Source organism: Maniola jurtina, chromosome 27 (assembly GCF_905333055.1).
Source record: "Maniola jurtina chromosome 27, ilManJurt1.1, whole genome shotgun sequence".
Classification (NCBI taxonomy): domain Eukaryota; kingdom Metazoa; phylum Arthropoda; class Insecta; order Lepidoptera; family Nymphalidae; genus Maniola; species Maniola jurtina.
The window spans coordinates 722,107-836,727 of NC_060055.1; the positions used below are offsets into that span (position 1 = coordinate 722,107).

General features: G+C 36.9%; 1 long non-coding RNA gene and 1 other non-coding gene across 2 annotated transcripts; one reads left to right on the top strand and one right to left on the bottom strand.

Annotated features, from left to right (window-relative positions):
* Positions 1–841: 841 nt before the first annotated feature.
* Positions 842–70,181, bottom strand: LOC123879064. Its single transcript, XR_006798938.1, has 4 exons — positions 69,942–70,181; positions 55,049–55,089; positions 28,418–28,521; positions 842–936 (listed from the first exon to the last, which is right to left on the bottom strand). It is a non-coding gene; the product is annotated as an uncharacterized LOC123879064 (long non-coding RNA).
* A 14,958-nt stretch (positions 70,182–85,139) lies between these two features.
* On the top strand, positions 85,140–85,212 carry Trnaa-agc. Its single transcript has one exon. It is a non-coding gene; the product is annotated as a tRNA-Ala (tRNA).
* Positions 85,213–114,621: the final 29,409 nt, after the last annotated feature.

Below are 114,621 nucleotides of genomic sequence, written 5' to 3' on the forward strand. Positions count from 1 at the left end.
TGGCCGTTGGAGCCGGAAAGTCCTTGAGTGGAGACCGCGTTTAAGCAAACGTAGTGCGGGACGCCCTCCAGCACGATGGACCGACGATATAAAGCGGCTGGCGGGAAGTGGCTGGATGAGGAAGGCTGAGGACCGGGTGTGGTGGCGCTCTATAGGGAAGTCCTATGTCCAACAGTGGATGTCCACAGGTCGATGATGATGATGATGACGATGTCTTGAGGCAGTTCTTGACAGCAGTAGTGAAGCTTTCTGAAAGAAGAAAGAATGATTTGTTTAGTTAATTTCGTTTTATTATTCAACCGAAAAAGACGGTAGTTGTTATTCAAAAATTATGGCGTCCAATGTGGGAGTGGAACATTTTTTTTCTGGATTGGATTTGTCTGAAATTTGGAATGGAGATAGATAATATCCTGGATTAGCACATAGGCTACTTTTTATCCCGGAAAATCAAAGAGTTCCCACGGGATTTAGAAATACCTAAATCCACGCCACGCGGGCATCAGCTAGTAAATACTAAATCGTGCTTTATCGGTGAAGGAAAACATCGTGAGGAAATCTGCATGCCTGAGAGTTCTCCATAATTTTTTCAAAGGTGTGTGAAGTCTGCCAATCCGCGCTTGGCCAGTGTGGTACACTATGACCAAAACCCTTCTCACTCTGAAAGGACACCCGTGCTTAGTAGTGGCCCAGCCATAGGTTTTTTTTTTTAAGAATATTAACCATGCTAATCACGACTAATACTCCCCTTTCCCCTCCAATTAAGCGTAAAGCTTGTGCCAGGAGTGGGTGCGACAATAGTGCAACGGGCGGGGTTTGAACCGCCGACCTTTCGGAATTCAGTCCGCTCCTCAACCGTTGAGCTATCGAGGCTCTTTATGAGGATGATGATGATGGCTCTTCATCTCTTCTTCTAAGTCTTCATATTCTCATTGTAACCTGAAACAATGTAAAACAATAATTAATGTTAGCACTTACTAAGCACTTAGCACTTAAGGGAAAATGGCGCCCGAAATAGGACCATGGTATACTTAAACATTAAAATTGATGAAGAGTGGCTTAATATATTTTTAGTAGCTAAAAACTTGCATCATTTCTTATTAATTTAAACAAGAAATTATGTAGTTTATTTACAAGAGCTAAGAACACTCGATCAAGCCACTTTTCAAACAAAAAACTAAATTAAAATTGGTTCATTAGTTAAGGAGCTACGATGCCACAGACAGATACACAGATACATACGTCAAACTAATAACACCCCTCTTTTTGGGTCGGAAGCTTGTCGGGAGTTAATAACAGGCATTGATGGATGGCGCCCAACAAGTGACGTGGGGAGTTTATCGGTAGCGCGCTCCAAACCAACGTAGTTCTACGGCAACTACCATTTGAATACTAACCAATCAAACTCAATGAGTGAAATTGTGTTGACACGTTCTAGAAATGATCTTTATTTTTTTTAATAAAAATAGCGAGCAAACGAGTAGGCAGATCACCTGATGTTAAGTGATTATCGCCGCCCATGAACATTTAAAGCATCAGAGGAAACGCCGATGTATCTGTAGTTTTCCAGATTTGAAACTACGCTTTTTCACGGACATTTGGCGAACCACAATACATTTATACTCCATAGTATGTTTGTGTGATGCATGCGACCAACAAACTACCTTAGATGATATCGTATTCGTATTCTACCAGTAGCATTTTGGGCGCCACAGAAACTGAAATTTCTCATTTTCCGGGTTAAAAGTATCCTAAACCCGTCTCTAGGAGGCAAGCTCTTTCTGATACCTAGATAAATGGACGGACACATTATAATATTAGTAGTGAAATCATTACATACACTAAGAACCTAAGATTAAATAAATTACAAGCACTATGAATAGCAAACTGCGATCACTTCTAAATCATCCAAGTCTGTTAAATATTATAGATACACACACAAAAACATGTGAAGGAACACAACACAGAAGGAAGAAAACAGAAAAAACAGTAAATAACTTCGTCATTTTTTAAATATGAGCTTTAGACACAATAAAATATGGACTATTTTGAATTCAGCTGTGTCCTTAACTCAAAATTGGAATATTTTTGGATTGTGTCAGTATTCATGCAAAGCACTTGGCAAAGCAGCGAATTGTGTGCAAAGGCGGCCTTATTGCTTAGATCAATCTCTACCAGGCAACCTCTGCCTATGAATCCACTGTCTAGAAACCAATTACAAAATTAACGACTCCCCAACTTTATAAATACACGTAAATAAAGGAAAAACCACCACGAATCGGCCACGACAAGACGTCAAGAACAGCGCTACAACGATTTATTACAATGGACCTGTGTAATGACTCGTATGAAATACATTTTTCACTTCACGCCCGACTGCGTCGAGGTCCGCGCGCAGACTGACCCGTCTGACAGATTTGAGGTACGTCCAGAGATGGCATGCGCCGCGTGTTGCCGCTAGTCGATACTAGATGGCGTTAGTGGTTTGTTATAAGACAGTTATGAATAAATAAATAATGGTTTATTCGCTGGAGTGTGGGTACAAGTTGATCTTACATTAATTGAGTTACCTAACACATTCCAGTCTTGGTGTGCAAATAGATTAGTGAATTTTATATCATCATCATCATCATCAGCCTGTGGACGTCCACTGTTGGACATAGGCCTTCCCTATAGAGCGCCACCACACCCAGTCCTCAGCCTTCCTCATATAAATTTTACATGTAATATTAAAATTACTCTGGTTCATCAACATGATGAAATAAAAAAGAAACATTACTCAATAATAAGAAATTCCATGTCAATTTGTAGTTGTAGTTAAAATTTAAAAAAAAAAGTTTGGCAAAAAAGTATCGGCACAAAAAAAGTTAGGAATTTTGTTTGTGCATCTTAACGTAATTGATTGGTCTAAATCTAGTGCTATCCCTTTTAGGAGGGAGCATTGTGAAAGAGATAACAATACATTTAGACACTTTAGACCTCTCATTTTAGTTAATAGGTCATTCTCTTGAGAAATTCTCGTAAGGTTGAGTTTATTGCGGAATGTAGTCGCAATCACAATTAAATTAAATATTGAAGACGATTGTTATTACCTCTAGCGAGTGGTTTAGTGGATTAAAAACATCGGTACCTATTGTATTTATATTTTAAGGGGTTTCATCGAATATGCCTCTACCTATCCTAATTTCTGAATAGATTTGTAAAACTAGTATTTAATTCTGGCCCCAATTAAGGCCTCACGAATTTTTTGAAGTAAAAACTTCGTTAAGCGATTTTGGGATGGGTAAAAGCTTCAAGGTCATGTCACCAACATGCTAATGTTAATAGTTCTCGGAGTGCCGATAGATATAAACACTAAACTAATGATTTAGGTTTTAATTTACAAGCCTTTGTAGCCTATGTCACCTGGACCTTTACGAGGAAATCGATTGACACCTCATTCATCAAAATCGGCCCAGTAGTTTAGGCGCTACGGTGGAACACATATATCTGGATACTAACATACACACACACATACATACATACATAGACTGCTAAAATCATAACCCTTCCTTTTGGCTTTGCCGCAGTCGGGTAAAAATCGAAAAAAACTACTGTTATATTTTCATAGTTTTAAGTTTTATCGGCAGTTTGTGGAAACCGGCAAGCCTAGTGACTTCGAAAAGACAAACTTCTTTAAAGATTACTTTAAAGATTTCAAAATTAAGTACTTACATATATTTTTTGACCTTTTAATATCACCTTTCTATGAGCATCAATTTAAAAAACTATAAGCAACAAGTGTAAATTAAAAATTTATAACACCCCCGACATGTGAAGGTTACAGTAACTAGAAAAGAGCTGATAACTTTCAAACGGCTGAACCGATTTTCATTGATTATATCTAAGAATACTCTCGATCAAATCACCTTTCAAACAAAAAAAAAAACTAAATTAAAATCGGTTCATTAGTTTAGGAGCTACGATGCCAGACAGATACACAGATACAGACGTCAAACAAATAACACCCTTCTTTTTGGGCCGGGGGTTAAAAATGATTGGGATTACGTCACAGTTCCGTAATCTGTTTGGATGAGCATTATTTAATTTGATGGCCACGTGTGGCCGCCATGTTTGCAAAGTTGCCGCCACTCGATACTAGATGGCGTTAATGTACTAAGTTGTTTGTTGAGTAGGGTTGCCAATTTTTGAAAACTTTTTAAATTACTTGCTAACAGTATGGTTGGCAGCCCTACTGTTAAGTGACCGGCGAGTTTCGAGTGCAAACTCTTGTTTAGAACCATTTTAGGTGTTCATTTCTGTGATATACCTAACTTTTGTTTTATTCGGAACATTTTGTTTGAGTAATGTATGAGTATTTATGTAAGTATTATATTTTGTATGTTTGAAAGGCTTAAGAGGGGTCTCTCCGTCACTCGCTTCATAGAAACGTAGTTCCAATTTCATTTGAATATTAAGCGACCAAAGTCCATGAAATTTTGCAGACATATTCAAGAAAACTAATATCTATATCTGTGGTTTTAAGATTTTTTTAAAATATTCGATTTCAAAGTTACGCGGTCTTAAAAATTTTCATACAAATCTTTGAGCCCCTGTAATTTTAAAACTACATATTTTTAGAAAAATCTAAAACACCACAGACACAGATATTAGTTTCTAGAATATGTCTGCAAAATTTCATGGACTTTGGTTGCTTTATATTCAAATGAAATTGGAACTACGGTTGTATGAAGCGAGTGACGGAGAGAGCCCTGTTAACCTTGAAAGGTTGTAGCTAAACTACGAATATATCCATTATCCATATTAATATTATCTTGCGAAAGCTTTTCATGGTCAGCCTTATTCGATTTTGACGAATCATAATCATATTTTTTTTTTTGCAAAAGGCAGTTTGCAATTGCATACCGGAGAAGGACATAGGCTACTTAATCTTGGTATCGGAAAAGCAAAGAGTTCCCACTTTTTTTTTAAACACCCAACACTAGCTACTCTTTTGGTCTCGGAAAATCAAAGAATTCCCGTAGGATTTTGTAACCTGCATCCACGTGATTTGAATTTTTTTTGGATTTTTTTTTGTACATAGAGTCCACGTTTAAAATAAATATCCAAATTCATCAATAAAAATATTTTTTAATAACTTGTTTTCATTTTTTTGTTAGTAAATTATGGATTAGTTTCTCCCCCTTCGGGGCAGTTCGGGGAATACACTGGATCTAGAGACACTGATAATATCATAGAGAGATAATAATTTATATTGTAAATTGAACAGTTGAAAAGAGCAACCGCCGAGTTTCATGCTGGTTCTTCTCGGTACGCACGGCATTCCGAACCGATGGTAAATTATTTTGACGATTCAAAAGCACTTGTAAAAGTCTGTCTACTTGAATAAAAAATCTATTCTATTCTAATTTATTCTAATAGATATATCATCATAATATGATATCTTGAAAACAATAAAAAAAATCTCAAACTCTAAACGGAAAACTATCAAAAAATATTCGAACTACCCGCAAACAGTCTAACCCGTAAAAGCCGTATCAAACAACCGTAAACCGCCGACGGCTGTGTCAAATGGACCCCACCAGATTTACGATCTGACCACTTCGGCCGGTCTAATCGACCTCGAGGAGAATTGTTGGCCAGATTGTGAAAATTCAATTTTTCTTGTAGAAAACAACTTTATTACACATAAGTACCTATTGGTTATTAATGGAGGGCTATTGGGAAATTGATGTTTGTTAGTACAAGGGTTAAATTGGTCTCGGTTAGGTTATTTTTGAACTATAACTAAAATCTGGGACAATTTTATAACAGTTTTTGTATAATTATAGTACCATAGAACATTAATTTTATAAATCCTATTGCCGGCCCACTACTAAGTACGAATTTCCTCTCAGAATGAAAAGGATTTAAGGTCCTAGTCTGCCACGCTGGCCCAGTGCCTACAGCTGTGATCGACCTCGAGGAGAATTGTTGGCCAGATTGTGAAAATTCAATTTTTCTTGTAGAAAACAACTTTATTACACATAAGTACCTATTGGTTATTAATGGAGGGCTATTGGGAAATTGATGTTTGTTAGTACAAGGGTTAAATTGGTCTCGGTTAGGCTATTTTTGTACTATGTATTACTAAAATCCGAGACAATTTTATAACAGTTTTCGTATAATTATAGTACCATAGAACATTAATTTTATAAATCCTATTGCCGGCCCACTACTCAACACGAATCTTCTCTCAGAATGAGAAGGATTTAAGGCCCTAGTCTGCTACGCTGGCCCAATGCCTACAGCTGTGTCGAATGGACCCCACCAGACTTACAATCTGACAAATTCGACCGGTCTTTTAGGGTTCCGTCCATATTTTGGATGTGTGAAACATTTCTTTTTGACGTGACAACGTCTTGTAATTCGATAGAGCCGGCTGCACACACGAAAAAACATGGCTCATGCGGCGTTACCTCGCTCTGAGGCGTTCCATGTAAAGCTAGAAGTGCAAGCGAGAGCGCGGAACGAGCGACAAAGAAGCACAATCGGCCTTTGTTGTCACGTTCAACTATCGTCAGTAAACCGACTTTACAGACAAAAGATTTTTTTAGGATATTGCAGTAAACCGTGAAAGAAAACCCCATACGAAGGTACGGAACTTTATTTGTGTAGTGATATAATGTAAAGCAATTAAATATCACTTGCTTTAACGGTGAAGGAAAACATCTTGAGAAAACCTGCTTGACTGAAAGTTCTCCATTCTATTCTCAAAGGTGTGTGAAGTCCGCCAATCTCCACTTAGCCACCATGATGGACTACGGCCTGAAACCCATATGATATGATACCATTGAGCTCTGAAGGAGTCATTTTGGTATGACAGAGTCATTAATCATTTAACCATAACCTCACAAGTGTAACTACATAGTAACATATAGCGTCAGTATATTAACGCGAATGACAACTAACTGACTAATGAGATACGCCAGCCAGATGAGGGTAGACGGAGCACGATTGCTTTGTCATTATGACTGTTTTAGTGTCTATTACACTATTAGATATAGATACCTTCTTTAATTTATTGTTATAAGTAATATCGTGCAAAATGTCGAAAAAATAACCTAGTAGGGAACCCTCGGTGCGCGAGTCTGACTCGCACTTGGCCTGTTTTTAGGGATCCGTACCTCGAAAGGAAAAACGGAACCCATGTAGGATCACTTTGTTGTCTGTCTGTCCGTCTCTTCGTCTGTCCGTCTGTCGTGTTTGTCAAGAAAACCTATAGGGTACCTACTTCCCGTTGATCTAGACTCATGAAATTTGGCAGGTAGATAGGTCTTATAGCACAAGTCATACTAATATTATAAAGGCGAAAGTTTGTGTGTATGTGTGTGTATGTTTGTTACTCCTTCACGCAAAAACTACTGGACGGATTTGGCTGAAATTCGGAATGGAGATAGATAATATCCTGGATTAGCACATAGGCTACTTTTATCCCGGAAAACCAAAGAGTTCCCACGGGATTTCGAAATACCTAAATCCACGCGGACGAAGTCGCGGGCGTCAGCTAGCATCCAATAATTTGATATTAGACCTCCAAACAGCTGCTAAATTGGCGAAAAATATAAAAATTGATTTAAGCCGTGCACTAATAATACCACGTAACGACCTTAGGGGGTCATTCAGTCTTATTAATGACCTCTTATGACCTTTTTCTGTCACCCCTGAAGCACTTAGCGATATTGATAGCCGGACGTAATGAGGTTCGAAAGCATGCGGATTTTTAGCGTAAATTTTTGTTTATACGTAGATCTATTACATACTAGATGAAGCCCGCAGCTTCGCCCGAGTGGATTGGTCAGAACTCCTGCAGCATCAGGATTGAGGAGTTGGAATCCAATTTTTTTATGGAACGACGTCACAAAGTTCCTCTATCGATCAAAAAAAAATTACGCAAATCGGTTCAGAAATCTCTGAGATATTAATGTAGGTACACAACTCCATTTTTCAAAGTCGGTTAAGAAAAGTAGCCTATGTTACTCCTTGGTTAATACTCTACTTGTCTGTGAAAGTCCCGTCAAAATATGTTTAGCCATTCCGAAGATTAGCCCGTTCAAACAGACACGACACTTCAATTTTATTTATTAGGTATTAGTATAGATTGTTATGTCTGTATTCTCTATTTCATTCCTATTATTTATATGCATTCATGTAGGTACTATTACATGAAGCCCGCGACTTCGCCCGCGGATTTAGTTTTAAGGGTTCCGTGGCTCAAAAGGAAAAACTACACCCTTATATCATCACCCAGGTATCATATTATGAAAGAACTTTATTTAGTTTTATGCATAACAGTTTTGATTTATCGTGCAAAATGTCCAAAATAATGCCAGTACACAATCGAAGATTATGTAAATGATAAAAGCATGGATTTGACTCGCTCCAGCGATGCGCGGGGCTGCAATTGCTTGTATAGTATGGAATATTATTGGAAATTGAAGAATTCAAAAGAGCAACCGCCGAGTTTCTTGTTGGTTCTTCTCGGTAGGAACGGCATTCCGAACCAGTGGTAAATTATTTGACGGTTCAAAAGCACTTGTAAAAGATTATTTGAATAAAAATCTATTCTATTCGTTTTTATGTCACCCGGACCATTATAACGAATCGATTGACACCTCACTCATCAAAATCGGCTCAAGGGTTTAGACGCTACGGTAGAATACACATACATACATGGGTAGCGATGAGTTGATCATGAAATCGTTCCGCCACATCGTTGCCGAATGTCAATAACTTAAAGCACCCTCGTAAAATTTACTCCAAATGTCATCAATACAGAATACGCCATCAAATTTACTTTAAATGTCATTTAATGACATTAGCAAATCATTACGCAGCGTTCGCGACGCCTCACCCTTGTAATAGGGGGTTGTGAAATGGCGGGGAGGAAATTATACTGATAAAGCCTGTCAATTGTCCCATCTTCGGCTCCGAGATTTAATATTTTTCACTTGTAAGTAGTCTTCGCTACGCTTCAACCCACTCGCACGTAGTTTAGCTATATAAGAAAGAAAGAGATAGCATGCTCCCTACTTTCATAGCAGCCATGCCGGCTACAGGCGACATTCGTTTTCGTGCGCGCGCGACTACCGCACGTAGTAAAAGATAATAAAAATAATAAAAAATAAAATATTTCTCAAGTTAATTACCATGCCGAAAAGAAGGCACATAGCACTGTGCATAAGCATAGCATAAGGAAAAAAAATGGCGTAAAAAGATTAGAAAATATGAAGAAAAATTACGATGCCAGCATTACGGATCGGATAGTGAAGGTATGTACGAAAAAGTTATTCTTTTTGTTTCCATGCTGGCTATTTCTTGGCTACTTATAGCAATTATATCTCTGATCTACTACGTGATATTAGACCGTAGATTAAAAAAAAAAAAAAAAAAAAAACAAAAAAACAAAACGGCTTCGAGTCAATACGAGATATTGACCAATAGCAATATATTATGAGTTAATACGAGATATTGACCAATAGCAATATATTATGAGTTAATACGAGATATTGACCAATAGCAATATATTATGAGTTAATACGAGATATTAACCCTTCTTTTATTTATTTATCTTTTCAACTTTCCCCGGTCCCCGCAACCAACAGCACGACCGCTATCTTCTGTCGTGGAAATTCCACACAGGGCTGACTCGATTGAGCCAGAAGTATGGGGCGTGGAGCCCCCGCCATCACCACCTGCGGCGGTGGCAGCATCTACATACAGTACCCGATCTGACAGAGGTTACAAATGCACCCCCTAGTGCCGACTAGAACTCTTACTCGCTTTAGGGGATTTCGAGAGCCTCCTTAAAGAGGGACTAAAAAAGGAGGTAAGGGGCGAATTATTAAAAAAAAAAAAAAAAAAAATGCTTATTTCCAAAAATCTGTCCCCTGCTGAAGCCCTCCGTGCTCAATCCAGAAATTAGCGCAATGCTAACAGAGTCGGCCCGGAATAGAGATTCCCGTGTTTTAAAAAAAGCAAAACCAGCTGGCATGTGCTTTTACAGTACTCAGCAAGACAATGTCGGACATGCTAACTAAACAAATAGAAGCACCGGCGATTCTGAAAAATCTTGCAGATGCGGGTAAATTGATTGCTGACTCCCATTATTTAGAATCTGAAACCAGACGCTCACTCGTGACGCCTATGGTCGACATAAAAATTGGTTGATTTCATCAAGTCTTCACGGGGCATCCAGAAGACGGGGAAACTTATCCAATCTTCAGCCACATCAAGTGAAATACTACCGCGGCGGACGTCAGCCGACCCGCGGCAGGGGGGCCAAATTCACGCCGACGCAAGTTTACCAGCGCCGTTCAACAGCGTACCAACCACAGCCGGTTTGCAGCGGGCAGCGAGCGTCAACGCCGCCACCATCGACGTCTCGACGTCACAAGCAGTCGTGGCTGGCGAAGCAGAAACGATAAGTTCCCAGGTACATGCGGGTCGTTTAAAATTTTTCATGAGAGCTTGGAAAAATATTACTAATGATGAAGCTGTTCTTAATAGCATTTCTGGGTATAAAATTCCATTCACCGAATTACCAATTCAGGACCCAACATCTTATCCAAAAATATCTCTTCCCAATAATAATAATAATAATGAGTTTAAGTTTATCTCAAGCAATTCGTAGATGTGAACCGTGTAAGGGCCAATTTGTTTCAAGGTATTTTTCTGGTCCCCCTAAAAGTAACGGTGAAAAACGTATTATTTTAAATTAAAAAAAAAAAAAAAAAAGCTTAATAAGTTTGTAACTATAAGTCACTTCAAAATGGAAGATATTAGGACTGCAATTAAGTTAATGACCAAAAACTCTTATATAGTAAACCTAGACCGCAAAGAAGCTTACTTTTTGGTACCAATACACAGAAATCACACAAAATATTTAAGATTTTTTCTCTTTACGAGTTCTTGGTTTTACTTTTTGGCTTAAGATCGTTGACACAGCTTTGGTCTTTTTTGAGCCATTTTGCCGCTTCATATTTTGTTAAACACTGCATTTACGTAAAATATATTCATACTACATTGTAGAATATTTCCTGTTTTATTAAATTGGAAGAAAATATTTCCCAATTTATTTTTATTTCTTATTTTATGGCCTGAAATATCAAAAGACTATTAGTGAATTTTGGGTTTCGTCTCATCTTTGACATTCACTACATCAAAAGTTACTAGGTCAAATCATACAAAGACATATATTTTGTTTTTAAAGATGAGGTCCTGAACTAACAAAGTGACAGATTCAAAGTTTCAATTGGCATTTTTTAAATTAGAAAAATCCAAACCAAAAAAGTTATAATTTTATAAAATTATAGTCATGTAAAACTATCATTTAGGTGGATTATTTTACTTTATTTATAAATAAAATTAAGTACTCATGAAAGTAAAACATATTTACAATATATGTTATGAAGGGGTTAAAGAAAACATCTAAATTTAATTATTATTTGTTACCAAAAATAAACTTGAAATACACCATAAAACTGCGCAAACATGCAGTAGGAATCGAACTAGGAAACTAGTATCGGTCGAGGCTTTTCCGAGAACGGACGTAACACTTGTTTTCTGAAAATTCTTTGAAAGTTTTCTGAAAGTTTTTTGAAAATTCAATTATTTTGAAAGTTTTCTGAAAGTTTTTTGAAAATTGGATTATTTAGAATATACCTGAAATTGTAGTACGACTATCACATCTCAATACTAGGTATTTTTAATACTCGTAATTTTTTCTTACAGATAGTTTAAAACTTTTGTATATATAATATTTTCATTTTTGTGTTTTTCGTATGTAGTTAAGGATTATAGCTGTTGTAAAAATGTAATACATAATTTGAAGAACGAACTAGAGAATACCTATCAAATCTTATCAAACAAGACCATTCTGTACCCAACTAGGGTAAGACAGAGAATTTGGCAGCTATGTATGTGTGTTTGTTTGTTTATCGATTCCCTCATTATTGCCAAACTACACATTAAATTTAATATAAATCCCGTCCCGTATGTTAGAGGCTATATTATGACGTCAAAACAAATCAATTTAGGAGATATAACCAACAAAAAACCAAGAAGTGTTGCGAATTTAGAAGTACTTAGATACATGATATGGAAAAAAATAAAATAAAAAATGTAGATATGTCAAGAAAAAATTAACTTCAGACAGATGGCTAGAGTTTGATATCAAATCAATTATGCAGATTTCGAATATATATATAATTATACTATATATAGCTCAATTTTATACATATAAAGATATACTTAATTATCTACGATGTATTTTTGGAAAAGGGACATGGAAACCCATCCTCTTCATCGGTGCCTTTCCCTGGTGGTGGGTGTATTATCAGGCAAGCTTTCGCCAGGCAACAAGTCCCTCCATCAGCAATGAGTACAATTCTTGCATCCTTGTCGAATAGTACAAAATCCCAGTATACTTCTAGCTTTAAACTATGGTATGGTATGGCTATTGCAATACTAAAAGTTTAGATCCTTTAGATATTCAGGTTTATGACTTACTGGACTTCCTAGCAGATTGCTTAAGGAATGTATCCTCTTATGGTTCATTAAATAATCATCGTTCAGCTTTATCTCTTATTACCATAAATAAGGTGGGCCAAGATGAACGAGTAAAGAGGGTTTCTCAAAGGTGTTTTTAAAATTAAACCAACCTTTCCTAAGTATGATACCACTTGGGATCCAAATGTAGTTCTTAATTACCTTGCAAACTTATACCCAAATAGCTCTGTTAATTTGGAACAACTCACTAAAAAGCTAGTAGTTCTACTAGCCTTGTCTACTGGACAAAGATGTCAGACATTAACGTTAATTAGGATCCCAAATATTAAAATGAGCAGTGAAAGGATTGTTATAACGATTACCGATATTATTAAAACTTCAGGGATAGGCAAATCACAACCGAGACTTGACCTCCCTTATTTTATACAACGGCCAAGCGTTTGCCCAGCGGATACACTAGTATCCTATATAACGATGACCTCGATCTGCAGATCTAGTCACGATGACTTATACTTACTACTAAAAAACCCTTTCATCCTGCTTCGTCCCAAACCATTGGACGATGGATAAAACAAATTCTCACAGCTAGTGGTGTCGATACGGCAATATTTAGTGCTCATAGTACTCGACTTGCAACTGCTTCTGCTGCACTACGAGCAGGTGTCAGTGTCGATACTATAAGAAAGACTGCTACCTGGTCAGAGCAGTCAGCAACCTTTGCGAATTTTTACAATAGACCTTTGACTAACGATAATTTAGGTTTTGCTAATGCACTATTTAATGTTTCGCCTAATTAAGTTATTTTCTTTGTATGGAATACAGATTCAGGTTAATTTTTATGTTAATTTTCATAATAAATAACTACTTATTTTGTTTAATCTAGATTTGTTTTTGGTTTAATATTTTACCCTCCAACGTTTCCATTTGCTCTGAACATCTTACAAGTGAAAAATATTAAATCTCGGAGCCGAAGATGGGACAATTAAATGATCAAACGAACTTACCAAGTGAAGTTCGATCTTGATTGTCCCATCTTCGGCGAAGAGATTTAAGGTCCCTCCCATCCCCGTCTATAATAATTATTTATTATTTACCCGAAACATCAACGTTGGAGGCCTTGTTATTCTCTAAACTAAATGACGCCTGTAGCCGGCATGGCTGCTATGAAAGTAGGGAGCATGCTATCTCTTTCTTTCTTATATAGCTAAACTACGTGCGAGTGGGTTGAAGCGTAGCGAAGACTACTTACAAGTGAAAAATATTAAATCTCTTCGCCGAAGATGGGACAATCAAGATCGAACTTCACTTGGTAAGTTCGTTTGATCATTTAAATATAGGCAACATCTATAACTTAACACGGAGAGAAGTTAGCATAGGGCTCTCTCTGTTATGTAATACAAGTGATATTTTTAAGGTTCCGTACCTCAAAAGGAAAAACGGAACCCTTATTGGAACACTTTGTTATCTGTCTGTCCGTCTGTCGTGTTTGTCAAGAAAACCTATAGGGTACTTCTCGTTGACCTAGAGATTGGGCAGGTGGGTAGGTCTTATAGCACAGGTAAAGGAAGAAATCCGAAAACCGTGAATTTGTGGTTACATCACCAAAAAAAAAAAATTGTTTCAATTTTCAATGTAAGACAACTAACTACACCAACCAAGTCGGGTATCATATGAAATGGCTTTACCTGTACATTCTAAAACAGATTTTTAAACTCGACTTTCTAAAAAAAATATGAAAACCGAAACTCCGGTTATGTTCACGATAACTCCGGTTTTACAAATGAGCCCGTAAACCTTCGAAACTCCGGAGTTATACCAAAACCGAAATTCCGGAGCTCAAGCCGTCTCATTATCATCGCGTGCTTTCTTCAAAACGAAGTTTGGCGATCATCATCCGAAAAGCTTCTCTATTTAAAGCCGCCTCTTTCAACTTCGGGTAACTAAGCCCTGCCCACCCCCTTATATCGTCCAACCATTTGGGTCTTTGGCGATCTTGAGCTCTTTTGCCTGCAATTCTCCCTTCCAACACTAATCTTGGGAATGAGAATTGTTCTCCTCTTAGTAAATTTCCAAAGAAAGCGAGCTTCCTTAAAAAGTTTACGGTTCATATTATGTACAATTTATGAAGACAATTGTACTGTATTATGAAACCGCTGAAAAACCTCGACTTTCTTCTAAAAATATGAAAATCTAAACTCCGGTTATGTTTACGATAACTCCGGTCGTACAAATGAGCCCGTAAACCTTCGAAATTCCGGAGTTATACCAAAATCAGAATTCCGGAGCTCAAGCCTTCATCATCATTATCGTTGCGTGCCTTCTTCTTACCTTAAACCTACCTTCCTATCTACCGGAGTAAACTCCGGAGTTATACCAGAACCGGAGTTCCGGAGCTCAAGCCCTACACATGATCTACCCTCAATTTATCTAATTCCACATACTCGCGTTGTTTAAAGCAATAAACTTGTCGTTGCCAGGCCATGTCGTGGACAGATGCGAATTGATGACCACTACAGCATTGTGCGTCTCCTATTTACATGTTGTATGTTGTATATTGATGTGTAAAGATCGTAAATTACCGCTATCATTGAATTTAATTATTACCTAACTGGATGGTGCCCGCAGCTTTGCCCGCGTGGATTGGTCAGATCCTCTGCAGCATCAGGATTGAGGAGTTGGAATTCAAATTTTTTATAGAACAATGTCGCAAAGTTTTTCTATCGATTAAAAAAAAATACGCAAATCGGTTCAGAAATCTCGGAGATATCAGTGTACATAGGTAGAAAAACAAAACTCCGCCATTTTTTAAAGTCAGTTAAAAAGTAGCTTATGTTACTCCTTGGTTAATCCTCTACTTGTCTTTGAAAGTTCCGTCAAAATAGGTTCAGCCATACCGAAGATTAGCCCGTTCAAACAAACAGACACTTCCATTTTATTTATTAAAAAAAAAATATATATAGATAGCGACCCGCCCCTGTAATGTAGACACTAATGTGTCAATGTGGTTATTTTGTTTATTAACCCCCGACCCAAAAAGAGGGGTGTAAGTTTGACGTGTGTATCTGTCTGTGGCATCGTAGCTCCTAAACTAACGAACCGATTTTAATTTAGTTTTTTTCGTTTGAAAGGTGGCTTGATCGAGAGTGTTCTTAGCTATAATCCAAGAAAATCGGTTCTGCCGTTGAAAGTTATCAGCTCTTTTCTAGTTACTGTAACCTTCACTTGTCGGGGGTCTTTTGGATATAAACATGGCAACAATAGCATTCCTCTTATTATATTCGAACTATGCTTGGGAGTCTTGCATGTTCGTGGGTGTGTGTCGTTCAGGGGCTCGATGCATTGTTGCAACAATAATACTATAAATTCAGCCAATCACAACACAGAAGGTCTGCTACCGTAGTTTGACTGCTTCAATATGACGATCGCAATAACCTCTGATTGGTGGACTCTCGCTAACTACATATTGGCTTAAATGCATTGCTGCACAAGAGTACTATAATTTCAGCCAATCAAAACAATGAAGATTGTAGCTATGATTGATGCAGCTTTTTCGCAATCGACCAGCTTGATTCATCATCATTTTATTTAAGAGTATTTTTAATCCCCGACCCAAAAAAGGGGTGTTATAAAATTGACGTGTGTATCTGTGTATCTGTCTGTGGCATCGTAGTTCCTAAACTAATGAACCGAATTTAATTTAGTTTTTTTTTGTTTGAAAGGTGGCTTGATCGAGAGTGTTCTTAGCTATAATCCAAGAAAATCGGTTCTGCCGTTGAAAGTTATCAGCTCTTTTCTAGTTACTGTAACCTTCACTTGTCGGGGGTGTTATAAATTTTTAATTCACACTTGTCTATGAAATTTCCCGGTTGGTTTGATTTCTTTCGAATTTGAACAATTACTATCGTCATATTTCAACAAGTTAACGCAAAAACTATACAACCTTCTCCCTTCCTCCTGCCTCAGTATAAACTTCCTCTTGAATCACTCTATCTATTGAAGCAAACCGCATTCGGTTGCGTACCTAGTTTACAAGATCTAATTCTACACGTACAGATGAACAGGATGGCGGGAAGCAACTTTGTTTTATACTATGAAGAGATGTTTAAATGCGAACCAAACTACATTTTGTATGAAATGCACTACGAATAAACTCCTTTTAATAAACATTATCAAGTAACTAGCTGATACCCGCGACTTCGTCCGCGTGGATTAAGGTTTTTTGAAATCCCGTGGGAACTCTTTGATTTTCCGGTATAAAAAGTAGCCTATGTGCTAATCCAAGGTATAATCTATCTCTATCTTCATAATCTATCAATCCGTCCAGTAGTTTTTGCGTGAAGGAGTAACAAACATAAACACACACACACACATACAAACTTTCTCCTTTATAATATTAGTGTGATTATTATCTCTACACCACACAAAACGATTTCGCCCAAACTCTCAACAATACAACAAACTCGGCTAAATAAATAATCGCCTCCCATAGCTCTCGGCCCATCCTTCATTACGCGGGGGCCCAAACAAAACCAGTTACCGAACGCTGAATATTTTACAAGCCATTCCAGAAGCTGGGGCATAGTGTAATCTGATGATGCCCCGTGCGGGAGTGTTATGATACTACTCGCTCATAAACTATGCATGGGCTTATATTGACGCGATACACGGCTTTGAAGGTACATGTGGCGCCATCTGTTGGACATATAGGGAGTTATTTGTAGGGTTGTCAGTTTAAAGCGTAAATAAAGACAGGACGATTGCTGAAACCTGAATGTTTGTATTTTTAACTAGATGATGCCCGCGACTTCATCCGCGTGGATATAGTTTTTTCGAAATCCCGTGGGAACTCTTTGATTATCCGAGATAAAAAGTGGCCTATGTGCTAATCCTGGATATTATCTATCTCCATTCCAAATTTTAGCCATATCTGTCCAGTAGTTTTTGCGTGAAGGAGTAACAAACATACACACACACACACACAAACATACACATCAACTTTCGCCTTTATAATATTAGTGTGATGTGATGTGATGTGAAGTGTGATTGTATTTCTAGTCAACTTTTATGCGATTTGGCTATGAAAGTGTACAGCTGTGTTAATTATTCATGGGGCTGACAAAGGTAAAGGTCCCTTATAAAAACATCAGGATAAACTGAAACCTGTGAAAAAGAACATAGGCTTAGGATTAAGGTGTAAAGGTGGTGGAAGAGTTATGTATTATAATACGTACTAGGAATTCATAAACTGTGTGTGTGTGTGTGTGTGTGTGTGTTTGAAGGTACTCGTGGCGCCATCTGTTGGATATATAGGGAGTTATTTGGAAGGTTGCCAGTTTAACAGTGGACAATTGACAGAACCATGACAAAACCTGTTAATTTTATGAATGTTTGTATTTTAACCTAATTTTAAAAATCTTTTGTGCAATTCGGATGTAACAATATACCAGATTTGTTACTGATGTCCTAATTTGTTTGTAATGTGGTAATATGGGGCTGACATATAGGTCAAAATCCATAAAATAAACGCGCTTCTCAAATAAAGTTTCTAATATTTTTGTTTCATTTTTCAACCTTGGGCTATTGATTTACATAGTATTATTAGTTGTGAATTTAAAGTTATATTTACTAATGCAGAAGTTATAAATTTCTGATATACTGTCAGACTCGATATACATGCACAAAACCCAAGTAGATCGCACATACCCTCCCTCCGGGGGGGATGCGTAAATGCATTCCCCAGCGTCAACAAAAAAAAAAAAAAAAAAAAAAAAAAAAAGTAGATCGCATTTCACTCGGTCAATAACTTATGTGAAAACATTTTGGCTTAAACTTTACACGTCATGTTTAAATCACATAAACATTCTGACAGCCCTGATGTTATTAAGCTCTCGAGTAGCCGCTACTCGACGCTAGATGGAAGCTCTTGTACATTATTCTGGTAAGTGGCAGCCCTCGTCTTGGTCTCTTGGGAGCAATGAATAACTGGTTGGTTTCATGGAGTTGCCCAGTTTTATTTAACTTAGTTAAATGATATGTGTTGCCTTGTTATGACAGGTTGAAAACGTTTGGTTTGTTGGTGAAATTCAAAATTGTTATATGCTAATACTCAATAGCTTAGTGGTTAAGAGCTCGGCCTTTTTCGGGAAGCCGGGATTCGATACCGGACCTCCTAACAATTTTTAACTATAGACTAGCTCTTGGCTGCAATCAGACCTGCTGGTAAGTGAAAATACAGCCTAAGATGGAGCGCGCCTGCCTAGAAGATGCCTATTCACTCTTGAATTGTAGGTAAGTACTATATTAAAAGTGGAGTGGTTTTCGGAGTTATGTGCGTTAATCCATACTAATATTATAAATGCGAAAGTGTGTCTGTCTGTCTGTTACCATTTCACGGCCCAACAGTTTAACCGATTCTGACGAAATTTGGTACAGAGTTAGCTTATATCCCGGGGACGGACATAAGGTACTTTTCATCCCGGAAAATCAAACAGTTCCCGCGGGATTCCTAAAGACCCATCCGTTTAACCGATTTGTATGTGGTACCGAGGTAGCTTGTGACCATGTTATTGACATAGACAACTTTTTAGACAACGATTTGTATGATATTTGGTACCAAAATAGCTTGCGTCCCTGTAATTGACATTGGCAAGGTTTTATCCCGGAAAATCAAACAGTTCCCACGGGATCCCACCTAAATCCACGCGGACGAAGTCGCGGGCATTCTGTAGTAAACAATAATTATCACTTCCTTTAACGATGATGGAAATATCGTGAGGAAACCTGCATGTCTGAGAGTTCTCCACTATGTACTAACGGCAACGGATCGCCGTGATTTTTAGCATGGATATACATATTTAAAGATCTAGAGAGTGACATAGGCTACTTTTTATGCCGGAAAATAAAAGAGTTCCCACGGGATTTTTAAAAACCTAAATCGACGCGGACGAAGTCGCTAGTAACTCATAACTCCCAAAACGATGTTCATTACCAACCCCTTCCGGAAAAACGGGGGGTGTCGTTTTTGGGGGCAAAATGGCGAAGTGTCAAAACGGCCCGGGGCCACATCTGACACGAGGGTCCCGTAATGGCCGTGTCAACTTAATTGAAAAGTTCACGATTTTTATAAGGGTTAAATATAAATACCTATATAAAAGGGTAAGGTGACTGACTGACTGATCTAAGATTGAAATCAGGTAAAGCTCTTTCCTGTGTAATTCTTAGTGTAATTGGACTTAGAAGGTCCGTTCTAAAAAAATAATTAATTAAATAAATAAAAAAAAAAAAATATGATACCCCACTTTGTGTAGTTATCTTACTCTGAAAATTGAAAATTCTAATTTTTAACCCCCGACTCAAAAAGAGAGGTGTTATAAGTTTGACATGTGTATTTGTGTATCTGTCTGTGGCATCGTAGCTCCTAAACTAATGAACCGATTTTAATTTAGTTTCTTTTGTTTGAAAGGTGGCTTGATCGAGAATGTTCTTAGCTATAATCCAAGAAAATCGGTTCAGCCGTTTGAAAGTTATCAGCTCTTCTCTAGTTACTGTAACCTTCACTTGTCGGGGGTGTTGTAAATTTTTTATTTACACTTGTATTATATTTATAATTTTTTTGTGTTATGTAACCACAAATTCACGGTTTTCGGATTTTTTCCCATTTACTTGTGCTATTACCTACCTGCCAAATTTCATGATTTTAGGTCAACGGGAAACACCCTGTAGGTTTCTTGACAGACACGACGGACACACAGACAGACAGGCAGACAGATAACAAAGTGATCTTATAAGGTTTCTGTTTTTCCTTTTGAGGTATGGAACCCTAAAAAAAGGTTTTGATTCCGTTGTCCTTCTATTGTCTATTGACAGACAAACAGACAACGAAGTAAGTAAGGGTTCCTTTTTCTTTTTCAGGTACGGATCCCTAAAAACAGTAGTTAATGGTTCCGCAGACGGGAAGATCGACCAAGCCTCGGGCATGAGCTAGTCACACAGAAAATTGCAAATGTCGCAAGCCTACAGTTTGTTTAGGACCGGGCGCAGTACCGTTGTAATTAACGCTTTGTTTGTGTGTTTGTTCTGTGTTAACGCCGGAACTCTTTGACGTACCTAACTAGTTGCCTACTGGCCTTTTTTGATGCGGTTTTGAACCCGCTACCTTCTTTTTAGGGTTTCGTACCTCAAAAGGAAATCGGAACCCTTATAGGATCACTTTGTTGTCTGTCCGTCTGTCGTGTCTGTCAAGAAAACCTATCCCTATAGGTCAACCGGAAGTACCCTTACTTCCCGTTGACCTAGGTCCTAGAATCATGAAATTCAGTAGTAGTTACCTACTGGCCTTTTTTGATGCGGTTTTGAACCCGCTACCTTCTTTTTTGGGTTTCGTACCTCAAAACGAAAAACGGAACCCTTATAGGATCACTTTGTTGTCTGTCTGTCTGTCAAGAAACCTATAGGGTACTTCCCGTTGACCTAGAACCATTAAAATTCAGTAGGTAGGTAGGTCTTATAGCACAAGTAAAGGAAAAAATCCGAAAACCTTGAATTTGTGGTTACATCACAAAAAAAAATCAAAAATGTTTCAATTTTCAAAGTAATATAACTATACCAAGTGGGGTATCATATGAATGGGCTTTACCTGTACATTCTAAAACAAATTTTTATATGTAATAGTTTTTGATTTATCGTGCAAAATGTCGAAAAAATACGACCGAACTCCTAAAAAATAATTTATTTTTGACATAGGCAAACACCGTGTTGTAATAAATGATTAAAACTTAAGCAGAACCAATTTAATCTCTATACTAATAAATAAAATTGAAGTGTCGTATCAGTTTGAACGGGCTAATCTTCGGAATGGCTAAACCTATTTTGACGGGACTTTCACAGACAAGTAGAGGATTAACCAAGGAGTAACATAGGCTACTTTTTTAACCGACTTCGAAAAATGGAGTTGTGTTTTTCCACACTGATATCTCCGAGATTTCTGAACCGATTTGCGTAATTTTTTTTTAATCGTTAAGGGAACTTTGCGATATTGTTCCATAAAAATTTGGATTCCAACTCCTCAATCCTGATGCTGCAGGGAATCAGAACAATCCACGCGGGCGAAGCTGCGGGTATCATCTAGTAAATAATTAAAACTTAAGTAAAACCAATTTAATCTTAATCTAAATCAGGTCAGACGGACAAGGGTGCCAGCGTGTAGCAACTGTGCAGATGAGCCCATGTTTAAAGGATTTTCATTGTACAGGGTGATTCAACAGGGTTACCGGGTTAAACAGGGGTTAATATTAATCCCATCATCTAAACTACTATTGGGGTTGGGTGGCCTAGTTTCGATTGCACACAAGGGTGCAATGGGGACTTTAAAAACGGGTAAGTGCGAGTCGGATTCACACGCGAACGGTTCCGTACCATCGTAGAAGATATACCTAACATCTTTATGTAGAATACTGAAAGTTAATATTTGGGTTACCCTTTGGGTTTTCTTGATAGACACGACTGACAGACGGACATACTGATAACAAAGTGATCCTAAAAGAGATCCTTTTTCCGACTGCTAGTACGACTTGCACTTGACTGTTTTTTTAACCGACTTCCAAAAAAGGAGGAGGTTCTCAATTCGTCGGGATCTTTTTTTTTTTTTTTTTTTATATTTTTTTATATTTTTTATGTATGTTCCCCGATTACTCAAAGACCCCTGGACCGATTTGGAAAATTTTTTTTTTGTTTGAAAGGGTATACTGTGCAGGTGGTCCCATATAAATTTGGTGAAGATCCGATGAATATCTTCGGAGATGGAGAACAGAACTCCTCAATGGATAAGAGCAAATTGCTCGCGATCACTGTAATAGCTTAGTAAACAGTAGGGTTTTAACTGGGCATAGCATATTATAGTACAGTGGGGCCACTAAAAATTGTGAAATAAAAAATTTTCAAAAGAAAAATAAAACCGACTTCAAAAACCAAAAACACTAAAAAGTTGAAAATAATTTTTGTTTAGCTACACATGTAATGTACCTAGGTATGAAGTCGGGCGAGCTTCACTCCTGGATTTCTAATTTTGTTTTAATATGCTCGCTCGACTTCATACCTAGGTACATTACATGTGTAGCTAAACAAAAATTATTTTCTACTTTTTAGTGTTTTTGGTTTTTGTTTCGGAAGTCGGTTTTATTTTTCTTTTGAAATTTTTTTATTTAGTAACCAAAAGTCAAAAATCTAGTCTCTACCTCAATTCAAAGGATACCTTAATGTACCTAACCGGCGTAATTCAAAAGGCTTACCCATTCAATGCAAAAATAGTTTTTTTACGCGTTAATTATAAAATTAGCTATTTACCAACATAAAATATAAAACTAGCTGATGCCCGCGACTTCGTCCGCGTGGATTAAGGTTTTTAAAAATTCCGTGGGAACTCATTTATTTTCCGGAACAAAGTAGCCTATGTCACTCTCCAGGCCCCAAATTGACAAACACAACATACAGAAAACGTAGTGATCCTACATAAGGGTTCATTTTTCCTTTTGCGGTACGGAACCCTAAAAATCTTATGGGAACTCTTGATTTTGCGGGATAAAAGAAGCATATTTCAGTCTGCGGTATGCAAGCTATCTTTTGGCATGCAGATATAGCTATTATGACGTAGACATCAAGTGTAAATTAATAATTTATAACACCCCCGACAAGTGAAGGTTACAGTAACTAGAAAAGAGCTGGTAACTTTCAAACGGCTGAACCGATTTTCTTGGATCACAGCTAAGAACACTCTCGATCAAGCCACCTTTCAAACAAAAAAACTAAATTAAAATCGGTTCATTAGTTTAGGAGCTACGATGCCACAGACAGATACGCAGATACACAGATACACACGTCAAACTTATAACACCCCTCTTTTTGGATTAATAAAAATTCAACCCCTAAGGTGATGAAATAGGGGTTTGAAAGTATAGTCCACGCGGGTGAAGTCGTGAGCAAAAATTTGTATTTTTATAAGACTCTCACGGTATACAATTCATTATCCGATTAATTTTTTAATTAGTAGCAATAATGAGGTAAAAAGCAACAATAATACCTCTCGTACCAACTCGAGCTGTGAATGGAAAATGCATAAAAAAAATATGAAAAAACACTGAGTATTTTCCAGTGGTCGGTTGGGTTTAATTAAAAAAGCGCTAAGAAATTGCAACAATGCCTCTTTAATGAAAGAGTATTGCAACATTAATAAGCTGTAGTATGTGTTTTTGGATATTTTTTATTTTTAGAGTTCCGTACCTCAAAAGCAAAAACGAAACCCTTATAGGATCACTTTATTGTCTGTCTGCCTGTCTTTCCGTCCGTCCGTTCGTAGTGTTTGTCAAGAAAACCTATAGGGTACTTCCCGTTGACCTAGAATCATGAAATTTGGCAGGTAGGTAGGTCTTATAGCACAAATACAGGAATAAATCTGAAAACCGTGAATTTGTGGTTACATCATAAAAAAAAAATTAAAATGTTTTTCAATTTTCAAAGTAAGATAGCTATACCAAGTGGAGTATCATATGAAAAGGCTTTACCTGTACATTCTAAAACAGATTTTTATTTATTTTTATGCACAATAGTTTTTGATTTATCGTGCAAGATGTCGGAAAAAATACCCGAGTACGGAACCCTAAGTGCGTTAGTCTGATTCGCTCTTGGCCGGTTTTTTCAAAATTTTAAATTAGTGTACTAGTAGTTTCGGAGATAAAAGGGGGGAGGGGAGCGATGGGTAGATGCTCTGGAAGAAAATGATCTTGTCTAGGAGCTAAAGGTAACGATCCTGATTACATTTTAAGATGCCATTAAAATTGTCGGTCGGGTGGAAATTTTTAATCAACTATATTTAAGGATACCTCAGTGGTTAATTCAATTTTATTTTAAACTAGCTAACGCCCGCGACTTCATCCGCGTGGATTTAGGTTTTTCGAAATCCCGTGGGAACTCTTTGGTTTTCCGGGATAAAAAGTAGCCTATGTGCTAATCCAGGATATTATCTATCTCCATTCCGAATTTCAGCCAAATCCGTCCAGTAGTTTTTGCGTGAAGGAGTAACAAACATACACACACATACACACACACACACAAACTTTCGCCTTTATAATATTAGTGTGACTAGATAATGCCCGCGACTTCATCCGCGTGGATTTAGGTTTTTAAAGATCCCGTGGGAACTGTTCGATTTTCGGGATTAAATGCCTGTGTCAATTACAGGGACGCAAGCTAACTCGGTACCTTTCATACAAATCGGTTAGGCGGATGGGTTTTTAGGAATCCCGTGGGAACTCTTTGATTTTCCGGGATAAAAAGTAGCCCGGGATATAAGCTAACTCTGTACCAAACGTCAGAATCAGTTAAACTGTTGGGCCGTGAAAAGGTAGCAGACAGACAGACACACTTCCGCATTTATAATATTAAGTATGGATAGCTTATACCCGTGACTTCGTCCGCGTGGTATTTGTGTAGTACAAATTTCATTCAGCAACCAACAAACAACTAGAAACTAATATCTGTGCCTGTGGTGTTTCAGATTTCTCAAAAAATATGTAGTTTTAAAATTACAGGGGCTCAAAGATTTTTATTTTTCTTAAAAAAAAAAGGCCCTTTGGCTCGTTTTTCTAGACAACGAAGCAATTCAATACATTAGAATTTAGATAGAAGACACATGATAGAAAGAGTTAAAGAGAAAGACAGTTTAGCGCGAGAGAGAGAGAGAGATACCAAACTGTCAAAATATTGTCAAAAGCATCAAAATTACTCACAAAAAAACCGACCAATTTACGAGAACCACGCCGAGTCTACATAATCACGTAATAAACACCGGGGGGTGAAGGGGCGAGCCAATTTAGACGGTTTATTGCGCGCCAAAGCTGATGTTTCCTGTTCTCTTTTATTATACGGTTTTTTTTTTGACGGACGCAAAGGTTAACTGGATGTGACATGCATTAAGTTTGGGTTGTGATTGTTAAAATGCTAATGTCACACTAATCACAGTAATATTATAAAGCGGAAAGTTTGTGTGGATGTTTGTTGCTCTATCACGCAAAAACTACTGGACGAATTTGGATAAAATTTAGAATGGAGATAGATTATACCCTGGATTAACACATAGGCTACTTTTTATCCCGGAAATTCAAAGAGTTCCCACGGGATTTTTAAAAACCTACATCCACGCGAACGAAGTCACGGGCATCAGCTAGTATAGGATATTTTGATAGAGTGCAATTCATAGAGGCAGAAAAGCACTGCACACTTTCAAATTTTTAACATAGTTCTAGTATGTAAATATTTATTGCTATGATTTGATAGAATACTAGTATTTATAGTCACTTCCAGTATATCTAAGTGGTCGGACCGCGCCCCTAGGTCGGCGCGGGGTGCGATGACCCTGTATCAACTCGGCCAATGTTTGAGGTCAAATAAACACTAATTAACTGTGTCATACTGATAAACTACGCTTTTTAACTAGACATGGTACCGATTCTATTGTCTTTCTCTAAACTAAATTTAGAGTATCTGCGTCCTCCTCCTTTTAATATTGTTGAAAAGGGACAGAAAATGAATTTTACATTTAAAGACTCTAAATTTTAGTGCACGCTATAAATTTAAACAATAGGCTCGCGACTGGCAGCTAAAGTCACGAGGTTTGACAGCTCTAAATTAAATTTAAACCTGTCAAACTGTGTCTGTCCTCTTCATATTGCATTAGCAAGAAGAGGATGCGAACACTCTAAAACAGAAAGAATATTTAAGAATCTCGCACTGCTATGTCCAGCGGTGGGCAATAATTATTCATCTTTATGAATCTAAATCACACTAATATTATAAAGGCATAAGTGTATGTGTGTATGTTTGTTATTCTTTCACGCAAAAACTGCTGGACGGATTTAGGTCTGAGGGGCCTTATGTGGGGGTGGGCTCTTACCAAATGGGGTATTATATGAAAGGGTTTTACCTGTAAGTTCTAAAACAGATTTTTATTTATTTTTATGCATAACAGTTTTTGATTTATCGTGCTAAATATCGGAAAATATAGCCCGCGTGCGGAACCCTCTGTGCGCGAGTCTGACTTGGCAGGTTTTTTTGACGATATTCAATACCTATAACAGAACCCTGATCAAAGAAATACGACTCGCGCTTGACCTTTATTATTATTTAGTAAACGACCTAACCCTTCCGTCTCAGCATCCAATTTTGGATGCTTCGTAACAAATGGCTGAAAATTATTGGCTCGTTAGAACCATCGTTAGTCAACGTCAGGTCAGTCAGTCAGTTCTGTTTAACGCTTCATATTAACAGGTTGCCTTTAACGATGATACAGGCAATGATAACAAGTCCCAGGTTTGATTCCCAGTTGGTTCAAACTTTAATTTTATCCATATCCATACTAATATTATAAATGCGAAAGTGTGTCTGTCTGTCTGTCTGTCTGTCTGCTACGTTTTCACGGTTCAACCGCTGAACCGATTTTAATAAAATTTGGTACAGGCTTGGGATACATCCCGGGAAAGGACATAGGCTACTTTTTATCCCGGAAAATCAAAGAGTTCCTACGGGATTTAAAATAATCGAAATCCACGCGGGCGAAGCCGCGGGCATCCCCTAGTATCTGTATACATAAAAGGAAAAGCTGACTGACTGACTGACTGAGCTATCAACGCACAGCTCAAACTACTGGACTGATCAGGATAGTAAACATCCGCCAAAAAAGGTTTTTTGAAAATTCAATCCCTAAAAGGGTAGAACAGGAGTTTGAAATTTGTTAAGTCCACACGGAAAAAGTCGCGGGCATAAGCTAGTAGTATATAACAGGAAAAGGTAACTGTCTGACTGACTAATCATCGTACCTACAGTTCAAACCACTAGACCACATTTTTAAATTTAATTCATGCTAGCTTATGCCCTTGTATGGATTTAGGTTTTTTAAAAATCCCGTGGAAACTCTGCTTTTCCGGGATAGACAGTTGCCTATATCAATTTCCGGGACGCAAGCTACCTTAGTACTGTACCAAGTTTCATATAAATCGATTAAACGGAGTCCCATGGTCCTTCCCCGGGATGTAAGCTAACCTTTAATCAAAATCGGTTAAGCTGTTGACCCGTGAAAAGCTAGCAGACAGACACACACTTTCTCATTTATAATATTAGTATGGATTAAGATAATTATAGACACTTTGTTGTCTGTCTGTCTGTCTGTCTGTCTATCTGCCTGGCTGTCTATCTGTCTGTCTGTCCGTCCGTCCGTCCGTCGTGTCTGTCAAGAAACCTATAGGGTACTTCCCGTAAACCTAGAATGAAAGATATATAGGTGGGTCTTATAGCACAAGTAAAGGAATGAATCCGAAAACCATGAATTTGTGGTTACATCATTTAAAAAAAATTAAAAATGCATTGCTTAAGGCTCGATGACACTGGGCTAATTTACGAGCTGCTAGTCGGCGAGTTTAAAAGCTAGCGAGTGAGCGAGTAAGCGAGTGTCGATGACACACAAAACATTCCACTCGCTCAGTAGCCAACTAGCTAGCGTGTTGACATTTTAAGCTTTAACTGCCAAAACGCAGATGCTCGCAACTAGTTTACTAGCAGTGATGATGACACGTGGCTACTAGCTAGCTTACAGGCCAACACGCCAGCGAATGGCGAGTAAATTAGCCCGGCTTTCTATTTTTCAAGCAGCGTTTTTACAATCTGATAATCAAAAGCAGATTGTGAAAAAGCTCGATGACACGTGGCGAGTTTACAAGTTACAAGGCAGCGAGTTCGCTAGCAGCTTGTAAACTCGCCCCGTGTCATCGAGGCTTTAGGCATTAGCTAGTAAGTACATATTAAGATAAATAAATAATAGATTACTTACCACACACGTGTCCCCAACTATTTGCTCCATATAGATTTCCCTCTCGACGCGAACTCGATCCGATATCACTGGAAAGTCGAAACGACTTGCACACGTGCGTACATCTGCGGGCAAACAAAAGAATAACCTATTGAAAACAAATTCTATATTCGAAACGCAGGGGCAGTTTGTGGGGTGACCATGAGTTTGTAGACATAAAACCACACCACACATCCACACTATTATCACACTATAATATTATAAAGGCGAAAGTTTGTATGTGTGTGTGTGTGTGTGCGTGTGTATGTTTGTTACTCCTTCACGCAAAAACTACTGGACGGATTCGGCTGAAATTCGGAATGGAGATAGATAATATCCTGGATTAGCACATAGGCTACTTTTTATCCCGGAAAACCAAAGAGTTCCCACGGGATTTTTAAAAAACTACATCCACGCGAACGAAGTCGCGGGCATCAGCTAGTAATATTATAAATGCGAAAGTGTGTCTGTCTGTCAGTCTGTCTGTCTGCTGCCTTTTCACGGCCCAACAGTGTAACCGATTCTGACGAAATTTGGTACAGGGTTAGCTTATATCCGGGATATAAGCTAACCCTGTACCAAATTTCGTCGGACGGACATAAATTACTTTTTATCCCGAAATATCAAAGAGTTCTCACGGGATTCCCAAAAACCCATCCATTAAACCGATTTGTATGAAATGTACCGAAGTAGCTTGCGTCCCTGTAATTGACATAGGCAACTTTTTATCCCGGAAAATCAAACAGTTCCCACGGGATCTTTAAAAACCTAAATCCACGCGGACGAAGTCGCGGACATCCTCTAACATATAATAGAAAACTTATCCTTGAAAATTAAAATACCTGGCTACCCTAGGAGTACAAGCACAAAACGTAGGGTAATGTAAAATGCATATGGGACCCGGATGGATGTTGGTGCCTCTACAAATGTGCTGCTGAATAAAGAGATCTGACTACTGTGATATGGGTCACTACAGATTTGTGAGCTTACACAAGATCCTGACCTTTAACTGATAAAGGATGATTGAAAGCGCTTGCTTGTGAATAGAAAATTTTTTTGTTCAACTAAATCTACACATTATAACACGATCAATCGACTAATTTATCAGTTTGAGATTTTTCGATGTAAGTAGGTTATGTGTTGTATGTTGTAGACATAAGGAAGAAATTTGAGGAAATCCAATAAGAAAGCCGCAGGAAAAGGCTAGTTTTCTATCACACTATTCACACATACTATAAAGGTGAAAGTTTGTGTGTATGAAACTACTGGACGAATTGGGCTGTTTAGAATGGAGATAGATTATACCCCCTGGATTAGCACATAACACTTTTTATCCCGGAAAAAATTTTCAAAAGAAAAATAAAACCGACTTCAAAAACCAAAAACACTAAAAAGTAGAAAATAATTTTTGTTTAGCTACACATGTAATGTACCTAGGTATGAAGTCGAGCGAGCATATTAAAACAAAATTAGAAATCCAAGAGTGAAGCTCGCCCGACTTCATACCTAGGTACATTACATGTGTAGCTAAACAAAAATTATTTTCTACTTTTTAGTGTTTTTGGTTTTTGAAGTCGGTTTTATTTTTCTTTTGAAAATTTTTTATTTCACAATTTTTAGTGGCCCCACTGTACTATAATATGCTATGCCCAGTTAAAACCCTACTGTTTACTAAGCTATTACAGTGATCGCGAGCAATTTGCTCTTATCCATTGAGGAGTTCTGTTCTTCATCTCCGAAGATATTCATCAGATCTTCACCAAATTTATATGGGACCACCTGCACAGTATACCCTTTCAAACAAAAAAAAAATTCCAAATCGGTCCAGGGGTCTTTGAGTAATCGGGGAACATACATAAAAAATAAAAAAAAAAAAGATCCCGACGAATTGAGAACCTCCTCCTTTTTTGGAAGTCGGTTAAAAATCAAAGAGTTCCCGCGGGATTTTGAAGAACGTTAATCCACGCGAACGAAGTCGCGGGCATCAGCTAGTTGCTTATAACGCATATATAACTCCGAAAAGGTGAATGACGTGCCCGGGATAGAACCCCAGACCCTTTAAAATAGCAAGGCCGACATCTTAACCAAAATTCTGCCGCGGTTTTGGAAATTTCCATATTAATATACAATTAGGCAGCTTTGATGCTATCACTGCTATTTGGAAGGAATAAAAATTTACATAAGAAAGATCGCAGCGATTCGGCACGGCCAAGGTACTTACAGAGTGACAATTTAGGGTCTCAAGGACCCTCGGAAAAGATCACCGGTACATCTGACGAAGGACATGAACGTAGAATCACAGAATATTTATTTTACAGACCTCCGGGTACGGAAGGATCACTCCGCAGGGCCGTTTGAAAAATACCTAATCAAAAATCAAAATCTATCTTAGAATAGCTTGGATTTGGATCAGAGATCGGATTAGTGATAGTTTCCATGCAACTTTAGACACAAAATAGCAACTTAATAACGATTAACGACGCAACAAAGTTATCACAGAGAGCTGCGGCCTAAAATTAATAAACGCCTCTCATTCTATCCCTAAAATCTCTCTGTCTTACCTAGACCTAATGAAAGCGGTACGTGGATATGCAAAAATCATTTGCTTCTATTATCCATACAAATATTATAAATGCGAAAGTGTGTCTGTCTGCTAGCTTTTCACGGCCCAACAGCTTAACCAAATTTGATGAAATTTGAAAAAGAATTAGCTTACATCCCAGGGAAGGACATAAGCTACTTTTAACCATGGAAAATCTATTAGTTCCCACGGAATTCTTAAAGGCCCATCCGTTTAACAGATAAAATTTGGTACAGAGGTAGCTTACATCCCGGAAACATAGACAACGTTTTAACCCGGAAAATCAAAGAGATTTTAAAATCCTAAATCCGCGCGGACGAAGTCACTGGTATCTAGTATATTAATATCTAGACAAGATAGAATAGGCAAGGTAAAGGCAAAAATTCAGACTAAAATTCACGAAACCAATGGCTGCGACAACCCTGGCCCTTATGAAAACGACCCTAACAGGGTTGACACAAGAGCCACTCGCTACGAACTCGGCGTCCATTTCTAAAATTACAGTTAGTAATTAAGAACGAGCTATCTCTTTGTCACGGTTGCATATTTGGATTTCCTTTTTTCGATGCTATAATTGTGTTGAGTACTTGCATCCAAACGTTTACTGTTATTTTGAGGAACAGAATGTTAATTCCTGTAACTAATTTATACCTACACTAAGCTTTCACCGCGAAAATTTCAGTTTTTTCCTTGGGCGGTTCTACAGAATCTTGATCTAACATGCAAACCCTGATAGATCCATATTTAGACTAAATAGAATAGACGATTTAAAGGCACAAATTCAGACTAAAATTCACGAAACCAGTGGCTGCGACAACCCTAGCCCTTATGAAAAGGACCCTAATAGGGTTGACACAAGAGCCACTCGCTACGAACTCGGCGTCCATTTCTAAAATTACAGTCAGTAATTAAGAACGAGCTATCTCTTTGTCGCGGTTGCATATTTGGATTTCCTTTTTTCGATGCTATAATTATGTTGAGTACTTGCATCCAAACGTTTACTGTTATTTTGAGGAACGGAATAGAATAGAATAGATTTTTATTCAAATAAACTTTTACAAGTGCTTTTGAATCGTCAAATAATTTACCACTGGTTCGGAATGCCGTTCCTACCGAGAAGAACCAGCAAGAAACTCGGCGGTTGCTCTTTTCAATTGTGCAATTTACAATAAATGTTAATTCCTGTAACTAATTTATACCTACACTAAGCTTTCACCGCGAAAATTTCAGTTTTTTTTTTCTGGGCGGTTCTACAAAATCTTGATCTAACATGCAAACCCTGATAGATCCATATTTAGACTAAATAGAACAGATGATTTAAAGGCACAAATTGAGACTAAAGTTCACGAAACCAGTGGCTGCGACAACCCTGGCCCTTATGAAAAGGACCCTAACAGGGTTGACACAAGAGCCACTCGCTACGAATTCGGCGTACATTTCTAAAATTACAGTTTTGAGTTTCGGTTGCATATTTGAGTTTCCTTTTTTCGATGCTATGATTATGCTGAGAACTTCCATCCGAACGTTTACTGTTATTTTTACAGATCAACGTAATTTTTTGCATTGGTACAGAGTTAAAGACCTGGAGAGCACCATAGACTACTTTTTTTTACCGGAAAATCAAAGAATTGCTACGGGATTTTTGAAAACCTAAATCCATTATCCACGTGGGTTTAGGTTTAGGTGTGGGAATCAGCTATTACTTTCATAAAAAGAAATGGTAGTGACACTGACAACCATAGTTCTTATAAGAATGACCCTAATAGGGCTGTCACACTCGTAAGGGCCCATTTCCAAAATTACAGTTTGTAATTAAGCCCGAGCTATCATCCCTTTGTCAATGCCGTACATTTGCATTTCTGTTTTCGTCATCATGATTATGCAGAGATCGTTGAACGCGGGACAGTTAATGTCATCACAACTCATGTTGTAATTGCGAAAGTGTTTTTGTTTGTTGGTTTGTCTTTCAATCACGTCGCAACAAAACAACGGATTGATGTAATTTTTTGCATTGGTATAGTTAAAGACCTGAAGAGTGACATTGGCAACTTTTTATCCCGGCAAACCAGAGTTTCTTCAGGGTTTTTGAAAAATCTAAATCCACGTGCTTTATAGTATAGAATAGAATAGATTTTTATTCAAATAAACTTTTACAAGTGCTTTTGAATCGTCAAACAATCTACCACTGGTTCGGAATGCCGTTCCTACCGAGAAGAACCAGCCAGAAACTCGGCGGTTGCTCTTTTCAATTGTTCAATTTACAATGATATTCCATACTATACATGCTATAAAGTATACAACACTTTATTCAGGTTGCAAGCATCAGCTATTTACTTTCATAAACAGAAGTGGTAGTGGCATCCATACCTCTTACAAGAATGACCCTAATAGGGCTGTCACACTCTTAAGGGCCCATTTCCAAAATTACAGTTTGTAATTAAGGGCGAGCTGTCATCCCTTTGTCATCGCCGTGCATTTGCATTCCTTTTTTCGTCACCATGACCTTTGAACGCGGGAAAATTAATTTCACCACTATCCATATTAATATGAATACGAAAGTGTGTTTGTTTGTTGGTTTATTGCTTTGTTGATTTGTCCTTCAATCACGTCACAGCAAAGTAACGGATTGATGTGATTTGTTGCATTGGTATAGTCAAAGACCTAGAGAGTGACATAGGATACTTTTTATCCCGGCAAATCGGAGTTTCTACGGAATTTTTGAAAAATCTAAATCCACGTGCTTTATAGTATAGAATAGAATAGATTTTTAATCAAATAAACTTTTACAAGTGCTTTTGAATCGTCAAACAATCTACCACTGGTTCGGAATGCCGTTCCTACCGAGAAGAACCAGCAAGAAACTCGGCGGTTGCTCTTTTCAATTGTTCAATTTACTATGATATTCCATACTATACATGCTATAAAATATACAATACTTTATTCAGGTTGCAAGCATCAGCTATTAGTTTCATAAACAGAAGTGGTAGTGGCATCCATACCTCTTACAAGAATGACCCTAATAGGGCTGTCACACTCTTAAGGGCCCATTTCCAAAATTACAGTTTGTAATTAAGCCCGAGCTATCATCCCTTTGTCATCACCGTGCATTTGCATTCCTATTTTCGTCACCATGATTATGCAGAGATCTTTGAACGCGGGAAAATTAATTTCACTCTTGCTGCATTTAAAAACTGATGCCGAGTTGCGAATGTATATTTTCCCGTTGAATATTCGTATTTTTAAGCGAGTCTTGTCGTTTGAATGTTATGAGTATTTTTTTTTTTGCAAATACTAAGTACATGTACTCATCTATCTAGATTCAAGAGAGATGCAAAAGTCCAATCTAAATATATACAAGTGTAAGTTAAAAATTTATAACACCCCCGACAAGTGAAGGTTACAGTAACTAGAAAAGAGCTGATAACTTTCAAACGGATGAACCGATTATCTTGGATTATAGCTAAGAACACTCTCATCAAGCTACCTTTCAAACAAAAAAAAACCAAATTAAAATCGGTTCATTAGTTTAGGAGCTACGATGCCACAGACAGATACACACGTCAAACTTATAACACTCCTCTTTTTGGGTCGGGGGTGAAATATAGGAATACATGCAACGGACGTTTTTCTTATTCCAGTCATGGACATCCTACATTACATTCTACTTACTAGTATTTGCCATTTATCACCACACACACACACACATACACACACACACATATTCAAGTGCAAAGTAATTATTATAACAATATTAGTAACGATAAGCGAAGATTTAAATATCGAATCTCGTTTTGAAATAGGAACATATGCAACAGACGCTCTTTTATTCCAGTCATGGACATCCTAGGTATATTACATTCTACTTACTTACTAGTATTTGCCAGTTATCACCACACACACACATACACACACACACACATATTCAAGTGCAAAGTAATTATTATAACAATATTAGCAACGATAAGCGAAGATTTAAATATCGAATCTCGTTTTGAAATAGGAACACATGCAACGGACGCTTTTCTTATTCCAGTCATGGACATCCTACATTACATTCTACTTACTTACTACTATTTGCCAGTTATCACCACACACACACACGCACATATATTCAAGTGCAAAGAAATTATTATAACAATATTAGTAACGATAAGCGAAGATTTAAATATCGAATCTCGATTTGAAATAGGAACACATGCAACGGACGCTTTTCTTATTCCAGTCATGGACATCCTACATTACATTCTACTTACTACTATTTGCCAGTTATCACCACACACACCCACACACACACACACATATTCAAATACAAAGTAATTATTATAACAATATTAGTAACGATAAGCGAAGATTTAAATATCGAATCTGGTTTTAAAATAGGAACGCGCGCGACGGACGTCCGCAGCGCTCAATTTGCGGCAGGAAGCAGCCAATCGCGCGAGTTCCCGCCGCGTGAGACGCATGCGCGCCCCAGCCGCCGCCCGCCATCATGTTTTTAGCTAATGACTGATGGATGTTCGGACGGGGAGAGTTGCTTGTACCAGTTGCTTGGCTAGTCTCGTGCACAAAGCGCTTTTTAACTCCCTACCCAAAAAGAGCGGTGTTATAAGTTTGACATGTGTATCTGTCTGTGTCATCGTAGCTGCTAAAGTAATGAACCGATTTTAATTTAGTTTTTTTTTGTTTGAAAGGTGGCTTGATCGAGAGTGGTTTTAGCTATAATCCAAGAAAATCGGTTCAGCCGTTTGAAAGTTATCAGCTCTTTTCTAGTTACTGTAACCTTCACTTGTCGGGGGTGTTATAAATTTTTAATTTACACTTGTGATTTGACTATATATATAAGCTTACTCAACAACAATTGTATCAAGATAATAATGCTTGTATCTATTGAACTATATGAATTATTGTATTTATTGAATAATGATTGGAAATAAAGGCTTTATTTATTTATTTATTGACGTGACAACGTCTTATAATTCGATAGAGCCGGCTGCGCGCACGAAAAAACATGACTCATGCGGCGTTACCTCGCTCTGAGGCGTTCCATGTAAGGCTTGAAGTGCAAGCGAGAGCGCGGAACGAGCGACAAAGAAGCACAATCGACCTTTGTTGTCACGTTCAACTATCGTCAGTAAACCGACTTTACAGACAACCAATTTTTTTTTTTTTTATATAAGCTTGTTATATATAGTTACCCAAAATTGAAAGAGGCGGCTTTAAATAGAGAAGCTTTTCGGATGATGATCGCCAAACTTCGTTTCGAAGTAGGCACGACATGATGATGTTACAAGCTTGATAGATAGATAAAAAATCGGTCAAGTTCGAGACGGACTCGCGCACGATGGGTTCCGTACAAGAAATAACACTTTATAATTTTTATGGCAGCCATTTTGAAATCTTAATTTTTTGTTGCTGTAGAGGCAATAGGAATACATATTCTGTAAACATTTCAACTCTATTACGGTTCGATATTGCTTCAATTGTTTTACTTCAATTGGTTTTATACATGGCATAATATTGTATATTAAATCTTTGAAAAGAGCAACCGCCGAGTTTCTTGCTGGTTCTTCTCCGAAGCATTCCAAACTAGTGGTAGATGCTTTTGACGATTCAAAAGAACTTGTAAAAGTCTAATTGAATAAAAATATTTTGAATTTTGAATTTGAATTTGAATTGAAATTATTACTAAAACCAAGGCTGACATCGAATATTTCTATCTATGGTCTGCAAGATTACTTTATGTATGATAGCAATCCAAAATTGATTAATTTAAAAAAGCTTGTTTTCTCTTCCACAGAGCTAAGTCAATTAATTTTTATGATCTAACAGCGTAGGAACAGCGAACCCATTCAACGAGTTTTGAAAATTCAATAGGGATGACACAGTAATTTTTAAACTCAATTTGAAGCAGGAAACACTCAATACGGTGCGCCCCATCCATTGTAAAGGAGGTACCTACATACGCACCCTTTCTATGCCATGAACTGGCGACTGATGATTTGGAGAGTCACTTTAGTTTGTTAGAAGTGTTACAAATATATATAATTGGTGGTAGTTACGATGGATTTTTAGGGTTCCGCACCTCAAAAGGAAAAACGGAACCCTTATTCAACACGGAACGTCATTAAAAAAATCAAAATGTGTTTCAATTTTCAAAGTAAGGTAACTATTCCAAGTGGGGTATCGTATGAAAGGGCTTTACATGTACATTCTAAAACAGATTTTTAATTATTTTTATGTATAATAGTTTTTGATTTATCGTGCAAAATGTTGAAAAAATATCCGAGTACGGAACCCTCAGTGCGCGAGTCTGACTCGCACTTGGCCGGTTTTTTTAGTTTGGAATCTATTTTTCGCAAACACGCGAAGTATCAATGAAATCTGACGAAAACCATAGATATGAGTGACAGAGACAATGCTCTACAAAACCGAAATCTCTTTCTAAAGCTTGATGTACAATATTCCAAGTTTCTTCCACTCACTTCTGTCATTCGTCAATGCATTTTCCATCCCTTTTACACACATATCCTCTTTCACGCAATCTATCCTTTTCTTCGATCTTCCTCTCCTCTTTTTTCCCTCCACATACATATTAACATTATTCATGCAATCACTACAATTAATTGATCTCATTATTTATTATTGATTTATTATTGTTTCGCAGCTTCTTTCTTTGCAATTTGGTTTACATATTGTAGAAGAAGAATTAGGAGAAATTCTTTCCTCTGGGTCCTCATTTTTCCTCTTCTACAATATGTAAACCAAATCGCGTCGAAAGAAGCTGCTCACATAATTACAATCGAACTTCACTTGGTAAGTTCGTTTGATTTTTAAATTGTAGAGTAGTTGAGTAGTTATAGTAGAGTTGAGTTGTATTGATTGATTGACTAATGACAGCAGTCACATTAAGAGGGCTCTCTCCGTCACTCGTTTCGTACAATCGTAGTTCCAATTTCATTTGAATATTAAGCAACCAAAGTCCATCAAATTTTGCAGACATATTCTAGAAACTAATATCTATGTCTGTGGTTTTCCAGATTTCCGTTAAAATATTCGGTTTCAAAGTTACGCGGTCTTAAAAATTTTCATACAAATCTTTGAGCCCTTGTAGTTTTAAAACTACATATTTTTAGAAAAATCTAAAACACCACCGACACAGATAGGTATTAGTTTCTAGAATATGTCTGCAAAATTTCATGGACTTTGGTTGCTTAATATTCAAATGAAATTGGAACTACGATTGTATGAAACGAGTGACGGAGAGAGCCCTGTTAAGGGTGAAGCTAAATTCGTAGCCTCGAAGCCTAGTAACTCATAGCGTGCAAAACCTGTGCAATTCAAACCACTAGTAAAAGTTTACTTGAATAAAAATATAAGTATTCTATTCTATTCTATTCGTGACTACTCGTGGGAGATATGAGGACTTACAGAATTCGTTTAAAACCCCGATGTGACAACCCTGCAAACGGCTGATCGCTGAAATGAACTCTTAAAAAAATTCGGTACTCGATGGACCGTTAGAACATGTGGACAACGAAATAATGTATGGCACTAACTATTTGGTACTACACAACTAAATTCTAGAGTATTCGCATCCTCTTCTTACTAATGTAATATGAAAAGGACAGACACAGTTTGACAGTTTTAAGTTTAATTATTTAGAGCTGTCAAAAAATCGGCGGCATTTTTGCTACATAATTACTTTTTACAACTAAATTCTAGAGTATTCGCATCCTCTTCTTACTAAAGTAATATGAAAAGGACAGACACTGTTTGACAGATTGATTGACTAATGACTGCAGTCACAATAGTAGGATGAAGCTAAATTCCCATGCAAAACAGCCAACACTACTTTAGATTTACTCAAACTACAATTACATTAACAAAACTGCACTCTCAAGTCTGGAACTCAACATTTTAGTCGCATTCGAAAAAAAAGCACTTAAATTCCTATACAAAACTCGATTGTCATTTGCAAACAACGCATTTACATCAAGCCGGCCGTAATGCTGCGTTTTAGACACACTCCGCCATTAGCGAATCGTTATCTTGCTAAAACGTGGGTTTCGGTACCTACAGGGTTAGCATTGCTGGGGTCTCTCCGTCACTCGCTCCATACAAACGTAGTTCGTTTCTCATTGGAATACTAACCTATCATACTCAATGGAATTTTGTAGAAACGTTCCGAGAACTATCTACGCCTGTGGTTTTCCAGATTTCCGTTAAAATATTCGGTTTCAAAGATACGCGGTCTTAAAAATTCACATACAAATCTTTGAGCACCTGTAATTTTAAAACTAAGTACATATTTTTAGAAAAATCTAAAACACCACAGACACAGATATTAGTTTCTAGAATATGTCTGCAAAATTTCATGGACTTTGGTTGCTTAATATTCAAATGAAATTGGGGCTACGATTGTATGGAGTAAGTGACGGAGAGAGCCCTGTTAAACATAACTTGATTTTATTTTTTACTAGCTATTACCCGCGGCTTCGCTCGCGTGACTCAAGGTTTTAATAATAATTGAGGTTTGTTACAATATTTTTCGGTGCAATGCTTAAGTTATTATCATGTGTTATAGCATGCATCCTGCGGGAACTATTTGTTTTGTTTTCCCTGATTAAGAATCAATCTTATAATTTCAAATGTTATTTTTAATTTATTAAAATATTACTTAGATATTACAATTTTTTTTACTTGGTCTTTTTACCATGTTTAATAGTTTAGTCATTAGTCATTACTAGTTACATTAACAGGCAAGTCAACTTATCAATGCAAACGAGGCATGATTGCAAAGTAGTCGTGATTAGAGATGAGAAATTTAAAAAAAAACTTAGACTAAAACTTATTTAGAACCACCTCCTTTTTGGAAGTCGGTTAAAAAGTGCTGCGATAGGTACTTACCTACCTACTTATGGAATGGCCCCACTGTGCTAATGTTTCGAGTTTGGGCGAAATTGGCAAAAGTTTGCCAAACGGCAATTCTTCTTGCCAGTTGCCAGCATAGTCACCACATTCGGGATTCGGCGAACGTTTTACACTCTAAGGTTGAAATCTATAGAGTGCACTTAGACTTTGCTTAGACTTAAGTTTCAGTTAAAACGAGACAGGCCTATGCCAGCGGTATAACGCTGTCTCGTTTTAACAGTGTCTTAAGTCTGACGGCAAAAATTCTAGCCAGTTGCCAGCATAGCCACCACATTCGGGATTCGGCGAATGTTTTACACTCTAAGGTTGAAATCTATAGAGTGCACTTAGACTTTGCTTAGACTTAAGTTTCAGTTAAAACGAGACAGGCCTATGCCAGCGGTATAACGCTGTCTCGTTTTAACAGTGTCTTAAGTCTGACGGCAAAAATTCTAGCCAGTTGCCAGCATAGCCACCACATTCGGGATTCGGCGAATGTTTTACACTCTAAGGTTGAAATCTATAGAGTGCACTTAGACTTTGCTTAGACTTAAGTTTCAGTTAAAACGAGACAGGCCTATGCCAGCGGTATAACGCTGTCTCGTTTTAACAGTGTCTTAAGTCTGACGGCAAAAATTCTAGCCAGTTGCCAGCATAGCCACCACATTCGGGATTCGGCGAATGTTTTACACTCTAAGGTTGAAATCTATAGAGTGCACTTAGACTTTGCTTAGACTTAAGTTTCAGTTAAAACGAGACAGGCCTATGCCAGCGGTATAACGCTGTCTCGTTTTAACAGTGTCTTAAGTCTGACGGCAAATCTTCTAGCCAGTTGCCAGCATAGCCACCACATTCGGGATTCGGTGAATGTTTTACACTCAGGTTGAAATCTATAGAGAGCCCTTTGACTTTGCTTAGACTTAACTTTCAGTTTAAAACGAGACAGACTTATGCCAGCGGTATAACGCTGTCTCGTTTTAACAGTGTCCACTTAATTTTAATTTCCACTTGTTGTCAAGTTATACTAATTATACTATGTGATGATTTATCAATTACTATGTATTTACAGAGCAAATCACCCTTTCTTTACGTTCGGTTGAAACCACTGTAGGTATTTTCTGTTATTTGTATTTTCATCCCTAGATTCAGATTTCGCGATCCATTCCAGTCCCACATTATTGTTTAAAGGGGAGTTTTACAATGGGCACTTTTTTAATTACGAAAAGAGAGTATTCGCCATTGTCTATGGTGAAATTAAAAATGGCCGCCCGATGGAGAAAAATGGGGAAACAATAATACGTGCGTAATGACTACATAAGTATTGTATTTGTACAACTATTTTAAACATGGTGGTTTCACTGACTTTTGTGGAGGAGAATTTAATTTGGGTTCCGTATCTGAAAAGGAAAATAGAAATCCTTATAGGATCACTTCGTTATCTGTCTGTCAGTCGTGTCTGTCAAGAAACCTATAGAGTACTTCTGGTTAACCCAGTATACATTTATTCTTTACTAGCTAATGCCCGCGACTTCGTTCGCGTGGATGTAGTTTTTTTAAAAATCCCGTGGGAACTATTTGATTTTCCGGGATAAAAAGTAGCCTATGTGCTAATCCAGAGTATAATCTATCTCCATTCTAAATTTCAGCCCAATCCGTCCAGTAGTTTTTGCGTGAAGGAGTAACAAACATACACACAAACACACACACACACACACACACACACACACACACACATACAAACTTTCGCCTTTATAATATTAGTGTGATTGCAGATAACACAAAGTAAACATATTAAAAAAACCGGCCAAGTGCGAGTCAGACTCGCGCACTGAGGGTTCCGTACTCAGGTATTTTTTCCAACATTTTGCACGATAAATCCAAAACTATTATGCATAAAAATAAATGAAAATCAGTTTTAGAATGTACAGGAAAAGCCCTTTCATATTATACCCCACTTGGTATAGTTATCTTACTTTGGAAATTGAAACATATTTTGATTTTTTTTAATGATGTGACCACAAATTCGCGGTTTTCAGATTTATTCCTGTACTTGTGCAGTGTGCTATAAGACCTACCTTTACCTTTCACACACATATCCTCTTTCACGCAATCCATCCACCTTTTCTTTGGTCTTCCTCTCCTCTTGTAAAAATAATAGCTACTGCTTGTTTTATAAGCCCGTAACAAACGGACAAAAACAAAATTACCAATGTAAAATATACAAAATGGGCGCCTTGGTGAATACCTGAATGAAGAATTTGGGAGAAACTGGGACAAAAATTAGGAATCCATCGGCTTTAAAATTCATTTATTGCAATGGTTCTAACATTATTGTTTCGTTGCTTCTTGTTTTTAACCCCGACCCAAAAAAAGGGGTGTTATAAGGTTGACGTGTGTATCTGTCTGTGGCGTCGTAGCTCCTAAACAAATGAACCGATTTTAATTTAGTTGTTTCTTGTTTGAAAGTTAACATTTCTTTTCTAGTTACTGTAACCTTCACTTGTCGGGGGTGTTATAAATTTTTAATTACACTTATAGGTCTATAAAGATTGATGCAAATGTTTTTTCGATTTGAATGAAAAAGCGCGTGCTTGTAAAGAATTGTTAAAGGAAGATACACCAAAACAAAATTTCTTAAAATTCAGTTAAAAATTGACTTTAAATGAACTATCGTCCTTGCTATTTTGTACCGCAGCCTATCTCAAAAACCGGCCAAGTGCGAGTCAGACTCGCGCACCGAGAGTTCCGTACTCGGGTATTTTTTCGACATTTTGCACAAATAAACGTACATTGTGTGTAACCACAAATTCACGGTTTTCGCAATTTTTCTTTTAGGTACTTGTGCTACTATCCAACACAAGCTTCTCCTTTCAGCAAAGGTTGCCTGGTAGAGATTGCTCTAAGCAATAAGGCCGCCTTTGTACACAATTGTTTTTTCTATTTTCTTCTTTCTGTGTTGTGTTCCTTTATATGTGTTTTTGTGTGTAATAAAGACTTCTATCTATCTATCTATCTTCCTGCCAAATTTCATGAGTCTAGGTCAACGAGGAGTACCCTATAGGTTTTCTTGACAGTTGACAGACACGACGGACGGACAGACAACGAAGTGATCCTATAATGGTTCCGTTTTTCCTTTGAGGTACCTACGGAACCCAAAAAGACTAAACTGTAAAGTAGTAACTTTTGTATATTTTCAGTAAATCTCAAGGGAGACTCCATTTAAGTTAGAAACAATTTCTTGCAAACCTTGTACTTTAGATTTTGTCTGTAGAAATAATAAGAAGGATAATTTAAAAATAACAACCCTTTTAGTTACCAAGCCTTTGTCGTTTATATGTGAAGACAGAACATGAAGAGCCATGTCATGAGATGTCATAAAAATACGTTTATATGAGACACTTTTTAACCCCCGACCCAAAAAGCGGGGTAAGTTTGACGTGTGTATCTGTCTGTGGCATCGTAGCTCCTAAACTAATGAAGCGATTTTAATTTAGTATTTTGTGTTTAAGGTGGCTTGATCGAGTGTTCTTAGCTATAATCCAAGAAAATCGGTTCAGCCGTTTGAAAGTTATCAGCTCTTTTCTAGTTACTGTAACCTTCACTTGTCGGGGGTGTTATAAATTTTTAATTTACACTTGTTACCCGATGTATGTATGTCTGTTGGTATCAAATTCTGTGTGTTCCACCATAGCGCCTAAACTAGGCTGATTTTGATGAATGAGGTGCCAATGAATTCGTTGTTATAGTCCGGGTGACAAAGATTACAATTCGTATGAAAACAAGTGTTAATTAAAAATTTATAACACCCCCGACAAGTGAAGGTTACAGTAACTAGAAAAGACCGAAAAGACCTGATAACTTTCAAACGGCTTAACCGTCTGAACTCTGAACTGATTTTCTTGGACCATTCCGCGCCAACGATCTAAAGTATCTGAGTTTTCCAAAACATCATTTTCAAATAAATAATTATGTATTTAGGCAACGTCCATCTTGACAGCTTGACATTTGTCAATTGACATAATATTATGAACCTAACGGTTATCTAACCTTCTTTTCTACAAGAAAACTAGAAAAGAGCTGATAAATTTTTTTTGGGTTATAGCTAAGAACACTTTTGATCAAGCCAAGCCACCTTTCAAACAAAAAAAAAGTAAATTAAAATCGGTTCATTCGTTTAGACGCTACGATGCCACAGACAGATACACAGACACACAGATACACAGATACACACGTCAAACTTATAACACCCCTCTTTTTGGGTCGGGGGTTAAAAAAATCGGCCTGACGGATGTTACATCCAAAAAATTGGTAGGTCTTCATAATTCTTGCTATTGTATCGAGTTGGCTACAAATGAGACAGAAAAAATTTTGAATTTATAAATAAATATAGTACAATGTTAAAATTACAAAAATTAGAAAAAATCGAAAAAAGACGAAAGTTTGTGTGTATGTGTATGTGTGTGTATGTTTGTTACTCCTTCACGCAAAAACTACTGGACGGATTTGGCTGAAATTCGGAATGGAGATAGATAATATTCTGGATTAGCACATAGGCTACTTTTATCCCGGAAAACCAAAGAGTTCCCTCCGGGATTTCGAAAACCGCCGGACGAAGTCGCGGGCATCAGCTAGTACTGTATAAAACAATTGATTGATTATCCTATCTGAAATGAGATAGATACTTATATATTTTTTATTATAAAATAAAGTTAAGTTGGCAGCCCTAGGGTTAAAGTATGGCATGAATAGTTCCAGATTTAAAATTCAAATTTCAATTCAAATTCGATTTCTTCACCGATAAGCAACCTACATTTTTGTTTGGATACGCTCCTTCTATACCTACCAATACCTACCAGACTAGGTAAATTAAGTTTATTCATGAGAATGCAGGTAAAATAATATGTATTTCACAGTTTTGGAACCTTGAATTGAGTTGAATTGAAATATATGCTTTACTAGCTGATACCCGCGAATTCGTCTGCGTGGATTTAGGTTTTTCGAAATCCCGTGGGAACTCTTTGGTTTTCCGGGATTCCTTTCAGCCAAATCCGTTTAGTAGTTTTTGCGTGAAGGAGTAACAAACATACACACACACACACACACACACATACAAACTTTCGCCTTTATAATATTAGTGTGATAGTGTGATGACGAACGAAGTCGCAGGCATTAACTAGTTTAATATAACGCGTAGCATTCATACGATTCTATTTACAGATTGAGAGTACTATACAGTTAACAGTCCCCCATTTATCATTATCAGTGGGCATAGATATATCCTATTACTAGAGTGTCCTCCGCCTTCCTCATCCACCTCATCCTATCTCATTTGGTGGCGCGCTCTTGGAAAGGCCTATGTCCAGCAGTGGAGGCTTACAGGCTGATGGATGGATGGATGACTAGAGAGTGTAATCACACTAATATTATAAAGGCGAAAGTTTGTGTGTATGTGTGTGTGTGTGAATGTTTGTTACTCTTTCCCGCAATAACTTCTGAACGGATTTGGCTGTTTGTAATGGAGATAGATAATATCCTAGATTAGCACATAGGGTACGTTTTATCTCGGAAAATCAAAGAGTTCCTACGGGATTTCGAAAACCTAAATCCACAAGGACGAAGTCGCGGGCGTCAGCTAGTGTCCCATATAAGTTTCAACTGTATAGTCGATTGCGGAAAGCTGCATCAAACATTGCTACAATCTCCATTGTTATGATTGGCTGAATTTGCAGTATTTTTTTTAATTCAAATACAAATTAACCCTTTGCATTCACACCTGGTGGTAAGTGATGATGCAGTCTAATATGGAAGCGGGTTAACCTGGAAGAGGTATGGCAGTTTTCATTAAACCCATACTAATTGGTTTCTACACCATCGTACCGTAACGCTTAATCGCTTGGCGGCACGATTATGCCGGTAGGGTAGTAAGTGGTAACTGGTAACTAGCCACAAGCAACAAAATAATTAGCTACTCCCTTAGGTACGAGCGCTTTTTTGACGTCCGGACTCCTGATGTTACAATTTAAAGGATTATTTAAATGATAAGAAAGCTCGAAAAAGAGTTACCAAACAGCTTTCATCACACTTAATATTATAAAGGAGAAAGTTTGTATGTGTGTGTGTGTGTGTGTGTGTGTGTGTATGTTTGTTACTCCTTCACGCAAGAACTACTGGATGGATTGGGCTGTAGAATGGAGATAGATTATACCCTGGATTAGCACATAGGCTACTTTTTATCCCGGAAAATCAAAGAGTTCCCACGGGAATTTTAAAAAACCTACATCCACGCGAACGAAGTCGCGGGTATCAGCTAGTAGTTCTAATAAGTATAAGTGATTTTGTAAAGTGGTGATAATAACGAGTGTAAATTAAAAATTTTAACACCCCCGACAAGTGAAGGTTACAGTAGTAACTACAAAAGAGCTGATAATTTTCAAACGGCTGAACCGATTTTCTTGGATTATAGCTAAGAACACTCTCGATCACTCCACCTTTCAAACAAAAAAAAAAAAAAAACAAATTAAAATCGGTTCATTAGTTTAGGAGCTACGATGCCACAGACAGATACACAGATACACAAACACACAGATACACACGTCCAACTCATAACACCCCTCTTTTTGGGTCGGGGGTTAAAAAAAGAATACCCGGCTGAGTTTGTTGTGGGCTCTTCTCAGATCTGGGCGCGTTTGGAACCCTCGTAGCTTTAGTTTAAAGTTAACGTAATTAATTATGACCACTACATCATTGTTTGACAATCAAAAGGTGTACAATAGTACCCAATTTGGATAAATGACTTTGACTTTGACTTTGATGCGCGTATTATGCTCCTCTAGAAGGATGATATCTCTATGTCAGTAGTAACAAGTAGGTATATTATCACTTAATGCCATTCATATCATATGGGTTGTGTAAAGAGGATGCGTTCAAATAGCATTATCTAAACGTTCATATTAATGGTATATAGAGATGACGCGTATGTCTGTGCATTGATTACAAAAATTACTATCTAAATCCATACTTCCATACTTAATATTATAAATGCGAAAGTGTGTCTGTCTGTCTGTTTGTCTCTCTGTCTGTCTGTCTGCTACCTTTTCAGAGCCCACCAGTTTAACCAATTCCGACGAAATTTGGTACAGGGTTAGCTTATATCCCGGGGATGGACACAGGCTACTTTTTATCCCGGAAAATCAAACAGTTCCCGCGGGATTCCTAAAGACCCATCCGCTCAACCGATTTGTATGAAAGGTACCGAGGTAGCTTGCGTCCATGTTATTGACATAGACAACTTTTTATCCCGGAAATCCAAACAGTTCCCACGGGATCTTCAAAAACCTACATCGACGCGGACGAAGTCGCGGGCATGCACTAGTAATGAATATAATACTCTGATTGAGTCATACAGTTTTCTATATCAAAACTGGCTCCAATTTTCGCACTACTCTACTTTTGAATGCACAGGATCATTCGTCGAATCGATGGGGTAATCATTCGTAATCGTTCACTCGTTCATTCGATTCATTCCATTTCCCCACCTGTGACCGGTGAAGCGGCGTGATGTTATGAGAGGCGCTATTGATGGGAAATCGGGTATACGAACTTTAATGCTGTATAGACTGACTTTTACCCGCGGTTTTACACGTGAAATCTATAAAAAGAATACCCGGCTGAGTTTGTTGTGGGCTCTTCTTAGACTTGGGCGCGTTTGGAACCCTCCTAGCTTTAGTTTTAAGTTAACGTAATTAATTATCTCCACTACATCATTGTTTGACAGTCAGAAAGTGTACAATAGTAACCAATTTGAATTAATGACTTTGAGTTTTGACTTTGAATACCTGAATATACGTCCTTTCTTATCCTGAAAAATTAAAGAATTTCCGCGGGATTTTAAAAATCTAAATCCACTCTGACCAAATCGCGCGAGTATCATGTAGTAAAGAAGTATGCAAGCAGAGGGATCATATTTTGTAAAGCTGTGATAGCCAAGTGGTTAAAACATCCGCCTCTTAATCGGAGGTCGGGGGTTCGATCCCGGGCACGCACCACTAACTTTTCAGTTATGTGCGTTTTGAGCAATTAAATATCACTTGCTTTAACGGTGAAGGGAAACATCGTGAGGAAACCCGCATGCCTGAGAGTTCTTCATGTTCTCAAAGGTGCGTAAAGTCAGCCAATCCGCATTGGGCCAGCGTGGCAGACTATGGCCTGAACCCTTCTCATTCTGAGAGGAGACCCGTACTCATTAGTGGGGTGGAAATGGGTTGATCATGATGAATCATTCGTAGTCGTTCAGTCGTTCATTCGATTCATTCGATTTCCCCACCTGTGACCGGTGAAGCGCCTGTAATGTTATGAGAGGCGCTATTGGCGAGGTTCACGAACTTTATACTGCGTAGACTGGCTTTTACCCGCGGTTTTACATGTGATGTCTATAAATACATACTTTTTTTATTACATTAAAATCTTTTTTTTAAAGTTAAATTAAAATAAATTACGAAGTAGATTCTATCTTGGGTTCACCAAAAAAAACTTAACAAAGGCACACTTATTCCCAGAACTTATACTGGCACCCAGATCCAGATAAAAAAATATTACAATAAAGCACACAGGCGGCCATGTTTACAAAGATGGCGGGTGTCGCAATTTGAATTTCGAATCGCGCTCTTATCGCGGCGGGGTCAGCGCTTCCTATCGCATTTATCGCCGTCACTTCCTGTTCGATATTTGAAATATTGAATTTTTGAACGCAGAATACAAAAAAAAATAGAAAAATACGGTCGTGGACTGTGTCCGAGCTTATCTGTGGTAGTTAGTGAAAAATATGTTACTATGTTAATAAAAAATTGTTTATTGAGATAACGAATATTATAATAATCATCATCATGATTCAATCCCCGGCCCACTACTGAACACGGGTCTTCTCTCAGTATGAGAAGTACTTCTGACCCCCAAACCAAAAAGAGGGGTGTTATAAGTTTGACGTGTGTATCTGTCTGTGGCATAGTAGCTCTTAGACTACTGAACCGATTTTAATTTAGTTTTTTTTGTTTGAAAGGTGACATGATCGAGAGTGTTCTTAGCTATAATCCAAGAAAATCGGTTCAGCCGTTTGAAAGTTATCAGCTCTTTTCTAGTTACTGTAACCTTCACTTGTCGGGGGTGTTATAAATTTTTTATTTACATTGTTAATAATAATGGTAAAACAGTTTCAACGAAAACTATTCGAAAGGATGATATTAATATTGGATAGGATAATCATTTTGGTTTAGCGCTCACGCTATTAATACAATATTGTACTTTTTCCAAATTTAATTGCGCGCATCAAATAATTATACGGTCCGGTGATTCCATTAATTGGTTTAAATTAATATTTTATATGAGAGTGACTTCTGGTTTTAATCATATTATTATCATATTTTGATGTATAAATATACCACGGGTCTTCGTCTGTGTTGGTGTTAGCTGGCGGGCGTGCTCTGCCTTTTTGGAGTGTTTTTTTTTTGTTAAAACTGACAGGAAAGCGCTCTAAGGGGGTGCCGTGCGTGTGTCGGCGAGCGCCGGCACAGACGGGGTCCATACTTGTGTAGTTTAACTAACTTGTTACAAATAACTACAAACTTGACATTGGCTAATCTTTGTAAAGCCAGACGAGAGAGAAAAAAAACATACCACGATTAAAGCTGATTTCAAACTACGGAAATATAATATAAGATACTATAAATATCGCTCACCCTACTTTTTAACCGACTTCCAAAAACGGAGGAGGTTCTAATTCGTCGGAATCTTTTAAACGTCACTGTTCACACTTAGATGTAATATAATATTAAATCTAGTGTGAACAGTGACATTTCAAAGTAGGGCGAGCGATATTAATATATTATACCTATTATATTTCCGTAGTTTGAAGGCAACTTAATTTATGTTGAAGGTACCTAATGCCAAGTAAGACTTGGTCATTGAGCTCGAGGACCCAAGTCCTCAACCCTGATGCTGTAAGGAATTGCATTCCTAAATCCTGGTGATCCAACGGGATTTTTAAAGGATCATCTGTTTAAATGTTTGTGCGAAATTTTGTATAGAGATAGGAGAGTACCTTGCATCCAGGGGACGGGCTATTACGGATCTAGGCTACTTTTGTCCTGGAAAATCAAAAGTTTCCAAGGAAATAAGCTTAAAATCATTATTATCATCTAATGAAAATTATAAACGGCAACAGAAAAAGACAAAATTCAAGTTATCAAATACCATTTAAGAGATACGCGCTGAAATACAGATAAAAATGTGTCAAGCCTAGTCGCGAACAGAATCTTGATATCTTATCTTAACAGGGCTCTCTCCGTCTCTCGTTTCATTTTTTTTTTTTTTTTTTTTTTTTAATTTATTTAATCAAAGAAAATTCACAAGAAACTATAATATTATCGCTCGCCAAACTGGTGTGCCAGTTTGTTGGCGAGGTGGCGCTCTTATTTTAACTTATATAACTAACTTACACATTACATTACACCTTAATCTATACTTATAATAAACTATACTACGACTAAATATTTATTTAAACCTACCTACTCCGTTAGGGAGTCCCTAAGTAGGTGTTCCTTTAACCTCTTCTTAAGGACTCCCTCACTGAGCCCATCGCTGTCCTCCTCAGCCCAGCCGATTACATTATATAATTTGGGTACTATATATGCGTTTATTCTTTTGCCATAGTAGTTATAGGTTTTTGGCATTGAGAATCTCACCTTCCTATTTATTCTAGGATTATCCCCCATTTTAACCTTTTTTTTATAAATAGTTGAGAAAAATTATTTTTTACTATTAAATATTCTACTTTTTTGTTGATAGGTAAAATTTGTAAGTCTTTAAAAATACTGTCATATTGTCCTTTGTATTTTTTTTTCTCTTTTTTTCCTAAAATATGTTTTAAAAGTCTAATTTGTATTTTTTTAATTTCTGTGAGATAGGTACTAAATGTTCTGCCATAAACACTCAAGCCATAACTAATTACTGAGTCTGCTAACGCATAGTATACTACTAGTTTTGTATGTTTACTTAAAACTCGGTCTAGGTGATAAAATTTTCCCAATATTGACCTTAGCTTGTTGCACACAGCTCCTATGTGAGATTTCCAATTAAAATTTTGATCTATGATCAAACCTAGGTACTTATAATTATCTACATATTGTAGCTGTGGACATACACACGAGTCTTTAGCACCATGCAAGCAGTCATAGCTGTGGCCAACTATACCTATATCTTTATACTGAACCATTTTAGCCCGTCTGTTGTATGGCGAGTATATATGCATGCATTTCGTCTTTTCCATATTAATAATTATACCATTATCATGCGCCCATTTAATCACATTTTCAAAGTCTGACTGGATATGATCGCGCGCCTCCCTCACGTCCTTTGACGCGTACAGCAGACACATGTCGTCAGCATACATATATACTCGACATTTTTTAATCACATTGACTACACTATTAACGAGCATCAGGTAACCCACTGGCCCGTATATTGAGCCAGTCGGTACTCCCAGGGTTACGTGCCACTCGTCGCCCTGAGTCCCATCAATATCGGTGCGTATGGTTCTTTCCGACAAATAATTGCGTACAATACAAGCGTAGTTCCGATTTCATTTGAATATTAAGCAACCAAAGTCCATGAAATTTTGCAGACATATTCTAGAAACTAATATCTGTGTCTGTGGTGTTTTAGATTTTTCTAAAAATATGTAGTTTTAAAATTATAGGGACTCAAAGATTTGTATGAAAATTTTTAAGACCGCGTAACTTTGAAACCGGATATTTTAACAGAAATCTGGAAAACCACAGACACAGATATTAGTTTCTAGAATATGTCTGCAAAATTTCATGGACTTTGGTTGCTTAATATTCAAATGAAATTGGAACTACGATTGTATGAAACGAGTGACGGAGAGAGCCCTCTTAAGTGGGGGCATTTCGTTTGACATTAGAGATTAGAGACTTGGAAAATATTATTTCTAGTAGTCTATTTTTTCACGACTGCCCAAAAATCTGGCCAAGTGCGAATCAGACTTACGCACCGAGGGTTCCGTACTACAGAATAAGCAAATCATTAAGAATTACACCGACATTTTGCACGATAAATCTAAAACTATTAATATTTATAAAATTAAATAAAAAATCTCTTTTAGAATACACAGGTAAAGCCCTTTTATATGATATCCCACTCCATAGCCAAATAATTTCCAAAATGGCCGCCACAACGAGGCGAATGGGCAAACGGACAATTGACCTCATGCATAGATATCGAGCCGCGCTAAAGAGCGTGCAAGCGAGAACACTCCATCGCTATCCGAAGCGTGCTAACGGGACTCTATTGCTGAACCTCCGCTGTTCATCCGTCTGTCTGTCACTGGGCTGTATCTCATGAACCTTAATACGTAGAGAATTGAAATTTTCAGTGTATTCTTATTGCTGCTATAAAGACTAATGATAATAAAACAAAGAAGGGGAATTTCAAAATGGCTGCCATACAAATGAACTATTTGTACATGGTGTTATATCTTGCACGACGGTACGGAACCCTTCATATGTGAGCCCAACTCGCACTTGACCGGTTTTTTGTCGGCGTCAGTGGTATCAAAACCCTAATCGGCACCTGGTAAACAGTCAAAACAATCTAAGCGTCCATTCCCTCGTTCCATAACCAAATAATTTCCAAAATGGCCGCCACAACGAGGCGAACAGGCAAACGGACAATTGAACTTATGCATGGACATCTACCCGCGCTAAAGAGCGTGCGAGCGAGAACACTCCATCGCTATCCGAAGCGTGCTATTGGGACCTCCGCTGTTCGTCCGTCTGTCTGTCACTGGGCTGTATCTCATAAACCTCACCTACCTATTGGTAGAGAATTGAAATTTTCACAGAGTGTATTTCTATTGCTGCCATACAAATGAACTATTTTTACACAGTGTTATATCTTGCACGACGGTACGGAACCCTTCATGTGTGAGCCCAACTCACACTTGGCCGGTTTTTTGTCGGCGTCAGTGGTATCTAAACCCTAATCGGCATCTGGTAAACAGTCAAAACAATCTAAGCGTCCATTCCCTCGTTCCATAACCAAATAATTTCCAAAATGGCCGCCACAATGAGGCGAATGGGCAAACGGACAATTGACCTCATGCATAGACATCGACCCGCGCTAAAGAGCGTGTAGCGAGAACACTCTATCGCTATCCGAAGCGTGCTAACGGGACTCTATTGCTGAACCTCCGCTGTTCGTCCGTCTGTCTGTCACTGGGCTGTATCTCATGAACCTTAATACGTACAGAATTGAAATTTTCAGTGTATTCTAATTGCTGCTATAACGACAAATGATAAAAAAACAAAGAACGTGAATTTCAAAATGGCTGCCATACAAATGAACTATTTTTACATAGTGTTATATCTTGTAGGATGGTACGGAACCCTTCATGTGTGAGCCCAACTCGCACTTGGCCGGTTTTTTGTCAGCGTCAGTGGTAACAAAATCCCTAATCGGCATCTGGTAAACAGTCAAAACAATCTAAGCGTCCATTCCCTCGTACCATAACCAAATAATTTCCAAAATGGCCGCCACAACGAGGCGAACAGGCAAACGGACAATTGACCTCACACATAGACATCGACCCGCGCTAAAGAGCGTGTAAGCGAGAACACTTACATCGCTATCCGAAGCGTGCTATTGGGACCTCCGCTGTTCGACCGTCTGTCTGTCACTGGGCTGTATCTCATAAACCTCACCTACCTATTGGTAGCGAATTGAAATTTTCACAGAGTGTATTTCTATTGCTGCCATACAAATGAACTATTTTTACATAGTGTTATATCTTGTAGGATGGTACGGAACCCTTCATGTGTGAGCCCAACTCGCACTTGGCCGGTTTTTTGTCGGCGTCAGTGGTAAAACCCTAATCGGCATCTGGTAAACAGTCAAAACAATCTAAGCGTCCATTCCCTCGTACCATAACCAAATAATTTCCAAAATGGCCGCCACAACGAGGCGAACAGGCAAACGGACAATTGACCTCAATTCGTGGTTTAAGAGGGCTCTCTCCGTCACTCGTTTCATACAATCGTAGTTCCAATTTCATTTGAATATCAAGCAACCAAAGTCCATGAAATTTTGCAAACATATTCTAGAAACTAATATCTATGTCTGTGGTTTTCCAGATTTCTGTTAAAATATTCGGTTTCAAAGTTACGCGGTTTTAAAATTTTCATACAAATCTTTGAGCCCCTGTAATTTTAAAACTACATATTTTTAGAAAAATCTAAAACACCACAGACACAGATATTAGTTTCTAGAATATGTCTGCAAAATTTCATGGACTTTGGTTGCTTAATATTCAAATGAAATTGGAACTACGATTGTATGAAATGGTATGAAACGAGTGACGGAGAGAGCCCTGTTAATGACGCGACAGAGGGGTAGGGTAGCTGTGTATGTCATGATACCTATTGGCATGTTTGCACTTTGCATTATTATAATGTTCTCTTGACCGAATTTCGGCCACAGGACCAATCTGAACGGAGATTAGCTAACTATACCGAGCCAACTGAGTTTGTTGTGGGCTCTTCTCAGACCTGGGCGCGTTTGGAACTTTCGTAGCTTTAGTTTGAAGTTTACGTACATAATTAATTATTTATCAGCATTGAAGGCGAATTTCAAAAATGGCCGCTGCGTAAATCCATACCAATATTATAAATGCGAAAGTGTGTCTGTCTGTCTGCTACCTTTTCACGGCCCAACAGTTAAACCGATTCTGACGTTTGGTACAGGGTTAGCCTATATCCCGGGGACGGACATAGGCTACTTTTTATCCCGGAAAATCAAAGAGTTCCCACGAGATTCCTAAAAACCTATCCGCATAACCGATTTGTATGTTTGGTACCGAGGTAGCTTGCGTCCCTGTAATTGACATAAGCATTTTATCCCGGAAAATCAAACAGTTCCCACGGGATCTTTAAAAGCCTAAATCCACGCGGACGAAGTCGCGGGCATCCTCTAGTAAAAAATAATAATTTGTACATCGATAACATACATAATCGATAAGTAAATAAATTCGGTAAAATAAAGAGTTGACAACTTACCAGGGTTCCATAAGTAGGTAGGGAATTTTCTTCCATAATATCTGAAATCAAAGAAAAATTCACAAGTGTAAATTAAAAATTTATAACACCCCCGACGATCCAAAGTATCTGAGTTTTCCAAAACATCATTTTCAAATCCAAGTTTCAAATAAATAATTATGTATTTAGGCAACGTCCATCTTGACAGCTTGACATTTGTCTATTGACATAATATTATGAACCTAACGGTTATCTAACCTTCTTTTCTACAAGAAAACTAGAAAAGAGCTGATAACTCTTAAACGGCTGAACCAATTTTTTTAGATTATAGCTAAAAACACTCTCGATCAAGCCACCTTTCAAACAAAAAAAACTAAATTAAAATCGGTTCATTAGTTTAGGCGCTACGATGCCACAGACAGATACACAGATACACAGATACACAGATACACAGACACACATATACACAGATACACACGTCAAACTTATAACACCCCTCTTTTTGGGTCGGGGGTTAATAAAATAACTGTTTTTAACCCCCTAAGAAATAAATAAAACTGACAGAGGACTGTTATAAACTTATAACAGTCCTCTGTCAGTTTTATTTATTTTATAAGTTTAAGGCGTGTATCTGTAAGTATATCTGTGGTACGAAGGCTCCGAAGTAGTACAAAGTTTGTAAAACCGGAGTTATTGTGAACATAACCGGAGTTTCGATTTTCAGATTTTTAGAAGAAAGTTGAGGTTTTTCAGCGGTTACATATACTGTACAGAGTCTTTATAAATTATACAAGATATGAAATAAGGTATTTATCCAATTTTATCACTGGAAAATCTAATAAAAAATGTAAAAGAAAAATCTTACTAATTAATTTTACTAGGTCGTAAAATTAAGTTTGCTTTTCATTTTCCTAATATGCAGTTTTATTTTATGCTTAACAGACAAGAACGCGCAAGAAATATTAAAATCAAACGCATTATTTAATCACATTAAAAAAAAAAGCTTCGAAACTCCGGAACTCCGGAGTTGGAACGCTGAGCATCAAAACCCGACTCCGGAGTTGAAAAAGTCCGGAGTAGTCAGAGTTTCAAACCCTAATCTGTGGCAGCGTATCGCTCAAACGGATGAACCGATTTTAATGGGATTTCATTTATACAAAACCCTGTTTAATCGAGATGGTTCTTAGTTACGTTTAACGAAAATCCGGATCCCAAAGTCAAAGTCAAAATCATTTATTCAAAGTAAGTACAATAATTATACTCTTTTTGACGGTCGAAATTGTTAAATTTCTCAGTCTTCCAAAGCACATTAACTATGGAATAACTTCTATTAATAGTTTTTTACTACAAGTTACAAGGAAAACCTTGCTTTATTAATTAAATCAATAAAATATAATAAGTAGGTAATATACATAAAATACAATGTACGTATTATGCTCTTATCATATCGGAAACTTGAATTAGGTACAAACTTTGCTACTGTCACAGAAATGAGAATTCTAAATTAATAAAACTAATCATTCAACATTATATATTTTTAACCCCCGACCCAAAAAGAGGGGTGTTATAAGTTTGACGTGTGTATCTGTGTATCTGTGTGTCTGTGTATCTGTGTATCTGTGTATCTGTGTATCTGTGTATCTGTGTATCTGTGTATCTGTCTGTGGCATCGTAGCGCCTAGACGATTGAACCGATTTTAATTTAGTTTTTTTTGTTTGAAAGGTGGCTTGATCGAGAGTGTTCTTAGCTATAATCCAAAAAAATTGGTTCAGCCGTTTAAGAGTTATCAGCTCTTTTCTAGTTTTCTTGTAGAAAAGAAGGTTAGATAACCGTTAGGTTCTTAATATTATGTCAATTGACAAATGTCAAGCTGTCAAGATGGACGTTGCCTAAATACATAATTATTTATTTGAAAATGATGTTTTGGAAAACTCAAATACTTTGGATCGTCGGGGGTGTTATAAATTTTTAATTTACACTTGTTTATTATCTTTATGTATTTCTAATGGCTTTTACACAATGTATGGCAGCCCGATTGTACCTTATAACAAAGATTAACCTAATTACCAACTATTAATCCACATGGTACAACATAAATTGTTAAAAATCTCATCCACCGTGGGTCTCCTTAGCTTCACAAAAGAAAAAAATAAATTCAGAAAAGAAATAAGTAAGTAGTTTTTTATTAGGTTACTGTGCCTCAAAATGAAAAAGGAACCCTAATAGGGTCACTTTGTTGTCTGCCTGTCCATCTGTCTGTCAAGAAAACCTATAGGCGAAGTAATATATATAGTCTATGCGTATAGGGTACTTCCCGTTGACCGAGAATCATGAAATTTGGCACGTAGGTAGGCCTTATAGCACATGTAAAGGAAAAAATAAGAAAACCGTGAATTTGTGGTTACATAATAATAAAAAAATCTGTTCACGAAAAAATTAATTTACTTACTAAACACATAAAGGTGGTCCATTATTAACTTGCAGTGTCCTACATAAAAGTGTTATAAATTTTTGACGTGACGTCTTATAATTCGATAGAGCCGGCTGCACGCACGAAAAAACATGACTCATGCGGCGTTACCTCGCTCTGAGGCGTTCCATGTAAGGCTTGAAGTGCAAGCGAGAGCGCGGAACGAGCGACAAAGAAGCACAATCGGCCTTAGCTTTGTTGTCACGTTCAACTATCGTCAGTAAACCGACTTTACAGACAACCAATTTTTTAACAACGAGGCTATCACCTATCGCCGCTGCCTACTTGAAATAATACCGCCTTGTACCGCCAATGAAATATGCAAAATTAGTAAAAAAACATTGTTTCACACATTACAGGGAACATGCAATCACTTCGAATTCCTAGTAATTTGATCGCGGCGTTCCCACTGACTCATCTATTTACTATAACTATGAAGGAAAATATATCACACGACTTCAAAGTTAATGATTTGGGAACTGAAACTTAGCGTCTCATATGTCTTTCTAATTTCTACTATGACATCATCATTCGTGACAAATCTATGTACATTCCATAATCCATATCCATACTAATATTAAATGCGAAAGTGTGTCTGTGCCATAGATATGTATGGTCTGTGCCTATTATGGAACAACTAGCTGATACCCGCGACTTCGTTCGCGTGGATATAGGTTTTTTAAAATTCCCGTGGGAACTGTTTGATTTTCCGGGATAAAAAGTAGCCTATGTGCTAATCCAGGGTATAATCTGTTGCCATTCTAAATATCAGCTCAATCCGTCCAGTACTTTTTGCGTGAAGGAGTAACAAACATACACACACACACACATATACAAACTTTCTCCTTTATAATATTAGTGTGATAAGTGTGATGTACTCCGTGATTGAAGGACAAACCAGAAAACAAACGTTCGCAGTTATACTATGGGTACTGATTTGTGCCTATTATGGAACAAAATTAGAAACCAAACATTCCCCCGCCTAGCAACAGCGTTCTGTGCCCAAAAAGGTCACCAAGGTGTGAGAAAATACCAAATCAAAACTAAATTTTGCCTCCCTAACGAACAGACGTACAAAATGCGCTAATAATAACACCATTCTTTGACCAACAATGCAAGATTCTTGCTTCCTGAAATACCGTTATATGATATAGGGTTGTCACCTTTTTTTAGGGTTCCATACCTCCAAAGGAAAAAGGAGCACTTTTTTAAAATACAAGTGTAAATTAAAAATTTATAACACCCCCGACAAGTGAAGGTTACAGTAACTAGAAAAGAGCTGATAACTTTCAAACGGCTGAACCGATTTTCTTGGATGATAGCTAAGAACACTTTCGATCAAGCCACCTTTCAAGCAAAAAAAAAAAAATTAAAACCGGTTCATTAGTTTAGGAGCTACGTTGCCACAGACAGATACACAGAAACAAAGATACACAGTTACACACGTCAAACTTATAACACCCCTCATTTTGGGTCGGGGGTTTAAAAAGTGTTATTTCTTATTTCTTGTGCGGAAATGGTACGGAACCCTTCCTATGCAAGTTCGACTCGCACTTGACCAATGTTTAACTGTGTCTTAAGTTTGAGCTAAGTCAAAGTATGCTGTATTCCAGTCCTAAAAGTCGACAACCCTAGTTACAGGGCATTGTAGGAAATCAAAATTGCGCGCATTGTAGTAGGCACCTTTGTTGCAAGGCAGCTGCTTGGGCCCCCATTTATTGAACCTTTACATTATTGGCCCATGTAAGTTTTAACGGGGTATAGTGAGAGAAAAAGGTAATATTAGTAATAATAACTAAGAACACCGATATTCAGAAAAATAGAAAGTGTCTGGACGCTCACAAATGGACGTTTAATAATTAAAAAAGTATCCTGATTTCTGCCATTAGTGAAGCAATTCGTTTTTAAATCAATATCTTCCTTAATACAAACTAATAAGATTCAATTTCTAATGAAAATGTTAAGTATGCAGAGTTGTCGTTTGATACAGATAAGTGTGAGTCGGACTCGTACACGAAGGATTCCGTATCATCGTATAAGAAATAACACTTTTTACTTAATTTGTTTTAATTCTCATGGCAAGCATTTTGAAATTATATTATTTGTTTTTATAGTGGCAATAGCAATACACATTCAACTGTACAGTTCACGAGATACTGATCTGACAGACAGACCGATGGACGGACAGCGGAGGCTTAGTGCCTACCTAATAAGGTCGCATTGGCACTCTTCGGGTACGGAACCGTAAAAATAGATTCAAAAAATGCCTCTATCACAATCAGCAAACCAAACTCCCAAAATACTCAAAATAATTAATACTTTACAATAAAAAAATTCCCCAAGGAACCAAATAATATGACAAATTCAACCACAAATCCTCCCAACGACCAACCGATCTGACGACCGGTCGACCAACAGATCCGATAACGCCTTTGAATACAAGCTTTGAGACTTTTTAGAATCGATCTTTTGAAAGCTTAACTTTGAGAGGCTGTATAGTGCATCCAACAAGTCTTGATACTTGGATTCTATTATCACCCTTGTGCCGTAAAATTTTAAGGTTGGGTTTTTATCGTTTCGTTACCGATTGTACATAAAAGAGGGTTTGGGAACTGGCGACGGTTTTGACCGCTAAAACCTATTGTGGGGAGTTGAAGTGTACAATTGTTAGATTTTCAGCTTTATAATATGTTTTATAAAAGTTTTAAACTGGGTTTTTTTGAAAAGGTGTGCCGGAATCAGGGCTTTGGTTGAAACTGCAATCATTATGATCGCTGGCTCACTACAGAGCACGGGTCTCCTCTCAGAACGAGAAGAGCTTAGGTCAAAGTTTGCCACGCTGGTATTTTTATCCATACTACTACATATTATAAATGCGAAAGTGTGTCTGTCTGTCTGCTACGTTTTCACGGCCCAACCGTTGAACCGATTTTAATGAAATTTGGTACAGACTTGGGATACATCCCGGGGAAGGACATAGGCTACTTTATATCCCGGAAAACCAAAGAGTTTCTATGGGATTTAAAAAAACCTTATTGAAAAACCCTATTACAAACCTACCTAACCCTTCTCTAACTCTGAGAGAATACCTTTTCTTAGGAGTGCTTCTGTTCGGACGCATTATATAAATATTGAATTGAGTGATATCAAATTACCAAGACGAACAAGTCGCTTAACATATCAATAGTACAAGTAATAAGATTTTCAGCTGACTGCAATGTTTTAAGTAACTCGATACATTTATAATAACAAACAGAAATGTGCCATTCTTTCTATTTCGCTAGGTAAGTACTGGTACTTCCAAGAAATTAGTATAACAGTGACCTATTGTATTATAACCGTTTATACAGCCATTTGCTATTAAATGAAATAAATAAATGTTTTATTTCAGACCATATAATACAAAGAGGTCCATTTACCAAGTTAGTGTGCTAGTAACAATAATCCATAAATATTATAAATGCGAAAGAGTGCGTCTGTCTGTCTGTCTGCTACGTTTCCACGGCCCAACCGCTGAACCGATTTTAATGATATTTGGTACAGACATGACATCCCGAGGAAAAACATAGGCTACTTTTTATTTAACTAGAAAAGAGCTGATAACTTTCAAACGGATGAACCGATTTTCTTGGATTATAGCTAAGAACACTCCCGATCAAGCCACCTTTCAAACAAAAAAAAACTAAATAAAATCGGTTCATCAGTTTAGGAGCTACGATGCCACAGACAGTACACAGATACACACGTCAAACTTATAACACCCCTCTTTTTGGGTCGGGGGTTAAAAACGGATTTGAAATTTGTGTTGTAACATAATGTAAATCCAGTGGATCGATTCGGGGGCATCGGTGACAATGTCCTCGATCGTTATCAGCTGTTATCAGCTGTTATCAGCTGTTATCAGCTGTTATCAGCGGGTATCAGCGGGCGAAGGTTACGATATCTGGCGCCGCGTGGATGTTACAATTCATTACAATTAATTCATATTCCCCGCGGGATGAAATGCGTATTTAAAACATTAAATACTAGCTCATGCCCGCGATTCGTCCGCGTGAACTACACAAAACCCCTATTTTAACCCCTTAGGGGTTGAATTCTCAAAAATGTGGTGTCCTTCCTTAGCGGATGTCTACGACATAATAGCTATCTGCATGCCAAATTTTAGCCTGTAGTTTGAGCTGTAGTTTGATAGAATAGTTAGTCAGTTATCTTTTCCTTAAAATCAAAGAAAAATAGGGCTACTTTAGAAAATGAACTAACGTAGTATAGAAGCAAAGTCAGATAATTGCAAATTGACTTTGCAATTAGTAGGTAGGTTGCGTTGTAAGGTCTACATCTCCTGAGGATGCTCCGGTGTCGGGGCGAAACGTGCGTCGAGTGGTGTTGGGATTTGTGTGGTGCTGCGTGGTGGTGGTGCGTGTGGCTTGCTTGGTGGCTGGCTTTTCCTGCATGTTTATCAGTGGGAGGGCGGGCGGTGCATGTCACATGCTGCATGTTGCATATAGCAAATTAAGCTTTTGGTTCCTTGTATAAAGGTCAAATGTCAATTGTATAAAGGCGTCAAATGTTAGTACATTTGACGCCTGTCAGTGACGTCTATGCCGCAACGTTTTGTTAAAAGTTACGAGCTACTAAAAGCCATTAAACACAAGTGTAAATTAAAAATTTATAACACCCCCGACAAGTGAAGGTTACAGTAACTAGAAAAGAGCTGATAACTTTTAAACGGCTGAACCAATTTTTTTGGATTATAGCTAAGAACACTCTCGATCAAGCCACCTTTCAAACAAAAAAAAGTAAATTAAAATCGGTTCATTCGTTTAGGCGCTACGATGCCACAGACAGATACAGAGATACACACGCCAAACTTATAACACCCCTCTTTTTGGGTCGGGGGTTGATAAGAAGTAGATGTTATGAGTTTTAAAAGTATCTAAACTAGCATTAACTAATATAAATAATGAAGTAATTGTATGTCTGTTTAACATGCTTCACACATGACGTAACCTCATAGCATGTGGCCGATCGATTCATTTGATGCGGAGCGATGACGTACTAATTATCATACAATTTGCCTAATGTTGAAATCCATAGAGCGCACTTTGACTTCGCTTAGACAGTTAAAACGAGACAGAATATGCCAGCGGTATAACGCTGTCTCGTTTTAACAGAGTTTTAAGTCTGAGCAAAGTCAAAGTGTGGTGTTATAGATCTCAGCCTAAAGGTGCCTACGCACTTGAACTGAACTGCAACTGAACTGCGCGTCGCGGCAGCGCCCCGCACGATATTCTCTCCAGCCGCGACGCGCGTACGTCACTGCCGCCACCTTAATTATGGTAACAAGGGTGCCTTGCGCTGGCCCAAATCGATTCAGCTAAGCAACGTTGAACTACATTGGTGTTTGGATGGATGACCGACTTTATTATGCGCACATCATCAACCTCAACCACCGACATGTATTATGCCCTCATCCTATCGGCGGCTCACTGGCTGAAGACAGGTCTCTCAGAATGGGAAGGATTTGGCCATCGTCTACCACGCTAGTCAAATGCGTATTGGGATGATGACTACATAGGTATGTCAAAAATATAGTTCTTAGGAACTATATATAGACGGTCTACCAAAATTCGTAAAATCCACGTCCGCTGTTACCTATTTTTAACCCCCGAACCAAAAAGAGGGGTGTTATAAGTTTGACGTGTGTATCTGTGTATCTGTCTGTCTGTCTATCTGATTTTAATTTAGTTTGTTTTTGTTTGAAATGTGGCTTGATCGAGAGTGTTGTTAGTTGTAATCCAAGAATATCGGTTCAGCCGTTTGAAAGTTATCAGCTCTTTTCTAGTTACTGTATGTAACCTTCACTTGTCATGGGTGTTACAAATTTTTAATTTACACTCGTTCAGTTTGCTAACCATTTTGAATTACTGATTTAGCTAAAAAAGTACGTTAAATTACGTCAAACGTTTATGACGTCACATCTGCGTCTGTGTATTTCATACAAGCTCCCACACTACGCAAGCGTTTAGAGTGTTTGATAACAAGTGTAAATTAAAAATTTATAACACCCCCGACGATTCAAAGTATCTGAGTTTTCCAAAACATCATTTTCAAATAAATAATTATGTATTTAGGCAACGTCCATCTTGACAGCTTGACATTTGTCTATTGACATAATATTATGAACCTAACGGTTATCTAACCTTCTTTTCTACAAGAAAACTAGAAAAGAGCTGATAACTCTTAAACGGCTGAACCAATTTTTTTAGATTATAGCTAAGAACACTCTCGATCAAGCCACCTTTCAAACAAAAAAAACTAAATTAAAATCGGTTCATTCGTTTAGGCGCTACGATGCCACAGACAGATACACAGATACACAGATACACACGTCAAACTTATAACACCCCTCTTTTTGGGTCGGGGGTTAAAAAAATTGCTGATTTGAGTAGTAGTCCTCATCCCTATTGGCAGACTTCAACCACCTTTCAGAGCTATGGAGAACTCTCAGGCACGCAGGTTTCCTCACGATCGATGTTTTCCTTCACCGTCATAGGTTACTAGCTGATGTCCGCGATTTCGTTCGAATGGATGTAGGTTTTTTTAAATTCCCGTGGGAACTCTTTGATTTTCCGGGATAAAAAGTAGCCTATGTGCTAATCCAGGGTATAATCTATCTCCATTCTAAATTTCAGCCTAATCCGTCCAGTAGTTTTTGCGTGAAGGAGTAACAAACATAAACACACACACACATACAAACTTTCTCCTTTATAATATTACTAGCTGACGCCCGCGACTTCGTCCGCGTGGATTTAGGTTTTTCGAAATCCCGTGGGAACTCTTTGGTTTTCCGGGATAAAAAGTAGCCTATGTGCTAATCCAGGATATTATTTATCTATCTCCATTCCGAATTTCAGCCAAATCCATCAAGTAGTTTTTGCGTGAAGGAGTAACAAACATACACACACACACACACACACACACACACACATACATACAAACTTTCGCCTTTATAATATTAGTGTGATTAGTGTGATAGCAAGTGATATTTTGCCACTAATCAAATCTGTCTGTTACTATATCAAAGTGGCGCAAAATATTAGAAGGAGATAACGATATTTTCCATCCCCCTCTCAACAAAGCGTGTGCGCATAATGTAGAATGAGAATTATTAGAATATTTGGGATATTTGTATGTCCGCGACAATACAGTAGGTACTACCATCTGTCGATCCGTTTTGGTTGACGATAGGCATGCACGGGTGGGGTGACCATGTGGTCATACAATATGGAGACATGTCCGACATTTCTGATGACTGGTGACTGGATGAATGGTGGACTGATTTCAATTGAAACAATTATTGGACGCATTTTTAAAAAAAATATAAAATAATCACACTTACACTAATATTATAAAGGCGAAAGTTTGTGTGTATATAGATAGGGATGTGTGTATGTGTGTTTGTATGTTTGTTACTCCTTCACGCAAAAACTACTGGACGGATTTAGCTGTGAATGGAGATAGATAATATCCTGGATTAGCACATAGGCTACTTTTTATACCGGAAAATCAAAGAGTTCCCACGGGATTTCGTAAAACCTAAATCCACGCGGGCGAAGTCGCGGGCATCGGCTAGTATGTTATAATAATATGGGTACCTACTGATATACTGTGAAATTGTTTCTCCCATCCGTTAGTTTTAAACTAAAATTACTTACATTAAAAAAAACTTCTGAACGAATTTTAGTCTCAAGAGAAATACTTTTAGCTCTTAATGATTTGAAACTTTATTCTAATTCGTAAAAGTTTAAAATACGGTTTTAAGAATAACTTTTTTTCTACCAAAGACAAGTTTCTCGTTGCAATTAGATAAACTTTAATTACAATACAACTTTAATAGGTCGGGGACGAGGGTAGATGGAAAAGTTATTTATCGTTTTTTTTTCTACTATATTTCTATTTATATAATAATGCTAGGCGTTTTTCTTGTGATAATGATTCAGTGGGTTCCCAGATCATTCCGCATATGACTCCAGTGAGAGAATCCATCAATTCAATCATCAATCCTTCAATTTCGGATAAATCTTATTCATCCGAAAGGATTTAGAGCCTCGATAGCTCAATGGTTGAGGAGCGGACTGAATTCCGAAAGGTCGGCGGTTCAAACCCCACCCGTTGCACTATTGTCGTACCCACTCCTGGCACAAGCTTTACGCTTAATTGAAGGGGAAAGGGGATTATTAGTCATGAATAGTATGGTTAATATTCTTTAAAAAACCCTATGATAAGTTAAACCTATGGTCACCCTACGAAAAAACCACTCCCGCGCATCTGCCCCGCACGTGGGTAGATTTGGACAATACATGGGAACCATGCGGGCTGAGGGGTAATTGAATACTTGCTCCTAAGCGGCAGATATTGAGAAAAATTTTGAACTAAATAAAAAAAAAGGCAATAGGACGTGCTTATGGACCCTATCACACTAATATTATAAAGGCGAAAGTTTGTGTGTATGTGTGTATGTTTGTTACTCCTTCACGCAAAAACCACTGGACGGATTTGGCTGAAATTCAGAATGAAGATAGATAATATCCTTAATTAGCACATAGGCTACTTTTTATCCCGGAAAACCAAAGAGTTCCAACGGGATTTCGAAAAACCTAAATCCACGCGGACGAAGTCGCGGGCGTCAGCTAGTAAATAATATTATCTATACTAATAAATAAAATTGGAGTGTCGGTCTGTAATTTCGAAATAACTACCTCATATTAAGCTCATGTGGTTATTTGAACGATACCATAACGGAATCACACGTTTTTAAAATTTTTGTCTGTCTGTCTGTCTGTTTGAAAAGGCTAATCTTTGGAACGGCCGAACCGATTTTGACGGGATTTTTACAGACAACCAGGGAGTAACATAGGCTACTTTTTTAACCGACTTTCAAAAAGGGAGTTGTGTTTTTCTATCTATGTACACCGAAATCTCCGAGATTTCTGAACCGATTTGCGTATTTTTTTTTTTATCGATAGAGGAACTTTGTGACATTGTTTCATACAAAATTTGGATTCCAACTCCTCAATCCTGATGCTGCAGGGGATCTGACCAATCCACGCGGGCGAAGCTGCGGGCTTCAGCTAGTTTATAATATTAGTATATATTTTCTAAACACTCATGTATATGATAAGTCGTGAAATATTGAATCCACAATTTTCATTTTGACATTTTTCGCGCTCCCTCCACCAACCGACATAGTTGAAATGCTTTATTATTTCAAAGTGGGAATGCGAATCATTTTAGAGCTTTTCCGAGCTCACGACTGCGATACGACAACGACTGTTTTAGGGTTCCTTAGTAAATCACATTACGCCACAGTTGAGGAGCTTACCAAAATTAATCCCAATAGATCTTATATGTCTTCTTATATATGTATATAGAATAGATATTATACATGCTGTCAAATACTCTAATTATTATGGTCGGTTCAGCAGTTTCAAACGCCAATGTTAATCGATTATTACAAACTAACAAATCATTCCTCTTTATATTAGTATCTAAGATCAAATAACGTCTACCTACTCTACTTATTAGGAATTTAAACATGGCGTCGTTCATCTCAGCATGTTATGGTTACAATATGGTCACAATGTATCAACAACACTCAATTGAGATCTACGTGACTGTGGGATGACGTCACTGGAATCTAGATATTAATCTATTGACTAACTACTGTCTAACTATGTAATAATTTGTAACGGTGAAGAAAACATCGTGAGGAAACCTGTATGCCTGAGAGTTCTCCATAGACCATAATGTTGTCAAAGGTGTGTGATGTCTGCCAATCCACACTTGGTCAGCATGGCGGACTAGGTACGTCCAAAACCCCTTCCCATTTCGAGAAGAGACCTGGTTCTCAGTAGTGGGCCGGTAATAGGTTGATCAGGATGATGATCAGTGGCGTGCACAGAGTTTAAAGCCAGGGTAAGCATTACGGTATGAACTAATTTTCTGGTAGGTCATAATTGAAAATAAGTGTTGATTTATTACAACTAGGGTAGGCAGTACTTCTATACCTCTATGAGCTGCCACTGATGATGATGATTGGAAAATCCAACCTAACTTCTGTGAGAAAATCTGTAATGGACTTTACCTACGCGAGTTTGGGTATCACACTTAATATTATAAAGGCGAAAGTTTGTATGTGTGTATGTTTGTTACTCCTTCACGCAAAAACTACTGGACGGATTTGGCTGAAATTTGGAATGTAGATAGATAATATCCAGCTTGTCTTAACTGTATATACTATACTAGCTGATGCCCGCGACTTCGTCCGCGTGGATTTAGGTTTTTCAAAATCCCGTGGGAACTCTTTGGTTTTCCGGGATAAAAAGTAGCCTATGTGCTAATCCAGGCTATAATCTATCTCCATTCTAAATTTCAGCTTAATCCGTCCAGTAGTTTTTGCGTGAAGGAGTAACAAACACACACACACACACATACAAATTTTGGTCTTTATAATATTAGTAGTGTGATAGTGTGAAGTGTGATAGTGTGAAGTGTGATAGTGTGAAGTGTGATAGTGTGATACTAAAGATGAGTAGGTAAGATGGTATCTATTAGGCAATTATTCATAGTTAAGATAATAAATAAGAGATACGGGTATTTAACGCGGCAATCGATAAGGGCGAAAAACCATAACCCATAATAGATCATTACTTTACATAAGTCGTTTAATGGAAGGGAGTGGCGTCGGGGTGTGGAAGCTGATAGCACTACGCAGGACTAGACTTTACACCAGCCCGGCTAGCATGGGCAGTAGATAAAAATTATATCCCCCGATTATATCATACTAGCTGATGCCCGCAGCTTCGCCCGCGTGGATTTAGGTTTTTGAGAAATCCCGTGGGAACTCTTTGATTTTCCGGGATAAAAAGTAGCCTATGTGCTAATCCAGGATATTATCAGCTATCTCCATTCCAAATTTCAGCCAAATCCGTCCAGTAGTTTTAGCGTGAAGGAGTAACAAACATACACACACACACACACACACACACACACACACACATACAAACTTTCGCCTTTATAATATTAGTGTGATGATGGATAGTAATTTTTGATTTATCGTGCAAAATGACGAAAAACTACCCGAGTACGGAACCTTCCGTGCGCGAGTCTAACTCGCACTTGGCCGGTTTTCTTTCTTTCTTTCTTTCTTCTTACTAATTAAGTTAAAATCAGAGAAGGTAGGTAAATATAACTAATAGAGATAAGTAATTTATTTACGATTCAATTGTTAACTAGATAGACCGTAAATACTAAATACCTATTTATTTAGTAATTAAACTTTATCTCTATGTAAATTATTAATTACGATCATTGCCTTAGATCAATACTATATAGGATTGCCAGATGCCCCGTATTTTACGAGGTACCCCGTATTTCAGAGTATGATAATACAGAAACCCGTAATTGCGAAAATAAAAACGGGCTAAATAAAGCTCCCGTATTTTGACGTTTTGTCCAGTAGATAGAATATTTACCTTTGCTGAAATGCGTGGACCAATACCGAGCCGAAACCGACGTTTTTCATACATTTGTGTCACAAAATGAAGAGCTTTTAAATGCTGTTTCTTCAAACAATAAGAACTTATCAAAAATATCTATTTATATGTATTAATATCAATTAAAAATCTAAACCCCGTATTTTTGATGCTGGTAACCCTTAAATCAACGTCTCCCGTAAAAAATCTAAAACCCGTATTTTTGACGCTGGTATCCCGTAAATCAAGAAGTAGCAGGGGGCAACCCTAATACTATAAGTAGGTCTAGACTCTAGGTACTTAGTAGGTATTAGGTAAGTCAATGATTAGGATAGATAATTTTGCAGATAGGTAGGGACTAACCTACCTACTAACTTAGCTACCTAAAATCAATATAAAAATAATTAGTTAACTAGGTAGGTACCTATACTAGATAAGGATAATATATTTTAGAATTCTCCTTAATGTTTTCAAAGGTAGGTATGTAAAGTGTCAATACAGTGGCAGACTATGGCCTAAACGCCCTAAGCCCTTCTCATTCTGAGAGGAGACTTGTCCTCAGTAGTGGGTCGGCGATGGTTTGATCGTGACTGGGAGGTCTGGTGGGAGGCTTCGGCCGTGCCTTGTTACAACCCTACTGACAAAGTCGTGCCGCCAAGCGATTTAGCGTTCCCGTACAATGCCATGTAGAAACCAAAAGAGGGTTTAATGAAAACTGCCTTACCCCTTCCAGGTTAGCCCGCTACCATCTTAGATTGCATCATCACTTACCACCAACTGAGATTGCAGTCAAGTGCTAACTTGTATTTGAATAAAAAACACTTAAGAACTTCTTCCATTTTCTATTACCTTATCCACACCCAAAGTTATATCGCAAAAATTAAATTACAAAAATCAATTGTCACTCACCAGTAAATCCACGTTTCCGAACGAAAAAAAAAACACTGAAAAAAAAACAAAACGGCCATGATTGTTCCGAATTTATTTTTATCCCGCCAAAAACCTTGACACTTTAACGGCAGAAATAACGCGAAATTACGACGGAATCACTAAAATAAACATGGAAATAGCAGTAATAATAGTTTTACAGTTAAATTTTAATCGAAATTACAGTTAAAGCGAGCGTTAACTGAAGGACGTGCAGTTCTGAAATCGGTTTGAAATTGACTGAATCTTCTGTGGGAAAGAGTCGGCTGAATTGTCAATGGGTGACAGAAATAGACGAAGGGAGGCAAATGAGTTTTGAGAATAAAGCGCTTGCGGCGCTTTTTAAACGATTTTTACTTTGAGTTTATTAGAGTTTGAATATGCTAATATAATTTTGTAGGCTACAATAATAATAATTAAAGACCTACACTAATGTTGAATGATAAGCAAAAGAAATCTGCTAAATATTGTACACTCATACCATACCATAATTATACGTATTTTGGTTTTTGAAACCTAGTTAAAAAGCGATAGCCATCCTAAATACTATAACATCCTAATTAATACCTATGTAGGTATCACGATAATATGTATTATAAAATATGCGAAAGTGTTTCTGTCTGTCTGTCTGCTTTACACGGCCATCCATTCAACCTAGGTTGTCATAATTTGGTACAGGATCACTTGCATCTTGCATCCCAGGAGCGAAACTAGACTATTTTTTATCTCGAAAATCAAAGAGTCCCCACGCGATTTTTAAAAACTAGTCTAAGGCATCTAGTTTCCTATATTTTAAGGACGATTTAATTTACTTCTAACTAGAGGATGCCCGCGACTTCGTCCGCGTGGATGTAGGTTTTTGAAGATCCCGTGGGAACTGTTTGGTTTCCGGGATAAAAAGTTGTCTTTGTCAATAACATGGACGCAAGCTACCTCGGTACCAAACATACAAATCGGTTGAGCGGATGGTTCTTTAGGAATCCCGTGGGAACTCTTTGATTTTCCGGGATAAAAACAGCCTGTGTCCGTCCCCGGGATATGAGCTAACTCTGTACCTTTCGTCAGAATCGGTTAAACTGTTGGGCCGTGAAAAAGTAGCAGACCGACAGACACACTTTCGCATTTATAATATTAGTATGGAATTATGGATTTGAAATCTATTTTTATTAAAAAGTTTAATTTATACTGAAAAAGGGGCACATTTTTATAAAGCACTGGAAAGCGCTTGAATGTTATGGTAAAGACTAGCGTAAAACCGACCAATGGCGTTCTTTATTCCAACGGCGCGTAGCTAGGGCAGTTGTTCTGAAACTATTACGTAATCAAAAATATTAAGTATTTAATCACTTCGCACTTAAATTGAAATGGAGCGCGTACATTACTCTTACAAATTCAAATATCTTTGTTTAAGTAGATAGGTGTGATTTGTTTTATACACTTTTCAATCTAAGTATTATATCTAACTTCTAAGTAAAAATATACTAATATTTTGGAAGACCGATGTTAAGCCGCTGGATTCAGGCGGCGTAACATTGTGCCGTGTGGAAGTCTGGTGGAAAAAGATAGCACTAGATTAAGACCTGTAGAGTTAGCTGATGCCGTGGATCCTGCCGTTTTTTGAAAATTCCGTAGAAAGTCTTTGATTTTTGGGGACAAAAAGTAGCCTATGAGTTAATCCAGGGTATAATCTATCTCTATTCTAACAGGGTATAATCTATCTCTATTCTAAATTTCAGCCAAATCCGTCCAGTAGTTTTTGCGTGATAAAGTAACAAACATACACACAAACTTTCGCTTGACTAGCTGATGCCCGCAACTTCATCCGCGTGGATTTACATTTTTCAAAATTCCGCAGGAATTCTTTGATTTTCCGGGATGAAAAGTAGCCTACTATGTGTTAATCCAGGATATTATCTATCTCCAATCCGAATTTCAGCCAAATCCGTTCATGCGTGATTGAGTAACAAACATCCAAACATCCATACATCCATATTTATAATATTATTAGGATTACAACAGAATTAGCCACAAAGCCTCTAAGCTCATTTTTTTTTTAAATTTCTAATACAACATTAAATTATTTAACACATCATACAGTTATTCTTTTGATGTTAAAATTTAACCTTCTTGACGTGAGAATTTCTTAAATAAATGAAATGTTTGTCAAGGAATTTTACGCTAAATATTTTACTAAGAGGGGTCTCTCCGTCACTTGCTCCATACAAACGTAGTTCGTCTCTCATTGGAATACTAACCAATCATACTCAATGGAATTTTGTAGAAACGTTTCGGGAACTGATATCTATGCCTGTGGTTTTCCAGATTTCCGTTAAAATATTCGTTTTCAAAGTTACGCGGTCTTAAAAATTCACATACAAATCTTTGAGCTCCTGTAATTTTGAAACTACATATTTTTAGAAAAATCTAAAACTCCACAGGCACAGATATTCGTTTCGAGAATATGTTTGCAAAATTTCATGGACTTTGGTTGCTTAATATTCAAATGAAATTGGGACTACGATTGTATGGAGTAAGTGACGGAGAGAGCCCTGTTAATACTCTTACAAAGACATAATATGGACTGTTGTGAGTAAACTGTGGAATTATTTAACTAAGGTAGCTGTTAGCACTTTTGATGTCGCTGAAAATGAAAATTTTGTATGAAAAATTAATGCACTTATTCTCGGAACATGTATTCAAAATAAGAGTGAATAGCCACCTTCTAGGCAAGCGCGTTCTACCGTAGGCTGCAACATCTCCTGTTTAGTTTGATTGCAGTCAAGGTAAGCCTATATTATTAACTAGAGGATGCCCACGACTTCGTCCGCGTAGATTTAGGTTTTTGAAGATCCCGTGGGAACTGTTTGATTTTCTGGGATAAAAAGTTGCATAACAAGTTGATAAAATGTCAATTACAGGGACGAAAGCTACCTCGGTACCTTTCATGCAAATCGGTTCAGCGGATGGGTCTTTAGGAATCCCGCGGGAACTGTTTGATTTTCCGGGATAGAAAGTAGCCTATGTCCGTCCCCGGGATCTAAGCTAACTCTGTACCAAATTTCGTCAGAATCGGTTAAACTGTTGGGCCGTGAAAAGATAGCAGACAGACAGACAGATACACTTTCGCATTTATAATATTAGTATGGATGTAGAAGGATTGTAAAAATTGTTAGAGGCAATGGCACTGCAGCCATTGTGACCACGGACAACGGAAATCACTTAAATGTTTCTAAAACACGGAAAACTTTTCGTCCGATGAGGCGGTTAAAAGTTTGGAATTTTTTTGTTTCGTTCTAAATTCTAATGTTTTATCATGACTTGCATTAAAAATAAAATTGTCAAAAACATTTTTTTTAGCTTGCTTCGCTTTCTGGTGCACCTTATTCTAGCACCTTAGGAGCCCGCGTCTATCAGTTTTAGGGTTCCATGCCTCCAAAGGAAAAACGGAACCCTTATAGGATCACTTTGTTGTCTGTCTGTCTGTCTGTCCGTCCGTCCGTCGTGCCTGTTAAGAAAACCTATAGGATACTTCCCGTTGACCTAGAATCATGAAATTTGGCAGGCAGGTAGGTCTTATAGCCAGTGACGGATTAAGACTACATGATGCCCTAAGCAATCCATGCCTGTGGGCCCCCCTATCCGTATTTCAATTAGAATCGGTCTTTAAACCTTTACCGCCTAAAAACATTAGCTTTTTGTAAAATTAGATGAGATGAAACGTATTTTAAAAGTGGAGTAGGTGCGGTGCGACAACCAAGCGACAACAATAAAAACCAAAGCATAATTTATTTATCTATTGAAATGCGCCTTGCGGCTTTCGGAGGCATTCGAATTTCGAATGCACAAGCGGGCAGCGAGTGGGCAAGCTGGAGTTGGGTTATGACTCTAGGTCGGACTCTATGTCAACTTAAAACGCGTGAATTTTCAAATTAATCCTAGAAACTTTTTTTGGTGTGGTTTTTGGTGACGTGAGAGTGGTGCCCCCTCAGACGTGATGCCCTAGGCAATTGCTTAATTTGATTAAGGGTTAATCCGTCACTGCTTATAGCACAAGTAAAAGAATAAATATAAAAACCGTGAATTTGTGGTTACATCATTTAAAAAAAAATTAAAATGAGTTTCAGTTTTCAAACTAAGACACCTATACCAAGTGGCCAAGTGGGGTATCATATGAAAGGGCTTTACTTGTACATTCTAAAACAGATTTTTATTTATTTTTAAACATAATATTAGTATAATATGCTTTTTCCAGGAGCATGCTTTTTATAGATGATGTTAACGACCATGTCATGTTTTAAAGATATCCGAATTATAATTGGTACGAGCCATAAATATAGGCACTATAAATAGTTACGTCATAGTCTCACAGGTACATAAAGAGGGGGTCTTTAAATAGGTACAAATGCACATCCATAAGGGCGCATTAGGCCCATGAGGTACAAAACGCGGAGGAACAAAGTGACGCATTAAAAGATCATACTCATTGTGATGAGATCTAGGTCGAGGCGTGCGGTGCAACGCAGAGGCGATAGCGGGCTTTTTGAAGTCTTCACACTAATATTATAAAGGCGAAAGTTTGTATGTGTGTGTGTGTGTGTGTGTGTGTGTATGTTTGTTACTCCTTCACGCAAAAACCACTGGACGGATTTGGCTGAAATTTGGAATGGTGAGAGGTAATATCCTGGATTAGCACACAGGCTACTTTTTATCCCGGAAAATCAAAGAGATCCCACGGGATTTCGAAAAACCTAAATCCACGCGGGCGAAGTCGCGGGCATCGGCTAGTTTTAAATGAAATTAGTGAAATAAATCTAGTCAATCGATAGTTTGTGTGTATGTGTGTGTTTGTTACTCTTTCACGCAAAAACTATTGGACGGATTTGGTTAAAATTTGGATTGGAGATAGATTATACCCTGGATCAATACATAGGCTAATTTTTATCCCGAAAATTCAATAAGTTCCCACGAGATTATTAAAAAACCTTAAGTCTGTACTAAATTTGATTAAAATCGGTTCAGCGGTTGAGCCGTGAAAACGTAGCAGACAGACAGACACACTTTCGCATTTATAATATTAAATATGGATGGATAAATTGTCTTTTTGTCTTTTCTTGGATAAAACATAGATACTAAATAATGTCAATTTTAAACAAAAGCAATCCGAAAGTCCCATTTCCCGCTAAAAACTATGACTCAGGCCACACGCCACGATTCAGCCCAAGAGCGTAATTATAGTCGCTTTTGCCTGCCAGCAGAGTATTTGCATTACTCCAGCTGAAATTTCCAAGTCACAATGGCCTCAAACTGAAAAAACTAGGCTTTCACCTTTCCAGCTACAATCACCAAATAAATGATTGGATTTCAAGCCGTTTATGTTGTTGGCAAAATTGTAATATTTGAAAAACTTACCAAAACTATATTTTTACCTAATAGTCTTTAAGTGAATTTTAGTATTGATAGCACTTAAAACCATAGACACCAAATAATGTCAAAATCTGGAATCTGTCCCATTTCCCGCTAAAAACTATAACTCAGACCACACGCCACGATTCCGCCCAAGAGCGTAATTATAGTCGCTTTTGCCTGCCAGCAGAGTATTTGCATTACTCCAGCTGAAATTTCCAAGTCACAATGGCTCGAAACTGAAAAAAAATTACAGTTTTTCAAGCCGTTTACGAGGTTTACGGTTTGCTGGGCGCGGGCGGGAGTTTTGAGTGATTAATAAATTTGACGTTTGATATTTTTTCCGTCTGTGAGTGGACTAAAATTTGTGTTTTTTTTTCGGTTTATTCACGGTAGGTTAATTAAAGGAGTTTTTACGTTTGTTACAACAGTTCGACTTTGACTTAATTGGTTATGGTAACTAAAAAGTAGTTAGGTAGTAAGGGTTTTAAAACAATTATGCACAACTCTTTTTCTGTGTCGTATCACTAATTATATAAAACATTAATAACAGATCAAACACTTTTATTATTCGTGCTTTTCGCTATCTAAATTCTATTTATAACGCATCATCAAATGTATAATTATTCAACAACATACTTTAAAAAAAAACTGGTTGGATATTCTGTTCATATTCTTTTCTTATTAGACTTTAGTAAATCCTTTTATGGCCGATTTTTCAATCGTCAAATAACTTTTAACTGAGGAATAAATTTGAGGTTTGACATATTTTCTATAGGAAATCTGTCAAATTTTCAAATTCATTCCTCAGATAAAAGTTATTTGACGATTGAAAAATCGGCCCTTAGAACATCGAGTGTTCAAATTCAAATTCAAAATATTTTTATTCAAGTAGACTTTTACAAGTTCTTTTGAATCGTCAAAAGCACCTACCACTGGTTCGGAATGCCTTTCCTACCGAGAAGAACCAGCAAGAAACTCGGCGGTTGCTCTTTTCAAAGATTGTTTGCTTGACAGTTGATGTTTATTAATATCCAATAACGTCAAAACACTATGCAATATCGGCAATATCACGGAAAATGATCCAAAATATTCCTCTCCAGCCCAAGACAATATCTGCATAACTTTGAAAATAGTCTGGTCGTGTATGGAGGCCCTAAGTCAGGAGGTTTAATGAAATTCTTGTGCCTTGTGCCTTGTAGGTAACTTGATTGGGTAAAGTCTCGCATTTACAGTGTCACTTATTAAGGCATAGTTTGGGAACCTATGTCCTTTGACTTTGAGGTTAGGATTTTAATAAAGATGGCGGGTTTCCTACTGTCAAAGCTAAACCACCTGATTGCGTTTTGAATTTCGACACAATGCCGTGTAGAAACAGAGGGACAGATAATATTACAATGTAAGCTTAGTGATTAGAAATTCGGCCTTCTGTTCGGGCCCACATTTCTTAATTTTTAGGGTTCCGTACCTCAAAAAAAGGAACCCTTATAAGGGCACTTTGTTGTCTGTCTGTATGTCCGTTCATCTGTCCGTTCGTTTATCGTATCTGTCAAGAAAACCTATAGGGTAGGCACTTTCCGTTGACCTAGAGTCACGAAATTTGACAGGTAGGTGGGTCTTATAGCACAAGTAACGGAAAAAATTTCGAAAACCGTGAATTTGTGGTTACATCGCAAAAAAATAATTAAAATGTAATTCACAAAAAAAAAATTTACTAAATCACCTATTATAGATGGCGCAGTTCATCAATAATTTGCAGTATTCTAATTTTAAAACAAGTAAGTACATTATAATAGTAACTCAAAAACACGACTACTCTACCATTTTGAAATTTTTTCAAAAAATTCATACCATATAACACTCAGAATGAATGATGTTTAAAGATTCTAACAACATCCCATACAACTGAACCTGCTCATGCATTTAGAAGTTACTAGCTGATGTCCGCGACTTCGTCCGCGACGATATAGGTTTTTTAAAAACCCCTTCCAGGTTAGCCCGCTTCCACCTTAGACTGCATCATCACTTACCACCAGGTGAGATTGCAGTCAAGGGCTAACTTGTATCATTCTAAATAAATAAAAAAGAACTCTCCCAAAAATATAAGTTACAACCATGTAAAACACAGATTGAAATAGGCATACAGACTATAGAGAAACAAAGTGGCGATCATAAAGCGAACCTTTTCCACTTATCAGCACCATTACGTGTCGGTCTGTCCGTCCGGCCATTACCCCGAACCCCGGACCCTAATAACAGTTAAACACAACACCCCCTGCTTATTAAAAGCGGTTAACGCGATGAGATTTGTTTTATAGACCGGATTTTCCTTTTTACTTGTTTAATAAAGCTTAAACCGTTTTGCTTAGCTTGTGGTTTAGGTGGAACTAACTTTTTCCACGTCTTTGTGTTTTACACAACCTCCTAAAAAAAGGAGTGTAATGTTTTCAGCGTTTGAGTACGTATGTGTGTGAGTGTCTGTATTCCATTCATCACACTAATATTATAAGGTGTGTATGTGTGAATGTTTGTTACTCTTTCACGCAAAAACTACTGGACGGATTTGGCTGTTTGGAATGAAGATAGATTATACCCTGGATTAACACATAGGCTACTTTTTATCCCGGAAAATAAATAAATTCCCACGGGATTTTTAAAAACCTATATCCTCGGGAACGAAGTCGCGGGCATCAGCTAGTCACACTTATAATATTATCACACTAATATTATAAAAGCGAAAGTTTGTATGTGTGTGTGTGTGTGTGTGTGTGTATGTTTGTTACTTCTTCACGCAAAAACTACTGGACGGATTTGGCTGTTTGGAATGAAGATAGATTATACCCTGGATTAACACATAGGCTACTTTTTATCCCGGATAATCAATAAATTCCCACGGGATTTTTAAAAACCTATATCCTCGGGAACGAAGTCGCGGGCATCAGCTAGTCACACTTATAATATTATCACACTAATATTATAAAAGCGAAAGTTTGTATGTGTGTGTGTGTGTGTGTGTGTGTATGTTTGTTACTTCTTCACGCAAAAACTACTGGACGGATTTAGCTGTTTGGAATGGAGATAGATTATACCCTGGATTAACACATAGGCTACTTTTTATCCCGGAAAATCAATAAATTCCCACGGGATTTTTGAAAACCTATATCCTCGGGAACGAAGTCGCGGGCATCAGCTAGTACATAATATATTAAAATCGTAACCCTTCCTTTTGGCTTTCCCATAGTATGGGGTAGGAAATCTTATGAATACGGTTAGTTAGGCAAGATTATGTACGAAGATTATGGAGTAATGCATGTAAGAAAAAATGTTATGTTTTGATTCATTAGCGCTTATTCAAATTTTTTAAGATGGATAATTTTATATGATTTTGCTTGTAAATAGATTGTTTTTCAATTAATGAGAGATAGTAGGTACTTACTCATTCAAAAATTGAAGTTAAATCATTTGTTTGTTATCAAATGATAGCAAAGGTAAGTATCAGTTAGTTTGAGTATCAGATTTTTAAAAATAGGTTCAATCTTCAAACTAATATTATAATAATATCTTTATTGGCTTACGAAAAATATTTCAAAAGTTCGATTTAAAAAACATGTAAGTAGATACGGCTTTTTATATTTTCTTTTGTATTGTAATAATGTTTTAATAACCTCCTAGGAATAATTACCTAAGGCCTCATTCATACGAGAGCTTTTTTAACGGACGTTAAAAAAGCGTTCAAATAGAACAAATGCATTCCCAAGTATTTGTTCAGTGTTCACACGTCAACGCTTTTTTATCGCGCACTGTTGTATTTTCAGCGCCGCGCCGGCTTTTAACAGGGTTCTCTCCGTCACTCGTTTCATACAATCGTAGTTCCAATTTCATTTGAATATTAAGCAACCAAAGTCCATGAAATTTTGCAGACATATTCTAGAAACTAATATCTGTGTCTGTGGTGTTTTAGATTTTTCTAAAAATATGTAGTTTTAAAATTACAGGGGCTCAAAGATTTGTATGAAAATTTTTAAGACCGCGTAACTTTGAAACCGAATATTTTAACAGAAATCTGAAAAACCACAGACATAGATATTAGTTTCTATTATAGAATATGTCTGCAAAATTTCATGGACTTTGGTAGCTTAATATTCAAATGAAATTGGAACTACGATTATATGAAACGAGTGACGGAGAGAGCCCTGTTAACTAATTGCAACTGGTGCGATGTCATAATTAATCTGTCGCATTTGTTTTTAGGGTTCCGTACCTCATAGGGGAAAAAGGAACCCTTGTAGGATCACTTTGTTGTCTGTCTCTGTCTGTCTATCTGTCTGTCCGTCCGTGTCGTGTCTGTCAAGAAACCTATAGGGAAGGAGAGAGCCCTCTTAACGCAACGATTTTTAACGCTCGTGTGAATTACGCCTAACTCCACAAAATATACCACGTTCACGGAACAATTTTTTTATGGCATCCTAAAAGCCTCAAACCTCCGCTACTATAACAATGTAACAAGTTTCTACTGCAGTTCTTAAAATAAAATATTTTGAATTGATATTAAACTCTTACAAAACTCACCGGATTGTCTGCCCATAATTCATAGCTCGCATGACCTGTAAAAATACAAAAATAGCGTTATTTTAAAGGAAATATTAACAACTAGCCGATGCCCGCGACTTCGCCCGCGTGGATTTAGGTTTTTCGAAATCCCGTGGGAACTCTTTGATTTTCCGGGATAAAAAGTAGCCTATGTGCTAATCCAGGATATTATCTATCTCCATTCCAAATTTCAGCCAAATCCGTCCAGTAGTTTTTGCGTGAAGGAGTAACAAACATACACACACACACACACACTCACACACACACACACACACACACACACACACACACACACACACACACACACACACACACACACACACATACAAACTTTCGCCTTTATAATATTAGTGTGATTCAATCATATGATACAAGCTAGTATGATATCCACGACAAGCTGAGGCTAGGGTCGTTTATTATGTACCAAAAAAGTGCGAGTCAGACTCGCGCACCGAGGGTTCAGTACTCGGGTATTTTTTCAGACATTTTGCACGATAAATCAAAAACTGTTATGCATAAAAATAAAAATAAATCTGTTTTAGAATGTACAGGTAAAGCCCTTTCATATGATACCCCACTTGGTGTAGTTATCTTACTTTGAAAGTTGAAACACATTTTTTTTTTTAAATGATGTAACCACAAATTCGCGGTTTTCGGATTTATTCCTGTACTTGTATTATAAGACCTACCTACCTGCCAAATTTCATGGTTCTAGGTCAACGGGAAGTACCCTATAGGTTTCTTGATAGACTCGACGGACGGACGGACGGACAGACAGACAGACAAACAGTCAGACAACAAAGTGATTTTATAAGGCTTCCGTTTTCCTTTTGAGATACGGAACCCTAAAAATGATGAGTGATACACAGACTATTGGCATTTTGTCATATTATGTGATTTATCAAATATCGTACAGGTAAAGAAACTGGAAGCTAAAATTAAATACTAGGGTATGCAATTCCTTTTTGTCTCTATTAAAAACGTACCGCAAACTTCCACACAACTTTTCTGTTACCAAAACTTTTAAGCAATCGGACGTAGATTTTCCTAGACCAAAAGTTTATAAGTACTTATACCAATTGAGAATATGTTTTTTAGAGTTAAGTTCTTAACTTAGCCAATCTAACATTAGCCTGGAGAAAAAAAACTAAAACTAAACCGAACTCGACGGAGTCTCGGAAGTTAGTTCGAGTTAGTCTAACTTATTTGCGTCACTTGGCAAAGTTTATTTTAAGTATTGTTCAACTTAGCTTGAAAATTTAGCTAGCTGAAGTAGGTACCTATATTACGCGACAAGTCGAGATGGCAATCGAGGTATGAGGCGGGGGGACGCCCCGCACACCCGCACGCCATCTCCCGATTGCCATCTCGATCTGTCGCATACTATAGGTATCAGAGTTGCTTGCTGGTTATAGTCTAATGGTTAAGCCGTTGGTCTTCTTTATGAGGGGTTACGGGTTCGATTTCGGGCATGTACCTACTTCTAACTTTTCGGAGAGTGCATTATGTGCTTTAACGGTGAAGGAAAACATCGTGAGGAACAAACCGGCCAAGTGCGAGTCGCTCGCGCACTGAGGGTTCCGTACTCGGGTATTTTTTCCAACATTTTGCCATTTTGCACGATAAATCAAAAACTATTATGCATAAAAATAATTAAATTCTGTTTTAGAATGTACAGGTAAATCCCTTTCATATGATACCCCACTTCCCACTTGGTATAGTTAACTTACTTTGAAAATTGAAACATTTTTTTTTTTAACGACGATAAGACCTACCTACCTGCCAAACCTGATTCTAGGTCAACGGAAAGTACCCTATAGGTTGCTTGGCAGACACGACACGGACGGACAGACAAATAGACAGACAGACAACAAAGTGATCCTATAAGGGTTCCGTCTTTCCTTTTAAGGTACGGAACCCTAAAAGTACACTAACTAGTAAGTAACTAAAAAGTTTTTAGTACAATTTTTTTTTTAATATTATACATTTCTATTAGTAGAGATAAAAATCTGATAAAGTCTGTTGGGTACCTAGCTACTAGATGAAAATAATAAAAATCGTTGTAAAATAAAATTCCTTTGATACATACAAAAAATGGCAGATTAAAAATCAGGAATCGGATTATTTTGCACGGACTACCGACGGATTACCGGGGGATTTGCGGTGAGTAAAAAGCCTATACCCCCCGTCCTCCTTAGGGGGAGAAGGTATACGTGTAACAAAGTACTTGACCACTTGGTCCTACAATATGTGTTGATATCACAATGCGCGTTAATTGATCTATTGGTTTGTTACCTTGACGACGATACTCAAATTATTCTTGAAGAATTTTATTTCGGAGTTTTTCCCTTGTTAGAAATATTAACACAAAAACATTCAATCATTATTGGGCCTTAATAAGCCTCAACAGCTCAAGGGCCTGAAAACCGAAAGGTCAGCGGTTCAAAATGCGCCCGTTGCATTATTGTCGTACCAACGCCTAGCACAAGCTTGGTGCTTAGTTGTTGAGGACTTATCGGGTATATTAGTTGATGGAACAAATGGTTGATATTTTTTTTAAAAATTGTTCAGCCTGGAAATCTGAAACCTTGCACATCTCTTTATAATGTTGAATAAAGCCAAATTCTTTGAAATTTCCACAACATAGCTAAGTAGGCTAGTCACTAGTTAGATACTGTAACAGTTGATAAATTGAAGCGGCGGGAAATCTAAGCCAGAATAACCTATAAGCAAGAATCAAAGCCAGAATCTAAGCCAGAATAACCTATAAGCTTGAAGAGCTAAGCCTAGAATTAACCTAAACTACAGCGCTCACCACTATGCCACAGAGGTTGTCTTCTCGTTAACGAGTTGCTTAATGGAGGTATAGAAAAGAGATAGGCAGAACAGTGTTTGTCTTTGCGCGTCGATGGTTCCGTGGCCGCGGGATTAAAAAATATGTTGTACTTTTTTAATTTTTCGCGTAACAATGCGAAAATCATCGATTCGTGTGAATTTTTTGAGTGGCTATGGATTAAAAAAGGTAGGATTAAAAATCCTTTTATCAAAAAAGCTGTTTTTTTTTGTTTGGATAAAAAAAAAATAAGTTTAATCTTTCATTATTTTTTTGTAAATCGGTATTGGAAAAGCATTGTTTCGTGCGTTTTTTGATAAATGGGATTCGGAGTTTAATAAAAAAAATTGAAAATATGTTCTACGTCTACTTTTTATACAATAACAGTGATAAAAATACTTCGTAACTTATATTTTACTATAATTATTATTTAACTGCTGAAATGATTTAAAATAAGTTATTTTATTATATTGTTTATCAATTTTTCTTAACAAAATACTAACCCAATCCTGCCGAAAATTCAACGATTAGAACAATGAAACAAATTAAGAAAAAAAAATCAAATTAAGGAAAACCTTTTATCAGTAGTATGCCTATTAAAATCTTATGTTTAAAAATTTTTAGACTTTCGAAATAAGTATTAGTTTACATTTTTTTACTAAACACATTAAGATACAACCTTGAGCCAAGGTTTTTGAGTGAATTCAGCGGAACTCTAAAAATAATTAAGCTAATTGCCATCATGGAGGATTGAGACATTTTTTTTAATTAACTCTCGAATTTCTAAGTGATGTTGTGGCAATTTTAACTGTGAAATGTTTTTTAATTTTCAAAACTCCACTAGCCAAAATAATGACAACTTTTGATGAAGCTTCCATGTTTATAGAAAATAACAACAGTCTACTGGTTTAGAGTTTTAGACGTCTTTTTTTTGGGTTTCTTGATTCTTGGTCAACGGGAAGTACCCTATAGGTTTCGTGACAGACACGACGGACAGACAGACAGACAGACAGACAATAAAGTGATTCTACAAGGGTTCCTTTTTCCCCTATGAGGTACGGAACCCTAAAAACAAATGCGACAGATTAATTATGACATCGCACCAGTTGCAATTAGTTAACAGGGCTCTCTCCGTCACTCGCTTCATACAAACGTAGTTCCAATTTCATTTGAATATTAAGCAACCAAAGTCCATGAAATTTTGCAGACATATTCTAGAAACTAATATCTATGTCTGTGGTTTTCCAGATTTCTGTTAAAATATTCGGTTTCAAAGTTACGCGGTCTTAAAAATTTACATACAAATCTTTGAGCCCCTGTAATTTTAAAACTACATATTTTTAGAAAAATCTAAAACACCACAGACAATGATATTAGTTTCTAGAATATGTCTGCAAAATTTCATGGACTTTGGTTGCTTAATATTCAAATGAAATTGGAACTACGATTGTATGAAGCGAGTGACGGAGAGAGCCCTGTTAATTTCAAAAATATTGAAATGTAATTGAAAAATATAGCATTTCCAACTGCTATGTTAATTAAAATCAAGTATGATTTCAAGTTTCAATCGTCAAAGTTATTGGCAAGGGGTTGGAGTTGAGTTTTTCAAAATTTTCTGTCGCCAATTAGCAGCTTTCGAATATCCAAAATGGCCGACCGGTTCCCGCCATTTTCGCAAAGTTTTTGATAATGGAACGTTTAAGAAATTTATTGGCGGCGATTTTTTTTTTTATTTTCTGAGGTTCTTTTCATATCGATTTGCGGTTAAGTGTTTTGTAAAGGTTTTTTATGATGGCCACAGTTTATTGGGAGGAAAATCGTAATTGTTTTTTTTAAATATGGCTATTGGTTTTTTTTAAGTACTGTTTTTAACCCCCGACTTAAAAAGAGGGGTGTTATAAGTTTGACGTGTGTATCTGCGTATCTATCTGTGGCATCGTAGCTCCTAAGCTAATAAACCGATTTTAATTTAGTTTTTTTTGTTTGAAAGGTGGCTTGATCGAGAGCGCTCTTAGCTGTAATCCAAGAAAATCGGTTCAGCCGTTTGAAAGTTATCAGCTCTTTTCTAGTTACTGTAACCTTCACTTGTCGGGGGTGTTATACATTTTTAATTTACACTTGTTTTATTATAATGCTAGTTTGTCTTTCTCGATAACCTTCATACTTTGGTGTGAGGTGGCGAGCGGCCTTTTACGTGTTTTATTTTTTTAGTATACCAATTAGAACTCTATGGTTCAAATCATAATGGTGAGTTTAATTTGTTCTCCAAACACTCAACTGTCATCCAGCTCCAAACCTTGCTCACCTTGTGACGTTTAATGAAACCGTAACACTATTTCGTCTTATCATTCAACGGGGGCGTAGCTCAGATGGTAGAGCGCTCGCTTAGCATGCGAGAGGTACCGGGATCGATACCCGGCGCCTCCAAATTCAAAATTTTTTTTCATTTTTGAAAAAATGTTTTTTTTTATCACACTAATATTATAAAGGCGAAAGTTTGTATGTGTGTGTGTGTGTGTGTGTGTGTGTGTGTGTATGTTTGTTACTCCTTCACGCAAAAACTACTGGACGGATTGGGCTGAAATTTAGAATGGAGATAGATTATACTCTGGATTAGCACATAGGCTACTTTTTATCCCGGAAAATCATAGAGTTCCCACGGGATTTTTAAAAAACTACGTCCACGCGAACGAAGTCGCGGGCATCAGCTAGTTATTTATAATTTTGTACCTATTTTTAATCCCCGACCCAAAATGAGTGCTGTTATAAGTTTGACGAGTGTATCTGTGTATCTGTCTGTGGCATCGTAGATCCTAAACTAATGAACCGATTTTTATTTAGTTTTTTTGTTTGAAAGTTGGCTTGATCGAGAGTGTTCTTAGCTATAATCCAAGAAAATCGTTTCAGCTGTTTGAAAGTTATCAGCTCTTTTCTAGTTACTGTAACCTTCACTTGTCGGGGTGAAATATGATAATTAAGTAGGTACCTATACCTACTTGCCAATTTGTTTAATACGCACATAGGTAATTCTGAAAAGTTAAGGGTGCTTATCTTATCAAATTATCTTTAGAGAAGAAAATTATTTAAGTAAGTAACTATGGTTGTTTGTAGATATAACAAGAAGATTTTAAAAAAGAAGATTTAAAAAAAGAATATAAACACAAAACACCATAAGTTTCGTAAAAGTTTATCAACCTATCGATTGTGTGTTGTAAGGAAATATTGAATTCTAATGCATTTCACATGTACACTAAACCGTTCATTCGTCAATAATACATACAACTGCAATCGTATTTATTTTGTCTGTCCGTATTCGCTTCAAAACGCACTCCATTCGAGCAGAAATACAAAGATAAAGCATAAGAAACGACTAAAACGTAGATTTAAATAATTTAGTTTTGCTACTCGATAATAGATGGCGTAATAGTTTTATTATTTGTAACCTAATTCGAATAAGTAAACTTTGTAAACCTGTTAGATACTTACTTTTTTATTTATCGATTTAGATGAAATTAACGAACAGATTTTTACGAAACTTGGCACAGACAAAGCTTGCATTCCATAGTTTAAATCATTCGTAGGTCTATGGTTTAAATGGTTAAATGTTTACTATGAAGTATACTTTTAAAACAGAAATCGAAAACTAAATCTATACTTACTAATATAAAAATGCGAAAGTATATCTGTCTGCATGTTAACTTTTCACAGCCAATCCGTTCAACTAATTTGGACAAGATTTGGTACAGAGATAGCTTGCGTCCCGAAAAGAACAATAGTTAACTTTCATCTTGGAAAATCAAAGAGTTCCTAGGGGATTTTCAGAAAACCTAAATCCAGGCGGACGAAATTGTTTTTTAAATTCAGCTTTAGCCCTTGACTGCAATCTCACCTCATAGTGAGTGATGATGCAGTCTAAGATGGAAGCGGCCTAACTTGGAAGGGGTATGGCATTTTTTATTAAACCCATACGCCTTTGGTTTTTACACGTGAGAATCATCTTCTTACACAAAAATAAAGCTATTACCTATCAACTGTTTTATTTAGTAAAAAAAAAAAATACAAATCCTAACACCCATTGAAATGTACCAAACTAAATATAAAAACCTTTCGGACTGAAAATACGTTGAAATATCTGATTTCAAAGCACTCACGCTAGATTAGCCATGAACGGGCAAACGGGGAAATCTGACATTTGACGTTTGTAAAATGTCATTATGGAACTTTGTATGAGACCATTGCTATGTGTAGGTATGTATTGCTTAGGTAATAACGGTTAACAGGGCTCTCTCCGTCACTTACTCCATACAATCGTAGTTCTAATTTCATTTGAATACTACCGTCGTGGCCCGTTACTTCGCCTGGTTTTTGACAGTTTTTGTCTTCCCGCCTAGAGAGTGCTTTTTATTTCAAGTCCTGCTTTTAATATATGGTGGCCTTTAGACATGACTATAAATTAAGACTGTTACGAAAAGTAATGCAGTTTTTAGAATGCCTCAAAAACTGTTTTGACTGAGCTAGGCGAAGTAAGGGCACAATTCCTAACTTCGCCTAGCAGCGTTTCTATGTTTATTGTCTATAATAACTGTCTCTGAAAAAGCGAAAGACCTATAGATTATGCCGCAAAATCATTTTGAAACGTATATGGCAGAAAACAAAGTTCATTTTAGAAAAAAATTATCGGTAGGCGAAGTTAGGAACCCAACTGCCGTTGTTTCCATACATTTGTTCTTTTTTGCTAAGGGTTGTCAAAAGAAAGGAATCATAAAAAATACATATTAATACTGAACATGGTTTTCATTAAAAAAAAAATACAAATCCTTAAAAGTTTATATGAAATTTTTAATGAGAAAACTAAAACCAAAATTAAATCTAAAAACTAAATCAGTAGAAGTACCATAAAAAATCAGGCTTTTTTAGAAGGTAGGAAAGCGCACAAAACAAAAAATGTTGCAATAACAAATAGAAACAATAATTTTTGAACAAATTAAGTGTATATAACACAATAAAAGTAAGTAGTAAAAATTTTGATTGCCTTTATTTTATATACAAACAGAAATAAATCAATATTTTTTCTTCTTGAACAGTACAAAGTACGAACCCACGAGACAGTTTTTTTACAGTTTTTTTTTTAAATTAAGATTTGTTTGTTCAGTTGTGTTGTTGTATTCAGTTGGATAAGTGCCTATTATTATCTATACTAATCTATCTATACTAATAAATAAAATTAAAGTGTCTGTCTGTAATTTCGAAATAAGTACCTCATATTAAGCTCATATGGTTATTTGAACGATACCATAACTGAATTACAATTTTTGAATTGTCTGTCCGTCGGTTTGAACGGGCTGATCTTCGGAACGGCTGAACCGATTTTGACGGGATTTTCATAGACAAGTAGAGGGTTGACTAGGAAATAACATAGGGAACTTTTTAACACACTTTCAAAAAGGGAGTTTTGTTTTTCTACCTATGTACACCGAAATCTCCAAGATTTCTGAACCGATTTGTGTATTTTTTTTTTAATCAATAGAGGAACTTTGCGACAATGTTTCTAAAAAATTAGCATTCCAACTCCTCAATCCTGATGCTGCAGGGGACCTGACCACCAAAACTGATAGGTACAAATGAATTTATCAAAGATTAAGTGACAACCCTAGGGTTAGGCGAAGTACGGTACCATCATGGTGGCCGCAGTTACCTTGTTGATAAATCTTGATGTAACTCATTATCTACATAAGATATATTGAAAACAATTGTACAACATAAAAGACGATAAAGTAGTGATTTTATTTTACAATAAAATTTAGCCATACTTGTCGTAGATTCTTGGCGGCACGTAAAGTTTTTGACCGGTAGAAAAAAACATCTCACTTCCCGCAGCAGATAAATGGCTCTGGTCGCTATTGTTGTACAGTTAGTTACAAATGGTCAGGAATAGTATTGCCGTAGATAACACTAGTATTGTATTTGGTAGGTTTTGAGCTGTTCGGTTCCCAACTTTAGCAGATTTTTCGATGTTTTTAAAATTAGGCGAAGTATGGTTTAGCAGGCGAAGTAACGGGACACGACGGTAAGCAACCAAAGTCCATGAAATTTTGCAGACATATTCTAGAAACTAATATCCGTGCCTGTGGTGTTTTAAATTTTTCTAAAAATAAATTTCAAAATTACAGGAGCTCAAAGATTTGTATGTGAATTCTTTAGACCGCGTAACTTTGAAACCGAATATTTTAACAGAAATCTGGAAAACCACAGACATAGATATTAGTTTCTAGATTATGTCTGCAAAACATGGACTTTGGTTGCTTAATATTCAAATGAAATTGGAACTACGTTTGTATAGAGCGAGTGACGGAGAGACTCCTCTTAAAATGTTCTAAATCTATTTTTAGTTGAATATCTTACGAATATTATGAATGCGACAGTGTGCTTATTGGTTTGTTCGTCAATCACGCCGCAACAAAGCAACAAATCAACGTGATTTTTTCATGGATGTAAACATCTGGAGAGTGACGTATTCTTTAGACTTATTTTATCTCAAAATACTAAAGAGTTCCCACGGGATTTAAAAAAAACCGGCTAAGTGCGAGTCAGACTCGTGCACCGAGAGTTCCGTACTCGGATCTTTTTTCCGACATTTTGCACGATAAATCAAAAACTATTTTATGCATAAAAATAAATAAAAATCTGTTTTAGAATGTACAGGTAAAGCCCTTTCATATGATTCTTTACTTGGTATACGTCTTATCTGATTTTGAAAATTGAAAATACTAATATTTGTTCATTAACACATTTAATTTTTTTTTTGTGATGTAACCTCAAATTCATGTTCAGTTTTCGGTTTTTTTCCTTTACTTGTTCTATAACCTACCTGCCAAATTTAATGATTCTAGGTCAACGGGAAGTACCTAAAGTTTTTTTGACAGACATAACAGACGGACAGATAGACATATAGACAGACAACAAAGTGATCCTATTAATGACCCTATGAACCTTAAAAACTAAATACACGTGTACGAAGTCTCGGGCTTCCGCTAGTAAATAAATATCAACAACGTTGTATATGCAGTAAAAACAGGCAAAGTTTAAAAAATCGAATCTGATATCGAAATGCATATATTTTAATTCATAAAACAAGAATTCACAAAGTAGCCAGAGTTCGTATAAAATAATCCTCCACACAATTAAAAACGATAATAATAGCCTTAACTTAACGGTTGTATTTATTTTATACGATTTCAACTTCAAAGCCGCCGCAATCCGCCTTCAAATATCACAATGTAGTCTGTAATCTACACTTAGCAATAGCGAATAGTCCAAGAATCAGTGGAAAATGTTGAGTAGGTGCTTTATAAAATAGACATGTAGCGTGGTCCAAAAACGAACTCATTATGCTACTAATTAGATACTTTTAAAGATAATTTGCCCTCCCATATTTAAAATGCATATATTTACGTTACACAACCGTGTTTGAGTTACGGGAAATCATAGGATATGTGACAAGTAGCAAATTGGCTGTGACAGACGGACAAACAGACAGACACACGAGTTTCTATGAATACAACATACTTAAGTACAGCTTTTTTCGATTACCTACTCAAAATTGGGATGGCGCTTATGTCAAAAATGAATTATTTCTTATTAAAAGTGGTATAAAAAAGGATCTGCCAAAATTTGTCAAATCCACGCCCACTTGTATGTTTGCTATCATTTAAAATTATCGATTTTAAAAGTACGTCAAATGTTTATGTCACACTATGTACTTCATACAAGCTTCCACACTAACCGAGCGTTATGACGTTTGATAAAAGTTGCTGATTTGACTAGTCGTACACCATACCTATTTCCTACAAGCTTTCAAAGTACAATGTCTCTAATCTACACTTATCAAGAGGCAAGTTTTAGAAGTTTGCCGTCTATCGACCCCATATTTTGGCATAAATTCAAATTCCTCAACTATTCCGGCACGAATAGTTGATAATTTAGCAGCGCCATCTAGCGGCGGATGGCTGAAATAGCTCGTGGAATTTATTTATGGACGTCAAGTTATTCGGTCGCCGTCTTAAATAAATTCTCCTATGCAGTTTGGTCAATGCAATTTCAATCATGAATTTTGGTGAAATTTGTGAGAATTTTATCGAAATATTTCTAACCGATATAATATAAATACCCGAGTACGGAACCCTCAGTGCGCGAGTCTGACTCGCACTTGGCCAGGTTTTTTGATGTAACATCCGTTATATTATAGCCTATGTCACCCGAACCTTTACAATGAATCAATTGACACCTCATTCATCAAAATCGGCCCAGTAGTTTAGGCGCTACGGTGGAACATACAGAATCTGGATACAAACACATACATACATAGACTGCTAAAAACATAACCCTTCCTTTTGGCTTTGCCGCAGTCGGCTAAAAATACGGAAGCTTTACTTACCCCTTTACCCCTATTTTATTTTCGCAATTACGGGTTTCTGTATCACCATACCCTGAAATACGGGGCAACCCGTAAAATACGGGGCATCTGGCAATCCTATCTATGGACCTCAAAAATAATAGCAAAGATTTATTAATAGTCCCTAAGGTGTTTTTCCCTAGCTACGTATATAATGGCATTTAAGTTAAGCTATATTTTAGTACCTATCGCTTTAGCTAGGGTTGTTTTGACATTTAGGCGAAATGTCGGCTAGGGTCATTAAAATGTCTTTGTTGTTATATGGTTGTATTGGAATATTGTTATTATGTTTAAACACCATAAAAAATAACATGTAGGCTTCAGTGATATTTAAAACGATAAAACTCATAACCCTTCCTTTCGGCTTTGCCGTAGTCGGGTAAAAAAGCCGGCCAAGTGCGAGTCAGACTCGCGCACTTAGGGTTCCGTACTCGGGTATTTTATCGCCCTTTTGCACGATAAATCAAAGACTACATATTATGCATAAAAATAAATAAAAATCTGTTTTAGAATGTACAGGTAAATCCCTTTCATATGATATCCCATTTGGTATAGTTATCATACTTTGAAAATTGAAATTACTAATATTTGTTCATGATCACATATTAACTTTTTTAGTGATGTTACCACAAATTCACGGTTTACGGATTTTTTCCCTTTACTTATGCTATAAGACCTACCTACCAAATTTCATGATTCTAGGTCAACGGGCAGTACCATATAGGTTTTCTTGACAGACACAACAGACGGACAGACGGACAGACAACAAAGCGATCCTATAAGGGTTCCGTTTTTCCTTTTGAGGTACGGAACTCTAAAAATAAGATTACCTATCTATCTATATTTATATTATACCACGTTTTCGTAGTTTTCAACGTTTTTCGTAATTATTATAATTTATAAATTTCCTTAAAGTGCATGTAAAATGTAACACAAACACCATAAAAATATACATAAATTAAATATATTCTGTTAATATATGCACAGACATGGTTGACTCTACTTAACGCTATTACTTCGCAGGTATACCGTTTTTAGGGGTCCGTAACTCAAAACGCAATGATATGAGTATAACTCAAAATTTAAAAAACCCCCGACACAAAAACCTCTATAAGAAAACTAGAAAAGAGTTGATAACTTTCGAACAGCTGAAACGATTTCTTCGATTATAGCTAGGAACACTCTCGATCAAGCCACCTTTCAAACAAAAAAACTAAATTAATATCGTTTCATTCGTTTAGGAGCTGCGATGCCACAGACAGATACACAGATACACACGTCAAACTTATAACACCTTACCTTACCTTACAGGATCACTGTTACACTGTCTGTCCGTCTGTCCGTCGTGTCTGTCAAGAAAACCTATTGGGTACTTCCCGTTGACCTAGAATCATGAAAGGCAGGTAGGTAGGTCTTATAGTACACTGCACAAGTAAAAGAAAAAATCCGAAAACCATCAATTTGTAGCTACATTCCGAAAAAACAACTAAAATATATATAAATATAAAATAATAAATAAGACGAAGTTGCGGGCATAAGTTACTTTCCTATAAAAATACATAAGTTTATGTGAAAACTCGTAAACAGGTTGAATTACGTAAGCAAAATTTCTGTAACGCTCACAAAAAATGAGTGTTGAATCGTTTAATAGATTCCAACGCGGGCTCCAATACTATTGTCCTGTATTAGAGGAGTCTATTCGTAGTGCGCTTCATACAAAAGTATAGTTTAACCTTTTTTTCGTGAGGAAAATCCATCATGGATAGATATGGATGGGGGAAGGATAGTAACGTATAGTTTAACCTAACCTAACCTTATACCAGATTCAAGTTCGATCGTGCATCAAAATCTTTACTTGCAAGTGTTCAGTTTAAGAAATAATTCAAAAAAATGAGTTTGACGTGAGTTACTCACAAATTAGTCGATACTTTGACTAATTTCTTAAACTGGACCCTTTCAAGTAAAGATTTTTATATAAACCAGTGGAGATGATACTGCCATTGGCGCTATTAGAATGCCATACGCCTACTTTGTCGTATTTGATTACACATTGCGATAAACCAAATTAAATTTGAATTTCGCGGGCAGGCCCGTCTCATGCCCCTTAAGGAAAAATTGTTACTAACATATTAACAATCTATTCTAACGTCTTAAATAAACGTTTATTTGTTTACTATTATTTCATTTACAACCCTTCCTTTTGGGTTTTCCATAATCGGGTGGTAATGAGAATCAAACCTCCATAGCTCAACGGTTGAGGAGCGGACTGAATTCCGGAAGGTCGGCGGTTCAAAGTTCAAACCCCACCCGTTGCACTATTGTCGTACCCACTCCTAACACAGCTTTGCGCTTAGTTGATGGGGAAAGGGGAATATCAGTCATGATTAGCATGGCTAATAATCTTGTTAAAAAAAAACTTCGTTTGTATGGAGGGAGCGATGGAGAGACCACCGCTAACAATACCCGAAGGGAATCAATCAAGTCAAAGAATGTAGGCAGATTATTGTCGATGAAAAATTGGGAAAATATATTTTTTCTATTATTGTAAATCTTTTTTCGCTCAGCGTCAAAGCGTTGTGGGTAATTTCTAAACGGATTTTTGGATAAACATTATTTATTGTTGGTCTTGTGGAGTTCCGTGCCCGAAGGATGCCAACGGAACCCTAGTACTATGCCTTCGCTGTCCGTCTGTCTGTCTTTCAGTGTGCAGTATCTCATGAGCTTATGCCCGCGGCATCGTTCGCGTGGATTGTACAATACTAGAGAATGCCCACGACTTCGTCCGCGTGGATTTAGGTTTTTGAAGATCCCGTGGGAGCTGTTTGATTTTCCGGGATAAAATGCCTATGGCAATTACAGGGCCGCAAGCTACCTCGGTATCAAATTTCATACAAATCGGTTAAGCGGATGGGTTTTTAGATATCCCGTGGGAACTCTTTGGTTTTCCGGGATAAAAGGTAGCCTATGTCCGTCCACGGGATATAAGCTAACCCTGTACCAAATTTCGTCAGAATCGGTTAAACTGTTGGGCCGTGAAAAGGTAGCAGATATACATACATACAGACAGATAGACAAAAAGTGTACAATGTTACCAAATTTGAATAAACGATTTTGATTTACTTATACGATTCTCAGATCGATCGTTTTGCTTTTCAAAACCATTTTTCCTATTCAAACACCAGTAACCACTTCAAAAGCTGTTTGTTTGTGTTTAAACAAAAAAAAGCTCTTAAAAAATGTCGTAAATAATTGTGCCCCTTAAAATTTCATTAGCCGCAAGACAAATAAACCTCGGCAATAGAAATTAAAAAGTTAATTAATATTTGGCCCAGTTTCCAACTTTACAATGGCTCTTTGCTTATTAGGCCATTGTGGGCCATTGTTGTTGTCGACAAAAAAATCTATTTTAGGGTCCCTTAGTAGGGTTCTTTAGGCACTGAGGGATTCTAGACATGATGACATTTACATGGTCGCTAACTAAGGCCTTATAAGAAAGCTTTTGCAACATGCAGCATGCGACATGCACTGCCCGCCCTCCCACTGATAAACATGCAGGAAAAGCCAGCCACCAAGCCAGCCATACGTATGTAGCGAGCGTGGTGGTGATGCGTATGCTTGGTCGCTGGCTTTTCCTGCATGTTTATCAGTGGGAGGGCGAGCGGTGCATATCGCATGCTGCATGTTGCACCATACAGATTTGTTTGGTTTGGCGGATTATAGCAAATTAAGCTTTTGGTTCCTAGTATATTATGGACTTCCGCAAAATAACGCCTGCTTCCATACTACTTATCAAGACATCACCGCACGGCGGTTACACTTCACTCTGACGGTGTGCGTTACGCCTTAGTCTTTATAATCGCAAACAAAGAAATCGTAGGACTACAATGCGGCATTGATTTTTTTCGGTCTGCCTATCTTTTCCCCCTTGCTATGAAAATGTCTATCTTTTTTTGTGATTCTGAGAACAATAACCGTAGTAATGTATACCTACTTTGGTTGGAAAGAAATATCTTTTAACCGACTTAAAAAAAAGATTCAATGTCAATAACATTTTTAAGTAGGTATGATTAGGGCACCATATACCTGCTAAAAATCTTATGACTAGAGTTGGTCTAGAATCATGAAATTTGGCAGGTAGGTAGGTCTTATAGCACAAGTAAAGGAAAAAAACCGAAAACGCTGAATTTGTGGTTACATTACAGAAAAAAATATGTTCATGAACAAATAATAATTAGTATTTTCAATTAACCTTTACAGTATGACATCCTAAAACAGATTTTAGTTTATTTTTATGAATAATATTTAGTTAGTCGTGCAAAATGTCGGAAAAATACCCGAGTACGGAACCCTTGGTGCGCGAGTCTGTCTTGCACTTGGCCGATGATAAGTTAGCCCCTTTCACCTGGTGGTAAGTGATGATTTTGCCGGTAGAATGGTAACTCCCACCAGAGTCCACACAAATTAGATAAGTACTTAATATCAATTCCAAAATTGCCTCTACCAGGAATCAAAAATCCAAGACCTCCTATTTATAAAGTTAAACTTTGACCTGCAGCTCGCAGTCCAGCAATACTTTTTTACATGGCGATGTGTATATCAAATCCTTGAAAAGAGCAACCGCCGAGTTTCTTGCTGGTTCTTCTCGGTAGGAAAGGCATTCCGAACCAGTGGTAGATGCTGTTGCCGATTCAAAGGTACTTGTAAACGCTTGATTGAAATACATAGACTGCTAAAATCATAGCCCTTCCTTTCGGCTTTGCCGTAGTCGGGTAATAAAAATTACATTTACACGCACAAAGTGTTTTAGGTTTTGTGTCATCATTCCTCATACGCATGGCTAAGGTTTGGAATACTCTTCCGCGATCTGTGTTTCCCACCAATTACAATCCGGGTATCTTTAAAACAAGAGTGAATAGGCACCTTTTAGGTAAACGCGTCCCATCTTAGACCACATCATCACTTACCAGCAGGTGTGATTGTGCATTAAAAAAATGTCTGGGAAATTCCTATAGTCTGGTGACCCTATAGGCATAGTTAGAAATATGTATAGGGGTAACTAACCCTTACTTCAGATGAAAAATCTGCGGTAGAGACTTAGGGGTACATAATCATTTGCATATACCTATACTGAATGCTTGGTAGAGGGTTTTAGTGATGGGGTACCTATCGATGTATTTAGTTATCGAAAAGCATACCGAACCAGTGTTAAATTATTTTGACGATTCAAGAGCACTTGTCAAAGTTTACTTGAATAAAAAAATTTTTGGAGACCTCCACTTTTTTTGATATTGTATTTTTTTTTTCGTATAAAATGTAGCCTATGTCATCCGGACCTTTACAACGGACCTTATTCTATTAAATATTATATTTTTACATGTTTAAATTATATACAAGTTTTATATTATACAGTTTTGTTATAAGTTATATTATATAAGTTTTATTTGCTAAGATTTCACAAAGTAATTTATCTGTAAACTCATATTATTTTTTGTAACATTGTAAACATTGTGTTATTTATGAAATAAGTGCCAATTACCTGTTAACATATTTTTAACCCCCGACCAAAAAAGAGGGGTGTTATAAGTTTGACGTGTGTATGTGTGTATCTGTGTATCTGTCTGTGGCATCGTAGCTCCTAAACTAATGAACCGATTTTAATTTAGTTTTTTTTGTTTGAAAGGTGGCTTGATCAAGAGTGTTCTTAGCCATAATTCAAGAAAATCGGTTCAACCGTTTGAAAGTTATCAGCTCTTTTCTAGTTATTACTGTAACCTTCACTGTCGGGGGTGTTATAAATTTTCAATTTACACTTGTTATTACTTGTGCTTGTTGTACGTTATAATTTTACGATTAGGAAATATTCTATTCTCTATCGACGTATTTTGTATGCTAATTTTTGCTCGCGACTTCATCCGCGTAATATAATTTATAGCCAACTACAGGATGCCCGCGACTTCGTCCGCGTGGATTTAGGGTTTTAAAGATCCCGTGGGAACTGATTGATTTTCCGGGATAAAATGCCTATGTCAATTACCTCGGTACCAAATTTCATACAAATCGGTTAACTGGATGGGTTTTTAGGAATCCCGTGGAAACTCTTTAATTTTCCGGGATAAAAGTAGCCTATGTCGGGATATAAGCTAGTCCTGTACTAAATTTCGTCAGACTCGGTTAAACTGTTGGGCCGTGAAAAGGTAGCAGACAGACAGACAGACACACTTTCGCATTTATAGTATTAGTACGGATAGCAACTTCGTTAACTAAAGAAAAAAAAATCAATGGCGTCTGTCGGCGTCTGTATAACACATTTAGTATGGCATATTATTGTAAATTGTACATTTGAAAAGAGCAACCGCCGAGTTTCTTGCTGGTTCTTCTCGGTAGGAACAGCATTCCGAACCAGTGGTAGATAATTTTGACGATTCAAAAGCACTTGTAAAAGTTTAATTGAATAAAAATAATTTGAATTTGAATTTGAATTTTCAAATAGAAAAAAAAAACACTTAATAAACACCAGACCTGACCTTGTTTATGGAAAGGGGTCTTGACCCTCAGCAATGAGTATGATACAAATACAAGAGACAGGTAACAATTAAGCGTAAGTGAAAATCAATTGCGAAGTCAATTCGGTGTCTCCATAGAAAGAGAGACGAGCAAATTGCATTACCGAATACCCTTTTTAGAGTCAATTAATATTTTTGATATTAAAATTGGCAAATGTATTCTCTTTTGTAAATGACAGGTAATATTTTGATGATAAATTGAAATTCACTTGAATTGGAAAGGCGATGGAGGTTTGACAAAGTTCAATCTATAATTATAATGAAATTGTAAACTGGATCATTTCTGTAGTGTTTCTGTACATGAAATATTGAAAAAAAATATATTTATGTATAATTATCATACTTTCCGACTTAATTCATAATAGTTATTTACACCAGTGGTTTATTTTTGCAAAATGGTCATACATTGGAACGAATAACTTTTTTAAATATGTACCTAATTCAAAATCTGTACAGGAGTTTTCGAGATTAGGCCGAACAAATATGACATACACATTTGTTTTTATTTTGTGATGTAACCACAAATTCACTATTTTCGGATCTATTCCTTTACTTGTACTGTAAGACCTAATTACCTACCAAATTTCATAATTCTAGGTCAACGGGAAGTACCCTATAGGTTTTCTTGACAGACACGACAGGTGGACAGACGGACAGACATACAGACGGATAGACGCACAGACGGATAGGCGGACAGACAGACAACAAAGTGATCCTATAAGAGTTCCGTTTTTCCTTTAGAGGTACGGAACTCTAAAAACTGCCAACCCCTTCCAGGTTAGCCCGCTTCCATCTAAGACTGCATCATCACTTACCACCAGGTGAGATTGCAGTCAAGGACTAACTTGTATTTAAAAAAAATAGATCTATGCAGCTATATGGAAATAAGTATGCTTATGTAACAGAATTTACCTGTCAAATCCAATTAATAAACAATTTAACGTCCCGCCTTATCAACTTACCTGAACGATGTCCAAGCTTAGATTAAGCCCGTTAATTTACTGAAGGAAAACTCCGAGGAAAATGCCGCGAAATGAGATTACTAACCAAAGTGAGACCCCATCATCTTAGCTAACAGGTTGAAAATTGGGGGGGAACGCGCAGGTGGGAGAGGTCTGTAATTACTGAGATGTTGTGATAGGATCGAATTAAACAAACTATATTCTTGGGGTGTCCTGTTGCTGGGCCTTCCGGGTTAATTTTGTCCTGTATTTATTTTTGGATCCCTCTCGCCATCTTGGATTTTAATTTGTTTTAATTATCTTGACAAATACTCGGTCGAGTGACTTTTATTTTTGAGATTTCTGGAATGTAGAATATAGATTACTAGAAGATGCCCGCGACTTCGTCCGTGTGGATTGATCCTCTTTGATTTTCCGGGATAAAAAGTAGCCTATATGGTAATGCTGGATATTATCTATCTCCATTCCAAATTTCAGCCAAATCCGTTTAGTAGTTTTTGCGTGAAAGAGTAACAAACATACACACACACACATATACACAAACTTTCGCCTTAATAATATTAGTGTGATAGGCAAGGTATTATATACAAAGCATTCCGGACCAGTGGCAGATGCTCTTGACGATTCAAAATACTTGTAAAAGTCTAATTGAATAAAAAATATTTTGAATTTTGAATTGAATTTTTGAATTTTAACAGGGCTCTCTCCGTCACTTACTCCATACAATCGTAGTTCTCAAATAGGTTTAATGAAAACTGCTACACCCGTTTCAGGTTAGCTCGCTTCCATCTTAGACTGCATGATTACTTACCGCCAGATGAGATTGCAGCTAAGGGCTAACTTGTATATATGAATAAAAATACCTCATATTATGTCATATTGTTATGATTTATTAAACACGCCCTACAGCCACACATACACACACACACACACACACACACACACACACACACTTAATCTAAAATAAATATAATAGGGCTGACATGTACATAGTTATAAAAGCCCTTAAATAAATAAAGGAGAAAAAAAAAACTAAAAAAAAGTACTATCGATAAATAATTTATTTAGCTATCGCCCCGTCCCTATATTATATTATAATCTTATTCAATGACATAATTCTTCAGACTGATTTCGATTGAGCCTAATTTTATATACTGACATAAAACAATCTTCTATATCTTTCACAGCTTTGCTACATACTACGTTTCACATGGTGGCAAGTGATGATAATATGCTTTTCTAGTTTAACTCAAATTATAACTAACTAGCTGATACCCGCGACTTCGTCAGCGTGGTTTTGTGTTTTTGAAACCCCGTGGGAAGTTTTGGATTTTCTGGGATAAAAAGTAGCCTATGTCATTCTCCACATCTTTAGCTATATGTACCCGAGCAAAAAACTGGCCAAGTGCGAGTCAGACTCGCGCACCGTGGGTTCCGTACTCGGGTATTTTTTCGACATTTTACACGATAAATCAAAAACTGTCAATCCATTGCCCCGTAGCGACTTGATTGAAGGACAAAGTAAAAAACAAAGACACTTTCGCATTTATAATATTAGTATGATGCACCTAGGATGTTTTTGTGTTTAACTAGCCGATGCCCGCAGCTTCGCCCGGGGGCTTTAGGTTTTTCGAAATCCCGTGGGAACTCTTTGATTTTCCAGGATAAAAAGTAGCCTATGTGCTAATCCAGGATATTATCTATCTCCATTCCACAGTCAAATCCGTCTAGTGGTTTTTGCGTGAAGGAGTAATAAACATACACACGCACATACACACACACTTACACACACACACACACACACACACACACACACACACACACGCGCGCATACACACAAACTTTCGCCTTTATAATATTAGTGTGACTAAAGCATTTTGTGACACTCATACTTACGCGTAAGTAGAGTATGCATTTAGTCTTAATATTTAATTTACGCCTTATCATTTACTACTGCTACACTACTGAGCACGGGCAGAGTAAACTAGAGTGACGGAACTCTCAAAATTGATCGGTTTGAATCGACGATCAAACCGATCAAACTTAACAGGGCTCTCTCCGTCACTTACTCCATACAATCGTAGTCCCAATTTCATTTGAATATTAAACAGCAATCAAAGTCCATGAAATTTTGTAGACATATTCTAGAAACTAAAATCTGTGCCTGTGATATCTGTGTCTGTGTGTGTGTGTGTGTGTGTGTGTTTTAGATTTTTCTAAAAATATGTAGTTTTAAAATTACAGGGGCTCAAAGATTTGTATGTGAATTTTTAAGACCGCGTAACTTTGAAACCGAATATTTTAACGGAAATCTGGAAAACCACAGGCATAGATATTAGTTCCCGGAACGTTTCTACAAAATTCCATTGAGTATGATTGGTTAGTATTCCAATGAGAGACGAACTACGTTTGTAAGGAGCGAGTGACGGAGAGACCCCGCTACCGTTTTTGACTAAAGCATCTTGAATCTCAAGCAAAATTCATTCACCTGACCTCTCTCGGGGTGAGGTGAGGGTGATACGCACAGATAACGTTGTTTCCGTCATCTGTGGAAACATCACTATTTTAGGTTCCACCCGCCAACGAGTTATCGATTCGATGAAGCGGGATCTTAATGTACATATCGATAAATGCATAATGTCTCATCCCTATCCGTACAGACATCCTCTATCGATCCAGCATCCGAGGGCGCGGCACACCTTATGAACTATTACGGACGATGAACCATTGACCTTATATTTTTAGAATATACATACTTAATATACCTACTTGTAACAAAGGGCGGTTATTGTTTAGATTTAAGTTTTTTTTCTGCGATTTCTTAGGGTTCCTTACCTCGAAAGGAAAACGGAACCCTTATAGGGTCAATTTGTTGTTCGTCTGTCTGTCTGTCTGTCCGAGTGTCACGGGTCTTTAGCTCATAGTCAACCTGAAATTTTAGTATTCGGTGAAGAAGGTTGACCCAAAATCAACTCCGCATAAAATATAGTCGGCTTTTTAGTCACAGAACTTACTAACCTACTCAAAAATCGAAATTATATTCATACTAGCTAATGCCCGCAACTTCGTCCACTTGGATTTAGGTTTTAAAAATTTTACCTGGGAACTCTTTATTTTCCGGGACCAAAAGTAGCCCGTGTCCTTCTCTGGAAGGTAAGCTAAGCTTTGAAAAGCTGGCATACAGACTCACTTTCATATTTATAATATTGACTTATGGATTATTGTAATTTTGAAAAATCCCTTGCCGTGCTGTGCAATGGACGCCAATGGATTTTAAATATTGAAATACTATATCATTACTACAGTAAAATATACCTCAATAACAAAGTTTTAAAGCGCGATTTCGTTAATAAAGTTCGCTAGATCTACAAAACACTAACACTGTTTATTTTTGCACACGCTCAAAAATCTGTTCATGTGAAAGTAATAAACAGTAATGTGAAGATGTAACTTAAAGTTGAGCTAAATTCGATAGTTTTTTATTCAATCATTCTCAATCACAATTCATCGATAAATTATGTATCGACTAAGCACATCACTATCGCACAGTCAGCGGAGATAAGTGTTAACGGTTCAGTAGACTCTAGCATATCATTAATATAAAAATCTGATTCTATGTATTTTTCAGAATATGCCCTGTTTTAGTATCGATTGTTACGGCTATAAACATGTATGTAGTCAACGTCAGTCCCACTCAATACGTGAGTATAGCCGTAACAATCTATACACCCTGTTTTATCTCAATACTAGCTGATGCCCGCGACTTCGTTCGCGTGGATGTAGTTTTTTAAAAATCCCGTGGGAACTCTTTGATTTTCCGGGATAAAAAGTAGCCTATGTGCTAATCCAGAGTATAATCTATCTCCATTCTAAATTTCAGCTCAATCCGTCCAGTGGTTTTAGCGTGAAGGAGTAACAAACATACACACACACACACACAAACTTTCGCTTTTATAATATTACTAGCTGATACCCGCGACTTCGTTCGCGTGGATGTAGGTTTTTTAAAACTCCCGTGGGAACTCTTTGATTTTCCGGGATAAAAAGTAGCCTATGTGCTAATCCAGGGTATAATCTATCTCCATTCTAAATTTCAGCCCAATCCGTCCAGTAGTTTTTACGTGAAGGAGTAACAAACATACACACACACACACACACACACACACATACAAACTTTCTCCTTTATAATATTAGTGTGATAGTCTGAAAAGATGGTAGCCGCAAATCAGCTGATCTGTTTGTCGGCTGTTTTCAGCGGGAGTGACTCTGAACTTTACTTTCATCTGTAAAAAGATATGACTTACAGTCATACAATCGTTTTTGTCGCGTTCACGGAAGTTTTACTTCAATGGGAATTTTATTTACAGTTAAGTGCATTATTCACAGAATTCATCGATAAATTACTTATCGACTAAGCACATAACTATCGCACCGTCAGCGAAGATAAGTGTTAGCGGTTCAGTTGACTCCGAGCATCTCATTAATGAAAAAAAAAATCTGATTCTATGTATTTTTCATAAAACAGCTCCCGACTTTTATGCCGCGACAAAGGCCTATGCAGCGCGTAATTACAATGGAGGGGGTAAAAGGGGTGGGGGGAAAGAGGGGGGAGGTAATGGAGAAGAGAAAAGTATAGGTATAGTTTGGTAGGAACTCTTCGGTTCGGTTTTAGTGGTTAGGTTTTTGTGTTACTATGAAACTTTATGGCCTCTGGAATACTTAGTGAATATGATTGGTCGGGTTGGAAAATCGTTATAATTACAAGTGTAAATTAATTTACAACACCCCCGACAAGTGAAGGTTACAGTAACTAGAAAAGAGCTGATAACTTTCAAACGGTTGAACCGATTTTCTTGGATTATAGCTTAGAATACTCTCGATTAAGCCGCCTTTCAAACAAAAAAACTAAATTAAAATCGGTTCATTAGTTTAGGAGCTACGATGCCACAGACAGATACACAGATACACAGATACACACGTCAAACTTATAACACCCCTCTTTTTGGGTCGGGGGTTAAAAACAAGCTTATTTCAGACGGCTTACTTGGCGCAGAGGTTAGCGCTGTGGTTTTATTAGTGGGAGGTCCCGGGTTCGATTCCCGGCAGGGTTTGGAATTTTATAATTTCTAAATTTCTGGTCTGGTCTGGTGGGAGGCTTCGGCCGTGGCTAATAACCACCCTAAGCTGTGCCACCAAGCGATTTAGCGGTTTCAACACAGCATCCTACCGGATGTGTTCGAGGTATGGATTCAAAAAACTGCCATACCACTTCCAGGTTAGCCCGCTTCCATCTTAGACTGCATCATCACTGACCACCAGGTGAAACTGCAGTCCGTTCCAGAGGGTTCCGTATTCGGGTATTTTTCCGACATTTTGCACTGTAAAATCATTTTTCATTGCATAAAATCTGTTTTAGAATGTACAGGTAAAGCCCTTTCATATGATACCCCACTTGGTATAGTTTTCTTATTTTGAAAATTGAAACACATTTAAAATTTTTTTTGGTGATGTAACCACAAATTCGCGGTTTTCAGATTTATTCCTTCACTTGTGCTATAAGACCTACATACCTGCCTGTCATAATTCTAGGTCAACGGGAAGTACCAGACAGGCAGACAGACAGACAACGATGTGATCCTATAAGGGTTCCTTTTTCCTTTTGAGATACGGACCCCTAAAACATAGTTCCTTCGTACGGAACCTTAAAATCGTAACACACTTGGCACCTGCGCAATCAAAAGTTGCGCAGTATGCAGAACCGTTAACACTTCATGGTTTCCATGAGAGGTCATGAATAATAATTAATTGTTGATGCCTAGACGTAGGCCGTAGAGACTGGAGGCGCGGCTTTGTAAGGCATAAGTTTGAATTTTTATGCTGAATAGTTGATTTACATTTATTATACAGTATGTTTGAAAGTGCATAAATTATGAGAAAAGTCCCGCCATATTCGTTCTATGTGTCAATTGTCATATAATATTATTGCACTATTGTCGTACCTACTCCTAGCACAAGCCTGACGCTTAGTTGGAGAGGAAAAGGGAAGGGAATATTAGTCATTTAACAGGGCTAATATTCTTTTTATTGTTTAAAAAAAAATGTTAATTGGCATTCCGAGGCAAATGCTTTTGATGCATATGGTGCCTGAAAATTTATATTCCTAACTAGTCTAGTTTTTGAGATTGTCTCCGTCAAAAAAATGGTCTAAAACTGACAACTCTGATGGCCCCCCATTTCCTTATTTAAAAAAAGAATAAAAATCGCTTTGAAAAGAGTAATCGCCGAGTTTCTTGCTGGTTCTTCTTGGTAGGACAGGCATTCCGAACCAGTGGTAGATCCATTTGACGATTCAAAAGAACTTGTAAAAGTTTAATTGATTAAAAATATTTAGATTTTGATTTTTTGATCAGTTTCATAAACTAATTTAAGAGCACAGGTCAAAAAGGAAGTTGGACAAGCTAGGAACCACTGTTTATCCACGTGGGTAGCTCTGTTTGTCTGTTTGTTAACCCATCCCCGCAAGCTGATATTAGGGCCGATGTATATAAATTAGACTTGCAACGAATAGTATATTCGGCAGTATACCGAATACCGAATATTCGGCGAGGCCCCTGACCGAATAGCCGAATATTAGGCAAAAGTATTCGGCTGGATTTTTTTATTAAATTGGATTAAATTATGTACCTGTTTTATGTACCAATGACTACTTAATAAATGATTATAAAAGAAATGAGAACTTTACCCTTCTAAATTTTGATTACCACAATAATTCAAATACATAGAATCCTCAATTTTTCCAATTCAGAAGATGATTATGTACCTGTGTTATGCACCAATGACTACTTAAATGATTATAACAGAAATGAATATAATATACGTAATCAATCGATTTTAATTTTTCATTTTACCAATTATTTCTCTATGACAAAATATATTATTTAAGTATTCGGTATTCGGCCGAATATAATAAAAGCAGCCGAATAGGCCGAATACCGAATAGTAACCGAATATTCGTTGCAAGTCTAATATAAATATATCAAAAAAAAAAAAACAATAACGCCTTATAGCGTTATACCCGTGAGAGAGATATTATGAGGACTTGATTTTGTGTAAAACTCTGATGTGACAACCCTGTAAACAGCTGATCGCGGTAATGAACTCGTAAAAACTTGTGTGAACTCAAAGGACCGTTTCAACGTTTGTCGAGTAACTGAGACGAAAGAATATAAGTATTTAGCATCGATGTATATGGATAGGCCCTTCGAAGATAAAAACGCGCTCAAAAAGTCAATAGAATTTGCAAAAGTCTCTTGACTTTGTCAATGACGATGACGTAAGATTCAAGCGTATTTTTGCGGACGGAATTGTATGGGAAAGGCTAATCCATATACATCGATGGTATTTAGTAATACCCACAGTTTGGCATAATATTGTATATCAAATCTTTGAAAAGAGCAACCGCCGAGTTTCTCGCTGGTTCTTCTCGGTAGAAAAGGCATTCCGAACCAGTGGTAGATGTTTTGCCGATTCAAAAGTACTTGTAAAAGTTTAAGTTAAAATGTTTACGACATAATATATGCCTTTCAGCCCGAGTCGTCCAGTATTTTGAGCTGTGTTTTTAAATATGTTTTTAAATATGTCACTCAGCTTTTCCTTTAATATAATATTTAGATTTATCAAACACGCTGTAGATTAAAAAAAAAACAAAGGACTGTCAAAGTATTTCATTATGCATCGATAACATAAAAGAGAATATTTAAGAGGGGTCTCTCCGTCGCTCGCTTCATACAAACGTAGTTCCAATTTCATTTGAATATTAAACAACCACAGTCCATGAAATTTTGCAGACATATTCTAGAAACTAATATCTATGTCTGTGGTTTTCCAGATTTCTGTTAAAATATTCGGTTTCAAAGTTACGCGGTCTTAAAAATTTACATACAAATCTTTGAGCCCCTGTAATTTTAAAACTACATATTTTTAGAAAAATTTAAAACACCACAGACACAGATATTAGTTTCTAGAATATGTCTGCAAAATTTCATGGACTTTGATTGCTTAATATTCAAATGAAATTGAAACTACGTTTGTACGAAGCGAGTGACGGAGAGAGCCCTGTCAAGTTATAAGAAAAGCGAATAGCTATTTTGAAGAGGAAACCCTAAAAGCTATCTGCCGTAACTTGTCTATGTGTATGAGTTTATTCAATTTTCATATATAAATATTATATGAAAGAGAGTGTTGTAGGCTGGCTGAAAATTAAATTTTGCCGTTGAATGTAAATTTTTGAATCAGCCTGTAGGTATAACGATATTTTGAAAAGTACCTATATTGTTTTATCCATACTATAATGACTCTAATATAATATTATAAATGCGAAAGTGTGTCTGTCTGTCTGCTACCTTTTTACAGCCCAACAGTTTAACTGATTCTTACGAAAGGTACCGAGTTAGCTTATACCCCCGGGGACGGACATAGTCTATGTCCGTCCCCGGGATATAAGCTAACTCTTAAACTAATTTCGTCAGAATCGGTTAAACTGTTGGGCCGTGAAAAGGTAGCAGACAGACAGACAGACAGACGCATTCGCATTTATAATATTAGTATGGTACTAAACTAATATATGCATAAGGCATAAGCTAGTATATTATACCCCTATTTTATTTATTTTTGCAAAGTGCCTATTTTACCCTTTAGGGATTAAATTTTACAAAATCTATGTTCTGAATTTTCAAAAATCCTTAGAAAAAGAGGGGTGTTATAAGTTTGACGTGTGTATCTGTGTATCTGTCTGTGGCATCGTAGCTCCTAAACAAATGAACCGATTTTAATTTAGTTTTTTTGTTTGAAAGGTGGCTTAATCGAGAGTGTTCTTAGCTATAATCTAAGAAAATCGGTTCAGCCGTTTGAAATTTATCAGCTCTTTTCTAGTTACTGTAACCTTCACTTGTCGGGGGTGTTATAAATTTTTAATTTAGACTTGTATATATTTAGATTAAGATCACAAATACGAAAATGTAAATTAGGATGTAAGAAAATAAAGTTTTATCCCGGAAAATCAAAAATCTCGCGGGATTTTCGAAAAACTTAAATCCACGCTGACGAATTTGCAGACACTACTCGTATAGAAAGAGTAGTTCACTCATAAATTCATTGTCGAGTAAGTTTTCGTAACAAGTTATTAAATGGAAAAAGGCGCGAAATTTCGCTAAGGCTCCTTCATAGTCTATGACGAATATTTGCTCTATGACTCCTGGAGCAAGTATTTTAGGGGAAACTCTTTAGATTAAAACTATACAATAAATCAAGAACTATTGTTTTTGATTTATTGTGCAAAATGTTGGAAAAAATACCCGAGTATGGAACCCTCAGTGCGCGAGTCTGACTCGCACTTGGCCGATTTTAATTGCTTATACATACAACATCGAAACATATAACATCGAAAAGTTAGAAGTGCATGCCTAGGATCGAACCCCACAACCTTCCAAAGGGGAGGCGGACGTCTTAACCACTAGGATATCACGGTCTTACGGCACGACTTGATAATATCAATTAAAAGAAATGTACCTTCTACATAATAGAGCAAGTATTTCAAACACCGTAACAAGATTTAATAAATCCTAAATTATAACGTAATAAATAACAAATTACCACACTAGGGCGGGAAAATGAAATATTAAAGCGTAATAATTTCACGTCCCGGCTCACTCCCCAGGGACTAACGCCCTTCCCCAACTAAAATCCGATGTTGCCACTTAAAAAAAACCTAAAATGAAACTCTCCTTACATTAAAGTGTGGTAATGCAACCACACAAAAAGCTATATCTCTTATTCAATCCTGTCTACCTTAATTATTTTTACCTTGAACTCTTCGGAAAAACGGCACAAGTGAACTACCGATACAAGGAAAAATACATCTTAAGATGAAAGTAGTAAAGTCGGTTCTGCACTGATGTTTACGAGAGTAGAGATATTCCTGCCCACTCCGCATTTGCAGTAATCAATAAATACCCTCACGTGGAGAAAATTACAAATATGTTACGAAATACACAAGAATTAACGCTGATATTACTGATTTAAGTGACTTATCCTAGGCTTACCTTCGAAATCAGTGGCTCACGACACAGTAATAAATAAAATAAAACCAAAAATAAAAAATAAATTTATTCAAAAATCATAATAAATGTCCTTCGAGTTTAACGGAAGTGAAATACAGGTAAAGGAAATAAAATAAAATTGTAAATCGAAATGTCTCGAGAGTAAAAACGCAAGCGACGTGCGCTCACTTCGAAAAGCACTGGCGCTCTGATCGCAAAAAGCCTGGAAAGCGCTTTTATACTCCGGGAGGCGGGGACGGGGCGCGCGGCCATTTTGAACGGTTGCCATGGTTACTAGGAGATGGCCTATTAGGGAGGGTGGCGGAGATTAGTTGTAGCGATAGCAGAGGCATTCTCTTTATGTTTGAAGGAAATGATTTTTTTTACGTTTTACAATTATTGTGAAATTCATTTTTGTATTGTTGAAATATTTTATTTTCTTTTTATTTTTAATAAAATAAAATTGAATACAAGGATTTATTATTTAAGTTCGTCAAATAATTATATTTTTTATTAACCTCATTTCGAAACAAGTGTTTTAAAATATAATGTGGTAGAGTCGACATACTGACTTTTCAAAGGACAGCAGAGTTTCAATTTCAAATTATGCTAAGTTTTTTAATTACATTTTCTACTGGTCAAGGTTTCTGTATTTTAAAAAGTTTAAAGTGAGTCTGTATATTTTATTAATTACAATAATGTTTTTTTAAACTTGAATAAAATGGTATAAAAAACGACTAAAAATATAAGGATAAATACCACTGTAATAAAATGACAGAAACCGCAAAATTACTGTAAAGAAATAAATTATTGTACCAATACAGAAAAACTGTACATAAGATTGTTAAATTCACCATAAAAGAATATAATGATAGTTTTAGTATTTGTATTTATTTATTCAACGATTTAGACTTATAAAAGCACTTACCAAAGTCAGATTAGTACAGTAATAAAATAAGTCTAATATCCAAATAATACTAAGACTAAAATTAAAAAGTTTAGTCACACTAAAATTAAAAATTAAAAAAAAAACATTTTTTTTGCCGACTCTACGTTCCCAGCGTCCGTTTCAACCCTCCATCTCACACACACTATCTCACGATAAGCACACATAAACGAACACGTTTCCCCGTTACAAACACAGATGGCGCTATGTCATACAGCGTCCGTCAAAATTTCAAGCACGGTTTCCGAATCGATAGTTGACGTAGTATTGTTAAACACGTCGAAATGTACATCTTTCTGACTCTCTCTATCTCTATAGATTGTAGTTCAGTCAACTATTGCCATCTCAACCCGTTGGGATGCAAAATTTAGAGTTGCAATACATTTCCTCTGAGCATTTTTATTTTTTACAGGTAAGTAATCTTTATTTTTTTAATTTCTTTTTTTTTTTTGGCAAAGGTTTCGTCAAGAAAAGTTTATACATAGTTATTAAATTCTATTTTGTACTTATATTTAATAAAATAAATGGAAATAATGGAATATAAATTTATGTACTCCCTAATATTGGGAAAACGATACACCTATTTCACATCTCCCGACTAAAGTTCTAAATAATTAAGTAGCTCTATTCCTTCACTTAATAGACACATTTGAATATAAACTTTATTTCAATCATTATAAGTTTGTTTTTCGATTGAAATTCATAAATACACGTAACGTAGTAACTTTTCGGCCGGTTGAATATTTTATGATATTTCTCGTTTACCTCTACTCATCACTAGATGGCACTTTTTCCAAATAATTAATTTATTTAACTCCTTAAAAAATTCAAATGCTCTTTATTTTTGTTTTATTGTGTCATTCTGAATTAAATTAATGTGGTTAATTTAATTTTCTAGTCCTTGCTGTTTTAGTTATACTACTCAATAATAGATGGCAGCGTATATTTTAGTAAAATTAAATCTTCTCTTACTACGTATAGTAATTATTATTTAAAATTTTTAACTGTGAAGTGAACATAATCTTAATAATATCTAATTTTAGCTCAGTTTAGTTTAAAGGATTAGGAGAGAGACTTTCAAGAAACATATTTTTTTTATAATCCCTTTTATAACAGATAGAGCTAGATAACTTGCAGTTCGGGGAAGGACTAGGCTACTTTTTAACCCCCGGCCCAAAAGAGGGGTGTTATAAGTTTGACGTGTGTATCTGTGTATGTCTGTGGCACCGTAGCTCCTAAACTAATGAACCGATTTTAATTTAATTTTTTTCGTTTGAAAGGTGGCTTAATCGAGAGTGTTCTTAGCTATAATCCAAGAAAATCGGTTCAGCCGTTTGAAAGTTATTAGCTGTTTTCTAGTTACTGTAAACTTCAATTGTCAGGGGTGTTATTTTTTAATTTACACTTTTTGTCACGGAAAATTAAAGAGTTCCCACGGATTTTTAAAACCAAATCCACGCGGACGAAGCCGAGACCATCAATCACCTAGTTCTGAGGATATTTTGTTCTATTTGCGCAGCTTTCACAGCTTTTTTTTTTTTAATTTAGTAGTTAGTTCACAAAGCAAAGAGCAATACCCGTTCATCCTAGCAGCATATTATGAATGCTCCTTGTCGGCGATAATGAAATTGTTGCAAATTGTTCCCGCCTCGCCCGCGGACTGTTTCAGCGAACAGACGGACGGACAAATGACGTGAGCACTTCATTACAGATGTACAGGGGGATGGGGTATTTATTGCAATAGAATAGACTAGATTTTTATACGAAATAAACTCTATAAACTGTCGTCAAGTATTTTTTGTATTGTCAAAATAATTTAGGACTTCGTCTGTGTCGGTGTTGGCTGGCGGGCGTGCTCTGCCTCTTTGGAGTGTTTTTTTCGTTAAAACTGACTGGAAAGGGCTCTAAGGGGGTGCCGTGCGTGTGTCGGCGAGCGCCGGCACAGACGGGGTCCATACTTGTATAGTTTAACTCTAGTTACAAATAACTACAAACTTGACATTGGCTAATCTTTGTAAAGCCAGACGAGAGAGAAAAAAAAATTTACCACTGGTTCAGTTTGTTGAATCAAAAGTTCCTCAAAGTTGAAGTCAAAAGATTTATTTAAAAGTGTAAATTAAAAATTTATAACTCCCGCAACAAGTGAAGGTTACAGTAACTGGAAAAGAGCTGATAACTTTCAAACGGCTGAACCGATTTTCCTGGATTATAGCTAAGAACACTCGATCGAAGAAGCCTCCTTTCAAACAAAAAAAAAACTAAATTAAAATCGGTTAATTCGTTTAGGAACTACTATGCCACAGACAGATACACAGATCCACAGATACACACGTCCAACTTATAACACCCCTCTTTTTGGGTCGGGGGTTAAAAATAGGTAAAATTAATTTACACTTTTTGACTGTCAATTGTTGGATTTGTAAGATAATAATAATATAATGATGATAATTATTAATGACGTAAGTTTAAGTAAGCTACTAAACTCAAGCTACTAAGTTCATACCGAGAAGAACCGACAAGAAACTCGGCGGTTGCTCTTCTCAAATAATATTGTCATATTGTACAGCCAATTGCAGCCTCGCGCATTGCTGGAACGAGTCAAATCCATGCTTTTTTATCATTAGTCCCCGACTAAGGCGGAACCCTCAGTGCGCGAGCGACTCGCACTTGGCCGGTTTGTTCCTCACGATATTTTCCTTCACCGTTAAAGCAAGTGATATTTAGAGTTTAACTATTTAAAGATTTCTAAAACTTAAAAACCCCCTGTAGGTGTACGTCGGAGAATTCTGAAAAATGTTCATTACAGTCCGAAGTACAGTTAGACACAAAACGATAACTGTAACGTATGCATTACAGGTACACTCGGGCACACATTAAGACATCTGTTTAGTTTGAATAGTTTTTTTTTTAACAAAAAATGTTTCTAAACAATATTATACGAAAGAAATATTATGTTATTCTCACTTTTTTGTTTCTTTTTTAACCCCCGACCCAAAAAGAGGGGTGTTATAAGTTTGACGTGTGTATCTGTATATATGTGTGTCTGTGTTTTGTGTATCTGTCTGTGGCACCGTAGCGCCTAAGCTAATGAACCGATTTTAATTTAGTTTTTTTTGTTTGAAAGGTGGCTTGATCGAGTGTGTTCTTAGCTATAATCCAAGAAAATCGGTTCAGCCGTTTGAAAGTTATCAGCTCTTTTCTAGTTACTGTAACCTTCACTTGTCGGGGGTGTTATAAATTTTTAATTTACACTTGTTATATTTTAATAGAAAATATTACAGTAAAACTTAAAGCTAGCCTATCTAATTACTATACAAATTATGCCCGTGTGGTATGATGCCAAGAGTACTGGCTGCATTTCCACGCTGGACATGCAGCGAACTTCCTACTAATCATATTATTAATGGAAAAGTGCGTTTGTTAGTTCTTCAATCACGTCACAAAAGAGCAATTGTTCGACGTGATTTTTTGCATGGATATAGTTTGAAAACTGCCAGAAAGTTCCCCATAATATTCTCAGAAGTGTTCTGAGTGTGTCAATTCGCACTTTGCCAGCGTGATGGACTTTGGCTTACACCCTTTTTATTATTCTGAGAGGAGATCCGTGCTGAGTAGTGAAGAGATAAAAGAAGAGGTTCTATACTTTAGTTTTCTCTAGTTGATTTAAAATCGCAGAAACCCTCATGAAGAAACGCGTACTAAGTACGTGCTTTTCATTTGTTGTCATTCATTCATTGTTAGTTCGCGGTAAAAAGGTCGTATAAGCCGTGTATAGTGCGTTTCTTACACATTTCAGCGAGAAAGTTACCTTTTAAGTCAAAAAAAAAAATAGATTACAGCTAGCAGCTGATGCCCGTGACTTCGTTCCCGTGGATATAGGTTTTTAAAAATCCCGTGCGAAGTAATTGATTTTCTGGGATAAAAAGTAGCCTATGTGTTAATCCAGGGTATAATCTAATCATTCCCAGCAAAATCTGACCTGTAGTTTTTGCGTGATAGAGTAACAAACATCCATACATCCATCCATACATACCTACAAACTTTCGCGTTTATAATATTTGTAGTATATTAAGCTTATTCCGTCGCCGACTGTACCGCCTCCCAGGTGTATGTTAATTGCTTTTTTAAAACGGGCAAGTTTTTTAATAACGCATCCCTGTGTATGTCCGTGTGTGAGTTACGCGAAAATGCGTAAACTAAGTCCGCTCTCAGCCGCTCCGGAAAACAGGCTCCGGAATGCCGGAAAAAAGCTTACGGAGAATTTAATTTTCCGTACAATTTCATTTTTATAATAGTTTTTGGTGGCAATTTAACATTAATTACTGTATATACAGTAACATAAACAGAACTGGGGTTTCTTTATTTTTATTGTATCCAAGAGTATAACTGCATATTTTGGACGCCATGAATGGCAAAATGTACAAGTGTAAATTAAAAATTTATAACACCCCCGACGATCCAAAGTATTTGAGTTTTCCAAAACATCATTTTCAAATAAATAATTATGTATTAAGGCAACGTCCATCTTGACAGCTTGACATTTGTCTATTGACATAATATTATGAACCTAACGGTTATCTAACCTTCTTTTCTACAAGAAAACTAGAAAAGAGCTGATAACTCTTAAACGGCTGAACCAATTTTTTTAGATTATAGCTAAGAACACTCTCGATCAAGCCACCTTTCAAACAAAAAAAACTAAATTAAAATCGGTTCATTCGTTTAGGCGCTACGATGCCACAGACAGATACACAGATACACAGATACACAGATACACAGATACACAGACACACAGATACACAGATACACAGATACA